Source organism: Diabrotica undecimpunctata, chromosome 3 (assembly GCF_040954645.1).
Source record: "Diabrotica undecimpunctata isolate CICGRU chromosome 3, icDiaUnde3, whole genome shotgun sequence".
Lineage (NCBI taxonomy): Eukaryota > Metazoa > Arthropoda > Insecta > Coleoptera > Chrysomelidae > Diabrotica > Diabrotica undecimpunctata.
Genome location: NC_092805.1, coordinates 94,980,811 through 95,124,989, shown reverse-complemented (window position 1 = coordinate 95,124,989; position 144,179 = coordinate 94,980,811). Strand labels below are relative to the sequence as shown.

The following is a 144,179-nucleotide window of genomic DNA, read 5'->3' as shown; positions in this document are numbered from 1 at the left end:
ACTATGCTGAGCATGGCCTTCTGGAAAGAGAATCAGCGTTTCTGTGGCTAACTCCGGCCCGGTGCTCAATCTTAAAATCGTATTCTTGGAGTCGTTCGATCCACCTGGCTATCTGACCCTCTGGATTCTTAAACTGCATCAACCATTTAAGGGCGGCATGGTCGGATCGGATTAGAAACTTTCTGCCATAGATGTATTGATAGAAGTGCTCTACTGATTTAACTACTGCTAGAAGTTCTCTTCTCGTGACGCAATAATTCCGCTCAGGTTTTGAAAGAACTTTACTAAAATATCCGAGGACTCGTTCCTGTCCTCCTTGAATCTGAGACAGCACTCCTCCAATTCCCACATTACTTGCATCCGTATCTAAGATGAACTCTCCTTCTGGCAGTGGATACCCCAAAATTGGTGCTGTTATTAAATGCTTTTTCAACGTTTCAAAGGCATTTTGGCAGTCTATATCCCAGCGGTATTCTCTTGCTTCCTCTGTAAGTCGCGTTAATGGCTTAGCGATATCTGCAAACTTCTTAATAAACCTCCGGTAGTAAGTACATAGTCCAAGAAAACTTCTCATTTGATGTTTGTCAGTTGGTTTTGGCCATTCCTTAATGGAATCGATTTTTCCCTTATCCACGGCCACTCCTTCTTTACTGACTATATGACCCAGATAATTGACTTTACCTTGAAATAGCTGGCACTTCTTGGGGTTTAGCATCAATTGGGCAGCTTTAAGTCGATTAAAAACGTTTTCTAAATTCCTCAAATGATCTTCGAATGTCTCCCCCAAGACGATTATGTCATCTAAATAAACCAGGTATGTTTTCCAAGATAACCCTCTCAACACATTATCCATAAGCCTCTCAAATGTCGCAGGAGCATTACAAAGTCCAAATGGCATAACGTTGAATTGCCACAATCCAGATCCTGTGGTGAAGGCTGTCTTTTCTTTATCGACTGGGTCTATTTCTACCTGCCAGTATCCAGACTTCAAATCTAAAGTAGAAAACAATTTACTTCCAGCCAATGTGTCCAATGTGTCATCGATCCGAGGCAGAGGATAACTATCTTTCTTGGTAACGTTGTTCAGCAAACGGTAATCCACACAGAACCTCGTCGTTCCGTCTTTCTTCTTAACCAGGACCACCGGAGAGACCCATGGACTCGTAGAAGGTTCTATCACCCCGTCTTTCTTCATTTCCTGAACAATCGTTTCAGCTTCCTCTCTCTTCGCCTGTGGTAATCGTCGAGCTGTTTGACGAATTGGCTTAGCATTACCAGTATCAATTTTATGCTTAACAACGGTAGTTCTTCCCGTCTTTCCTCCTTTCCTTACGAAAATATCACGATACTGCCGAAGAAATTCCCTTAATTTCCTTTTCTCCATCTGATTTAGAGACTGTCCTGCAACTGCAACCATTTGGTCGAATTTGTCGTTGGAATTATCAGATGTTGTCGCCTGACGAATTATGGATGTCACAGGTACACAAGTTCCTACTTTTGTCTCTTTCTTTATGGTCACTGGGTAGTCGTTGACATTGATAAGTCTCACAGGAATTTCTTTAGCCGAAGTCACCAATTCCTTTCCAATTATGATTCCACGGCCAACCTCATCGTCGTGGTTCCAAGGCTCCATCATAACAGGTCTCCCTTCGTCTACAATTCCCTGTAGTCGCGCTACTATGATCGTTTCGCTTCTCGCAGGCACGACTGTATCTTCTGTAATGGCTGCTTGCACAGTGTTGTCATTATGTGGATGGAGAAATACCTCCTCGTTGCCAACTTTGATTACCTTATTCTTAAAATCCAATTGGAATCCATGCATATTCATTACGTCCATTCCTAATATAACATCCTCTTCGATGTCAGCAACTATAACAGTATGGACAAACTTTTCTGCCCCAATTCCCAATTGTACCTGGATTTCTCCATGAATGTTGGCATTTTCACCTGTAGCGGTCCGAAGTCGTAACCTCGTTGGTAACAGTTTCTTTCGGCTGTTTATAACTGTCGGGCGTATAATGGTTCTGGTCGCTCCGGTATCCACCAACAACGTATGCTTTTTACCATTTATGTCTCCATCTACATATACACTATCTTCACGACATTTCAAAGAAGCTATTAGTATGAGAGGGTCTTTGGGAAAAGTTCTGGGTCGAAGCTGCCCCCCTAAGGCTGACCCGTTCTAGTTTTCCTGATGGTGAGTTTCTTGATTTGCGTCGTACCTAGGGTGCTTACAGGAGCTTCGTACGTGTCCTATTTCGCCACAATTCCAGCATCTGATGGTCTTCGTTTTCTTGTATGTCATGCTTTTCATCATATTAACGAGCTGGTCAAGTTTATCTTCATCTCCTTCCTCTTTTACAGTCCTAACTTTACTGTACCCGCCAGAGGCCTGCGTAGCTGACTCGTATTCGAGGGCGGCGGATAGGACATCAACCAGCGTCTTGTGACGAGCTAATCGCAGTGTTCTCTGCATTTCATGATCACGAAGACCATCAATAAACGTTTGAACGGCCAATTTTTCCATCATGTCTTCGGGAGCTGTTGGATAAGCATATCGTACTAATCTGGCAATATCTACCTCATATTCTTGAAGAGCCTCATCTTTCTTCTGTCTACGATTTTTAAGCTGTGACTGATATACATGCTCCAAATGTTCGTGGCCATATCGCATATTTAACCTCTTCTTCAGTTGTTCGAAATCATCGGTCTCCTCTACGGCTATGGTCTGAAGCACATCTAAGGCATCTCCTCGAAGGGCGATAGTCAGGTTTACAGCCTTTTCTTTTTCAGACCATCCATTTGCTCTTGCGGCTGATTCGAACTGTTTCATGTAGTTGTTCCATGATGATTTTCCGTCGAAAGTTGGGACTTTAACATGAATAGAACCTCCACTTCCTTCAAATTTCGGCCGTGTCTCCAACTTAAATTTCGTCTCGTCTTCTTTTATCTCCACTGTAATCGGATTGTTACCTCTCTCTGCTGTCCCTGTTTCCTCCATCTTCTTTTCCATCTCTTTCCATATCTTTTCTTCGAAGGCTAACATATCGGCAGCAACTTGGTTTTTTAATGAAGATATTCTATCGTCCAGGGCAGACATCTCAGAAGTGACTTTAGAGATTTCCGAAGAGATGTTAGCAGAGACTTTGCTTTCCAGCGAAGAAATCTCGTTAGAAACTTTGTCTTCCAACGAAGCGATGTCGCCGGAAACTTTGGCTACATCACCAGAAACTTTGGCTACATCACCAGAAACTTTGGCTACATCAGAAGAAACTTTCGAAATATCGTCAGAAACTTTGTTCTCTAATGATGCGATGTCACCAGAAATTTTCGAAATCGACGAGAGGACAGCATCATGTTTGTCTTCAAATATATAAGTCTCTGGATCTAGTCCTTCTTCTAGCAAAGCGTTCTTTAGTCGTTGAACTCAGCCTTTTTTCCGGTAGAAGCTAATTCTCTGTCTTCAAGATGTCTTCTTAAATTAGTCACTGTCAGCTCATAAATCGTAGCCATTTTCACAATTTATTTTATATTCACTTGTATTATTATTATAAGTCTAATTTATGTTCGATCTCACTCTGACACCATTTGTTGTGAATTTATTAAAAGGTACAATATTTATAACACTTACGGATTTAATTTATTTCTTTATTTATATTAACTTATCTGACAATAATTTATTATATCCGTACGTAACAAATTCGCGAGCGCGGGTCTTGAGAATTAACTGTCCCTTCCAAATAAAGTTCCGTTATTATATACCAGTGCCGTTATCTCGAAAAATCTAAAACCTTCGATGGCGAAACGGTAAAGGCAAACTGGATTTCCCTCGCATCGGTTCTGGAAGGTCGCTCAGGTAAATCGAGGCCTCTCGTAAACTCTACAACATATTAGAATAAAAACATGTTTTAAAGGTTAAAACTATGACTCATATTTTTACGTAACACTACTATCGAAATTTCTCAAAAAATCCCATTTTTTCAAAATAACTCAACAACTAAAAAAAATACAGAAAAAAATGCTACATTATTAAAAACAGCTTTTTTACTAAAGATTATGATTTATTTTTTATTTCCATAGACTAAAAATTAAACGAGATAGGATTGTTTAAAGATTCTATTCGAATGCGTTCAGCACCATCTTCAAGCCCTTTCAGCGCAACTAGTTTTAAAAAGAAATGGATTGAAAAAAAAATTAATATACACCACTATGTAGCGTTTAAAATGAACTACAAAACAGTGTACCTATATTAAATTTTTTGCCACTTTGCCACTTGAAGATGATGCCACTCGCATGAGAATACAACTTTTAAACCTCGTTTTATTTTTAGTCTATAGAAATAAAAAAATCAAAATCTTCAGTCAAAAAAGCTGCTTTTTTGTATTCTAGCATTTTTTCTGTATCTTATTTTGTTGTTGACTTATTTTGAAAAAGGGGGTTTTTTGAGAAATTCCGAAAATAGTGTCTTCGCTTAAACTCGGATGGATTCTTTTAAAACTAACCCTTCTAAACCAGTTAAACTTCCAGAATGTAATGTTTTTATATAAATGAAGTAAATTTTAAATGAACTACGAATAGTTTCAACCAGAGTAGTTTTGACGGGGGAAGTTTGTTACTTATATATATATATATATATATATATATATATATATATATATATATATATATATATATATATATATATATATATATATATATATATATATATATATATATATATATATATATATATAAGCGGACTTTATTTTAGCTATAACTTACCTTAATTTTCATACAAATCACTTATACTAGTGGTCATTTTAAAGGTTTTTTTAAGATTTTTAAAAAAGCTTTTATAAGTTTCCCATGAAAAACTTACTGTTTTCCGCTTATTCAACATCATATATCTGAATTTTTGTATTCGATGAATAAAAGTCTACTTTTAAACAGCTATAACTTTTTTAATATTAAGTTTACCGTGATAATAAAAAACGAATCTCTTTGTTTTATAAGCTTCATTTTATATATTCAAACAGATTTTTCTATAAAATATAAATTTTTGGCGTTATTCGCAAAAAACCGTTTAAAAACATGCTTTTACTGAAATCATATATACCCAATAATGAAATATTTAATCTCACAATTTTATACATTGTATTTAGCAAATATTGTCATATATCATGGTATTTTACTCTGTATTCATATTGTGATTGACCATTAAGTTGTAAATTTTACATTGAATATATTTAATTCACAAAAAGCAGACTAACTACTGGCCCCTAATATATCTCAATTATGAAATTATAAATGTTGTGTCCATTTTATCAAGCATGTGTCACCAAGAGAGATCTTAGTCATATCTGAAGAAATATTCATAAATATAGCCAAGGAACTTTTCAATTTCAATTATCTGAAAATATTTGTTTCTTGTGATGGATACATTTATGTGATTTATAGTGTTTTCACCATCTCTCATATTGTAAAGTTTAATAAATACCATGCATTTAATTATTGTGCCCCATTATAAAAACACTTGCCGGTAATATTTTAAAAACAATGTCCTTGGAAACTTCAGTGACAATTAAGAGCAGCTGTTTCTAACCTGACATCCCCATATCAATCTACCTCAAAAAACGTCCACCCTCTCCGGGTGGAGTCTCGTCTCTCTGCACACCAGACCGCCATATATCATTTTGTTGAGGCGTAATAGGGGAAGTCTATTTTAAAATAGAAAGCTAAGGTGAGAACTTACATAAATCCCCGAGATTTGTGTGATATCTGGTCGCCACGTTTTTCGACTCTTTTTAAGGGGTTGGGTTGCTTATTTATGTCAATAGAATATGTGATAATGTGTTATGTTAAGATAACGTTATTTAAGTCTCAGGGATTACGGGTAATGGTAATGGGACAGTAACCAGAAACAGAAATGATGTTGACATTTTTATAGTGTGTCTTATCGTCTATGATATATTGGTAACTTTTAAAAGATATACAATTTAAATAAAATTTAAAGTAAAACCAGGAAATTTACTATGGATATCCGAAGTAAGTAGCAGTTGTACAGGGTGTTAGTAAATAAGATCGACAAACTTTAGGAGATAATTTTACATGAAAAATAATAACAGTTTGCTATATAAACGTATGTCCGTGGAGAGATTCGAATGTAGTTATAAGGATCTGGACAAATGCTTCGTTTCCGAGATAAGGGGTGTTGAAATTTTTCTTACAAACTGACGATTTTTATTTATGGCTCTGAAACCGGTTGAGGTGGACACGTCGTCGAGGTAGTTCTATCTAGCTGAATTATCTTTGATATTGCCCACTCTGCTTCTGAGTCTATTTAAGTTCTTCCATACCTTATAGTTCAGGTCTCCGCCAGGTAAGGCCTCTGTGAGATGAATTTATTGTCGGTAACTTATGGAACTCTCAGCTTCCTCAGGAGAGAGAGAAGGCTCGTTACACGCTCTGTCCATCGCTTTCTGGGTCCTAACAGGGTACGGTTCTCGGTCAGTGGCCATAGACACGGGCTATGGACACTTAGCTAGGATTAAATGCCTTTTTAATAAGATAACACAATAAATAATGTTTATTGAGATAATAATAATAGTAATTAAATCGTTAGGAAACAGATATGTTAGAACTTATGCTAAGAATCTGAAAGAAATTAATAATTATCTCCTGATCCGGGAATCGGGAAGATAATTATGTTAATTATTCTTAAGTTAAGAATCTGAAAGGGAAAATATATTATTTATAACTAATCTAACTAATTAAATAAAATAATCAAAATATAAGCAAAAATACAAATTAGTAAATAGGGAAAATGTCACTTATCAAAAATTCCTGAAGTATGAAGGAATTGAGCTAGGGACTTGGGATAAAGATAGGGATGTTTGTTATAGTTCCATTCGGGCGAATCAACAATAAAAAGTAAAAGAAGTACACAAATAAAATAGTTATAGACAAAATTCGAAATATTTTTATAGAAATTTTTCCAAGTCGCTGAGACCTGTGGGAACAATTACAAGTTATTTTATATGGTGTAAAATAGGCATAAATATTGTAAGTTATTTTAATACCTGTAAATGAATAAAATAGCAAATGTCAAAGTCAAAAATAAACGTCAAGTTTTTAACAGTGTACCTGGAAAAGAGAGAGGAATAAAGCACAATTTATAAGTTTTATTAAAAATGTCAAAGTTTGAAATATGTTTAACAGTGTACCTGAAAAATAATGTAAATACCAAAAAAATCAAAGGTGAATCAACTTACAAGTTATTTTGCAGTGTACCTGGAAGAGAAAATAAAACGCAATACAGGAGTCTTTATTAGATCTCAATTCTTAAAGGATATGAGCACCGTCCGGTGGCTAAGTCCCGTGAAGTAGAGACTAAGCAGAATCCTGAAAGAGAAATTTTCTTACACGACTTGCAAGACTACCGAGATAATCAGATTTTGGACTAAGTCCAAAAGCACAGATTAAATCGATGACACTTTGCGACGCTTTTGAGGAAAATATTAGCAAATTCGACTAAGTCGAAAAGCAGAGATAAATTCCTCAAAAATGGCCGCTGTTTGGTTTGAAAACAAACCGACGTTAAAGCTGAGAACGTTAGGTTCTGGGTTTAAAGGTGAAAGCTGTGGAAATAAAACAGAAGCTCTGAGAACTGAATCAATCAGACGATCTAACTTGCCAAGAAGGCTGGACCAGCGGACATATCCTGACCCGGTCTGATGTCCTGGCCGTCGTGCACTTCTTTTATGCCAAAAAAAGTAGGTCAATCGGTAACGGTCGTTTTGGCCTTTTTACGATTGGACCTGCACGACGACCAATGCCCAATTTTCAGTATTATAATTGGCTGCAGCTCAGGTGCCTTTCGACCAACGATAATACAGAAAATGAGCAACAGACTCCTGAATTATGATTGGCTGCAATTACTGTTGCCATTTGACCAATCACAATTCAGCAGGTGGGCGACATTATTGTGGTAGGTGGCGCAACTTATCCTTCCATATATCTATCCCTACTGTGCCTGGCTATTTAGTCCATTAGTTTCTATCGTATTTGTTTCTATGTTAGCTGCAGTAGTGCGTCTGCTGTGCTGGCCCACTAGCTTATCTATTGGGGTTAGTCCCAAGCATCCCGTAATTTATGAAGGTCTCGTTTAATGCTTTATCTACTTGTTTAGCGTATGCATATTTTTACCAGACCTGGCACTCATATTCTGCTGCAGAGTAGGCCAAGACTGAGGATTTTAGCACGACGGATTTACTTCCAATAAGCTTCCGTATGATATTGTTTATAAACATTATACATTATACATTATTAACGTTTATAAACATAAAATTATCGAAAACATCTACCAAAACTACAAAATGGAAGTCAGAATAGATGGACAACTTACAGAACCTATAGAAATAGGCAGAGGAATAAGACAAGGGGATTCATTGAGCCTTACATTGATTCATTCTCTTCAATTTGATCATGGCCGAAATCATGAAAAGCGTTAACAAAGGAAGAAGATACAGAATGGGAAACACAGAAATAAAAATACTCTGTTACACAGACAATGCAATATTGATAGCCCAAGATGAAGATAGTCTGCAAATACTGGTCCACAGATTTAACATAAGAGCAGAAGAATTTAATATGACAATCTCACCTCAGAAAACTAAGACAATAGTAGTCAGCAAAGAACCAACCAGATGTAAAATAGAAACTGATGGCATCAGTATTGAACAAGTAATGGAAATAAAATACCTGGGAATTATACTGTCTATTGTTCTGAAGCTATTTTCTTGTGGCATTTTAAATTAATTAATATTTAAATGGGAATAAGCCACAATTAAAGGTTAAAATACATTTATTGACGTTTCAATTTCCACTTCGGAAATCGTTCTCAAAATACAAACCAATGTTTGTATTTTGAGAACGATTTCCGAAGTGGAAATTGAAACGTCAATAAATGTATTTTAACCTTTAATTGTGGCTTATTCCCATTTAAATATTAATTTATACTGTCTAGCTATGGAGACCTGGACAAAGAAGTGAGAGATCAAGTACAAAACGCAAATAGACTGGCAGGATGCCTTAATAATACTATATGGCCAAACAGACACATTAACACTGAGATGAAGTCAAGAATTTATAAAGCCAATGTAAGACCAATAATGACATATGCCTCAGAAACAACACCCGACACAGCCACAACACAAAGGCTACTGGAAACTGTAGAGATGAGAGTACTGAGAAGAATTACAGGAAATACGCTGGGAGATCGAAAGAGAAGTGAAGACATTAGAAGAAAATGTAACGTACAGCGTATAAATGAATGGACACAAAATAGAAAAAAAGAATGGAATAACCACATAAGCAGAATGGAGGGGACCCGTGTCGTCAAAATGGCAAGAGATACGTCACCAATCGGCAGAAGAAGTATCGGACGACCGCGCAAAAGATGGAGTGACAACCTTCCATAGAGGTATTAATCCGCCAATGAACAAGCAGAATTGCTTATAAAAAGGAAGAAGAAGAAGGTTCTTGAATTTTGCGGTTGTGGTTGGTCATCGGTATAGATGTTAAAAAGTATTAAACATGTTTTTTTGCTGAAGCTTCTATTTTGAACTCTCCAGCGACTTTTTATCCCCCGAAACTCTTCATACAACCTAAAGGGTGCGAACCATGTCGGCGAAAATAGGTGCCTGTCTGATATGCATATTATATAGAAGAATATTGTGTTGTACAGCTTTGGTACTTAGGCGGTTAAGCAACAATATATCGAGTATCTTGTACCTACGTATGGTAACGCAAGGAGATGGGCAAACTTAAAAACTTAGATGCATTCACCTTATCGTTAAAATAGTTTTAGTGTTCTGTCTTTTCGATATTAGTCAACATTTATATTTATGAACAGAAGATGCCGTTTCCCTCATTTTCTCTTGTCTTTAAAGGGAATTATTTATTTAATGTTGTCTTGGAGTTTGTGTGATAATTTCTTTCTGGGATTTTTTCACGTATTTCAATTAGAATATCTAATAACTTTGAGCATATACTAATATCCTTTTACTCACTTTCAGTACTGTGACGGTGGCGCCGGCGGTTAGGCTTTTGTACAGGAAAGTAGAGGGGTTTGAGACCGATCAACCAGAGCGAGATGGGAAGGAGATAGCATGTAGTTTTATTTTCTCTCTCCCTCTCTCTCTCTCTCTTTCTCTCCCTCTTTCTCTCTCTCTATCTCTCTCTATCTCTCTTTTTCTCTCTCCCTCCGTCTCAGTCTAATAATTATACTATCCATATTTCCTCAAATTGTATTAGTACTACGTTTCGTGTTTCAACACTCATTCTAACTTTTATTTTTGCCCTGAATACACGTTATTTTCACATTTTAATATCCACTATTTGATTGATCTACTTTGTTCCTACTTTAAAGCCCAGCACAAGTAATTGATATTGTAGGTGTATACCTGATAGTATCAGCTATATTATTTTATGGAGAAAAACAATGATACACTTGTCTTGCCAAAAATATTAGGGAAAGTTTTTGAAATTATAATAAATCGTCGCTATACTACATGATTAAATGGGCTTGTAAATGATAAACCTCCGTAAAATATGCAAATTCAAACAAAGTGAAAGGGTTTTCGAGAAAAATAACCCAACATTTTTACTTCTTGCTATTAAACAGATGGATTTTCATGCACACCCATAAAGTAATGAACTCCGCGATGTTAATAAAATGCAAGAAGTCACTTTCATGTAATTGTAGTAAATATGAAACTGACACAGAAACACATTTTAAGATGTACGGTTGATGAGAAGCGAATGTGTTGGTACGTCTATTCAAAAATAATAAAAAACCTGCTTGGAGAAATTCTCTCTTATAAGACTTTTTCTTAGTAGGGGTGATAAGCCGAAATATTTAAAATGTTCAATGCATAAAAGTGGTTATAGGTATGCATGAGACAATAATAATCATGAATAATAAATATACTTCTAATTAAAATTGTAATTTTATTACAATTTCTGTAATAAAAAATGTTAAAATCTTATCATTTTTTTACATCGGGCGGCCCCTAATTCGTCCCCGAGAACGTAATAATAAATAATCCTACCCTCAATATTTGTAGTTCTGTTAATTATGGTGCAACTAACTTGTCCCCGTGCAAGGCATTATAATATTTTAAGACATTAAGAAAGCTGCATAAAATGTAAAATTTACTGAAATCTGAATTAAATTTACAGTAAAGGTTCATTGTGAAATAAGATCTGTGTACTTGTGAAAAAAAGACATTATGGAAAGTTTTGTAAGTTTCAGTGAACGTGGAAAGCCAGGACTAAGAGTAGAATCTAGGAAATTTACCAAACACAAAGAATGAAAAAGTGATGAAATATGTGGCGATGTTCGGATTGCTCCTTTAAGGCGGTAGTGTCTACCGTGGTCTCTAAGCTATAACATTCTTCTTCGATTTGGCTCTTTTTCCATCTTGCCTTCTATTATAAATGAAGTGTAATATATGTCTCTGGGTGATGCATAACAGGGCCAAAATATTTTAGTTTGCCATTTTTAAATATTTTTACCACCAGCATAACTTTACCCATCCGCTGCAAACAATCTAGTTACGAAATCTATCTATCCAACTCATTTGTAGAATTCTCCGATACACCCATATTTCAAAGGCTTCAGGTTTTCTTAAATGTAGCCGTTAAGTCCAACCTTCGACACCGTATAAAAAAATAGAGAACACATAACATCTTACTAATCTAATTTTCGTTCTCAAAAGTAATATTGCTTCCGCATAAGATTTTCTTTATATTAAAAAATGCAGCTCTGGCCTTGTCTATATGTATTCTAATTTTTTACTCATGCCCCAATTCTGATTTAGATTATAACCAAGATAAGTGATACTGTTGTCTCTCTCCAGTGGTTTTCCGTAAGGTGTTGCTACTTCTGGTTGTATTGGCGTTTTGCTGACAACCATCAACTTTCTTTTGTTGTGTTTAGCTTCAGTTCGTATTAATTACACGCTGTAGTAATGCTATTAATCAGATTTTGAAGTTATTCATAAATATTAGCAATGCGATTAACACCGTGTCATCCGCGTACCTCAAATTATCAATATTGATGTCATTAATTTTGATACCAAACTGAACACTATCCAATGCTTTATTGAAAACGAACTCCGAATAGATGTTAAATATTAGTGGGAACAAAATGCAGCCCTGTCTGACTCTTCTTCAGAATTATCCTGGCGAATCCTGACGTTTGCACGTTGATATCACTGAAGAGTTTTAATGATACGTAGGTCTTTATCATCAATACCTACCAGCTAAAGAATGACTATTATTTCAGTATGTTTTATATGATCAAAGGCCTTCACAAAGTCAATAAAACACATAAACTGGATGGCCGACATCTCTGCATAACTTCAATACTAAATTATACTTTTCTGATTCCAATGTTATTTCGGAACCCAAACTTTTTGTCACCAACTGCGTGTCACCAAGTTGTTCTTCTATTTTTTAATACATCCTTGAGTGCAAAATTCGAAGAAATGTTTTTAAAACATGGCTCATCTCGCTGATGGTTCGGTAGTCACTTTTTCGCATTTAATTGTTTAGGTATCGTCACAAAAGTCGACAACAGCCAATCCGTTGTTATATAGCCAGTTTCGTAGGTTCAACTAAACCGTTAAATTTACCGCATCCAGAAGAATATACAGGTCACACGTTTTGGCATCGCTTTTTGTTGAATCGGGTGGAGATACTCTTCGAAGGATCGAAATCCTCTGCTACTGCAGAAGGATATCTTCACGAATTTTACAGAGACCTAATCAATAGTATTTTTAATCTAACTTCAACAGCATATAAGAATCAACCAAAAAAATATGTAACTGGATCAAAAACTTACATTAGTCAACTGCGAAATGAAATAAATATTTATAATGTAGTTTTTGATTCTTTTAAATATATTCTTGTCTATAATTTCCAATTCAATAATTAAGTATTCGTCACTAGATCGATTTTAATTTGATTTGATTATTCGTATAGGACTGTAGAAAAACTATTGTGTGTAATACGGACATCAGTGTATTTTTTCAATCATGGAATTGCTGCATTGGCCTAACGGCTCGTGCGGTCAAACTTTTCATTCATGACAAAAAGTACAGCTCACATACAGCTAAAATGTTAATGGCTTGTTAAGTTAATTGCTTTTATTGCACTTTTTTTGAATATTTTCTGGTAAATCCATAACTGAATATAAATCCAACAGACAACTACATAGTATAATCAACAAACGTCAAAATATCAACAACTGTCATAGACTACATCAAACACTTTATTTGACTTAGACTACTAAAAGTCTGAATATATATTTTGTATGTAGGTGCAATAAAATAAAAGTGAAGTGAAAAATAAAATCTTGTATGTACCACTGGTATTACTGGATGATTACGCCCATTGAGCAACATCCATCCCTCGGGCCAGACGCCTTCTGGCTGGATTATGTTGCTCTCCGGGCGTAATCAACTTAATGCCCTTGGTGCACAAATAAATATTGTGTCGTACTAGTTTATTATTGTGTTTTTATTGCTTAGTTACCAACTACATAATAGTATACTTAATGCCCGTGGGGGCATAAAGTGCATTGTATGGCACGCACAGGCATAAAGACAAAACAAAATGGATAACTTCTTAATAACATTTATTATTAAAGTTACAAACTATGGAATTATATTATTATAACTACATAACATTATTTAGTAGAATTCACATAAAACTGGCAATTCTGGGAAAATCTGCAGATCTGCTTTTACAGCCGCAGATGTTGATTTATGATGATATATGACATTATTACCCTAGCGACGCTATTGCTCACTCTACTGTGATAAATTTTCTGAATTTTAAAAATATATAGTGTGAATACGATAACAAACTAGTATGACATAAAAGTTTGTATGTTCCGTGGGCATTAATAGATGTGTATACCGTTGGGCGACTTACTAACACTTTGGTCATAGGCCCTCGTGTTTGTTAGGTAGTCGCCCTCGGGCATGAACATCTACTTGTGACCCTTTGTACATAAATAACTATTGTTTAATATAGTATTCGCCAAAATTAGTAATATTTATTGTTAATAATTTCATAAAGCACAAATGCACCAAGACTTCATAGCTGTTCTGAAAACCATTAATCATTCATATTCATAAAGAATCATTGCAGCAAACATTGAAAATAGATTATAATTCGTATATATATATATATTTGTTTGACATTTCCTAACAGATTTTTAAGAGAAATCCGCATTGGATCCTTTATCATAAGTGGCGATAAATCCCATAAATAATGAGGAAATATATTCGATCAAAAAATACTGTTATGGTCATAATCTTGAAAAAAAAGTTAGTTCTCATAAAGTATATACACCAATGTTCTTTACACAAGATCATTGCCGCCAATTTGGTTGATCGATGGTCAAATTTCAGAAGATGAACTGAAATACATAAAGCCTTTATTACCTGATGATATTCTAATTAATAATAACGGCATACAGTAGAATTGAGATATTTCACGATGCAAAACTTCAAAATTCTGATCTACAATATTTTTATAAAAAATAATATCTTCGTATATTGAGTGCCAATTAGCTCATTTATCACCCGGACTAATATGCACTGCTTTTGTATAACATTAATGATCAAATTCCGACATTTATAATTAAATCTACATCGACCTTAGCAAATGAATCTCTTTCATTGTAAATGATAATCAATTTGTAGCATATTGCTTACTAATTTAATGCTAGAAATCGTTTAAATATCGCTCTCTGTGTGCCACTTGTGTTGATTTATTACTGGATTACCACGATTCGCTTTTAATTTTACATTATTGGTCAAGCTTTTTTTGCTATGGTTTTTAAATTTCGTGAGACATTTGTAAAATTGATATGTGGATCCTAATTATAATCAACTTTTTTTATAAGTGGTTTTTTTATAATTTTTGTTTTTGCAACAAAATAAAAGCTAATTATCTTATTTTTGTTTACGTAATATCATCAGTATCATCTCTATTAATAGTTCTTAACATACAAAGAAGATACTTAATGACATATTATTTGTTAGCTATGGACATTGGCATTGAAAACTATAAGTTGCAAATATTATGCATGTCTGACAAAATATATTATTGTTATTTTTAATTTTTTAGACTATGTCTGTTTGGATTCTTCTTCTGTGAAGAAGGAATTTTATTTGCTACTGATGAAAAATAATCTGATTTATATGCATTATATATAGGATGACCCTTTATGAGCTCCTTTTTCTCGCCATTTTCACATTGTTCACATTATACACACTTTAAGTTTTATATATAGAACCATTTTTTCGGAAGCATTAAGTTTATTCTAGATCATTACATATTAATTATGTGAGTATGCAATCTGCATAAAAATTTCATTACAAGTAAATTATGTATTTCCGTTTAATTTTGCGATGTGTGCATTCAAAATACATTTGCTTGTTTGTTTTTTTCTATCTTAATATATTCGTTATATCCTCCCTTTCATTTAATACAATACGCTCCAATCGGACCAATAACAACGGAGATATGATGTGATGCCTTTTTGGCAATGCCGCCGTGTGTCTTTTTTCTTCTCAACATATTCGCTACCCCTCTCCTTTCCAATGATGTATCATACGTCATGATCCGACGAACTATTCTACCCCCACCACAAAATACAAAACAAAATATTTGAATCATCAATTTGTAGAATGAATTAGCAATAAATCAACCCATCGATCTCAAGAACAAAATATTATTGAAATGTCAGTTGGTAGTTCAGATTTATTTCCTAGGAGGAGGAGGCGCTAGGAGACATTGTTTTTACACTTATTGCCCATATTTCTACTTTTATCTCTAGAATATACCTTGAATAATGTGTCGAACGAAATAATTTGTCCTTCTGTGTACCAAGTAGCTTCTAAAATCTTATACAGGGTGTTTCATTAAAAATAAAGACGATGGACTATGCTGAACTTGCGTGAATCACCCTGTACATTTAAATTTGTTTAAAAATCACGTATGACATCCAACAATACGAAACTAACAACTCGTCGAACGACCCTGTACAATAAAGATGTTGGCCACGTCCTTTGGCTTTAATAATGTAGTCACAACATTGTTAAATTATCAGATAATTTATGGCATCAAGATATGCTTTGTCCCACTTTGGAAAAAACCTTTTGCATAATAACTATTTTGTGAGATTGGGTTGTACCACTTTGTTTGTTTATCGTGAGAACATTTGTTATAAAAATATGATTTAAAATGATGGTTCTTATGAAAGAGAGCCCCGGTAAAGGAGAAATTTGTTTAAGTAAGAGTGAATGGGTGTGCTTAGAACTACACTTGCTTACTTGTTGATTATAAACGTTTATTATTTTTACCTAAATATATTATTAATCTGTAGAAATATTTAATTTCGTTCTTTCGTCTTCTTGTCATTGTGCCGTCGCTAAGGTTCTCTATTATCATAATAACTTTAACTAAAACTAAAAACCAAAAACATATTTTTTATGACATTACGTTGGGAATTATCAGCTGTGGAAAACATCAAATAGGAGAGAAAGGAATTATGTTTAGACCAAAATTAGAACAAACAATTAACTGGAACACGAAAAGTAACCGAATAATAATAATTATACAGGGTGGTCCTTAAGTAATTGTACAAAAAGAAACAGTAGATTCTACACTTTAAAATATTACGATTTAAGACAAATTGCTTTAATAAAATGTTGATATTAAGAAAGATACAGGGTGTTAAAGTGCAAAATTAAAATTTTATTTTTCGCTATAACTTTTATGTTTGTAAACATTAATGTATAAAAATTTACAATTGGGTACTTTTAAAAATAAGATATTATAATTTGATGCACACTTTGATGTAACTGATAGAGGGCGCCACTTATACCACATATGTGGTATAAATTTGCACTTAACTTTTTTGCTCTTTAAGTTACCTAAATTTGAGATAAAAAATATTAAAGATACATTATTTTAACAAAAAAAAGGTAAACTTGTTAATAATTTCAAAACTCAACAGTTTTCGAGATAATCGCATTTTAAAAATCAGCTGCATAATTCTGATCCAAGGCAATTACTCCAGGCAACGAAGCAAAATAAAGACAAAAACATGAATACTTCTGAATTTTGGTATAAAATACCTTTAACTTAAGTTTATAGTTAACAAAATATTAAATAAAATAAATATATCAGCAGGATAATTAATAATAGGATTTGACAAAATAACAGAATAATAGTACTTTCAAAATGAATGTACGTCTTTGAATTGGACTTCGCTTGTGAATCGTCGGATTTATGAGTAGTTTAGTGAGAGCTAGGGTCTCACAGATACACTCGTTCATTGATTCATATTGAAAAATATGACTTGATCATCAGGGACTTGATAAACATACGACGCATAAATGTTTGTCAGCAAGAGATGGAGTTCATCATAAGAAAATAAATCGTTAGTTAGAAGTTAGTACATATATGATCTAAAACCTTTATTTCCGGCGGGGTAGTATTTTGCTCAGAGATAGAGCTACTGCCTTATTCTAAAACATTAATATTTTGAATGGTTCTGGGTAGGAAAAAGGCAATTAGGTACTGCAAAACGGTCAAATAAAGAAAATATATATATATATATATATATATATATATATATATATATATATATATATATATATTAATAGTAGAATATATAAATCATCATCACTAGTGATACAGCCTTAAAGGATAGCTCCGATCTTTGTAAGTCTTTTGCGTCATTCAGTCATATCCATTGATAACCGTCACCAGTTTGTCTTACCAATTAATCAAGCTTGCGTACCCACAGTATTCTTCTCTTTTTCTATGCTTATGAGAGATATATCTCTTCTAACTGATATTTGTTTCTTTTTTTTTATACATATTATAGCTATACCTCTTCCTCCAGATGACATTTTCACAGATGCCACAAAATTTATCTCATGGTTCATTTTTCGAAGGCGAGTAAAAGACTGCCATTTAATTCTGGAAGGTTTACATTTTGAATATATATGGTAGGCTACATAGGTAAAAGAAGGGTTTGTTTTTGTTTTCAGCTTTAAATTTCAGTTTTTTAGTTGTCTTCTCAAACCAGAGTAGCATGTGTTTGTTAATAAATTATTCTCCGTATGATTTCTTTTGTGATAGAATTCTATTTAGTTAAAAAGAAGCTTAAATACTATTTGGTCTGATAGGTAACCTCCTTTGAAATGAAAAGTACGATTTTCCAGGTCGATATAATCTCCTTTTAGCTCATTACAATGATTCCAGCGATTTTCTAACTTTTTTAGACCGTCCTAATAATACAATTTTGGAAGCTCTATAAAATAGGCATTTGTTTCGTCAACTATATCTTCGTTCGATATGATTTTTATATTTACGAGCCATCTCTTCAGATTTGGGAACACTGAATCATCGGAGGGGGCCGAAATAGATAGGGCCAAAATAGAGACTAAGCCGGATAAAAATTAATTCGAAGTGCAACTCATGAATTTTGCCATTTTTATATCGTTGTTGTTAGCCTCGGAGATGTAGTCTTAGATAAACAGCACTTTTTTCTTGTGCATATGAAGTCGTTTCCGACTAAGTTCCAGTTTAATTTGTCTAATAATGCGCAATAATATTGGTTATTGATCGTTTTATCCTATTCAATATATCCAATTAAAAGTATGCCTTTGAAATCCCAAAATATAGCGGCCATAACCTTTCTGACCTATTGAGCCACTCTTGGCCGCTTCGAAGCACGTTTGCCGGCTTCTGCTCTCTGCCGCGCTTTCAAACTGTCCTCCGGTAGTACTTGATCCAGGTTTCATCAACGATTGCCATTCTACCCCAAAAGTCTAAGGTATTACGTTTCATAAGGTCCAAACACTGCTGAGAAAAGGTCACACGATGATGTTTTTGGTCAATGGTCTACAAATGGTCGGCATAATTTTTCCATATTCAAAACTTCGTTCAAAATATGACTAGTGCGTTCTTCACTAATTCTTGTGGCGTCTGGCAATTCACACACCTTCACTTTAAGATCAGCTAAAACCATTTCATGGACTTTCTTTACATTTCCTGTGTAACTGTATCTGAGGGCCGTTTAGTACGTGGCGGATCCAATATAGATATAGGCCTATAGGGCCAATACAAAATTCACAGAATCAAAATTTGACAGTGAATTCTGAAGGAACATTAGTCCCAAGTTTCCTTCACTGTTTTATTTCTCAAATAATAATGTTTAATGAGGGATCGAAAATCGTTTTTATCGATATACTTTATTTTTCCATCAACTTTATGCAGCTGTTATTAATATACTAATGGCTGCATCGAGCTAAAATTTGACGTGTATTTGACGTTTAGACTTTCTAGAACTAATATGTTGTTTGAGATCGAGGCGCTCTAATCGGACGAGAAGGTTACTTATCAGACCGTAATAGATATTTCTGTTTTTTTCTCATTTATTTGCAGGTCCATATTTTTTTTTTTTGTATATTACCCGATATTATTTCAAGTATTTCTGAACTAAATGAATTTCTAGAACTTCTATTGATAACTTGTTACATGAACAGATTGATATGTTATAGTCAATTCGGAATTAAAAAAAGAATGTTCAGCAATATTTGCAGTAAATATAATTGAGGAGAAAATGCGAAAAAGATCATTTAATAAAAAATGGTATGTTTGACGCAATTGCAATTGACCATATGTAAACATTACTTATCTTTTAAGTCAGTTATATACTTTACGGGTCAATAAAATATATACATTTAAAGTATTAACCAACATCTGGTTTGCTGTTGAAATAATACTTTAATTATGTTTTTAAATTGGAAAAAGCTCTTAAGAAATATAAAAAATTAACACATTAATATTTTTTAATCATCATATAATAGTATAACTGTTTGTGGAATTGCAATAAGAAATACACCATTTGTAACTATTATGTTTACTTAAAAGAATATCAAAAAACTAGAGCACGAGTTACTATGCAAAAAGTCACAATCAATGGTGATATCAAAGGAAGTTATTAATACTTTTTAAGCATCGTTTAATGCAATAAGAACTAAAAAATGATACCAAATGGGAGAAAAACAACTTAAAATAATCTGCTATGCAGACGACGCAATTTAATAATAGAACAAGTGATGGAGTTTAAATATCTAGGCATCACATTATCTAGCTACGGATAGCTTGAAACAGAAGTGGAAGATTAAGTGAATAGAGCAAAGAGAGCCGCAGGTTGCCTGAATGAAACAATATGGAGAAATAAAAATATCGAGAAAGAAATGAAAGACAGAATTTACAAAACAGTCATCAGACAAATAATGACATACGCGTCAGAGACACAAACTGACACAGAGGGGACAAAAAGGATGTTAGAAACAGCAGAGATGAAAACGCTTAGAAACATCGATGGTAAAACACTATGAAACATAGCTAGAAGTACTAATATACGACATAGATGCAAGGTGGAGAACATCAAGGACTTGGTGAGAAATGGAAAAGTAGAATGAAACAATCATATAAGCTAAATGATAACAAATAGAGTAATAAAAACGGCAAGAGACGATTCCATAATAGGAAGGCGATCAGTAGGAAGACCTCGAAAACGATGGAACGACAACTTACTGGAGGCACATTGAAAAACACACAGAGTCATGTCTACATAAGAAGAAGAAGTATTCAAAATCTAAATTCACCGACAGGTATTCAGTATCAGAAATATTAAAAGAACCATGATAAACAAAGTGAAAATATTAAGAATTTTTAGACGCCTGAAAGTTCTTCCTAAAGCTGGGTACAGACATGCTTCAAATGCCGACACGTGGACGGCGATGCGATCGACAGGTTGTTCGGCGACGTTGGTACACCAAACTGTTCGCCGCTCGGTATGTCGTACCTACATTTTGTCGTTTCATCAGTAATAGCGTTAAATCCACAACTGCAATATGGACGTTGCTATAGTAACCTATATTCTTATTAAGCATTAGTCAGTTAATAAAACGAAAAATACTCTTGAAACAAGATAATGGCAAACAGCTGCATGTAGGGTATAGAAAGCTGCAAATAGTAGAAATCTCGAAAGGAGCATTTGGTGCTAATTGCAAAAAAATAAAAAAGAACTTCAGAATAATTTGGAAATATGGGACGAGGTACTTAATGAAAACGGAATGAAGGTAAATGTTAACAAAACAAAAGTTATGCAGATAGGAAAGAAAAGAGAATAACTTAAAATAGAAATTGAGGGAACAAAAATAAAATAAGTTAATACTTTTAGATACTTAGGAGTAATAATAGAAAGAGTAAAATTTTTTTTTACTCTTATAGTTGTAAGTATTGGAATATTCACTTTGTTTACATATGTATAATAATTATTCTAATAAATTTACAGTTTTCTCCTGAAGAAGTCACAAAATCGTGACGAAATATTGAGACATAGAACAAATAGAGTTTTATTTCCTACAGACCGATTGCTGATACTATAAATATATATATATATATATATATATATATATATATATATATATATAATATATATAATATATATAATATATATATATATATATATATATATATATATATATATATATATATATATATATATATATATATATCAACAGATTGATGACAACCTAACAATCAAAGAAAAGGATAAATTCAAATACTTGGGGTTTATAATCACGAAAAAGGCAACAACAGAGGAAGAAATTACACAAAGATTAGGACAAACAAGAACAGCAATCCGACAACTTAACTCAGTATGGTGGGATAGAAACCTAAATATGAAGACAAAAACACAGATTTGTAAAACATTAGTGAGAAGTATTGTGACATATGGGGCTTAAAATTGGATCATAAACAAGAAAAAGAGCAGTAAGATAGTAGCAACAGAGATGGAATGCCTGCGAAGATGAGGAAGAGTAACAAGAATGGATAGGAGACGTAATGACGAAATAAAGCAAAGAACATCAATACAAACAGACATACTAACATATATAGAACAAAAAAGACCAAAGTGGTATGGACATGTAAGAAGAATTAGCGACAGCAGATGGATAAAGAGAATATTACGGGAGGAACAGAGGACGACCCCGAAAATCCTGGAGGAACGAAGTAGCCGACGCCATGAGTAAGAGAGGCCTAGATGATTGGGGAATGGGACAACAGAGAGAGATGGAAACGGTTGAGCGAGGGAAGGCAGTGAATACTGTAGAATCCCTGAATATATATATATATATATATATATATATATATATATATATATATATATATATATATATATATTAGAAATGATTATTTCGACCAAAAAATAATTTATAAATACGTTCAAATTATCGGGTAAAGTGGTCTGTAATAAAAATCTTTCTTAATTACTCAATATTTCGCCATTTATTTAACAGCTTCTTCAGGAGTAAACTAAAACAATTTGAACATTACAAAAAATGGCGTACAAATACATTTTAAAACACTTACAGAATTTAAAAGATTTCGCAAATAAAAAATGACATTGAAGTATTTGAAATATTGAATGTCAAGATTAAATTGTCTTAAACACGTTCGTTACAGCTATACGATAAAAAATTAAAATTATTTCAAATGTAAAAATAAAAATAACAATAAAAGAAAAGTAAGAAGAATAATATTTCTTTGATGAATTATTAAGGTTAGTTGTTATTAAGATGAATGTTGGCTATTTTGAATATTTATAAATTTTGTTCAATATGTTACAATATATGTTACTTAACTGTCCAGTGTCCGTTTTATAATTTAAAGTGTTTTTATTTTTGTTAATGTAATACATCTCAAGAAATAATCTACTTTTGCGATGACAACCTAACAATCAAAGAAAAGGATAAATTCAAATACTTGGGGTTTATAATCACGAAAAAGGCAACAACAGAGGAAGAAATTACACAAAGATTAGGACAAACAAGAACAGCAATCCGACAACTTAACTCAGTATGGTGGGATAGAAACCTAAATATGAAGACAAAAACACAAATTTGTAAAACATTAGTGAAAAGTATTGTGACATATGGGGCTTAAAATTGGATCATAAACAAGAAAAAGAGCAGTAAGATAGTAGCAACAGAGATGGAATGCCTGCGAAGATGAGGAAGAGTAACAAGAATGGATAGGAGACGTAATGACGAAATAAAGCAAAGAACATCAATACAAACAGACATACTAACATATATAGAACAAAAAAGACCAAAGTGGTATGGACATGTAAGAAGAATTAGCGACAGCAGATGGATAAAGAGAATATTACGGGAGGAACAGAGGATGACCCCGAAAATCCTGGAGGAACGAAGTAGCCGACGCCATGAGTAAGAGAGGCCTAGATGATTGGGGAATGGGACAACAGAGAGAGATGGAAACGGTTGAGCGAGGGAAGGCAGTGAATACTGTAGAATCCCTGAATATATATATATATATATATATATATATATATATATATATATATATATATATATATATATATATATATATATATATATATATATATATATATATATATATATATATATATATATATTAGAAATGATTATTTCGACCAAAAAATAATTTATAAATACGTTCAAATTATCGGGTAAAGTGGTCTGTAATAAAAATCTTTCCTTTTTTTTTATTAATCAATATTTCGCCATTTATTTAACAGCTTCTTCAGTAGTAAACTAAAACAATTTGAACATTACAAAAAATGGCGTACAAATACATTTTAAAACACTTACAGAATTTAAAAGATTTCGCAAATAAAAAATGACATTGAAGTATTTGAAATATTGAATGTCAAGATTAAATTGTCTTAAGCACGTTCGTTACAGCTATACGATAAAAAATTAAAATTATTTCAAATGTAAAAATAAAAATAACAATAAAAGAAAAGTAAGAAGAATAATATTTCTTTGATGAATTATTAAGGTTAGTTGTTATTAAGATGAATGTTGGCTATTTTGAATATTTATAAATTTTGTTCAATATGTTACAATATATGTTACTTAACTGTCCAGTGTCCGTTTTATAATTTAAAGTGTTTTTATTTTTGTTAATGTAATACATCTCAAGAAATAATGTACTTTTGCAGTTATCAGTCTGTGCCAAAATGTGAGCTTTGTTATAGTCTAGCATATGACCAGTGTTTTCATAGTGCTCAATTTTTTTTTCATATTCAAAAATGTTCCTAATATTAGTATAGCTAAATATAATACCATGAACAGCAAACAACTATTTTCAAAAATCAAAGACCCAGTACCAACCTTATATAAAAATAATGTCGTTTATGAAATACCGTGTTTAGGATGTCAAAATAGCTATATTGGTCAAACATCACAATGGCCAAAACAACGCATCACACAACATAAAAGTGATTGCCGCTTGAGAAAAAATACTTTTCGCAGTGGTTGAGCACTATGAAAACACTGGTCATATGCTAGACTATAACAAAGCTCACATTTTGTCACAGACTGATAACTACAAAAGTAGATTATTTCTTGAGATGTATTACATTAACAAAAATAAAAACACTTTAAATTATAAAACGGACACTGGGCAGTTAAGTAACATATTGAACAAAATTTATAAATATTCAAAATAGCCAACATTCATCTTAATAACAACTAACCTTAATAATTCATCAAAGAAATATTATTCTTCTTACTTTTCTTTTATTGTTATTTTTATTTTTACATTTGAAATAATTTTAATTTTTTATCGTATAGCTGTAACGAACGTGTTTAAGACAATTTAATCTTGACATTCAATATTTCAAATACTTCAATGTCATTTTTTATTTGCGAAATCTTTTAAATTCTGTAAGTGTTTTAAAATGTATTTGTACGCCATTTTTTGTAATGTTCAAATTGTTTTAGTTTACTCCTGAAGAAGCTGTTAAATAAATGGCGAAATATTGAGTAATTAAGAAAAAAGAAAGATTTTTATTACAGACCACTTTACCCGATAATTTGAACGTATTTATATATATATATATATTGTTATGCTATTTAAATTGTATTATATTGCTTACTTAGGAAAAAACCTGTCTATATTTATTAAATGAACTAATCTCCAATTAATCACAATAAATCAGCATTAATTAATTACAATCTCAGGCTATTTAAATTGTACGATTTACCTTTGATCGTGGATTCAAAATATTTTCCAATTGGCGTCCTAATCGGGATAGGTAATATGACCTGAATAAAATACATAGAATTTCAACTGAACTATATGTGAGATGTCCTTTATTTTAATGAAATTTTATACAACAATCAATCCTGTAATATTTGCAATATACTAACTTTAAATATATGAGAAGTTGTTTTCTATCATGGACCCAAATGTTATTTTACATTGATTTTTAATATGTGTTATAACTAAGCTCTTTTTATAATTCCTTTTTTTTAAGTGATCGCAAAATTAACTGTCTCTATTATTTATTCAATTTATTTAATTAATAAATGAAAATCACACTCCGGCTCTAATGAAATTTGACTGACCTTTCCTTCTCTGCCGTTGCAATTCTATGGCCACGCCACAACAAAAAAAAATCCTTTCTCTGCTTCTGCTCCTATTGTGGTCCAGATGACGTACACCTTTCTCCTATCTGTCCTTGTATCTCCAAATGTTTCCGGCTTCGTCTGCTATTAATATTCTTAGGCCCTTTGGTTTTCTATCTCTCTGTACCCCGTTCCTCACACTGGTCAGCTTTTACACCGCAAATAAACACACCCGGTAAATTACGTCTTCGGGACTTCAAACAAACACAAATCACAAAGCTCCATCCTTCTTGGACGACGAAAACTGACTACTAACCTTTTTTTCTCTCTCCTATCTCATAGCCAAAATCAACCTCCTTGCATTCAAAATTTGACCAATAAAAATCATCCACCTCTTGTGATGTATATCGTTACCACCCAACTCTCTCTATAAAACGTCATTCGGGTAATTCCAGAAAACAAACTTCTTTAATTATTCTAACTAAATCTATCTGCTTTACAAATATTTCTTACTAATAGCTACAAACGATACCTGTTTCTCAATTCAATGTCTTTTGTTAATAAACTTTTACCGATATAATCTTTCGGGGAGAAAACCACCGCAAATCCCGGTCTATTGTTCAACACTTTCTATCTACACTTTTATTCCGGGTAAAACCATTCCACAATCACCGACTTATTTAAATTTCTTATCGATAATATTTGAAAGTCTTGTCTCTGAGGCCTAATTAACAATTCTTCGAACAACTTAAAATACATATTTTGTCTTATACAGGATGTTTGAAAATTCATATGCCCGTGTCTTTATGAAATATCAATAATTTTAATTTTTATTTAAGTAATAAAATTTGTATATCGGTTTTTTATTGCTTATGGACATTCAAAAGTACAACAAATCCCCGCCTTTGTAATCGATAAAATTTATCAATTTATGCAACTAAATTTTCTCGAGGCAAAATAAACGCACTTCCTGTATGCTATCTGTACTTATGCTACGTATTATCCTATCCTACTATCTACTTTATACAAATTTAAATCTTCATTCGTGATATTTATATACATCATGGATATTATAAATACCTCTGATCTTTTCAGAATCCATATGTTTCAACTCATAGCTGTTTACTCCATCTTCGTTGTTTACTATGTATGGCCCTTCGAAAACAGGCATCAATTTTGCGCAAATACCGGTCTGAAGATTTGACACTCTTAATGCTCTTACCATTACTTTGTCACCCTTTTGGAAAGTTACTGGTCTTCGTTTCCTATTATGACCCTGTCTCTGGATGTATTTCTCATTGCTTCTTCTTAATCTCCTCTGAACGGTTTCTATAACCTGTCGATACTCTCTTTGTTCTGGATCTTCCCACGGTCTTATCGGCATGACGCCTTTCATGATGTATTCTGGTGTTTCTTTCGTTACTGTACTTGGCATGGAATTTAGGTACATCTCTATTTCTCCCAATTTTCTGTCCCATCGCCGATGTTGACCATCCGTTGCAATACGAAGAAATTTCGTTACCTCTTGTATAAATCGCTCAGAAGGATTACTTTGGGGATGCCTGATGCTTACAAAGTTCGTCTCGATTCCCCGTTCTCTAAGCTGTCCCTTGAAACGATCATTTCGGAAGTACGTTGCATTGTCTAGTAAAATTTTTCTTGGGGTTCCTACCGTAGCGATGAAATTGTCTATTTTTCTCAATATTTCTTCCCCTTTTGTGGTGCGGCAACTATATAATTTTACGTATTTTGAGAACACATCCACCATCACCAGAATATGCTTGTTCCTTTGCGTGGTCACAATTAGATCGCTTAACATGTCGATGGCTATAATGTCCAGGTTGTTCCGGGATACAATGCTCTTTGCAATATTTTCGTTTTTAAAATTCCTGCTCTTGTATTTCTGGCATACTTCGCATTTCTGTGTGATCTCTTTTGCAATGCGGTAATCTTGTCGACTGATGTAGTTTTCCCGAAATACAAGCCATACCTTTCTACTGCCAATATGTCCATTTTCCTCGTGTAGTTTCTTGATGATTCTTTCTGCCAATGTCGGTGTCACTAAATATAATTCCTTTCCGTCTATTCTCTTAAAAAATATCTCGTTTTCTAGCTCTGCTCTTCTCTTTTCTCTTTCTTCTAGGCCTTCCTGGTCGGTCCTTATCTCATTTAACGAAAATATCCCTTCGTCTTGTGTCAGTATATTCAATCCCACATGTAATGTAATTGTCTCCTTTTTTCCTGTATCTTCGTCCCGTGTTAAAGCGTCAGCTATTATGTTGTCTTTCCCTTTGATGTATCGAAATTGGAAATCATACTCTTGTAAGAGCAGAATGCCTCTGTGTATTCTGTTATTTACCAATCGATTCTTCATGATGTGTATCAATGCTGCATGATCCGTTTCGATGGTGAATTTAGCTCCCAATAAGTAAAACCTTAATTTGTTTACGCAAAATAGTACACTGGCGAATTCCAACTCGGTGACACTGTATTTTCTCTCATGTGTTTTAGTCACTCGAGATATAAAACATATCGGAACCTCTTGGCCGTTTTGTATTTGCGACAACACTCCTGCAAATTTCTGTATCGACGCATCCGTACGGAGTATAAACGGCAAATTGTAAATAGGGTGATATATTTTTGTTCCTTTAGCAAATTCTTGTTTCAATATTTTGAACGCTTCCTCCTGTTCTTCTTTCCAATTCCATTTTGTCCCTTTCTTTAACAATTTTATTAAAGGAATTTCTTTTTGGCTTAAATCGGGAATTAATTTCTTGAAATAATTTATCGTACCGAGAAACCCTCGCAATGTTTTTAGATTTGTTGGTCTTGGGTATTCGTCGATGAGCTTTACTCTGTCCTCGGCTAGACTTACAGTTTCGGTGTCAAGTTTGAAACCCAAATAAATCACTTCCTTTTGAAAAAATTGACATTTTTCAATGTTTAGTTTTAATCCCGCTGTGTCCAATTCTTTCAAAATTATTTTGATATGTTCCACATGACTCTGCATATCTTGTGAAAAAATTAATAAATCGTCGATGTAATGGACGATGAACTCTTCATGGTGATTCAAAATGGTATGCAAAGCTCGTACAAGTGCTGCACAGGCGCTTTGTAATCCAAACGGAACTACCTTAAATCGGTATACTATACCATCAATTGAAAAGGCAGTGTAGTTTCTACACTTTTCAGCCAAAGGTATTAACCAAAAACTATGCTTTAGATCAATTTTTGAGAAAATATGTGATCCCGTGATCCTTCCAAAAATGGCCTCGATATTTAACGGTGATTCATATTGTGATACTGTGTGTTGGTTGATATTTCGGGCATCTAAACAGAGTCTTAACTCTCCACTGCTCTTCTTCACTATCACAATTGGGTTAATATAGGGTGAGTCACATCTCTCAATGATTTGATCTTCCAACATTTTTTTGATTTCTTGCTTTACTTCTTGCCGATACTTATAAGGAATTGGATAAGTCTTCGATCGAAAATTTCTCAAGTTTTTCACCTCAAATGAGTGCTCGTATTTTGTGGCCACTCGGTTTTCCTCATTTATCAGCGTTTCATAGTCTCTTAAAATTATACGCAAATCATTTTCTTTGCCTTCTCCACATATCAATTTTTTGTCTCTCCCATCAAATTTTTCGCACATATTCACCGTGTACTCCGTGTCTTCTTCAAACACCACTGTCTCCATTGTGTCCTCTTCATTTTCCTTTGTGTTTTTTTTTGTTGGGCTCGTCTCTTCTTTTGAGGAATCCCAAGTTTTGCTTTTATTTCTTGTCAAAATTTTTCCATCTTCTTCTCCTGAGCTCGTCTCATCTTTTGAGGAATCCCAGGTTTTTTTTTCTTTGATCTTTTTCAGACCTTTTCCCCTCTTTCTTCCTTTTCCTTTCTTCGTCGCCAGGTTCATTTCCACCGTTTGTTCTTTCTCTGATTCGTCCGTAATTTGTTTCTCTTGTTCCTTATCCTGTTCTTCTTCTTTTTCCTTGGTTATTTTCATCGTATTGGTTTTGAAGTCGATCACTACATGTTTTTCCGTTAATTCGTCAACGCCTACAATCATGTCATGTGACATATTCGGCATTATTACACATTGAAGTGCATACATATTTTTTTTCAATCGTACCATTACTCGTATACCTTCATTTATTGTTGCCAATGTCCGTTTATTTGCGCCCACTAAATTCACCCTAGGTATTTTATAAATTAGACTTGTTAAATTTACTTCTTCGATTAATTTTCTGTTGACCAGTGTTATTTCAGAGCCTGTGTCTATCATAATTTTAATTGGTTTCTCATTTATAAATCCATCCACAAATTTTAAATTAACTCCATTTCTCTTTTCATTGTTTCCTGCCAGTTTAATAAATTCCTTGGGGTGACAAAAAATTCCTGTTTGTTTCTTCGTTTTTAGTGAGCGCCTTCTTGAAAACACGCCTGTTGTTCTTCTGTGTTTTCTCTCCCGTCATCTTCTCTCTCATATTCATTTTCTTCTCTTTGCATATTATTTATTTCTCTTCTGTTCTCTTTTGGTCTATCATTCCCGTATCGATTACCGCGAGATTCCTGTTCATTCCGTGGGTTATTGTATCTGTTTCCTTGGTATGGGCGGTTATTTCTACTCTGATTTTCCCGATCCCTGTTTTCATTCCATCTCTGGGTTCTGGGTTCATAATTCTCTCTTCCGTTCGGTCTATTTTCATATCCCCGTCTAGGTATGAATTCTCGTCTTGTATAATCTCTTCTAAAATTTTGACCTCTATCTCTATATTCTTGGTTTTCTCTTTGTCTATAATTTTCTTGCGGTCTTCTTTCTCTTCTTTCATGCCTACGTGATTCTCTCATTTGCAAAAATTGACATAAGCTGTCAATGTCCTTGTAATTTTGGAGATTTATGTGGTCTTCCAAGGTATCTTCAAAATGTCGCGATATCAACTCTACCAATTGTTCTGATGAATAATTATATTGCAAATGTTTTGCATTATTATAGAGTTGTAATGCGTACATCTTTTCTGATACGCCCATCCTCTCATGGTATTTTCCATTTTGTAACTCTTTATTTACTTGTAGTTGCTGGATTTTTCCCCAGAAATAATTTAAGAATCTTCTCTCAAAATCTTGCCAATTGTCCAATTCTTCTTCCTTGCTGACAAACCAAAGATTTGCCTCTTCTGTGAGATGGTTTCTGATGGTTTCCTTTGCTGTTGCAAACGATCCTATGTATTTGACTTTTTCCTTTAGGTTATTTATAAAAGGCACTGGGTGTATTTTCCTTATATCCCCGCCAAATCGTACTTTTACGTCTTCTGTGCTATGTACGATGACTTCCTTTCTTTCTACTCCTCTTATCTCCATCTCTGCAATTTGTTTAAATCTCCTTTCCGTTTCTTTCCGGTCTTCTTGTAGCGCATTTTCAAATTTTATTTCTATCTGTTCTAATTCCCTTTTTTGCATACTCTGAATATCTTTCATTTTAGTTTCGATTTCTTCTCTCTGCAATTCTATTTTCCTCTCTGTTTCTTCCCTACTTCTTTCTAAACAGACTTTTATTTCGTTTTCATATTTGTCCATACGCGTTTCCATTTTTTGTTCCATTTTTCTTTGGTTTTCTTCCAAATTGTCCAATTTTTGTTCCGTTCTTTGTTGTGATTCATCCATTATGTGTTTTGTTTCCAGTTGATTTTTATCCATTTTTTGTGACGATTCTTGTATTTGTTGTGTCTGTATTTGCATCATAGCTAATAATTTTTCTAACATCCCTGTTTCTTTTCTTTCCTCCATTATTGTAGCATTTCCTTCATTATCCGATCCTTCATCAATAATTGTTTCCTCTTCTATCTTATCCTCTTTCCTTTCTTGCGTTTTGCTTTGACTCCTTGTGGCCGACATGTTCGTTAGATTATTTATCCCCGCCAAATATAAAACTTTGAAATTTGTGCAATAATTTCCCCGCCAAATATAAAATTCTACTGGTCTGTTGCAACAAACGGGACTTTTCCTGTTCAAATGTAATAACTCTTGAGTACGAGTATCAAATTTCAATATCCCACAAATAAATCAAATGGTAAAATATCAAATGTCAAAATCAATCAAATCATTCAAGTATGGTAAAATTATCAAATTTAAATATCACACAAATAAATCAATTATGGTAACCTATAAATTGTCAATATCACGAATAAATCAATTATGGTAAATTGTATCTTAAAAAAAATATATAATCTTTATGTCCTCAATTTTTACATAATATTTCACTTTATCCCCTGCATATAAACTTTCAAATATCTGCTCGTCTACTCCTATCCTTTCAAATTTGCCAACTAGAAATATTTTTCAAAGCTTTACACGTTGGGGGCCATTTTGTTATGCTATTTAAATTGTATTATATTGCTTACTTAGGAAAAAACCTGTCTATATTTATTAAATGAACTAATCTCCAATTAATCACAATAAATCAGCATTAATTAATTACAATCTCAGGCTATTTAAATTGTACGATTTACCTTTGATCGTGGATTCAAAATATTTTCCAATTGGCGTCCTAATCGGGATAGGTAATATGACCTGAATAAAATACATAGAATTTCAACTGAACTATATGTGAGATGTCCTTTATTTTAATGAAATTTTATACAACAATCAATCCTGTAATATTTGCAATATACTAACTTTAAATATATGAGAAGTTGTTTTCTATCATGGACCCAAATGTTATTTTACATTGATTTTTAATATGTGTTATAACTAAGCTCTTTTTATAATTCCTTTTTTTTAAGTGATCGCAAAATTAACTGTCTCTATTATTTATTCAATTTATTTAATTAATAAATGAAAATCACACTCCGGCTCTAATGAAATTTGACTGACCTTTCCTTCTCTGCCGTTGCAATTCTATGGCCACGCCACAACAAAAAAAAATCCTTTCTCTGCTTCTGCTCCTATTGTGGTCCAGATGACGTACACCTTTCTCCTATCTGTCCTTGTATCTCCAAATGTTTCCGGCTTCGTCTGCTATTAATATTCTTAGGCCCTTTGGTTTTCTATCTCTCTGTACCCCGTTCCTCACACTGGTCAGCTTTTACACCGCAAATAAACACACCCGGTAAATTACGTCTTCGGGACTTCAAACAAACACAAATCACAAAGCTCCTTCCTTCTTGGACGACGAAAACTGACTACTAACCTTTTTTTCTCTCTCCTATCTCATAGCCAAAATCAACCTCCTTGCATTCAAAATTTGACCAATAAAAATCATCCACCTCTTGTGATGTATATCGTTACCACCCAACTCTCTCTATAAAACGTCATTCGGGTAATTCCAGAAAACAAACTTCTTTAATTATTCTAACTAAATCTATCTGCTTTACAAATATTTCTTACTAATAGCTACAAACGATACCTGTTTCTCAATTCAATGTCTTTTGTTAATAAACTTTTACCGATATAATCTTTCGGGGAGAAAACCACCGCAAATCCCGGTCTATTGTTCAACACTTTCTATCTACACTTTTATTCCGGGTAAAACCATTCCACAATCACCGACTTATTTAAATTTCTTATCGATAATATTTGAAAGTCTTGTCTCTGAGGCCTAATTAACAATTCTTCGAACAACTTAAAATACATATTTTGTCTTATACAGGATGTTTGAAAATTCATATGCCCGTGTCTTTATGAAATATCAATAATTTTAATTTTTATTTAAGTAATAAAATTTGTATATCGGTTTTTTATTGCTTATGGACATTCAAAAGTACAACAATATATATATATATATATATATATATATATATATATATATATATATATATATATATATATATATATATATATATATATTATATTATATTATGAAATATTATATAATATATTATTATATATCATATAAGTATTAGTTCATGAAGATATTTAGTTTTTCTCCTTCAGGAAAATGTTACTTCTTTCGCTCTTTAATTACCTCGAGTTTAAGAATAATAATGTTTCCATATTTCTCTTTAATACGGGTTTCACTATTACTTGCTAGATTGTAGTTTATTCCGAATAATAAACTTCTTTGTATAACACTGCAAGTACAAAGGTTAAAGTTTAAGCTAATCATCACAAGTAACCAAATTGAAGCTGAGAGGCAGATGATCGCCTGACAGAAAGCTATTTTTATAACACCAATAAAAATTTGTAATTAGAATTATAAAATTCAACGAAGATGCTTATATAAAATAATTATTTCTTCGACATGAAAATAAAATGGTCATTTCAATGCTGAATTAATTACTTGGAAATTTCATTATGAGGTCGTTGCATTGTTATGATCTAACAATTTATTCTACTACAATTATTTAAATAAAATAAGTGCATATTATGGTATCACTATAGTAATAAAGAATATTATTTTGATTACATACAAATATAAAAAAATTAATCTTATATCTTCTATTAATTGCAGTCTGTTTCTTTTTCAGACGTTTCCTTTCTAGGTCGTGTACCACTGCGTTCTTTAAAAGGAGATTTATCATGACCAATTTTAACGGTTCTATTTTCTCCTATTCGGTTTATGTTTATTGCCTTGTGCTTTTCTCTATAATGCCCATTCAAGCTTTTATGAGATTGTCATTGTCAATTGTTTGGATAATGTTTATGGCTATATTTCTATTGTGTATCAAATTTATGTAGACAATTTAACAAAATTTCTATTGGTAAACACATAATTTAATTTTTACGTGAATACACTAGAGTATACATGAATAAATGATTTAACACATTGGGTACTACTAAGCGTTTGTTCCTGATTGATGACTCAGTAGGAGAGTTACTTCATTAGTCCAGCACTAGGATATATTTCTGCATGCATGGAAGGGTGGATAGCTGAAAAATATTCTATCTTATGTAAAATTTTTCGCTGAATACGAATATCTAATGTCGGTCTCTGCCTTATTCTAATTTGCATTATAAATTAAAATCAAAAAAGGTAGTTCTCGTAATAGAGCTCCGCCGTAAGATATTTGGACAGTTCTGTACGTGTGACCACAACTTATACCTGTTTCATGCCAAGCACATGCCGTGAAATCCGGCAAATGCGCATTCTTGTTTTAACCATACTACACTCTCAGTCTGATTTTATAGCTAGCTAATAAAGCGAAACTTAAACAAGACAACGCATATGCGGAAACGAAATTTAAAATAAACGAAAACTAAAGAAAAGTCAAAGAAGAATGCAGAAACTCTAACTATTGACCAAAAATGGGGAAAAATTCAACATGCTCTTGCGTCAATTGAAAAAGAAACCCTCAAACCACTTGGGGAAAAAAAGTATAAATTTTTGAACTTATGGAAGAACAAAGAAAGCATAAGGCAAAAGACCTGAATAAATACAAAGAAATTAAGAAAAACATCAGAAAAAAAATTTGGGATGAAATAGAAGATCTGGATAAAAAGTATGATAGCTTTAATTTACACAAAAAAATCAAAGAAATGACAGGTTCTAGAAAAAGCACAAGAACGATTATCGTTAAAAATGATAAAGGAGATATTATTACTGATATGAAGGAAATATTGTGTCACTGGACCAATTACATCCAAAAGCTATTTAATGATGAAAGAGAAGAATAATCATTAGAAACCACAGAGGATACCGGACCACCAATATTACGGGAAGAAGTCATCTATGCCATCAAAAACATAAAAGAGGACAAAGCTATCGGACCAGATGATGTGCCCATTGAATTATTAAAACTCATTGATAAAGATGTTATTGATGTAATGGGTGAACTGTGTAATCTATAAACTGTTATAATAACTGTAATAATATAATAACTATTTATAATATATCAGACTTCCACAATCTCCAGACAATGACTGCAATCTCCCTTTGTGGCAATACCCAAAAGTCAAGTGCAATATCCTGCTCAGATCTCAGAACAATAGCTTTAATAAGTCACACACTTAAAACATTTTTGAAAATAATACACAGCAGAATTATTCAAACTCCTGAATATGAAATTATTGACACACAATTTTGCTTTAGAAATGGTATGGTCACAAGAGATGCTTTGTTCGGTTTGAATGTGCTGGTCCAGAGGTGAATGGATATGAATCAGAACATGTACTTATGTTTTGTAGATTTTGAAAAGACATTTGATAAGGTTAAACATAAAAAGCTTGTAGAAATATTAAAAAGCAAAAATATTGATAGTCAATCAAACTGCCAAGGAAAGAGTTGACAACCAGAACACCCGAGATATCAAAATACAGAGAGGAGTCTGCCAGGGTTGTGTGCTGTAACCACTAGTCTTCTTTGTCTACAGTAAAGCGGTATTTAAAAAAGCGCTCTCAGATTCAATAGAAGGTATATCTATCAATGGCGAAGTTTTGAATAACTTGTGTTTTACAAACGATACAGTAATAATGACGGATAACAACAATGATTTACAGAACGTAATGCAACGACTTAATGAATGGTGTCATGAATACGGACTAAAGATAAATTTGAAAATAACTAAATGCATGATCATAACTAAATCAGCAGATGCAAACATCCAATTGATTGTTGAGAATACTGTAATTGAGAATGTGGATACCTATAAATACTTAGGAACATGGATAACATCAAATGTAGACCAAACCAAAGAAATTAAGACACGTATTGAAATAGTACGTGCATCGTTAAACGTTACTTTGTTGTCGGGATATAAGGTTAGTATTACGCCTAAGAATGCTTCGGTGTTACGTACTCACTTCTCTCCTTTAAGGCTTAGAAGCATGGACATTAAAACAAGTGCATCTAAATAAGTTAGCCGCCTTTGAATTTTGGTGTTACAAAAGAAACCTACGAATATCAGGGACTCAAAAAATGTCAAACGCATAAGTTACTAGAAGAATAGGAAATAAAGTAGAAATAATATTGACTATCAAAAGCAGAAAACTTGGCCATGTTATGAGAGGGCAAAGATATTCATTATTGCAGCTTATTATGCAAGGCAAAATTCGAGGAAAGCGAAATGTGGTAAGACGAAGAATATCGTGGCTTAAGAACTTGAGGGAATGGTTTTAATGCAGTAGTGCAGAACTATTTAGAGCGGCAGTCAACAGAGTCCGCATAGTCATGCTGATTTCCAACTTTCGATAGAAGACGAAACTTAAAGAAGAACAATGCGAAATTTCTCTTAACCGGTCATCTCACTTATTAATAATAGCCGTCAAAGAAAATAAACCTAATTAGAGGAATTTGTGTAATTTACGTGGTTTCGAATTTGGTTGTGGCTGGGGGAAGATGGCCAAGAATGGTTGGAGGAAATGTATCATAAGTCATGGCAAACTGGGCAGATTTCAGTGGAATATTTATCAACCTGATTATCCCCATACATAAAAAGGGACATCAATGTCAATGTGATTATTACAGAGTTCAATGTGATTATTATCACATGTTCATCTTCGGTGACATTCAAAGTGTATGTACACACGGATAGTGGAACAAAGACTTAGGCAGACTATTAGAAAGTATAATAGGAGAAGAACAAGTTTCTTTCAAGGAGATAACTTAGTCCACTATTAATTAGACCACAATAACACAAGAAGACGAACCAAAACTATGCAAACAACCATAAGATAATAATAATAGAATAGAACCAACTAAATTGACCCACTAACCTACACAGGCGCCCCAATTATTTTTGCAGACAGCTCCGAAAAGCAAAGAGACTGACAGACATTTGAAACACAGTTGGAAAAACCAAAATAATTTAACTAAAAAGATAATATAACCCAAGAAAACAAAGAAAAGAAAAAAATCATGCTAAAGACAAACTTTGTCGTTCTGCTCCAACCTGTCTTTTGTATATTTTAGTTCCTCTCTAATTACTTATTTTCTGATTATCTCTGCCAATCACAATTTCATGGTCAAGGTATTTATATTTATCTACGAGTTTTACTTCTTGCCCACCAATACTGATGTTCTGGTTGGGTACCAAATTTGTCATCATTTTTATTTTCGAGATGTTTATATTTAAACCTACTTTTTGTAGCTACGACGAGTTCCTGTACCATCTCTCTTGCCATTCCTAAGTGCTCAGCTATTATGACTAAATCATCGGCAAAACGTAAGTTGTTTAGATGTTCTCCATCTATTTTTATTCCCTTTGTCAGCCAATCCAAATTCTTAAAAGCATGTTCCAGCAAAGTATTAAAAAGTTTAGGTGAGATTGTTTCTCCGTGTCTAACCCCCGCTCTATTTTTATGCGATTACTATTAGTATGTAATTTGACGCTGGTTGCTGCCTGTAAGTATATATTGTATAATAATTTTGTATACCTATAGTCTAGCCTGTATTCTTTAAGCGCCTGTAGTATTTTACTTAGCTCAACTGTGTCAAAGGCTTTGTTAAAATCGACAGATATTATAAATCGACTATCGTCTTTATCTACATACGCTTACTTTTGTTTTTGTTTACATACAGGTTCTCTAGTAATGCGACTAAGTGTTTTATAGCTCCCATTTCTTCCCGATATTTCCACATTTTGTCCCTGATACAGTCAGATGCTTTAATGTAATCAATTAAACACACTTGTGTGCTTACATTGAATTCCCTTGATTTTTGGATAATCTGTCAAAGTTCAAAATTTGTTCTGGTGTCCCTTCCTGGCTTAAATTCTGCCTGGTATTGTGTTATTTCAGTGAGTAACTACGGCTTACTTCGTTCTAAGATAATCTACAGCATGACTTTGCTAGCGTGTGGCACAATGGTAATGGTGCGTTAGTTGTCGCATATTTCTTAGGATCCTTTTTTGTGGATTGGTACATAAACTGAGGTGATCCAGTCATCTGGCCACTTATATGTTTGCCATATGCTTTGGCAGCTCCTATAGATTATCTCTACTCCCACTTCAGCTGTTGCCAGGATCATTTCTGCTTTTACTACTTGATCTATAACCGGGACTTTACGCTATATATATATATATATATATATATATATATATATATATATATATATATATATATATATATATATATATATTTCTTCTTCTTGATGTGCCTATCCGTTACGAATGTTGGCGATCATCATGGCAATATTTATCTTATCTGCAGCAGCGCGGAAAAGCTACACAGATGTTGTATTGAACCAGATTCTGAGGTTCTTTAACCAAGATGTTCTTCTTCTTCCTGGACCTTGTTTTAGAAATATTTTTCTATAATATATCCGAAGAACTGTAACTTTCCAGATTTGATGGTAGTCAGTACCTGTCGGTTCTTATTCATTCTTCTGAGGACCTCCTCATTTGTGACTTGGTCAGTCCACATGATCTTAAGCATTCTCCGATATAGCCACAGCTCAAATTTATATATATATATATATATATATATATATATATATATATACTATTATATATATTATCATATCGTTTTCGTTCACGGCCGCCAAAGCAGGTGGCGCCTTTGTAAGCTAACTACTGTCGTAGTGAAGTTTTGGGAGACATTCGTTGGACTTTCCGAGTTTGAATTTGTATCAGCCCAAGTGTCTGCTGAGGCTGGGATAGGCCGAAATGATCATAACACTTTATTGATACCGATTCGAGCACGGGAAGTTTATCGAATTTGTCCTCCTAGGCCATATATTTGGCCATTTAATTTAATAAATCGATAGCGGCTTTCGCTAAAAGATTTTATCTGTTACATATATATATATATATATATATATATATATATATATATATATATATATATATATATATATATATATATATATATACATATACATACATATATATTCTAAGTAGAGCATGTACAGAAGGATGTAATCGGAGATAAAAGAAAAAGAACAAGTAGAACAAACTTAAAAACGCAATAGAAATAAATTCACAAGTTTTATTTTATGTAACAATACTAGCAACAAGATATTAGTGTTAAACGTTACGCACTATGCTAAAAATGTTTTTACATGATACCCTTTAAGTACATTTTTAATTTCATTGAAATATACGTCTAGAAAATTAAATTTTTACGATCAAATAGCTTTGCATTCCACAAAGAACATTTGATGGAATGCAGTGATTACAGAAAAACGTATGTTATGCAGAGAATGGCCTTTTTAACTGGAATTTCCTATTTACCTGTGCGTCAGCCTACAATGATCAAACAATGTGCTAATAAAAGAAAACACGACATAATGCATCAAAGAGCCTTAATCAAAGAATTATTAATAAAGTATGAATCATGAGAATGAAATTTTATTATGTTCAATAAACGCAAAAATTAATTTTATGTACATATACTTTGTAAGTAAACCTAAATTTATAATTCTGTTATAAATTCTACCAGAAATGATTCTGGTATAATCTTAATGCTTGAGAGAGTTATGATCATAAATAAATGCTTTTAAATAATAATTAGAGTACATCGTCTGCAGCGAATAATTAAATTTCAAAGTTGCTAAATGTTGTGGTTGTTCCTTTTCTCCAACATAGTCGAGAACCAAAACTTCTATGTGGTTGCTTGTGAAAGACTTCAATTAATAATTAATCTTCGCCGAAGCAAGGTATAGTTCGATGTTGAAGTAATAGTAGACTTCAAGTTAAGTATTTTTTATTTGAGCACAGTTTTATACAAACACTTTTATTTTACAATTTGTTTTGAAAATAATTGAGTTTAAAATAACACATGACCAGTCCAACAAAGTCTCTTAGAATGTTTATTTTAAGAACTTATTCCTCTTTATTAACAATTCTGCTTGTTCATTGGCGGATTAATACCTCTATGGAAGGTTGTCACTCCATCTTTTGCGCGGTCGTCCGATACTTCTTTTGCCGATTGGTGACTTGCTATTTTGACGACACGGGTTCCTTCATTCTGCTTATGTGGTTATTCCATTCTTTTTTTTTTTTCTATTTTGTGTCCATTCATTTAAACACTGCCCGTTAAATTTTCTACTAAAGTCTTCACTTCTCTTTCGATCTCAGCGTATTTCCTGTAATTCTTCTCAGTGCTCTCATCTCTGCAGTTTCCAGTAGCCATTGCATTGTGGCTGGGTTGGGTCTTGTTTCTGACGCATATGTCATTATTGGTCTTACATTGGCTTTATAAATCGTTGACTTCATCTCAGTGTTAATGTGTCTGTTTCGCCATATAGCGTTTTTAAGACATCCTGACAGTCTATTTGCTTTTTGTACTTAATCTATCACTTCTTTTGGACAGTGCAATTCCCAGGTATTTTATTTCCATTACTTGTTCAATACTGATGCCATCAATTTCTATTTTAAATCTGGTTGGTTCTTTGCTGACCACAATTGTTTTAGTTTTCTGAGATGAGATTTTCATATTAAATTCGTCTGCTCTTATGTTAAATCTGTGGACCAGTCTTTGCAGACTATCTTCATCTTGGGCTATCAATATTGTATATCAGTATTGTAAGTTGTTCATCTATTTTGACTTTTATTTTGTTGTTTTGGTAGATGTTTTCGATAGTTTTTATTTAAGGTATAAGGATAGTTTAGAGGAACTTCTCGATTATGCATAAGATGAATTACATCTTTGAGTCTTATTTTGTCAGACGCTTTCTGTAAGTCAATCAGACACAGAAATGTTGGTCTATTATACTCTAGTGATTATATAGTGATTAGTCAAGAACTGATACCTATATGCTTCAGAAACAAGACCCAGCACAGCCAAAAAGCAATGGCTACTGGAAACTGCAGAGATGAGAGTACCGAGAAGAATTACAGGAAATACGCTGAGATCGAAAGAGAAGTGAAGGCTTTAGAAGAAAATTAGTGAACAGTCAAGAACTGATATCTATCTATAAAAAATCTGTAATATACTGCTGGTCTAATAATGGTTTCATAGATAGTAATTTAATTTCTAGTATACGGTTTTGGAGGCTGAATATTTGTAGCCATCTACTTTTATTTTGATCTTTGCTGCTATAATATCTTTACATATTTTATAACATCTAAAAGTTATATATTTCTTTAACATATATTTCTCCTTTGTTTCAGAACCATAACATAAGATGCTTAGTAACTCCACCTCACGAATCTAAGTCACCGCCAGAATTGCTAGCGCCCAGAAATCACAACCGAAGCCAAAATGTAATTTTGCCACCTGCCACCAATTTCGTTTGAGAATAAAATTTTCTAACCAATGGGTGCCAACATGGGCAAAAACGCATCCCTTCTCGATGCTCTACCTTCTGGTCAGGGCACCCTCCATGTCGTCATGCTGGGCCTAGACTCAGCCGGAAAAACGACTGCCCTGTATAGGTTAAAATTCGATCAGTATTTGAACACCGTACCTACTATCGGATTCAATTGCGAAAAGGTCAAGGGAATGATTGGAAAAGCTAAGGGTAAGTGGTTAAGTGCTTTTTAAATAATAAAAAACCTGTAAAAATAGAACAAAGGTATTGCGAGTATAAAAGAAAGGCGATATTCGTTTTACTCTTTTTAAGGATATAAAACTTTTAAAAAAAGTTTCAAGGAATTGTTAAACATGTTTTTTTCCTAGTTGTTTCATATATAACAAGAAATTATATATAATTCGATATAAGCTGATGACACAATCATAATTGCTGATATTCCGGAAAGAAGGGAGACAAAATCGAAGTGAAATTGAATTCGAAATTCTTAAGAAAGAAAAGTAGAATTCGTGGTGAAATGTATTAAAAGTAAAAAGTTACAACAAAGACAAATGATGTTTATAAATTTTTGTAGAATTGTATTAACGATTATAGTACTCATGCTACAGTATCTAGTTTGTCGACGTTTACAACGCTACCCAAGAAACTACTACGCTATCCAAGATAAATATTACAGTTTGTTGATTTTTGAATTAGGATTAGGGCATATGAATATTTAAGTGGCCAATGCAGCAATATTGACGAGAATGACGAGGTCTAACTGCGACTCCACATAGAGAAAATCAGTCAGTATATACTGAATAGATTGATCTGTGTAGACCTGTTGGGATTTTTACGAGTAACAATATTTTTGATATACTTAAATCTGTCTTGATAAGAAACTCTGAGAGATTACTCACGATTTATTTGTATTTAGAACTAATGGATCAGTTTCTGGAAAAAATTTAATGTTGTTTTCCAGTTATAGTCCAGTCGACAGAGATTTGATCTCTAAAAACGAACCAGCTGAAAAATCTCCCCTCGTAGGTGGTAAAAATCAGAAACATCGATTTACTAAGAATCTGTATACCGTAGAAACAATGTATAAAACAAAAAATGTAACCGAGATAATTTTGAACCAAAATCTTTAGCACTTTTTCTGTAGAATAATCCCGTTCTCTCAGAAACAACGCTTAAAGCGACAGGCGATTTTGAATGTCAGGCGCGCGAAATCAAATAATTAAATAAAATTTGTATTAACTCGACGGTAACAATTCCATACCTTTTCAACATAATCTATCACAATTTATAATGTGTAAAGTTTAAATTCAGCGTTAATTAATATTAATTTTAATAACAGCTTTATAGAAACTATCTTAGAATTGTATATACGCCAGTAAATGAACGTGAAATACGGCGATACCGTGTAATTTTTTATGTCACCACCGAATTGCACGAAAATTTGGATTTAGGCTCTACTTAATCTCCACTTCATTTTTGGACTAGTGCCGTTGGTTGTTTTTTATTTTTTAGGGGTGAAAAAATTAGAAAAAATCGTATAATTGTAAATTAAAGCGGGTAATTGATTCAAATCGTCTATTAATGAAGAGAATAGAGTTTTTTAAATAAAATTCTCATAATAGTAGCATAAAATGATATTGAGGCACGTTGTGGTGTAAACTGGTGTATAACGAGGCTGCATGAGATGTTATCAAACTTTTTCACAATAATGCTCCAAGTCTCAAAGAGAGAAGTAATCAATAATTAACAACCAAAGATAAAAAGAGAAATAGAATTTGGTTATTAATACTATCAAAGAAAAATGCCAATAACTCCCCACGATATTGGGGATGCGTCATTAATATAACAACCAAATATAACTGTCCTTTATTTCACGTGCTGATTTTCTTTCTTCTTCAGGTATAAACTTTCTGGTATGGGACGTGGGTGGCCAAGAAAAACTGCGACCTTTGTGGAAGTCCTACACCCGCTGTACTGATGGCATCGTCTTCGTCCTAGATAGCGTCGACATGGAGCGTATGGAAGAAGCCAAAATGGAACTGATAAGAACTGTCAAAGCACCTGAAAACTTCAGTGTCCCTATCCTTGTGCTCGCCAATAAGCAAGATCTACCTGGTGCTCGAGAACCACGTGAATTGGAAAAACTTTTGGGTTTGACTGAGTTGGGTAATGGGGGAGCTCCCGGTGGGCATTTATGGCACGTGCAACCTGCTTGCGCCATAACTGGTGACGGATTACACGAGGGATTAGAAGTTCTGTACGAGATGATTTTGAAAAGGAGGAAATTGGCGAAAGAAAGGAAGAAAAAGGGAAGATGAAGTTTAGCGTTGTGAATGTTTGGGCTCAATTTATCGATGGTAAGGGTCAAGTTGATCGGACTGGAATTGTATCCGAGATACGGTTGTGTTAAACTCAATAACTGATGTTGTGATGCAGCTTTTCTAGGTGTAGAACTTCGATTTAAATACAGAAGTTTTTTAATATCGGCTATTTTCGCTATTTTACTATTAATATTAATTGCTGTTGAAACTTATGAACCAAATAAACAAGACAATTTTAGACCAATGTTAACCTACTTTATAAATGTTGAATTATTGTTTGTTTAACTTGGCTAAATTAAATAAAACTCATTCGATACAAAAAATGCATATTTAAATGTCTACCCGATTGATCTTTATTTCTTTTATTGAATTGTTTTTGTCTTTCTATATTCAGTTTAATTTAATTTAGCCACACTATAGATATGCTTGATTCCCGATTTTGTGATTTTGCAGACTGAGTTTAATAATAAAGAAACATAACCTTCCTCTATCGGAATGTGCAGAAAATATACTAAGCCAATGATTTCATAGGGTTTTGAAATTTTTTAATTAAAAAATAAACGAATTCTACAAGGTACAAAATTTATAAAATGAGTCAATTGGTAGTTATTTTAAGAGAATGAAATAATTTTGGAACATATACTGATAAAATAACATCCGACGAATTTTCTGGACATTTTCCAGAGACGATGAAACTGCGTATACCATATTTAGTTTAATAATTTAAATCTAAAAGCCTATTTATAAACTTGTTATTGTCATTTGACATTAAAATGTAAGGCCACAATAAAAATTGCCGTACTCTTTTGGCATTTCTGACAGTAGTATATTGTTGCCATTTAATTTTATCTTACATTGCTGATTTTTATCGTTCTCGTTTAAGTTTACCATTCATCTCGGCTACTTTGTCGATGTCGCACTGTAAAAAAAACAAAAATAATAATATATAAAACTTAAAATTACATACAGTAAGCACCAGATAAGAAGAGATAATGCAAAAAAGTGATTGTTGTGGCGCAATGGCAACAGGCAATAACGTAGTGTGCTAGTGGTCTTCCAAAATTCGTTCTCTTATAGTTCTATCTATAGCTTATCTTCGTCTTGGGCTCCCTCTTCAAATTTTACTATTTTTTTTTTCAATGCTTTTCTTGAGTCAGACTGTCTCAAAGACAAATAAAAACGTTATTAAAAATATTGAGACCTATACTTTAAGATGGTTGTGACAGTTTCTGGGAGAAAAATTATATTACGATGCTACATAACCCCAAAAACACCATAAACCGCTATATTTGCACTTTTAGGTTAGGATATCTCAGCCAATTTGTCAATTTGATGCTCAGATTCAGATTTAGCGCATAAAATCGTGCTAAAAAGCATATTCTGATCTCTGGGTCCGAATATTGGTAAAATTTTATCGTCTTGTGTTCTTCAGAACTCTAGTGCCAACTTATGGACAACAAAATGATTTTAGGTTATTAAATCTTAAGCTTGTCCTATCAGCTGCAACTTTGAGCATTGAATAAATGATAATTTTGTGTTTTTAAAATAACAAACTCAATATTGCTTTTAGTCCAGCACTTTTTCTTTTGTAAATTGTTCCTAAACACAGTATTAATTCTGAACACTCACTAGGAGTGTCACTATTAATACCGAGCAACTAATAAGAAAAACAAATTCATTTAATTTAATTCGTAATATTTGGTGCTTACTGTACCTCCTTGGCAAGAATAGTATCGCCATAAACACTTTGTTTTGCTTTTATTGCTGATAGCAAAAGTTCTAAGCTTGACTATGTTTGGAGCTAAGAGAAAAAACATGGCAATTGTGACCTCAAGTTTCTAAATATTTGGCTCGAAAGGGGTAAAATATAAGACAAGGATTGTATTTTGAATCTTTCTAGTTCCACTGACTGATAGTTTCAAAACTCAATCCAACGAAAGTTGAAAATATTGTAAATATACTTCCTTGTTATAATTGTTTTTAACCTATCATATATTTTATGTATAGGAGTTTATTAAGAACATAATATTTGTTTTATATACAAAGTGACGTTAAGTTGGTTACTCATAAACCAGTACTACTTATTTTGTTTACCACAAATAAATGCACTGCCTGTCAAAAACAACTGAAGAATTTTATTAGAACAATTAAAGAACAATTAGAACTTAATGAATATACTGAGGTTCTTATTATTAAAAATATGAGTCAAAGTCGAAAGTTATGGTATGTATTTTTTTATCGATTTTTTAATTTTATGTTAGATTCAAAAACTTTAAATTTTTAGCAGTGTATTACAACTAATTCCTTCCCCTTCTGTTGCTTGTACTATGTATTGTTACCAATAATTATAATTATACACAACTTATAATCACTTTGTATATGCTGTCGGTTTTTTAAACCCTGCATTGTTTGTAGACAAATACCCAATGTGAATGTATTTTGGATTGTTATCGAGTACCTTTTCGTACCGTTTAAATATAGTCGAAACAGATTCTAAACGTGTATATTTGTGAAGTCTTTCAAAAAGTACAAAGCAGGAATTCAATTAGGCATCATTTGGACCATAATAATCGACTTTATAAAAAGTTTTATACCAAACAGCGTTTTTAAAAAAACACTTTTGTGTAAAGATGTCTGGACAGTTTAGTATTTTTTGATGGACTGATTTAGGTTAGATAGATGAAAAACTTTTTGAAAAGTTTAGTATTGTGAATTATTTATATAAAATAGAAACAATACTACATAGGGTGTCTAATCTTTTTTATAGAGATACACTATTATTGAATATACCAACATTACCACGTGTATTGCTCAAATGTTTGTTATATCAATGTCTTGTATTTCATTAAAAAGTTAATATAAGAAAATTTGGAATACGCCCTATATTCAAAGTTACCGACTTTTTTGTACACTCTGACATTAATGTTTTATAATGTGCAATTTTTTATAAAATAAGAACTGTATTTGCTACCTATATAGAATATTTTAAAATTTCTATAAAAATGATTAATTTTAGGAAACCGATTTAGGAAACCTATAAAAGATATATACATTTGAATGTAGTAAATTATTATGAGAATACTTTTTAAAAATGTACAGTTTTCTAATGTTTAAATACTTTGTATAAAACTATTACAAGATAAATAATTTCCGACGAAAACATACGGACGACGTCCCATAACGTTATTTCAATATTTTAATAGGATCGCTTATATTCAGAAAAGTTGTTTTAAAATTCACGAACAAAATATACGTGGTGTTTTATTAATGTCTAAATATTTTAACTGTACAGTTTTGAAAATTGAAAAATTGTACTAAAATAACAATTTCGTCAGTAACGTAGACTATAAAAAATATATCTCTTCGTGTTCTCATTATCAGTCTTGAATGCCAGAAATTCATTTTTTAATATACTTTCATCCCTTTTAAATTACTTGAACTATCTGCCAAATTTCATAGAGAAATGCCAGGCATTATTAAAATATTAGTTAAAACTTACATTTACATCTTTAAATAAAACACCCTGTATCTCATAACAGGGCGTTGGTATAATTTGAGTTTAATCATATTTTGAAATTAAAAAGTTAAAATATTTACACATATTAATGAAACATCCGATTTAGATCGATGTTAGGCTTGTAATATTTTATTTTAGTTATCTTAGTTATAACTACACAAATATATATATATATATATATATATATATATATATATATATATATATATATATATATATATATATATCATAAAATAATATATAATCTTGGAAGAGCTAGTGTTTTTTCCGAAAATACGAAAGGTATTTGGCAAATTATTAGACTAAGTCACGGCACTTGATATATTTGTGTAAGTAACCCACAGCTTGACAAGATAATTTTAAATTTTTCGCTGATGATTGCAAGATTGCCGCTGCAAAAGTTGTTTTTGTCTATTTTTATTAATAAACAACCTCAAAACGATTTTTGTGAAATAAATGGGAATATGGGTCGGACATTAAATGAAGTATAAAATATAAATAATCTACACGTAAATTTTTCGGGAAACATCATGTTTCAATTTTTGAATATATTGTTTAAAAAGTTAAGCTCCCTTTTGAGAACTCACGCATAGTGCAATTTTGATTTCTAGTGAGACTAGAACACAGTTAGCATAATTATACGATTACCACAAGATAGAGAAGAATTCCAACCTCGTCAATGAGCAGAAGGTACATAAAGAAGAAGAACTGATACTTAGAAGCGATTTATGCAAAAAATTACGTTTATACGGGGTGGGTGTCCAATTAAGTCGGCACCATATGGGAATCTTTTTTATTTTTTGTTTTATGAAAAAAAGTTATTCTTTATAAAAAGTTCTGCATGTTCTAAAACCTAAATTGCAACCATCAAATATCAAATTTTTTCAATCGTATACGCGGTTTGTCAAAAAATATGAATTGTGGATAAATGTGGGTTTTAGTCTTACATAAAATTCATATTTTTTTACCAATCGCGTATATGACTGAAACAATTTAACATTTGATGATTGTATATTAGGTTTTAGAACATGCAAAACTTTTTATAAAGAATAACTGATTTTTCATAAAACTTAAATAAAAAAAAATCCCATATGGTGTCGACTTAATTGGACAATCCTGTATACTTCCCATCCAAATGTGGTCATTTTAAAATAGATACCGCCTGGTCTATTTAGTATCTTTAAGTAAAAAAAGCAAGTACTAACGTTTTGTTGGTATTTGACCAGCATCTTATTGTGGTTTTATTTTTTATTTACTTATGGTATAATAATCTGAAATTAGTTATCAAGAAACCGATTATTTCCGTTATATACACAGGAAAGAATATGAGCTGAAATTGCATTTTTATACTGAATTTTGAGACGTATTGTTTTTGGAGCGGTTGTATTTCTTGTGTGGTAAGAGATTGTAGACACAGGGGTCAATTGATCACGTATGCCTTTTCCACACTGCTACGATTCTTTTGTATTCCCTACATCAATGTTTGTGGCCTTCGAATAGGATTTAGTGCCTGCTGTTGAGCTTGTTTTGTGTCGAGGCTTTGATTTATCATATCGCTGCATCATATTTGGTCTTTGCTGGGATTCATGCAGTTTTCCTAATTAATTTTCAATAGTTTATCTTCATTATCTTAAGTAATATGGTACCTTTATTTCCAGAAAACTGAGGCTGCGTTGTTTCTCTTCCTGTTTTATTTGTGTATTTGCTCCTGATCCATTTTTGTCATACTAGAAGCTAGAGAATGGATGTTCACTCCAGTTAGACCCCATTTTGCGGAGAGAAGATTAATGATACCCGAAGTTGAACGGTCCGTAGCTTCCACTCGGTCGTAGACACCTCACAGAATAAGTACCTAATAACGACCAAGCATAAAAAGCACATCTACCACGACAAGGTCTCACGGCGTCCTCCGAGTTACCCTTCAGGACGCCGTTATATTTCCATTCCTACTCTTTAAACACTATTTGTGACCACTAGCTTTACGAGATAGTCATTTTATAAACAGTCAAGGATAGACCATGATCATTTTATTACCGATGAAATTCGCTAACTTTTGAAATACCCAAGTTTCGCTAAGTTTTATTTTAAAAATTTTCGAAGGTAATCTGCCTCACTTTCAGTTCGTGTTTCCGAGTTACTTTATCTAATCAATGTTTCTCTGCATCTATTTTAGATTGTAACACAACAAATGATGGACAGTGTTTGAGGCACGCAAAATAAATGAAGCGGCGTTGCTCAGAATCGGATTATATATGTGGGCGTAGTTCTTTGGACATTCTTTTCAGCAAACAACAACAAAATTGAAAAGAAGAAAAATTATGAGATGATAGCTACTAAAGCTAAACCAGAAATATGGAATAAACATTACAAAGAAACATCATAAATGATTTCCCATAAAGGGCACCACTTTGTCTTTTCTGCGAGAGAACCAAAATACATTTATAAAAAAAAAACAAGAAAATAGAGGGCCTGCGTAGCGCAAGCGGTAGGATGCTAGCCTCGCAAGCCGGTGGTCCGGAGTTCGAATCCTACCGCCGGCAAGAACATCTAGACATTTTAAAAAATGTCTATAGGCCCCAGGTCGACTCAGCCTGAATAAAAATGAGTACCTTGGGTAAAACCAGGGGTAATAATAGACGGTTGAAGCGTAGCAATGGCCATGTTACCTTCCTTGTATACCGTAGGCCCTAGATATAGCAGACTACCCTGCTATACTCCCAAAGCCGCGACAGCGGTATAAAACGGGAGACTATTATTAACAAGAAAATATCACACATACCTTGTATATTCGCTCAGCAATCCTGTTAGCAATTATTTATATGTGGTCCAAGAGAAAATAAGATTGTTTATTAAGCTGTATTTATTATTAGCCAAAACATAGATTTAACTGGACAGATTAATTTAAATCTTACAAACAGAAATGTCCATTACAATTTGCTACCTTCTTACATCTTTATATAGGTAATGTTAAATATTAATTTCCCCTGATGACCTGATAAAAACGTTTAAATATCTCAATATTGAAAGTTATTAAAAAAATGAAAATTTAAAATTTACTTGGGTCATAATTATATTATGATATGTAGTTTTTCTGTTCTTAATATCTACATACAAATATAGTGTATAGTGTATATAAAAAAACAATGAAGATAAAACATGCAAAAATACGGGACGGATACACCCCTTCAAAAAACACTAACACTGCACTTCACTGGGTTCATGTAGAGGAAAAATAAAAATAATAAGATATTTCCTTTTTCATATGATTTCATTGATCACCAAACGGAAATATTAAGAAGAGTTATTGTGTGCTATTGCAGGATGCATAAAAAAAAGATAAAACCTTCTATACCCACTGCAATTAAAGATGACCCTGCACTAAATTATTCTTTACTTTTGATTTACCTAGTACTATTTTGTTGGCTGCAGGCTGTCACTAACACTACTGCTCAGAAATACAATTGATCCCTAAAGATAAAGATGTTTTCAAACACTCAAACAAAACAATCGCCCATACGACGAAAAGCCGGTAACGACCAATGGACAACTGACCGATCTCTTCGTTGATCAGACGAAAAATGACTGAAAAAATCCTTCTCATGGTTCCTATTACGATTATATCCATACAAATACAAGTATGTTTTCGCATTTGAAATTCTAAATCGCAATTCTTAAAACGTTAAGTGGGAACCTATGAGATATACAGAGAAACGATTTATTTGCTGTAATTAATACTGCATAAACAAACACTCATAATACCTCTCTTCGTTTGTAATTCAAGTATGATTGTTTTCGAAGCGCGTACAGAATGGAATTTGAAATAGGAAATTAAAAATTTTTTGAATCGTTACAAGATACAGATCTTGTTAACACTGTTTTTAACTGAGCCAGCTATAAAGCAGGAGATTCGTATCTATGGCTTAGAGTTTAACGTAGGAGGGTTTTTAAATCAATTCTTCATCAAAATCTATTTTTTGTTGTAAAAATCAATCGATCCTCTGGAGCTCGTTAATACTATTGCCTACTACAGTTCACGTGTTTATTTTCGATAAAATTTGTATCTTTTCAAAGTAAGTTTTTTTTATTGTTGTAAATATTGAATTTAGAAAGCGGCTATACTGACATTTTGTATACGTATAGCTAAATCTGTTGATTAATTTCTAATAAAATTTTATCATTTAATATAAATAATATTTAAAATATTATTTGGTGAAGAGGTGGTTTATTTTATAAAATTGACAAAAATAATTAAAGCGTAAAAGCTAAAAATGTGATAAACAATATTTGTACAAAATAAAAACAACAGAAATCATCATCATCAAAACTCATAATTTGTAGAGATATGCGAGTTGTCCTCTGAAAATATGTTAAATTACAGAAATTATGTAAAAGAGGTACATATACTGGTAAACAAAAGGATTAAGGTATATTACTTAAAATATTCTATTTCTATCTTTCTCTGGTATCGCATTTTATTTGGATGAATGTCTGCTTATTTTTTTCCAAATTAAGTCAATAGTATCTGGTCGACTGTTTATTTGTAGTAATCAACACTTCAAAATGTACATCAGAGCTCTTACTATTTCTTGGGAACTGAATTATATATTCTATTTCTCAAGCTTTTTTATTAAAAACGATATAATACCACCTTATTAAACACACACACCACAAATTTGATGTGATAGTTTCTATCTATAATATTTATATAAAATCCTTCTTCTTCTTGCAGTACCGTCTCCTATCGGAGGTTGGCTACCATCACAGCAATCTTTACTTTGTTGGCTGCAGCTCTGAACAACTGTATATAAAACCCATTAAACATTAAACTGCAGCTATCTGCATCGACTTCATAATATTTAGTATGAAAACCTCTATTCTCTTCTCTTTTCCTTCCATTCGACTTATTTATATAATTTGTGTTACCAATGATACCTTTTTTACATCGACAAACGTGCATTGTGTTGCTCAGTTTTATATCCTGTGTCCGATTTAGTCGTTTTTATATCACATAGCTGTTTTTGGTAAGAATATTTGGACGACACCTCGTATATTATTTTACTATCAAGTACATGGTAATAGATCAAAATGAAAGTAGGAATTAATGAATAAAAATATTGTAGTTGTTCCCAGTGAATGCTTTGTATACACCTATCGTGCAATTTAGATACAAGAAAATTATAACTATGTTCTTTTCGAATGGACAAATAAGTACAAGTTGCTCGTGCTTATTATAGTGAACGTTATTTTTCGCACCGATATCTCATTATGATGCTTTTCATTAATTAATTATATTAATGGGATGCCATTTAAACATTTGGTCTTGTGTCGTGAGTAGTGTAGTACACTACTCATGTTAGTAATTACGTAGACTCGTTTTCTAAGTAATTGTAATGTATACACAGCTGCTCTCACAGAAGAAAAGGAAAATTTCTTATTAAGCATAAACATGTATTTTATTTATGTATTTCATAGACATAAATTGTACAAATTGTAATTATTAGTAGCGTTACGGCTGGCAGCTAAATGGTATTGTGTGATATTTGAACTCATAATAAACCAAAACAAATTATGGAAAGATAAAGAAGATATATTAAAAAATGTTTGTTGAAATATAGGGTCGATCCTTTAAATAATTACGAAACCTTAAAGGAACTGCAGAGTTAAAAACACAAACGAAAAGGCTAGGTCTGGAAATTAACACAGAAAAAACAAAAATAATGGTACAGACGAGAAGAAATATAATCCCACAAAACATTATGCATGAAGATGACATTGAAACGGTTGGAAAGTTTACATACCTGGGAGTAGAAATATATGCCGATGGAGCAGAGGATGGAGAAATACGAAAAAGGATAACGCAGGCAAACAAAGCTTATTTTGCCCTCTCCCATATATTTCGGTCTAAGTGTCCACCGAAATACAAAGATGAGAATCTATAAAACTTTAATTCGGCCAATAGCATGTTATGGCAGCGAAGCATGGGTCCTGAAAGAAACATCCAAAAACAAACTCGACACATTCGAAAGAAAAGTACTGAGGAGAATACTAGGACCTGTGAGGGAAAACGGAATCTTCAGAATTCGATATAACAACGAGCTCTATCAACTGTATAAGGAAACACCCCTGTCAGACTTCATTAGAATACAAAGATTGCAATGGGCCGGACATGTGATACGAATGGGAGAGGATAGGCTACCAAAACGAGCACTGAACGCCAGAATGCAGGGAAAGAGACCAGTTGGAAAGCCAAGAAAGCGCTGGGAAGACACAGTAAGCAGCGACGCACAAGCACTTTTAGGAGTCCGAGTATGGAGAAGAGCAGCCACAGACAGACAAGGGTGGAGGCAAAAAATAAAGGAGGCCAAGGCTCATTTTGGGCTGTAGTGCCGTAGAAGAAGAAGAAAGGAACTGGCAGAACTAAGATGGTGCTTAAGTTGCTTTCCTGTATATTGTCATTTCAGTTGACTCGAAAGTACCTAAAGTTCTTTTACCCTATGACGGCCGATATGCAATTAAGATATGATCACTGGGCCTCAAACAGTGGGGCGTTAATATTTAATTCCGATCGCTTGAAAAGTAAAAATATTTAATTTCCTGTATTTTATGTTCAGTAATAATATTGGATTTTATTGTGTCAAAGGCAAATAGAATGAATATAATATGTAAATACAGGGCGTGTTAAAAGAAGTGGGACGGAATATTTCGAATACTCGAAATTATTTGTCGACATCAAATGTTCATCACGGTCTCTATAAGTCTCTATTTTGCGTAGAGTGAAAATTATACGAATGGTTTTGCATGCAGTAAAATTGGAAAATACTTGCCAAGTTGCTGGTATGTCTAAATTTGAATAAAATATATCCAAGACTTTACTTCCGAGTTTTCAGGAATACAAAAGGTTTAAACACGTGTAGTCCAGTAATTAATACCAAAGCTATTGAGAGTATGCAGTCCAGTAATTAGACCGAAGGTACTTTATCGTTTAACTAAAACACACCACAAAGTCCGAATTGAATTCCCGAAACACTTTCTTGTTACTTCTTTTTAGCAAACGATTAGTCCTATTTACTGTCTGATATTTCACTATCAGAGTCGTCCCTATCTGAATTGTCTATCCAAATAATTAGAGGCCGGACCTTATCTATAACTCGCTCGGTTTGAAAAGACTGAACGATTATGTCTTCCGTATATCCAATACAATTTTGCCATTGTTCTGCTTTTATTTGTTCTAGCGATTCTTTCCATAAACTAAGAACGCTAGTGTCATCTGTTGTTTTGGATGCATGTTTATCATAAAAATTTTTGGCTATACCCCAAACTAACTCAATTGCATTATAGTGGCAATGGTAGGGCGGAAGTCGAAGAACTTTATTGCCATATTTAAGAGCCATTTGCTCAGTAACAAATTTCTTTTGAATTTTGTGCTCTCCACACCAAGTAAATCGACTTTTAAAAAGATGTCACTGTGATAAATTTTCTTTTCTGGCAACCACAACTTTATTTCTTCTTTTGTCCAGCTACTTGAACAACACTATTATGGATGGTCGCTCCAATTTTTTTAACAAATCTTCAAACCATTCTTCAAAAATATTTGCATCCATATTTCCATGGTAATCACCTGTATTCTTTGTGGACGAAAAAATTAAACTATCGTCAAGAATAAAACCCTCATAATTTCCAGCATGAAGTATAATGTAGTGTTTACCATTACCGGAACGACTAGAAGAATAAGATTTCGTGGTGCCATCTGGCCAGGATGATTTTGACATATTTCCTTTAGCGAAAATCCAAGTTTCATCTAAAAATACAACTGGCCTCGGACTATCAGACGTTTTATTGTTCATGTATTTTCTTAAAAAATGCCACGGTTTTGAACCAACATTAGAGAGTTCACACAATACTTGTCTATTATTTGTCATTTTATATCCAAAACCTAAATGTTTATGCAAGCATCGCATATGCGTGTCTGAACTGCCATAACAGATGTCAATAGAGCCATATTATTTTTTTCCAAATTTAAATGCGGAAGATGCGGTGTTCAACTGGTTAAGGAGATGACTTTTGTCACATGAGCTGTTCCCGTGCAGATTCGATTCCTGTCCAGAGCATAATATCATGTTAAAGGTCATATCGGCGTGAAAAAATAACAAGCTTTTTAAAATATTGTAAAGTTATTTATTATCAAACCAAAGGTGCTCACTTCATATAAATTCATGTTAACTATATTTATCGCTATCACTTCGTACTAATTGTTCACTCTAATGTATATGTTTACTTCAATTTTACCAGCTGATCGTATTAGTACTACGTTATTGACCAATTGTATAAGAATCGCTTTATATGAATATAAAAGCCTGTGTAAACTATAATATTAATCTAATTATATTAATTGTATTGCCCTGTTTGTAATTTTTTAATATCGTTGTTTTCTGTTTTACTTGTATAGTTAATACCTTAGACATATATATATTAAATTCTTGTTAAAAGACTCGCCATGTTTGTATAAGTAATTCTTGTAAATATGTACCTAAATGTACTATATTATTTCTATTAAATCTCGTTTGTTTTTTAACTATTATTTAATTTATAATAACTCCTAAGCGTTTTATCCCCTTTCTTTCTAAATCCATCCTGTAAAAACTTAGGAAACTTGTCGGTGACTAATAACAAAATACCATATACAACTTCGAACTTTATATCATACAGCAGGAACCATTTATAAAATATATTAAGATAGGACGTCTAAGGTGAATAAGGCATGTAATGCAGATGGAACAAATTGATCCAGCTAGAAAACGCTCCTTGATAAACCCATTGGTCTATCTACCCCAGAACAAGGTTCCTTGATTACATCGATTAAGACATGAGAAATATGGAATACGTGTTTGGCAGAGGAAGGCGATGGATAGGGACGACTGGAGAGAAATTCTTGAGGAGGCCTGGACCCATGTAGTGTTGTAAAGCCAGAACGATAATGATGGACAAAGATATATGATAGATTATGTTATATCCAACAGAAATATACATCCATCCAAAACAATCTACGTAAGATGTCTCAACTCAGCAGATGTAGCTAGCGACCATGACCTAGTATTATAGTATTATGTAAAATAACAATCCTCATGAAATACTTCACATCCAAGAGAGTGGCACCAACAAAAATCAGAGTCGAAGGACTAAATACGGAATCCACAGAATACTTATACAGAAAAATAATATCGGAGATAACATTGAGGAAAGCTGGGAAACCTGAAAAATAATATGATTAACGCAGCAACAGAATCACTTACGAGAGAGGAAAGTAACGAACACTAACATATCAAAAAAGAAAATATCATGGTTTAGAAAGGAGGAAGTGAGGAAAAGAAGAAAGCATTAATACCTCTATTCAAAAAGGGAAACAAATCAGACCCGGAGAATTACAGAGGAATTAATTTATTAAACACAACACTAAAATTAACTACCAAAGTGATAACAAATAAACTGAATGAAATTATAACACTGGCACAAGAATAACAAGGTTAAAGGTCGGGAAGATCATTCACCGACGTTATATTTATAATGAGGCAAGTGCAAGAGAAATCGTTATTATACAACAAACCGGCATATTTATGTTTCGTAGACCTTAAGAAGGCGTTTGATAAAATCAAAATAAAGGACGTTATCCACTTAGTGTATTAAGAGATCTCTAGGAATAATCAAAACGATCGAAAATATCTACCAGAACAACACAGTAAAAGTAGAAGAATAACTAACTGAACCAATTGAAGCTGGCAATGGGATAAGACAGAGGGGTTCCCTGAGTCATCTATTATTCAACCTGATTATGGATGAAATAATAAAAAAAGTAAGAACGGATACCAAATTGGAGAAAAACAATCAATAGTGATATCAAAGGAAGTTATTAATTCTTTTTAAACATCATCTAATGCAATGACTACTTTAGACTCAAAAAATATCAAAAAAGTTAACCATGACTTAGAAAATAGCGATCTATATTGATCTCAAACGAATTTATTTCATGTAAATTTGCTAAATTTACCAAAATACGTCTATCAAAAAACAACACAATAAAAGTGAAAGTACAAGAAGGGATAAGTAAGACAAGGAGATTTCCTGAGTCCACTATTATTCAACCTGAGTGTGGATGACATAATAAAAAAAGCAAAAACTAAAAAAGGATACCAAGCGGGAGAAAAACAGCTTAAAACAATCTGCTATGCAAACGCCGCAGTAGGTACTAATCTCTCAAAGTGAAGATGATTTACAAAGTATGCTGCACCAATTTAATATAACCGTTAGAAAATTTAACATGTTAATTTACCCAAAGAGACAAAATACACGGTTTTAACAGCAAATTTACTAAGATGTAAATTAGAGCTGGAGGATCAAATAATAGATCAAGTGATAGAGTTTAAATATCTAGGAATCATACTATCTAGCTACAGAAAGCTCGAAACAGAAGTGGAAGATCAAGTGAGTAAACAAAGCCGCAAGTTGCCTGAATGAATCAATATAAAGAAATAAAAATATCGGGAATGAAATGAAAGGCATAAACACGACTTACCACAAACATGACAAAAAGGATGTTAGAAACACCAGAGATGAAAACACTTAAAAAAGAATAGAAGAGTAGAGTGGAACGATTAGATAAGCTGAATGATAACAGAGTAGTAAAGACGGTGAGACACGGTTCCTTAATAGGAAGACGACGAAAACGATGGAACGACAACTTACTGGAGGCACATTGAAAAAAAGGCAGAATTATGTCTACACAAAAAGAAGAAAATAAAATACATGTAGTCGGTAACTTTATCAAAATACGCAATTACAAATAGATGGACACCCAATATAAAGAGTATCCAATTTTAAATATTAAGGTTGCTATATTACCGAACAATTAGTTATAGATAAAGACATAAAATGTAGAATTCGCTCGTGCTTTTTAAAATAAGGTCACTCTTCTACAACTATGTACTTATATACTTGAAACTTCAACTTCGGAAACGCATCGTTAAAGCCGAAGCATGGACATTAAAAATATCCACTATTAACAGTTTAATGGCTTTTGAAATGTGATGGAATAGACCTACACTGAAAATACCGTGGACGGCGAAGCAGATAAACGAAGCAGTTTTCAACAGAGCAGAAGCTTCTCGTCGGCTGATTGATAGCGTCAAATCCAGGAAAATGGCATATCTTAGAATACGGAGAAAATAGTATAATTTTCTTTGACCAATTACGATTGGTAAAATCAAGGAACGCGTGAGAATTGGCAGAAAACAAGCCTCGTGGTTGAAGAATATCAGAGAATGGAACGACATAAGGAGTGTGAACAATTGTTCAGAATAGCTCAATACAGAGAGTCTTGCCATGTTAATCGCCAACGTCAAGGGAACTTAATAAACACGTTAAGAATAAGAAGCTAATTGTAGCCAAAAGTTAGTAACGTACAAAATGTCATACAGCTAAATGTAAGCCAATTCGTAACAAATTGTGAGGTTGTGTTAGAATGAAAACGACATCGAATCAAATTGGAACTCAAATATCAAATACTCATTGCTGAAAGCACAGCATTAGAGAGAGAAAGAAAAAATAATTATTTAACTTGCTGATCCGGTATTTATATAATACAATACCGTACTAAAGTCTAAACAAAATAGACAATAGAATATTCAGAGAAATCTGGGAAGAAAGACACTGAATATCTCAGGAACGGATTGGCTTTGTTTGGACTTCTATTAAAAGATAGAAAAAAGGAAATATAAGCAACAAGACAGAGTTAAACAATATACGAGTATTATCAAGATCAACTATGGCAATATTAACAAGCTACTAAAATGCTTTACATGACAGAAAAAGATAAATACGACATATTTGAAGTTCTTTAAGGTCGAAGTACATTCTGGAGAAATGTAACAACATTTTTTTTAGTAATATAACCAGCTTATTATTTGCTGACGATCAGGTTGTGCTAGCAGAAGATATTGAAGACGCTAGATATATAGTTCGGAAATTTGTGGAGGAATGTAATAGGTGGGGTCTAGAAATAAATACAGGCAAAAGAAAATACATGGTAATATGCTGTCCAGGGAACGATTTAGACGTAGAAGGGAAAATTATACCAACATACCAAATGAATATAAATACCTGGGAGTAGGATCGATTCTAGTTAGTCGGCCACCCGCGCGCAAAGACGTAATGTGCCCCTTACCTGTAGAGACTTATTCATATTTGTATTAATACTTAACGATGACATAAACTCATCTAAGTGTCTAAGAATAAAAAGTAAAACACTAATAAAAATGCAAATAAAATTTGAATCACAAGTTTATTTTTTGGCCAGCCAGGTTGTAAGAGTGAAGAAGAATCGCTGAGCTCACACAAATATGTGAGTTTTGAAATAGCTAGCTAGTAAAAGGCAGAAATGGAAAGATCGGGATATAAATCTAAAGAGATATTCAAATGAGGAGGTTTTTGTAGATACTTTTGGCTTAATTAGTCCGGGATGCGAGGATGTGCGTGAGTTGATTAAGGATACGAGTGCTGCACTAGAGTTGGCTTGTGTATCAAATAGGAGATATGAAAGATTGCAACCATACTGGTGGAATGAGCAGCTTGAGCATCTGAGGACAAATTGCATGAGGGTAAGAGGGGAGTATAAGAGGTTCTTAACCTCTTATACTTATGCAAGAGTGCAAGCAGGAGATTTTGAAGAGAGAGTAAATGTATTAAAGCGAATGGAGAATGAATACAGGAATGAGATAAGAAGATCTAAGAGAGTAACCTGCTTCAGGATTTCGAAAGGTATATCTGGGGACAGGGCTTCAAGATTGTCTGTACCGAATTGAAGGGGAAAAAGACACCCTACCCACTGCCTGAGGAGGAGAAACTTCATTTAATACGGGAACTCTTTCCTCAGGTAGAGGATAGACGTGAAAGAGTTACTGGTTTCATAGAGGCCGAACATTTTACTGAGTTGGAACTCGACGAGGCTGTTAAACGGATGAAGATCCGAAAGGCATCTGGCATAGATGGAGTCATGCTGGAGTCAGTAAGACTCGCCGCACTAAGATACCCGCAGATTTTCCTGAAATTAAGATTGCTAAATAAACAGCTTGAACAACAGCAGTTTCCAACACTGTTGAAAGACGTTAAGGTTGTCCTTATCCTGAAAGGTAGTGGTGAAGAGGAAGAGGTGCAATTTCGGCCAATTTGCCTTCTTAGTTCGGTAGCTAAATTGTACGAGCAGATTCTGAAAGGCCGTCTTGAGCGAGAGCTGGAAGAAAAGCATGCGCTGAGCGACCGCCAATATGGTTTTAGGGCCAAAAGGTCCACCATAGATGCGGTCACAGAATTAACTTCTTTAGTCACGCAGATTACAAAGAGATGGGTGGCTCTCATCCTGCTTGACGTCAAGAATGCCTTTAACGGCATCATGGGAAAAATCATGTCCACGCTGAGAGAATTGGGCGTTAATGAGTACCTGGTCAATGTAGTTGGCAGATACTTTACTGACAGGTCCATAAGAGAAAAATATACCAGCATCAGTTTGTCGCAGGATGTTCCGCAGGGTTCAGTACTAGGTCCCATTCTGTGCAATGTCCTGTACGATGGGGTGTTGAGGCTACAGATATCAAGGGGATGTACTCTTGTAGCTTATGCCGATGATCTCGCACTGGTTGCCAAGGCTAGTCAGAAAACGGACATCGCTAATGCGGCTAACACAGCCCTGCTTAGTATTAGTAGGTGGATCAGAGAGAACGATCTACAGCTAGCACCCAAGAAAACGGAGGTGTTAGCACCGGTTAAATCGGTTAAGTATCTCGGAGTCTGATTGTCGGAAGGACTGAGGTTTGGAGTACAGATCCAAAAGTCGGTAGAGAAGGCGAACCGAAATCTGAAGGCGTTGATACGGCTGATGCCAAACATTGGAGGCACAGGTAGCACCAAAAGAAGGGTACTAAATGGAGTTTTCCAATCGGTGGTAACCTACGCTGGCCCGTGTGGTGTAGCGCACTAAACACTTCGAAATATGCCAAGCTGATGGAGACTTCGCAAAGGCGAATGCTCCTCAGGGTATCAAACGCATACAGCACGGCTTTAAATGAGGCTCTGTATGTCATTGGAACGTTGATCGTTTTGTTGTGCAAGGAGCGAGCGAGGGTGTATGCGACGAGGATGGATGGAAATATAGATGAGTATGAGAGAGAGAGAGAGAACGATAGTGGAGTGGCGGAGAGAATGGGCAAATGATAGCAGAAAGGCAAGGTGGACGAAAGAGCTTATTCCTGATCTAAGGGCGTGGTGGGAATGTAAGTTCAGGAAACTAGACTACCTCCTGACGCAGTTTCTGACCGGACATGGAAGTTTTGCACCTCCACAAATAGAATAGGCAAATCTGCTGCGGCAGACTGTACTGTTTGTGGGGTACCGAACGTTCCCGATCACATTTTTAACTGTCGGAGGAGGGCAAATGAGAGGACAGACTTCGAGAGGCGAATGGATTTCGGGCTGGATGAAAGAAACATGATAAACATAATGTTGAGAGGAGAGAAAGAATGAAGAGAAGTACAGTGTCTGATTTCTGGGGTGATGAAGAAGAAGAAACAGGAGGACAGAGGAGGAAATAGAACCAGGGATCTGAAATTTATGGTTATTATTAGTTATTATTTTATGGCCTCACGGAAATATTTTTTAATTTTCGGTGATAGGTATGGTTATTTGTAATTTTTAATTTTTTATTTTAGTTGTTTATTGAGTGGCAAGACCACTACTCTGGAACGGTGGTTAAGGTTTTAGCCGCAACACAGTTAATCCAGCACTAACCTGGGGTCTTCTGGCCTAGTATCCTACTTGGCCGAAAGATGCCAGGTTGTCTTGCTCCATGACGTTAGATGTCTAAAAAAGCTGCCAGAATTTAATGGATACCTTCTTAGTCTCTTACTGGAATCTGGCAATACAGCAATTAAAAAAAAAGTTGTAATAGTGAAAAAATAATTTACCAAGATACAAAAAAAAACAAAAATAAAATCTTTTAAATAAAAATAGAGATTTTATAATTAGAAATACAAAAAAATACTATTTAGTCAAAAAATAAATCTGATAACAAAAAGTACTTAAGCAAAAATCTCGTGAACCGAAATATATATAAATCTCTATAAATCTACAAAGACTACCTAATAGTCATACTAATTATTTATAAACTAACTTTTCTCCCTTTCTGTGAAGCAAATTTGTCAATAATTTCGGTGATTTTATTTTTTTAAAGAATTCGCATTCAATAGAGATGATGGTCAAATCTGTAAGCCTTTCTTGTGTCATATTATTTCTTAATCATTTTTAATTTACTGAAACTTGTTTCACCTGAAGACACAGAAACAGGTAAGGTTAAAAAAATTCTTAATGCGAGAGCAAAATTTAGAAAAGAGGGAAGGAGACAATTTTTTACTTTAATTACTATTGTTTCAGTTAGCTGGTTTTCACCTGGAAAAAATATGTTTGAATGAAGTACTTTATTCAAAATTTCAAAGTTTGAATGCCAGCACATCGAAATGAAACAAAGAACGATAATTACTAATTAAAATTTAATTCACAGAATGAAAAACAATATTATATTCATTCGGATAATAAAAAAAATTAATAAGTACAGTACAGCCAAACGATACTAATAATAAACTCATCAGTACTAAAATTAAAATTAGCTTTAATAAATTTGTGATTCCCTTGGGCCTGTCTCTCAACAATTTTTTTCAAAGGAAAGTTTTATACTATAGTCACTCTCAGTTCTTTGTCCATATTCAGTCTAGACCTAGATTTTGTCTTTGAAGCAGCCATCGCTGAAAATCCGGCTTCGCATAGGTATAATGTCAAAAATGTCATGACTATACGAAATGCTCTTGTTTTAAGTAGAGAAAAGGAATCATCCACTCTTGCCCAAAATTCAGAGTGATTTATTATTAAATTCTCCCTAAAGTCTATAAAGATTTGTTCTTCTGCAGTTGAGAGACCTTCGGGAGTAATTCGAAATGGATCTCTAATCCACTCGTAACTTGATACTAATTTGTCTTCAACAAGAAAATAATTTTTACAATTCTGTGCCAACATGGCTAAATTGCATTCTATTGTAACAAAAACAACTTTCACATTTTTGCTGCACAGCTCTAACTTTATACAAAAGGTACCTACTAATTATGTCAAATGAGTAAGTCCCTTATTTACTAGGCCTGTTGGTACTTTAGTTCCCACCAATGTCAAGTTAAAGTTTGGTCGAAGTAAATATTCTTTGCTCTTAACCACTTAATTATTGTCTTTTTGTGCATTGCGATAATGGGTGTTATTAATCAAAACTAAGGATTTTGAAGGAACTAACTTTTATATATATATATATATATATATATATATATATATATATATATATATATATATATACAGTGTGACCCATTTAGATTGGAAACACCTCTATAAAATTTGAAGTTGTTAACCGATTTTAACCAAATTTTCTTTTAATGTCATGTAATAAAAGGTCTATTGCGGGACAAAATATGAAATATTTTGTTAAATTTTCACGGCAGTCTACGATACTTTTTCTTCGTCGAAAATGGAGAATTTCTATTAGCGATTTTTTTATTAAAAAAATTTCTACGCCACTGGATTTAGAGTGTCTTTAAATAGCTATGACAAAAATTTCATTAAAATATATTTATTAATAACGAAGTTATGACAACTTAAAATTTTAAAACTCACTAAGCTACGAGTCAAAAAAGAACACCCTGTATCAACAGATAACCATAAAACTAATTATTTTTCAAATAATTTTAATAATAAATCACTACTAGACAAAAAAATATTTAAAATAGCATAAAAATTTAATGCAAGTAACGCACTTACATTATTATTAACTTTACATGCTACAACTTAAATCTCAATTGCCATGACAACGATATTACTGTATGACATTATTTGTGTCATACAAATTTCAGTGCTAGCATAAATTTATCCATATTATCTGCAACAATATTTACTTCAAATTCTTTTAACAATATTTTGTGTCATGGCTGCAAGATTAAGTTTGAGACACAAAATTGAAATTATACGTCTTTTGGGAGATAACGATAGAAGTGCCAGGGAAGTTTGTACAATATTTAATGACAGACATGTGGATCGTCCTAATATTAGTTGCGGTACGGCAAACAAAATAAATAGAATATTTAATGAATATGGTGCAGTATCACAACTAATTTTAAAAAATAACCCGTTACAAAGAAGAAGAGGAAATGATCAAATCATTTTAGATCATATCAGAAATATCCCTAATGCCAGTTTATATTTGAATGTGCCTCGAGAGAGTATTCGGCGATGTATTAAGGTAAATAATATTAAACCTTTCAAACCAAAATTCTTACACACATTACAAGAAGGCGACGAAGCAAAACGTTTAGAATATTGTTTATGGGCCCAAGGGGAATATTTAAACAATATAAATTTTCTAAAAAACGTGTTGTTTACCGACGAAGCCACTTTCACTACAAATGGAGAAGTATCATCACAGAATTGTCGCTATTGGACAGCAGATAATCCCCATTGGGTAATAAACTGTAAAAGCCAGTATTCTCAAAAAATCAATGTCTGGTGTGGTATACTGAACGAGCGAGTTATTGGTCCTTTCTTTTTTGAAGAAAACTTGAACTCACAGAACTTTTTAGAATTTTTAAACACCCACTTGTGGAATACTCTTCATGAGCTCCCAATTAATGGACGATTAAATTTGTATGTCCAGTTGGATGGGTGTCCTGTTCATTACGCCAGAACCGTGAAGCAATGGCTAAATGAAAATTATCCGAACCGTTGGATAGGCCGGGGTAGTCCGTTGATAGATTGGCCACCCAGATCTCACAATTTTAGACTTCTTTCTCTGGGGTGTTATCAAACAAAAAGTTTACCAAACCGGGCAAGAGACGTAAACGAACTTCGTACAAGAATTCGACAGGCATGTGCAGAAATTACTCCCCTACAACTAAGAAATGTAATTAGAAATATTCATAAACACTACGACAAACGTATCCAATTAGATGGTGGATTGGTAAAGGCAACAGGGATTTAAACTAAAATTATGTTTTTATGTTTCTGTTAATACAGAGTGTTTTTTTTTAACGTTAATACAGAGTTTTTTTCTTAGTGAGTTTTAAAATTTTAAGTTGTCATAACTTCGTTATTAATAAATATATTTTAATGAAATTTTTGTTATAGCTATTTGAAGCCACTCTAAATCCAGTGGCGTAGAAATTTTTTTACTAAAAAAATCGCTAATACAAATTCTCCATTTTCGACGAAGAAAAAGTATCGTAGACTGCCGTGAAAATTTAACTAAATCTTTCATATTTTGTCCCACAATAGACCTTTTATTACATGACTTTAAAAAAAAATTTGGTTAAAATCGGTTAACAACTTCAACTTTTATAGAGGTGTTTCCAATCTAAATGGGTCACACTGTATATATATATATATATATATATATATATATATATATATATATATATATATATATTTGACCGAAAAACCCACCACTCTTCGAGTGTACCTTAGTTTATTTTGGATTGACGGTCGTACTCCTTTTCTCGATATATATATATATATATATATATATATATATATATATATATATATATATATATATATATATATATATATATATATATAATCAATAACCCTTCTACCCTAAGGTGCTGGGTGAACTAACTTTTATACCAATCATTATTTGTAATTTTCAATTTTCAAAATTTATGTCGTGATGGTAATCTTCCGTTAACGAATTTGATTTGAAAATTAGTTGCGAAAATGTTATAAATACCCAATTTTTCCTCTACCAGAATGAATTATAATCAAACGTTGTCGAAATGTTCCACTAAACCAGCGCAGCATAAGTAACTGCGGGTCTGGCAACCGTTATATACGACTAATAGATTCATTGTAGGTTTTAGACCACATGTTTTTCAATAGAGCCTATGGCAAGTCCAAAGATCCTTTGTTGCTTTAGTAGAGATATATGCGAGACGCGCATTTCACCTAAGATTCCTATCTAGAATAACTCCGAATTACGATTACCTCTTAGATTAACATCTTCTAAAACTGATAGTGTTGTTCAATTCATGGTCAGAGGTTTAATTGAGAAAAGAGAAGTGAAGCCAGAAGAAAATGTAACGTACAGTGTATAACTGAATGGCCACAAAATAGAAAAAAGAATGGAATAACCACATATGCAGAATAGAGGAGACCCGTGTCGTCAAAATAGCAAGAGATAAGTCACCAATCGGCAGAAGTATCGGACGACCGCGCAGAAGATGTAGTGACAACCTTCCATAGAGGTATTAATCCGCCAATGAACAAGCAGAATTGCATATAAAGAGGAAGAAGGTTTAATTGATCAGCAATAACAGTCATGCTTACTTCTAACCACTATAACTATTTATACTGCATAGCTCAGAGCACAAAATCCTTCACTTTTAAGCTTTGTTAAAAGATTATCAACTACTATCGACCACAATAGAGGTGCACAGACTCCTCCTTAAGCGCCTTAGGGTCAAACTTTCACTGCACTTATGGTAGTTACTGATCTCCTAGGTAGGTAAGTATATTCCTAGTACTAAGCACGGACTTAATCCATTTAATGGTCGAATATAATATACCTTTTTCTGTTACGGTAACGTTAATAGGCTCCAAATGTCCCCTCTATGTCTAAAAGGGGCACATAATGCCACTTCTTTTGAGGAGATGACGTTTTGAAGATCTTTAACTAGAAAATGCAAAGCACTGTATGAATTTGTGTGTATGTAGATAGTGAATGGCATTAGAACATGTCTATTTGCTACAAAATATTTGTATTTTTTTTATTATTATTATTAAGGATAGGATAAGGATAAAAAACATGACTGTATGAATTTACAAAGTATCTAAAAAATTTTGTTAAAAAAAGAATAATAGTCTTATTTGTTTTTACATATTTATTTAACAAAAATAAATAAATAAATGAAATGGTTTTGTAATTGATTTGTATGAAATCAGTTTCGGCTGAATTTTCATAATCAGCAGTAAAAGTGTCCAATATCATCCACCAACTGCAAAAAAAGTAATGTTGGTGTCTTACTCAGATTTGGTGGTACAAAATATTTCGTATTTATTTATACTTGAAAAAGTATGTTGATAAGTAGGTATACTTTCCAATTGGTTGGTTATTCTTTGGCTCTATCTTTCTCCAAGGGCATTCAGGTTGTTTACATCAGTCCAATATTTGCAATCTGTAAAAAAATAGTAACATTGGCTTTATTAAGTTTGCTGTGTAGTACAGAAGTCGTTGTATTAATTTTTCTTAAAAAATAATTCTGCTATTTTTGTTTTTTTTTGAAATAACTTTATAATCTATTTTTATGCACGAGAGAATAATAATAATGAATAATAAATACTTTTTTAATCCAAATGTTTAGTGAAAATTGTTAACACGTTAAACGACACAATGCATAGTAAAAAAAGTTTAGTGGACCAAAATATTAAACACGTTTATTACAGTATTAGTTCTTGTATTTTAAATAGTTATTCTTCAGTTTGGGTACAAAATCTTACATTTTTGTTTTTTAGAACTATTTGAATTGAGAAGCACATGATTCATGGAGCCATGTGATGCACACTTGCTTCTCGTATAGGACAAGAATGAACCTAGCGTAACTTGTTTATTTTATACGTTACATTCGCTAGACGAATGCACTACGTGTTACTTATTAGTTAATTGTCGGTGGCCGAGGTAGTACAGTGTGTCTTATCAGTTCTCAATATGTCATATAAAAATGAGCAGAAGAGTTTGCAAAAGCTGGCAAAAGAATTTTTTTCAGACAAAGACAGTGATAGCAGTGTTCGGGACAAAATTTTTGAACTGTGTATGAGTGATGAGTGAAGATTTATTCGTCAAATGAAGGTATTCCAGAGAAGAAAAAAACTTAGGAAAATTATCGATTTCGTATATTTTACTTAATACAGATTTTAGAGTTGGAGCCCTATTTTCCAAGAAAAACGAATGTACAGTTTTACGGAGGACATTTTTTGCGTTTCATAATACATTTTAGTCCGGACTGATTTTTATTTAGAGGTTTTAAAACATTTGTCAGTTTTTCCCACACATTACGTTTAATTGTAGCCTCTGATAATCCTGTTAAAAACGAACAGCAACTAATAGTTTCCTTTGAAGGTTGGGTTTTTTTATAATATCATATACCTTACAGATAACTTTTGTACCATTAGGTACATCCAGTTTTTATCTGCAAAAAATAGAATATATACTGCAAGTCGTCTTACTTCAACTTTCTACTTTCTACTTCAACGGCACTAACACTTTCAATTTATAATTTATCTGAGCCGTGCTTAAAAGAGCACGTAAGTGGTCGTTAAGTCATGTTAGCGTTGAGCGACTTGAAAATCCTAACAGTAGACTTTAGCCAAAGGGTTACACGAACTTTACTTTTGTTTACTTCAACAATATTTGTTGTAATATATGCAATAAATGACAATGGGAACAATGGAATAAGGGAAAAGGAATATTTTTGAACGCACTAAAAGATGTATTAGATAAGGCAAAAGAAAAAGAATATATTCTTCTAATTGGAGATTTTAATAGCCACATACGAAAGGAAGATGAGGATATAGTAGGACAATTCGAAGAAGACACGATTAGAAACGACAATGGAAGTCGGCTAATTGAAATATGTCGAGAATGAAAGTTGACCATAACCAACAGAAGATTTCAGTTTAAAATACAGATACACATGGGAGGAACCTAGTAGAAACCAAAGATCAATTATTGATTTAATAATAGTAAGCAAAGCCAGAAAAACAATAATACAAGATGTAAGAGTATACAGACAAGCAGAATGTGCAAGTAACCACCGATTAGTACTAGGGAAATTCATATACACAGGAAAACGACATAAAGACTCTATCCAGAGACATGAAGAGATGCAAAATCAATAGAACTTCTACAACAATTTAGTATTCGAACACAGAATAGTCTACAGCATATTACATAGATAAAAGAAGAATGAACCCACTAGAAATGTATCGACACCTAAAGGAAAAAATAAACAAAGCGGCAAACGAAGTGCTAGGTATTGAACAACACAAGAATAAATATTTGGTGAAATACAGTGACGACCTAGAAGAGATTATTAAAATGAAAAAAAGTACGTTTCATAAATGGTTAAACGAAAGAACCCCAGGAACACAAGAAGAATATGTTACCCTCAGACAACAAGCGAAACAAAGAACAAGACTCGAGAAGAGCGAATACTGGGGGAGAATGTGCAAAGACATAGACAACACGATATGGTATAACAGATCAACGGAAGCATGGAAAAAAATAAAAAACAGAAGTAATAAACGAAGTAAAAATATTAAACAGATAATTACATCAAAAGAGTAGACAAAGCATTACACAAAATTATTGCAGGAGAATAGACCGGAGTATATCTAACAAGACCCTGTGATAGAAATAACAGAAAAAGGCAAATCACAGAGTAAGATATAACTAAATCGCTAAAGAAAGATAAAAAACAAAGCACTAGTACCAGGGAACATAAAAATGGAATTGCTGAAATATGGAAGTGCAAGGATCATACCATTTATACGAGTGTTGTTCAATAAAATCGAAACATGAGAGGAGATTCCATAGGAGTGGATTCTATCATACATGTCCTCCATTTTCAAAAAAGGTGACAAAAGGTCACCAAATAACTATAGAGGGATCGGTGTAATGTCTTCGATAGCAAGAATCTTTTCCACAGTAATAACAGAAAAAATAGAGCAACACATGGACAATTATGGCGAAGAACAAGCCGGATTCTGAAAAGCCACATCATTTCTAGATTATATATTCATCATGAGAAGTTGTTAGAAAAGAACAAAGGGAAAAATATTGAAACACATATGACCTTTATCGGAAAAAGCATATGATAACGTTCACAGGAAACAAATATGGGAAGCAATAAGAAAAATGTAGTTAGAAAGAAATGGATGAATATAACACAATATAAAAAACAGAGGTGCAAAAATAAAGTTAGGCAATGAACTATCAAAAGCAATCACCGCAACAAAAGACCTCAAACAGAGATGTGATCTATACCCTACACTTTTTAAAATGGATTTTTAACCCATGGCAGGGATGTTTGGTGTCTTTTCAAACCCATCTGAATGGTATACATCATAGTATCCAATTCACGAAGGAGGTGAAAACTTATCATAAAGAAAATCCAATCCCAAGGTTCTCATCACTCTGTTTATTGACAACCCACCCATACCAATCGTTACTTGGATGCCAACTGTCATCATCCACCTTTACAAATTAATTCAGTCATTAATACCCTTGTCTCCCGATCAATACGCCAAAGAGTCAGACCCTCATCATACGAAAGCCTCATCAACATCAAAGTTATCACTGACAAAATCAACACAATTCCTAAATCAAGAGGAATAAATATAATATTTACCCCCAACAAAAACTTTCATCTCTTGTCCGATCAATCAAAGACAACATTACAAATAAACAACACGGATTTTATGAAATTCCTTGTGCAGGCTGCCCTCGATCTTATATAGGCCAAACAAATCGTAAAATCCAAAATAGGATTTATGAACATTCGATTTCTGTTCGTAATTCCAATTCAATTTCAACTAGAGGCCAACATCATCTTCATATAGGTCACAGAATTGATTTTGAAAACTCCAGAACCATAGCCCCATCCGCTTCTATAAACCAAGAATTATCCGAGAAGCCATAGAAATAGAAAAATGGAAAAATTGTCTCAATAAAAGAGATGGCGGTATACGGTTACCTTCGACATGTAGACCTCTCATAAAGAAAATATCGTCCGCTTCACCCGCCAATCAAAATCCTGTCAAAAATGTTCACGCCAACCCTCGCGCCAAATCCGACGCTAACCCCCACACCAAGCACCACCCTAACTACGTCACCATCGACGATATAAATGAACCGTCCTCTGTTCCCAGTAGCAGTAATGCATTGGTTAGTGATCAGTGTAGTAGTGTCTGGGGGCTCGGGAGACTGAGACCTCGGAAGCCCTGAAGGAGACATCAAAGAGTATGTCGAAAGCTCGGCGCAATGATAATCGACGTGGTTCAACCCGGAAGACTGTTGAGTTTAAAAATAATAAATTATTATATTTGGGTAAAACTATGAAATTACTATATTTGGGTAAAAACTTCCTTTGATGAGTTTTCAATTTGATTATAAACATAAAGAGTCAGAATAAAAATGTAAAAAGAGCTATACATGAGTTTTTTTACAAATACAAAATAATTATATTATAAATAGGTACATTGCCTGCGTAGCGCAAGCGGTAGGATGCTTGACTCGCAAGCCGGTGGTCCGGGGTTCGAATCCCACCGCCGGCAAGAACATCTAGACATTTTAAAAAAAATGTCTATAGGCCCCAGGTCGACTCAGCCTGAATAAAAATGAGTACCTTGGGTAAAACCAGGGGTAATAATAGACGGTTGAAGCGTAGCACTGGCCATGTTACCTTCCTTGTATACCGTAGGCCCTAGATATAGCAGACTACCCTGCTATACTCCCAAAGCCGCGACAGCGGTATAAAACGGGAGACTATTATTATTACATTGCCGAACATAAAATTATGGTTACCCCGTAATTTGAATTGATTATAGAAATTGTTATTTTTTTTTCAACTATTTTCGGTTGTAACATAGTTTACTAACAGATTGCTTAAAGAAAACAAGTTTTTGTCCTTCAAAGTTTATTGGAAGTAATGAAAATTAACAAACAGTATTTGATATACTATTGACAATTTTAATTTTAATTTGATATGCTTTTCGTTGAAACAAAAGAAATTTTAAGAACTTCAATAGCGAGTATTCTGTCAGTGATAACAGCTTGCAAACGACGAGGCATGCTTTGGATCAAATTTTGGATCAGATTTTATGGAAGATTGTCCCATTCCTGCATCAATACTTCGCGAAGCTTTCTTCAATTTCTGGCCTTTCTGGTAAATATGGTCTTCTGGAACCTGTACCAGGTACCTAGGTGCAGTCAATGTTCCATTCTCGATAAAGACTATCTCCGTGCGAGCGTCAAACGATATGCCTCTCCATGCCATAACTGCCACTAAATGGAAGTCGCTCGGCAATACATGGTTAAGCATAACTCTCGACTCCAATTCTGTATTTTCCAGGCCAAGTGTTCTCGTGCAAAATTCAATCTGACAACTCGGTGTTCACAGGAAAGAGGCGGTCTAGTTACTCTAGTTCGAGAAGGTAAACCAGCAGCATAAAGTCGCCTCCTAAGTGTTCAGTCACTTACATTTACATTTCTCACTTCTTGCAGATGATTTCGAAGGGAAACGGCCGTGACCGTTCGGTTTTTTAAAGCACTAGAAACGACAAATCGGTCATCTCTAGCTGTTCCACCTGAATCAGGTATTTGAGTATGCAGAACGGTTTTTTCGTACCATCGCCATACTCGTTTCATACTCGAGAGACTTACACCAACGTTTCCCGCAGTTTTGCGCTGACCGTGGTCATCTAACTCCGCCACAACAGAACTGATGTTCATTGTAATACACTGACAGGCAACACTACACAAATTATTTTCAATTGATGTTAAAACCTCAAAAACAAAAACTAAGCTGAAATGGTTTTTACGAATTAGGATAAGGGTGCCCTCTTATCTCAAACGCTTATCGAAACACTAACAACAACAATTTTTTTTGAAGCAATCCATTAATACACTATGTTACAACCGAAAATAGTTAAAAGAGAAGAATAATTTCTAAAATAAGTTCAAATTACGGGGTGACCTTAATTGTTGCTCGGCACTGTACATGACAATATAATACGTCATAAATAATCAGTTTGACTGTCAGATTATTTTTTCATACTGAAGCATGAGACAAATATTTGCAAATAGAAAACCGCGTAAGCAACTGGGCAAAAGTAATTCTTAACGACATAAATATTTTTGTAAAATTTCTCTAATCCTGTATACGGCACTATAGTAACAACACGTTCAGCGCAAATTCACAAATAATTTGCATCATATATATATATATATATATATATATATATATATATATATATATATGTATATATATATATATATATGTATATATATATATATATATATATATATATATATATATATATATATATATGTATATATATATATATATATGTTTTGGTTGGGTTGGAGTCAATAAAAGAAATACTTAAATATTTTTCCAAACGAGTCACAAGTACTTCTTTTTTCTTATCTATATATATATATATATATATATATATATATATATATATATATATATATATATATATATATATATATATATATATATACAGGGTGGTCCTTAAGTAATTGTACAAACGAAAACAGTAAATTCTACACTTTAAAATATTACGATTTAAGCCAACTTACTTTAATAAAATGTTGATATTAAGAAAGATACAGGGTGTTAAAGTGGAAATTTAAAATTCTATTTTTCGCTATAACTTTTACGTTTGTAAATATTTTTGGACAAAAATTTATAATTGGATGCTTTAGAGCAGGATAAATTATAATTTTATACAAACTTTAATGTAACTGATAGAGGGCGCCACATATGCCACATGTGTGGCATAGATTTGCGCTTAACTTTTTTGCTCTTAAAGTTAGCTCTATTTTTGTCAAAAAATATTAAAGATACATTATTTTTACAAGGAAAAGGTATACTTGTTGATAACCTTAAAATTTAACCGTTTTCGAGATATTCGCATTTTATCAGTCAGCTGCATAATAATTCTTAGTTGTAATATTTGTGCGGTGAAGCACTGAATACCTGTAGATAAGCATAATTCACAGTTTATTCTTATTACAACAACTCAAAGATGATAATGTAACATTACAAAATTTTTGTTATGGCTGCTAAATGTCTTATGAAAATATTCTTCATCTTCTTCTTTAGGAGCCGTGTCCGTATTCAGACGTTGGCCGTCATCATGTTTACATTTTCCCTTTTATATCGCTTCTTAAGTTTCTATATCTACTGGAGTTGTATTACTTTTTCCCTATTGTAAAATGCTGAAAACCCAAAATATGTGGTTTATTTAAGATGGTACACCACCACATTCTAGAGAGAAGGCAGTGAGAACATACTTAAATATAACTGTTCCGAACGTTGGATTTATCGTGGCAGTCATATTCTTTTGCAATGTGGTGAGATATTGATATAATTATTTATAATTATAATATATAATTATTTAATTTATAAAAAATCCCAAAAGAATATTTATCATTCATTACAATGACAATTAGAAACTAAAGCCCAGGTATTGAATAACACATATGTGTCTTGTTTCATAATACTTTTGCTACCAATCTAACCTTAAAGACTCAGCATTTTTACAAAAACATCATCGTTGGCCTAATAACCGATATTGTTATAGATATAATAAACACACAGGTAATTTAGTTCAGCATAATATTAGTTCGTTAGTTAATCATAATAGACCATGTGTTCGAGATGTAATTATAGTTACTCGTAAGCTGTGACGTAATCATATAAATAAGTAATGACATTTATAGGTTATTCTGTGTTTATATAAGTAACCAATGAATCAAATACATCACAGTTTAACCTCTGCTACAAATAAGATGTAGTTCCATAATATACCATAAGGTTTGGATATGTATCCAAAAGAATATATTCATCCATTATGAATTATAGCCACCACGTAGCCCAGAATTTAATCCGCTTGATTTTGGTGTATGGGGCGTATTAAAACAACGTGTCTATAAAAATCCCATAAATATTCGCAACCAACTATGGGAAGAAATAAGTACTGCAGCAGTTTCTTTAGAACCAATGATGCTATTTAACATGAGACAATTTTTTATGTAATATATTGACAAATTAATTAAAGAAAATGGTGGACATATCGAACACCTACGTTGACAAAAAGTTATGTTATTTAGTTTAACTATTTCTTAATTTGGTTTGTAAACAAAATGTTTTGATTATGACTTTAATTTAACATAAAACGTAAAATGTTTGATGTAAAATCCCTATTATTCCGTTTTTGTGAAACCCTATTATCAATTATGATGCTGATATATTTAGTTTATTTAATATTTCGTTAACTATTGACTTTAGTTAAAGGTATTTTATACCAAAATTTAGATTTATTAATGTTTTTGTCTATTTTTCCTTCGTTGCTTGGAGTAATTGCCTTAAATCAGAATTATGCAGCTGATTTGTAAAATGCGATTATCACGAAAACTGTTAAGTTTTGAAGTTATTAAGAAGTATACCTTTTTTTTGTTAAAATAATGTGTCTTTAATATTTTTTATCAAAAATACAGGTAACTCAAACAGCAAAAAAGTAAGTGCAAATGTATGCCACATATGTGGCATATGTGGCGCCCTCAATAAGCTACATCAAAGTGTGCAATAAATTATAATTTCTCATATTTAAAAATACCCAGTTGTAAATTTTTATGCATAAATGTTTACAAACATGAAAGTTATAGCGAAAAATAGAATTTTAAATTTGCACTTTAACACCCTGTATCTTTCTTAATATCAACATTTTATTAAAGCAATTTGGCTTAAATCGTAATATTTTAAGGTGTAGAATTTACGATTTTCGTTTGTATAATTACTTAAGGACCACCCTGTATATATATATATATATATATATATATATATATATATATATATGCAAATATAAATATACATGCAAATATGTCAATATTTTTTATCGCTTACCTGATGTCTAATAGCCCTGACACCTGTTTAAACATCACACAGGCTTTCTACTGAGGTGGATTCTTTGGCACTGTCATGTTCATTATCACTATCGCCCGAGTTCCAATCTTTAATTATGCCAACCACTGAACTAAAGTGAAAGAAAACAATTTAAACACTAATACAATAAATATAATAGACTTAAAATAATTTTTTTCTAAATTTTCTAACTAAAATAATTTCTAAACTGTTCTGAAAAAAGAATAAACAAAAGGAGAAACGATCTTGTCCAATGCTTCCCTAAATATAGTTCCCGAATACAGATTAAACAGGAGCGGAGAAAGAACACAGTCCTGCCTCATTCCTCATCTAATCTGTATAGTGTTACCGACTGGACTGCTACCGATTGGTGCCAGTCTAGTGATATACAAATATTTTCCCAATAATAATTTTCAAAATTTTTCAAAAAATTTGAAGTTTGTTTAACAATGATTTTAATAATAATGCTAATCAATTTTCAAGACAATTTCCAAATATACGACATCTATTAAGATTTAAAGTCTAATGGATACAAGTTATAATTACTTAAGTTTACAAAATAATTTTAGAAACCGCAAAGTTATCAATGATTGTTTCTCGGAAACGATTGCAGCAATAGTTTTTTTCTTTTCGTAATAAATTAGCAATTATTTATGTTTGTCTGAATGTGGCCTTATAAAATGGATATGCTAACTTTACAGACATAGTAACAACAAAAGCTATCAAACATGTTTATAGGAACTTTAATTCTTAAAATTGAATCACGAATAATTCACAAAAATATTTGAGATTCCTTTGGAAACAAGCTAACATGCAATAAACCTTAAAATAACTTTAGTAAATACATACCTGGAACAAGGTTTACTTTCGTCTATTTGTACTGGTGTACAATGATTCAAAAGGACTTTCTTCGTTAAAATATTTCGATCTGTCCCACATTTTTTTTTCGAAAATGGAAGCGCTCCCGAACCATCTTCCTCTGCAATTCTTACTTTGTTAGATGCCTGCTCTAAGCTTGGGTCTGTTATTGCTTTACTACCTCTTTTTCTGCTGTAAGTCTTTTTAACGCCAGTAACTGTAATTTCTCGGTAATTATCTATAATAAACCTTTTAGAAATGCTTAGTAAATCCTTATGAGGAGATTCTAATGTTAGAATACCTGGCCAATTAAATAACGCTAAAAATCTATTAAAAAATAGTTTTCTATCCATTTCTATCGTTTCTTTAAACAACATGTTGCTTTGCAAAAGATCATTATTTAGTTCACATTTGAATTTCTTTAATACGGTTGCAGATATACCAAAATTATTATTAAAAATCTTTTCAACTGGAGCAGATCGGAATTTAAAATTTTTTATCAGTAAACTTCTCATACCGTTTGCCGTGTAAAAATTTGGTGGAATGCAATCTTTAATGGGATTCGAAGAGAAGACAACAGGATTACTGCGTTTCTTTCTTATTTCTAACAATATTTTCTTATCGAGATTATCTAACTGTGGACACCGCGCTAAATTTTTAGGAATGTCCAAGTCTACCTTAAGAAAATTCAATAAATATTCCACATCATTTACAATCCGTTTGATTGCATGTGAATCTGGTAAAGTTTCAAGAGATTCTTCGGAGTTATACAAAAAAAAATCGGTTAATAATTCATCAATGTTGTCATCGCTGTTATTTTGACGATACAGGGGTTCATTTGAATAATTATTTAATACTTCTTCTATTTCTTCTAATGTAGGTATCACAGATTGTGCAGCAAAAATATCCACCACCTGCCTAAAACAAATTATAAAATTAACACCTCGAGGAATGTGGAATTTCGTGACCAGTGTTTTGTAATGTGTACATTATGCCCAGGATAGCAATACATGTGAGCTGCGCGAAAATCAGAAGAGGGGTGCAGAAGAGGGATTGATTTCTTTGTATGTACAGAAATGTTGTTTACATGAATAATTGTTTTGCAAAATAATTATTGTATAATGAGTTGCATTTAATTATTTACAATTTTTAAATTTTAAATGGTTAGGTAACAATGTTCAGTTTTCTGTTTTCTATTCGAACCAATCTTTAATTTTCGTATACTTTGAATAATCTTTATTTATATCCTAAAATGTTTTTCAAATGTTCAGTTAATACAAATTCTTTATACTATAGAAATAATCTAAACAAGCTGTTTTGGCCAGTATTTAATTTCCGTATACTTTCTATACTTTACTTTACACTTTTCGATTTTACTTTGTCGATTAATAAAATAGTGACTAAGATTCGAGTCATTTAGCTCACGACTCGAACCCGAGTCAACTTTTATAGTCCAGTCGTCAGAGATTTGACCCCTAAAAATCATACGAACAAGCTGGTGTTAAATAAACCATTTGCCATTTTTTTTTCGACTCTCGTGAGATCAGTAAAATTGATCACTTTCATTGACCAGTTGTAGTAAAATTTGCATTTTTAGAGATCAATCTTTAAAAACTATGACATGAAATTTCAATTTTGACTTGTGGCAACAAATATGAGGCATTTGAAATATGAATAAAAAACGCAGAATTTAATGTTTTACACTACAAACGATCGTACGTCACGGGAAATGCATCCAAGAAGACAGTTTTGGGTGTAGTTTATAGCAGAAGTTTGGCTCTTTTGAAAAACGTACTAGTGTAATTGAAAAAAAAAAGAAATTTTTAATGTTTTGGATCGTTTGTTATGTGAAAATATAAATCCAGCGTTTATTACCTAAGCATATTTCAAATACCTCACATTTGTTGCCAAAACTCAAAACTAAAATTTCATGCTATAAGTTTTAAAGGTTAGGCTCTAGTAATCTAAACTTTATAGTGGCCAGTCAAGAATGCCATAGATTCTATTGATCTTATGAGAATAATAAAAATGGCAAAATCGAGCTACATGTTTGTTTATTTAACACCTTTATAAAACCTGAGTTTACTTGCGGCAAAATACAAAAATTGCATACCAATTTACCTTTAAAACGCATCTTAATTTTTATCGATAGGATATTTGAATCAAACGATATTGAATTTTTACCGTCGAACTGATACAAATTTTATTGAACATTGTTTTTGCGCACGTAACTGACATTCAAAATACACGTAACCGACAAAAAGTGCTTACAAACATTTTTTTTTTAATTATCTCAGCTACATTTTTTTTCTACTTCGTACTAATTTATTCTAAACGACGAGCTTTATGATTTTGGAAAAGACGTGGAACTTTTGTAGGACGTCTAGGCTTTAAGTCTGCTTCTTTTAATCTTCGTCTAACTGTTTTTGAGTTCACATTAACTTGTTTGATATTTAGTAGTTCATTTCTGAGGTTCATCGATGTCAATGAGCGATTTTTTGTAGAATTAAGAACCAAAAAATGGCCTTCAATTGCGGTTGTGCCCCTTAGACGTCCTTGACCAGGCCTTCGTACAAAACTGCCTGTCTCATGGTACCTTTTTAAAATATTCGAAACTGTAGATTGACTTCTCCTGAGACGCCGTGCGATATTTTTTTGTGTATATCCTTCCTCGTTCAAAATTACAACCTGTGCTGCTTGAGCTTCATCGCAGTGTCGAATTGGTGGTATATTTGTTTTAAATTTACTTGAATAAAAAAAAATTAATGAAACTTAATAGATTAAAGTAAAAATAACCGAATTACTATGATTTTTACCTTTTTTTTCCTTTACGTGAAGAAGGTTTTTTATGATAAAATGCACGAATGACACTAAACGCTGAATAAACGTCAAAATATTTCAAACCAATTGAGTATATCAGCCTACTATATGAGTAAAATCAGTAATCTAAAAAATTATTTTGAAATAATAGTGACTACACAAAAAGAATTGAAAAATTCCAAAATATTCGATATTTTTGTCCATGAGTTTATTATTAGAACATCGTATTATATGTTCAGTTACTCCACGTATTAACAATAATGTATTACGTATGTTATAATAAATGATGTCCAGCTTGTGGCTTTTATTTGAAAATAATTATCGGTGAAAAGTTTTGCTGTATTTCGGTAGTTCTAACGAAAAATCGCCTTAGAAAATTGTGCTTTTGCCCGGTGTTTACGTGAAAAGTGAGTTTCCTTAGTAGTAATTCGGACCATTTTAACCGGTGCAAGATCCTAAACTGAAAGTTAAAAATACTTAAGTGATTCAGTGAAATGTAAGCTAATTACATTTCATATTGGACATTCGCGTCGGTATAAATAATTAGTGGACCTATTGTTTGTTAAAAAATAACAAAGTGCTTCATTGGATACTCGGACTTTTTCTAGTTAACTTTTGTTTATATATACATATATATATATATACACTCAGGTGCAAAAAAATCGATCCATGGGTATTATTTGCTGAAAAAAGAAAACGTTTGAAGATATTAGTTTTAAATCAGGTATATATGTAAAAGTATATGTTAGATTAAAATAATTTTTACAGATTATCCAAAAAAATCATTTATTTATAGAGACATACGCCAAAACTCAAAAATACAAGAATATTCAAAACTTTCTGAAATTAAGAAAAACATTGATAAGTAATTAATATCTAGTGTTTCCCCCTCGGGCCCTTATAACAGCCTGTACACGTCTAGGCATTGAGGTAATTAACCTCTGGATATCAAATTGATCCAATTGGTCCCATATTTCTTGAAGAGCCGCTATAAGTTCAGCCAAGTTGTTTGGACGCGGTACTCGTGCTCGAAGACGTCTTCCCATCATATCCCATAGATGTTCTATGGGATTGAGATCGGGACTGCAAGCTGGCCAGTTCATACGGACAATTCCCACCTCCTCTATATATTGGTTGACGATTCTAGCACGTTGAGGACGCGCGTTGTCGTCCATAAAAATAAAATTAGGTCCAATGAAAGGAGCAAAAGGTACCACATGCTGATCTAAAATACTTGTTATGTATCTTGCGGCAGTCATAGAACCTCTATCTACAATAACTAAATCAGTATGGGCTTCTGAACTGATACCAGCCCAAACCATAACGGAGCCCCCCCGATAACTTATTCTTTCCGCAATATTACATTGAAAATATCGCTCTCCGTGTCTTCTCCAAACTCTTTCTCGGCCGTCTGGTGACCTTAGACAAAATCTGGACTCATCTGAGAACAATACATTGCTCCAATCTGCATCACTCCAGTTTTCATGTTCTCTTGCAAAAGCAAGGCGAGCTCTGCGATGTTCTATGGATAGTATTGGAGATATGGCTGGCCTTCTGGATAATAAATTACCTTCTACAAGTCGTCGACGAACTGTCCATCTGCTAACATCCACATTTCTCACTTCGCTCAGACGATTTGCCAGTTCAACTGAAGTTAGATGCCGATTTCTCAAACATGATGAGACCAGAAATCGATCATCTCTTTCGGATGTTACCCTTCTACGACCTGATGCTGGTCTTCTTGTGAAGTTACCGGTGTCGATAAAACGCCGAACTGCTCTTTGAACCGAAGATCGACTAACACCCAACATTTCAGCTGCATAATATTGGCTACGACCAACTTGAACTAAAGTCACCACCCTTGCAGCATCTGTCGGAGTTAGAGACATTTGGGAATGATAATTAAATAAAAATGTAGCACGTTTTGAAAATAAAATCACTACACTAGTATGGTTGTTGAATTAAAAACAACATTCAATAAATAATATCTACTTGCTTCAGACCCTTTTTGACAAAAACCTGAAATACCAATTTGTTTTAAGAAATATAAAAAGCAATATTAAAAATATTATTTTATTTCTCGTATACGAGGGTACACCTAAATTTACATACGTAATTTAATGTCTCTAAAATTATACAACTTTAAATAAATAAGAAATAAGGAATGGATCGATTTTTTTGCACCTGAGTGTATATATATATATATATATATATATATATATATATATATATAATCAAGTAAGTCTGACTATCAATTGTTTATAATTTTTTGAAAACGATTTCTGGATTGTCTGTCGAAGCATCAAAAATAAAATATTCAGTGTAAAATATGCTACAAAAAAATAGTTTTAAAGCCAAAGTTTCAATAAAAATCCTTACTGAAGTAATGAGTTTTCGTCCTTACAATGAAACCTTCTTGGTACATTTATAATAGTCTCTCCTGGGTGCTTTTCTAAATATTTTTTTATTACATAATAACGTTGACGTGTCTGGCCTGAGGTTCTTTCTAACGAGCGTGCAATATTGCACCAATTTGTTCCACCTTGTTCTTTTAGGCGTACTAAAAGATCGTCCTCAGCTACCGTCCATGTATTTTTCTTTCCATTTAAGTGCAAACAAGATGTATACCTGAAAAGTAGATTTTTAAATTTATTACATATTTTATTATCGCTTTCAATAAACACTTTGATTTTTAGCTGACAAGATTTATTAAGTTAGAGGCGTTTAATGTAAACTTTATAACACGGTATCTGTGATTTATGTTAACTGTGTTTATTGCGACCATCTATTTTTATAATTATAAACATTACACAGGTTAAGATCATTGATTGGAAATCGAAATATCAAAACAAATTTAAAATGTAATTCTGATTACAAAATTGTGGTTTAATTCCATAAAAAATAATCAAATAATAGTCAAGAAATTGCAATAGGCTCAAACAAATTATTGTTAACAAAATCCCTCATTGTTAAGCCAACAAAATCCCACATTAAAAAAAAACGACAGATGGAAAAGGATAATAATATTAACAAAGAAGAACTTATTAGAAGAAGAAGTAATTAAACAATTTTATAGAATAAAATAAAAGCTAGAAGGTTTGAAGAATAACCATACAAAACGGAAAAATTCAAGTCAACAAGCTAAAAAAGCAGAGCAGGAGACACAACTACGAACAAAAACGAACTACTAACGATGATTAAAGAATTTTACGCAGACCTCTGCAGATCCAGAGAAACATTCTACACATCGTTTTTTTCTGTAAAAAAAAACGGAATGTTGATTACTTTCTACAGACCACTAAGAAAGGATTTTCTGTCTTCTATTAGTTGTTGTTTAAAACAGTCGAAAATTGGATATGGAGAAAATCCATTGTACATTGTTTTTTTCTTTTTTATTTATTGTAACTTTTCGTTCTTCATATAAGTAAATGGGTTTACTTGTTGGATGCGTCCAATTTCTTCTACATTCTTCTCACCATAAATGGTTTATGGTTATACGATTCTGAAAATCTACTGGTTTTCTTACATCGTACGTGAGTTTATGGGACCACGTTTCGTCGGCCTACAGGAGAGTTGTTACCAGGGTTTGGTGATTCCAAACACTGATGTGGTTTATCAGTGATTAAAAGTCTTCTAGTGGAGATTTTATCCAGGATTTTTATCGCTGCTAGTCGAAGCGCAGTGGGATTTTATTGGGATAATGATGAGTCTCAAATACCATCTTCTACTCAAAAGTCAACCTCATCTTCACGTTGGTGAACCTTGTTCACAAACGAGGTTCTGACAACCGAGTATCAGTGGAATAACTGTAACACCAAAAATTAAGAAAATGTAATTCCATTAAGACCCCCGTGTGGGGCGCGGGCTACCAAAGAAGAATATCCCTATACTTTCTCCTGCTTGTCTTAAAAGGCGACTGAATGGAGCAGCCCTCATGCTGTGTTAAACCCTTATTCCTATTCCCCAACTCCTGACCGAACATGGGTCGTATAACCCTAACCTAACACACAACTTAACACCGTTAGTCTGGAAGAAATTTCTAGCTACTATAACCGGAGTAAACCGAGGCTGGTTCAGAAACTATAGCCAGCAGCCAGCAAACTATAAACTCAGCTATCACGAATGCTATGAACAACGTACAAACCGGACACGCTAACGGACAACGACCAAAGCTACGGAATAAGGACTTAATGATGGAATTCCAATTGGGTACCTGGAATGTCCAAACCATGCTGCAGACAGGCAAAATACAAAGCATTACCCAGGAACTACAGAAATACGAAGTAGGCATAGCCGCTCTCCAAGAAATTAGATTTAAAGGGCATGGATGCATAAATAATAAAGACTACAGTTTATACTACTGTGGAGCAGAAAGACAAGACGACTTTGGAGGAGGTTTTATGGTAAACCATAAATGCCGCAGGTCGATATTGAGTTTCACTGCAGTTAATGAAAGAATAGGTAAAATACGCTTAAGGAATAAATTTCATAATATTACAATTATTAATATCCATGCCTCAGCAGAAATAGCAGATGAACTAGTAACCGATCAATTCTACAACTAATTACAAGTAGAATGTGAAAACGTGCAAAAAGGAGATGCAGTTATTGTCCTGGGTGATATGAACGCCAAGTTAAAGAAAAAAGACAATATATGCAGAATTCTTTGGTAAACAGAGCTTACATGATATTACCAGCAACAACGGTATAAGAGAGGCACAGTTGGTAATTGAAAATAAACTCAGAGTATTTATTACGTGTTTTCCCCACAAAAGTATTCATAAAGGAACCTGGATCATACCTAGTTCTAATAAATTTAATCAAATTGATGATAATCAGATGTTAGATCTTATAGAGGCACACATTGCAATTCGGATCATTTCGTGGTCATATTGAAGATAAAACAAAGAGTATGATGGTAAGAAAAGAGAAAGGTGCCAAACAAAGAAAACTGAACACATATATGTTTAAAAAGCATAAGCAGAAGCATCAGTACCAGCAGAAAATAAAGCTAATATTAAATGAAAGAGAATTACCAATACAGCAAAGGAAATATTAGACAAAACATCAAACAAAAGAAACGAGGAAGGTTTGACCAAGACTGACAACAAGTAATAAACAGCAAAAATACAGCTAGACAGAAATATCTACAAAGGAATTCCCGATTGAATACAATAAAGTATATGAAGAACTAAGGAGGGAGCAAGGAGAATACGTAGAAAGAAAAAGAGAGGAATGTTAAATAGAAAATACAACAAATTACAAACTATAATAAAATAAGATAGACTAGGAATTTTTACAAGGAAACCAAGCGATACCCTCAAGGACACGTGACAAGAACAACAGTGTGCAAGAACAAAAACGGGACAATTATCAGCGAGAAAAAGAAACTAATGAAAAGGTTGAAGTAGCATTTTCAAGGCCTCTTAAACCCAGAAAAAGAACAAAACCAAAAAGAAGAAATAATTCGTCACACAGCAGAACAACTAGTTGAGGAACCAACATTGAAAGAAACTATATACGTGAAAAATAACAGACCGCCTGGCACAGATGGAATAACTGCAGAACTGCATCCATAAACTAATCTGCCGCATATGGACACTAGAAGTCATCCCAGAGGATTGGAAAGTAGGAATCATATTTCCTATGTACGAGGAGGGAGACAAACGACTCTGCGAAAATTATAGGGGCATAACTGTGTTAAATGTCGCTTACAAGGTATTATCATGAATTATATACAGCCGCCTTGAATCATTTTAGGAAGAAATATTGATGAATATCAATGTGGTTTCAGACCAAAGAGGTCAACTATAGACCAAATACATATGTTAAGAGGTATACATGAAAAATGTGCTGAATATAACATACCGATTTACAACTTATATATTGATTTCAACAGGCGTTTGATGGAGTATATAGACAAAAAATGTTGAAATAACTATCCATGTTAGGAATGCCGAAAAAGTTAGTTAAACTTATGAATACAATTTTTGCAGGTTTCCAAAGCCATGGTGAGAATAGATGAAGATATGACAAAGGCATTTGATATTGAAAATGGAATTATGCACAATTAATCATTATCAACAACACACTTTAATCTTATTTTGGAAGCTATTACAAAAAAAGATATGAACGGCTGTATTAATATAAGATCCACTCAAATATGCGCACATGCTGATGATGTTACCTTAATATCCGCAATAGAAAGGTATTAAGTGATAAAGCTATAGATTTGAAACGGCAAGCCGCTGCATTTGATCTAAATATAAATAAAAGAAAAACAAAATATATGAAGTGCACAAAGTCAAATCGACATGAGAATCTGCAGGTAGACAACCATACCTACGAATATGCATCCACCTTTCCCTACCTAGGCTCAATAATAAATGACAGCAACAACGTCAGTCAAGAAATACAAGCACGGATTTCTAGCGATAATAAGTGCTTTTATGCATACACAGACTCAATGAAAAGTAAGTAACTGAATCGTACATTTAAGCTTAAAATCTACAAAATAGTAATTAGGCTAGTGGTTACATATAGATGTGAAACGTGGAATCTTTCAACCACTGATAAAAATCAAATGAGAATATTTGATCGCAAAATATTAAGAAAGATATTTGGACCAACGCATTGTAGTGATGGTTCGTAAAGAATAAAAATTAACTATGAGCTGGATGAATTAATGCAGACCGCAAATATCGTTAGATTTATTGAATAATAGGAAATTTAATTGAGTTAACCCACGGATTTGTTAATTTGCTGAAAATTAAATTAACTATTAATACTCCAGTCTTCAGAGACGAAAATGACACTGAACCTCTATAAATCATACGTACAAGCTGAATTTTGCCGAGAATATTAATTTTAGCACCCCAAAAAAAGCAAAAAATTTACCATTTTTACCCCTGGGCTTTCCCCTAAAACCCCCGCGTATGGAGGTAAAAACGCAAAAAAATCGCTTTACCAAGAATCTGCACACCGTAGAAAAAAATGTTTCAAATAAAAAATGTAGCTAAGATAATTTTAAATGAAAATGTTTATAAGCATTTTTTGTGTATAATGAACCGTTCTCTTAGAAACAACGCTTGAAGCGACCGTCGATTTTGCATGTCAGTTACGCGTGCGAAATCATATTCAATAAAATTTGTATCAGCTCGACGGTAAACTTTGTATATCTTTTGATTCAAGTGACCTATTGACAAAAATCAGGATGCGTTTTAAAGGTAAAGAGTTCAGCTTTCGTATGCAGTTTTTGTATTTTGCCGCAAATAAACTCAGATTTTATACAGGTGTTAAATAAATAAACGTGTCGCGATTTTTGCCATTTTTTATGATTCGCACGAGATCAATACAATTTATCCCTTTTATTGATTGGCCACTATAAAGTTTCAATTTCTAGACCCTAACCTTTAAAACCTAAAGCATGACATTTTAGTTTTCAGTTTTGGAAACAAATGTAAGACATTTGAAATATGCTTAAAAAACGCTGGATTTTAACTTTCACACAACAAAAGATCTAAAACATTTAAAACTTTTTTTTAATTAAACTAGTACGTTTTTTAAAAGAATAAAACTTCTGCAATAAACTACACTCAAAACAGTCTTCTTAAATGTATTTTCCGTGAAGTGTGATCGTTTGTAATGTAAAACATAAAACTCTGCGTTTTTTATTCATATTTCAAATGCCTCATATTTGTTGTCGTACGGCCGTAGCATCCTCCGAGGTATTCGGAGTTTCTGGATGGTCTCCGTGGATGGTGTTCGTGGAGTTTATGTGATCTAGGCTTCCACTTAGCGAGAAGTTTACCGGGGACTTTGTGGTCGACAAGAATACTTAAACAGCCAGAATACTTAAACAGTTTGAGGTTTATTTCTTACATTAATTTGTCTTACATGAATATTTGTTTAGTATTCTGGGCACAGTGTATGCCTTGAGTCTTACATAGATGCCGGCACCTCACACCTCGCCGTGTGGCCACGTTTACACTCCTCGAGAGCTCGAGAGGTACAGGAACGTCGGCAGTATTTCTGTAAGGTTTCTGGCAGCGAAGTGTTACCGCAGCTCGACCACCTAGTGAGAAGCAATGTCATGCCCACTTGGGGCTTTTATTTACTCCTGGCCGTCAGTGGACTAGTGGAACGCTGTGTCAGTTCGACACGATCCGAAATAGCCATAAGACACCCTGTCTTTTTCCTATTTCAAAGATCGTGTCTATCTGGCCAGGGAACGTTCTCTCCGAGCTGCTAGCCGGCTTCTGCGGTAATTATAAGTCCGTTACCAGACTTTTCTTTACCTCGACAAAAGGGCAGACCGTCAGTCAACAATCGCCGGTTCCTGTACCTCTTGTGGTTCGAATGATGTCGTAGCCGCATGGCTTCGTATTCATTCAAACACTAAAGAGCTTTGGAATCGTTTTCACTTCGACGTTTTCTTAAATCGAAGAAATGTTCACTCAGATAATAATAAAACGCAGAATCGTGATGAATAGTGATGTAGACAACTAGATCCCGATCGGAAGATGTGCTGCCTTTTTATACACTTCGTGTTTGCAAATTCGCAGCAATCTTCCGCCGGGAGGCCAATGACAACGCTGATTGTGATTGGCCGGCCAAAGTGAAATCTGCGTCGTGATTGGTCAGTCTGGCGACAGTTACCACAACTCAGAATTGAAATTGTATGTCAAATGTTTTAAAAATTGATCTCTAAAAATGGAAATTTTACTAGAACTGGTAAATGACAGTGATCAATTTTATTGATTTCATGAGAATCGTAAAAAATGGCAAAAATCGCGCCACGTTAATTTATTTAACACTTTAAAAAAAACTGGGTTTATTCTCGGCATAATACAAAAACTACGTACAAAAGCTGCACTCCTTGCCTTTAAAACGCATCTTGATTTTTGTCGATAGGACATTTGGATCAAAAGATATCGAATTTTTACCATCCCGTTGATAAAAATTTTATTGAACATTGATTTCGCACTTGTAACAGATGCAAAATCGACGGTCCCTTCAAGCGTTGTTTCTAAGAGAACGGTTCATGCTACACAAAAATGCTTGTAAACATTTTTGTTTACAATTATCTCAGCTACATTTTTATTTAACATATTCTTTTCTACGGTGTACAGATTCTTGGTAAATCGATTTTTTTTGCGTTTTTACACACTGCGAGGGGGAAGACCAAGGGTAAAAGTGTTAAACTTTTTTGCATCTTTTTTGGGGTCCCAAAATTAATATTCTCTGCAAAATTCAGCTTGTTCGTATAATTTTTAGGGGTAAACTCTCTGACGATTGGACTATAAGCGTCACGCTATTATTATTTTCCACTTTTTCACGACCTTAGAACAATACAAAAACCCACTACTACTACTTTGGACTCAAATATTTATTCATAGATTCCATTTTTAGTATATCACATGGATGATATTAACAAACTTCATGTAATGCGAAAAATAATTTCGAATTACAAAACGGTTAAAAACTTACCTAGTTCGTATTTGACTACGAGATCTATCCTTCAAATATTCTGCAACTTTATGATAGGCCATTCCAAATTTTTCTACACATAATAAAATCATGCAATCTTCGGCCATTGAAAACTTTCCTTGTTTTTTATCAACCTGGTTCAAAAAGTATTTAAACCTATGATGTAACTGTGATCTTTCCCTGTATTTAAAGTGTCTCGCAATTTTTGTCCATGGTATGTATTCTCCTACTCTAAAATATAATAGTTATTTATGTATTATGAACAAAAACTGATAAAACATTTTTTGAAAGTAAGAGATAGTAGGATTGCCCACCTCTGGTGAGTCCTAGAGATGGGCCCACCCCGCGCCTCCCGGAAGACTTCCATCAGCGCATCCACCGTGCTCCTGTTCTTTCTGAAACCATACTGCCTGACTCTTCAATCACTGTGTCTATTCATCCTCTTGGAAGCCTCTCGTATAATTTACCTATGCACGACAGAAGACAAACAGGTCGAGACTTGTCTTCCCACTTTGGGAATAGTACATACCTCGAAATATTCCAATTTGCCGGAAATCACTGAGTTTCAACCAGTAGATTCATGTGTTCCAAATGCCACCTCTGCTACATACTGCCAATGTGTTTTACCGCTTCTGGTGGTATTCCATCGAGTCCCGGAGCCTTTTGTGTCTTTAGGGGACACAACGCTTCGTTGAGTTCGTCTACGGTAAAAAGTACAGCTCGCTCAGTTTCGGCGTCCCACTGCACTCTCGCCCTCTTGAGGGTAACCTCAAGCTTCCTGTCCAGTGGCATCTCATACAGAGGGTACAGCTTGAACTGGTTCATTATATCGTAGAACCTGGTATCCTTCCATTTGCTACTGCTGCAAGTCCTGATTACAAGCAAGATAATACCGCGTTACAAGCAAGATAATACAAGGCCACATACTGCGGCAACAGTAAGAGATTGGTTTGGTAATGTGGATATTACACTTTTATCGTGGCCAGCACAATCGCCAGATCTTAATACCATCGAGCATGTATGGGATATGTTTCAGAAATGGTTTGCTCCTTATCTGCACAATGTCCATACTAAACAAAGTCTTCACGATCTTACACAGGAATGGATTCTATTGCCTCAAAGCGAAATTGATAATTTAATTTTAAGTATGCCAAAGAGATGTCAAGCTGTAATTAATGCTGCTGGAGAAAATATAGATTATTAAACGCATTTGTCGTTAGATTTATATGTTTTAAATTGACTTTCAAACATCATATTGTAGTGAGTATAAATAATATTTAAAAAAAAATATAGAAAAAATGTACTTCTTATTGACATGCTATAATAACAATAATGTCAAAGAACAAAAATTTTACAATTCTTAAAAGAAAAAAAAAAGGAAATACAATTCCAATTACATATGCATAATATGTGGGGAACAAAGGAGTAGGATGCGAAAATATGGAGTTGATTCCAGTTTACTTCACTTAGCCTCTTCTACTCAAATCCGACTCTCACCTTCACGTTGGTGTCCCCTGTTAAACCGAGCAACCCAACTGGAGATCCTGTATCCAACCCGGGTGGAAGGTTGGTTCGGCAACTGACAAGAGCGGGTGAATTGGTCCTCCAGGTTGGGGTTTGGGCGGTGGGTTAACACCCCCCTTCTGTAAAAATTATTCTCTTACGGAAACTTCAAAACAATCAGCCGGACGGATTTTTTTGTCGACGACTTGGCAAACTAAATAAGGTTAATGATAAGGTTAATGATCTTGGTTTATTTACTTGGAATGTGCGTACGCTATATAGTGCAGGTAAACTAAGAAGTCTGTCCAATGCACTTAATGAATATTCAGCAGACATTATAGCACTTCAAGAAATCAGGTGGACAGGTAGTGCTAGCCTAGAAAAAAAGACTACACTCTCTAGTACAGCGGAGATAAAAATAATCATATTTTTGGCGTGAGATTCATACTGAATAAACGATTTAAATCAGAAGTCATAGCTTTCGATCCAATATGTAGAATCCGAATTAAAGGCAGGTTCTTTAATTACAGCATTATCAATATCCATGCTACCACTAAAGATAAAGAAGACGAGGAGAAGGACATATTTTACGAGAAACTGGAAAGCACTTACCGACAATGTCAGAACAACGACATAAAAATTATTATTGGTGATTTTAACGCTAAAGTCTGCCAAGAGACTATTTACCGACCCACGATCGGCGAGCATAGTCTTCATGCTGTCAGCAACCAAAATGGTTTACGCCTGATTGACCTCGCAGCATCATTGAGAATGGTGGTAGTAAGTACATGTTTTCCTCACAAAAATATCCACAAAGCCACATGGCAATCACCATAAGGTCAAACAAAAAACCAAATTGACCATGTACTAAATTGATAGTCGACATTTCTCGGACGTACTAGATGTAAGAGCATGTAGAGGTGCTAATATAGACTCTGACTACTACCTTGTAAGAACAAAACTCAGGGCTCGTATATCAAACGCTAAGAAAGGCCAGAGCACAAAATCTACGAAATATAATACTGATGTGCTAAAATCTGGAGACGCTAGGGATAACTACAGGAAAATTTTAGTCTAGAAGAACACTGGACCAAATGCAAGGAAGCTATCCATACAGCGGCTAAAGGCTTTTTAAAACCTAACCAGGCTAAAATAAAAGAAGATTGGTTTGACGAAGAATGTAGATCCATTAACCAACAGAAAAATGAAGCATATAAGAGACTTCAGCAGCGCAGAACGAGATCAAAGCTGGAAGACTATGAAAATCTTAGACGAGAAGAAAAAAGGACGTTTAGAAGGAAAAAGAAGAGCCTTACGAAAACGCTCTAAACGAGATTGTTAACCACCACAATAGAAAAGATCCGCGAAAATTCAACCATAAGATAAACAGCTGCAGAAAAGAATTCAAACCCAGAATAACAGCATGTAAAGACAGAGATGGTTCCATAATTAGTACCAAAGAACAGATACTAAACAGGTGAGCGAATTATTTTGAAGAACTAGCGACAGTCGTGAAAAAAACCAAATAGAAATTACTTTGCCTGAAATGGACGAAACCGCTCAAGAGCCTCCCCCACCGAAGAAGAAATTAGAGAAGCCATTTCAAAACTGAAAAATAACAAAGCCCCCTGTTTGGACAATATTCCTGCCAAACTCTTTAAAAATGGTGGTGATACCCTTTTTAAACACATACATAAATTAGAAACCGAAATCTACCATGGAAGGAAACGCCCGCGGACTGGAAATTAGGTGTAATGCACTCTCTTCACAAAAAGAGAGATATGATGGTGTGTGATAATTATAGAGGCATCATCCTACTTAACGTGGCATATAAAGTATTGTCCAACGTATTGTACAGAAGATTGATCCTCTATGCTGAACAAATAGTTGGAAACTACCAGTGCGGTTTCGCGGTTTCCGACCCAATAAATCAACAACGGATCAAATCTTCACAGTCAGGCAGATTCTTGAGAAAACGCTCGAGTTCGGAATCGACACCCACCAATTATTCGTGGATTTCAAATGCCGCTTCATCTTGTTCAACTAACGGAACTTACACTCACAGGCGTAGAGAGTGTAGTCAGAATCCAAAACGACTTTTCAAGACCCTTCCATTGTAAAAATGGACTGAGACAGGGAGATGAACTGTCGTCTCTTATTTAACCTTGCACTAGAAAAAGTAATTCGGGAGTGCCATATTAATACGAATGGCACCATCTTTAATAAATCTGTACAAGTGGTAGGATATGCAGATGACATAGACATTATTACTAGGTCCACAGAATCTTTCGATCACTAAGGGCGTCTGCACTGAGAATGGGATAAATAAACGCACAGAAAACCAATTATATGTATTGTACTAGATCAGGCAACCAGATACCTAGACTATTAATCAGTGGCGCACCGAGGGGGGAGTTTTGGGGGTTAAAACCCCCCCAGGACCCTATTCCGACACTGTTACTTACACATTTTAAGGACTCAAAATGGAGGTAACATCATAAAAAAAATTTTGGTGACCAACCAAAACCCCCCCCCCCCCAAAGGCAAATTCTAGGTGCGCTACTGCTATTAATCGATGATCTGGAACTGGAAGGTGTGGACACCTTCGTCTACCTGGGCTCGCTACTGACCAAAGACAACAATGTCAGCGAAGAAATTAAACTGCTTGCCAATAAGTGCTATTATGACTTGAGGAAACATATGGCCCCAAAACTACCCAGAAAAATTAAAGTTACCATATATAAAACACTAATAGGCCAGTGTTAACATACGGGTAAGAAACGTGGTCACTTACACAGAACGACCAAGAATTGCTTAAACGTTTCGAGAGAAAAATTCTAAGGAAAATATATAGAGTCCAAGAAGACGGTTTGTGGCGTAGGCGCTACAACTTTGAGTTATACAGAAGTTTTTGGGAACCTGACGTTGTAAAATGTATTAAATTAGCACGCCTTCGATGGATAGGACATGTAATTAGGCGAGATGAAGATGCAACGATCAGAAAAATTTTCGACCGAAGAGGACCAGTGGGAAGACGAGCCAGAGAAAGACCAAAACTTAGGTATCAAGATAACATAGAGGATGATCTAAAATCCATCGGAGTTAAAGCATGGGGAAGAGTTGCCAGAGACAGGGGCGAATGGAAGATTGTTCTGAAGAAGGCTTTGGCTCATAACGAGCTGTAATGCCACTGATGATGATGCATAATATGTAAATATGAAATATATAAATATAGTCTAGGAGCTAGGGGGGTTGAGTATGCACTTTTATGTCCCCTAGGTACATTGACGTTTTTTTTATGTTTTTTGGTGCGTAGATTCGATTTTTTGAAGGTACGAGGCTGAAATCCCGTCAGATAATTTGTTGTTAACAATTTAATTGTTTAAATTATTGCATTTGCTAAACTATTTGACATATTTAGACGCGCAAATATAAATCTGTAGTTAGGCCTATTCCATTACAATATTCCTATAGAATTATAAATTCATGAAGAAACCAATAAAAAAATACCACTATATAAGTTAATATTATACGAAGATCACTTATGTTTTAAAACACATACATGTAAGAGTTTGATGTTAATATTGAGAGTAAACTAGATGTAAGACCAAATATTTACCATCTCGAAATAGTATGATGCGTTTTTCCTGGTTTTTCTCATAGAAACAATTACTAACGAGTTATAACAAGAGAATTTTAGTGTCATTCTTAAACCCGTCAAAGTACCATAAATATAATGCACAAAATGCTGACGAGAGATACAGACTAGTGGAGAATCAGAAAAATATAATTGATCATTAAAAGGAAAAAAGTTCAAAGGGACTTGCGGGGAAAAGATGGTCACATAACAGAGATAAAAATCAAGTCGATGATAAAACAGGTCTCAAAATATTAAGAACCAGAAGGTAATAGTAATAAATAATGCATATTCTTAAGATTAAAGTCTTACCTAAATTTTCTCACCAAATTTACTAATTTTTTATCTTCCGCACGTGTAAATCCTCCCTTTTTTAGTGTATTGTGGAAATTGTTAATGTAATTAATAAAAACTCCGAAGCAAGTCCTGTTAGTTCCAAGTTCTTTTGCTATCGCAATCCAGTTTTGACGTTTGTACTTTTGAACTAAATTTAACATTTTTTTAGTTTCTTCGGAGCCCCAAGGTGACTTATTTAGATTAGGGTGAAGGAACATATGCCACATTGAACGACATTCGAAGTCAGAATGTTTATCTAAAACAAAATTCGTATTTTATTAACACTTTGAGTCCACGTGCCCACCGGTCGACATTTGTATTTTAAATTCTGGGACCAGTTTTTTTTTGGGTTCATAGTAAATGTATTAGCTTTTAATCAAAATATTTAATTAACTAATTATGTAACTGTATGTTTGGCTCGATTTACTGAGGTTTTACCTATCACCAGTGGTAGAGTGGATTCATAATAAAATTTTACATATTTTCACCAATGGGAACACATATTTACACATAGGAATTTATTTGATGTGTGTCTGTTTATGTTCAGAGTTTTTTTATATAGAGGAATTTTCTTTTATTCCAGAACTGAATGTAAGAGAATTATTTTTAGAAGATATTTAACTGTAAAGGAACTCACATTGGACACTGAAAACCTTTCAGATGTGGTTGTACGTATATGTCCATTGCTGGGGATGAATATACTGTCTTCTCAAATGACAGGTGCAAGATCAAATTGTTTTGCTGGATAAAAGTAATTTAAGCAAAACGTCCGAAGGCGACTCCTGACATTCCTGATTCAAACATAGGTGGAAACTTTTCCGACTGTGAAGATGATTCTGCTGACGTTGTACCTTACTCGATTGATCGGAAGAACAAAATGAGAGCCTGTTAATGGGTAAAGAATATCATTCGATGTTCAGCCAACAAATACTGGTTACCCTCCTGAAAAAGTGGCAAAAGCTTCCATAGGTTGTTTCATCACTTTATTATGTATAAATAGGTTTATTATTCCCCTTAAATGATAAAATCCCATAGAAACCCGTAAATTTACTATTGTTTTGATGTACATGTATCTTCTGCACATACGTAATTTACTAGATTATTTGTCCATAAGGCTCACCCTTCAAAACTCAATACCCAAATGCATAACAAGAATACTTTCGAAAGTTTTTTGGGCACGATTCACACTACTTCTAAGCCTGTAGAGGCTTGTAAAGCCTGCTAAGGCTGTACAAAAAATCTGAAGTTCCCGATCTGCTTCAAAGTAAATTTAAAACTTCGTAGGTGCCTGAGGACATCGTTTGCGTTGATCACAGTATTATAGCATTTGATGGACGTTTATCTTTTTGTACGTTTGTACATACCAAACAATTGATATCGCTACGATATAAATGTTTTCAAACTATGTGTTACTGGTTACTGGTCAAATACACTTGGTTATTAAGTTCTACACTGAAAAACAGTGATGTCAAAAAATACAGCTGTGAAATTTCCAAAACCAAAACAAAAGTCATGGCCTTCCAAAACAAGGAAACTGTCATATTAAAAATCTGTATTGATAATGCCGGCCTGGAACAAACTTTAAATACTTAGAATGTGATATATCATACGGATTTGAACGTGACAGAAAATAAGCTAGCAATGTTTAATAGAATGTGTAGCACAATAACAATAACGTTAGGTAATAAATGCAGAAAAGATAATCAATTAAAGATTTTTAAGACAATGGTCGTACTAACACTTTTGTATGGTTGTGAGGCATACATAGATAATAAAACAGACACACATGTTACGAATCCAGGCACCAAAAATAATATTTCTTAGAAACATCAAGGGATGTACAAAATTAGATCAGATAAGGAATACTGAAATATATTATATATATATATATATATATATATATATATATATATATATATATATATATATATATATACTTTCGCCCGGCGGCGGAAAGAGATCGTCGGGGTAACCCAAAAGGACGTTTTCTGTATAAGCGTTCGAGTTCCATGGAATCCTCTAGCAGGGAGATATGGTTTGGAACGCGAAGAGAAACGCAGTTGCAGCCGTATCCAGATCTTCCCCTCGGACCTTGAAAATCCAGGCGAGGGCCACGTGGAGGCTCGCGCCGGTTCGGATCCATATCCACAGCAGGTCTACAAGGTGAAGAGCCTCTAGTCGATAAAATAATGTAGGTAAGGGAAGTCGGCAAATTGGATCCGTAACTTCGGGATAAGGATTGGCTCTGAGGATCGGGGCGTCTAGGGCTTGGCGAGGAAACGGGTCATGGCTGACGTGCCGGGCCTGGGCGAGGTGAAGTGAGCCTAATTCTTACGAGTTGGGTTTCATGGATCCGAGTTCGGTCCCGTGCCTTGGGCTCCCGCGGAACCGTCTTGCTGCGAGGCTCTGAGTTACTTTCGAGTGCTTGGATGGCCTCTTCGGCCGTCATTCAACGGTCAGCTCAGAACTGGCACTGGCACTATATATGTATGTATAACATTTTTGAAATCAGTACAAAAAAGAGAATCCAAATATAAAATAAAAAAAGGGGAAAGTTATTAAAAAAAAAATAAAGGGATTATACGGAGGTGAGAGGGTGCATTTCCCAGCAACCTTAAATATGATATAATGCCTCCTCCTTTAAATATTAATTGACGTGTTTTTGCGTTTTTTCTAAAAATTAGAAGTTCAAAAGACTACATCAGTTGCATCTAGAAAAGTAGGAAATGAGCACCTTGGAAAGTCACCTTTTGAAATGTTTGGCCTGTTTTTTACATCAGATATTATAGGATTTATCTTAGAACATACATTATTGTACGCTCATCGAGAAAAGAATAATCCATCCTTTCAAATTACTGATCAAGAACTGAGGCAATTTCATGGATTATTCTATAGATAGGATAGATCTGTCTGCTCCATTATTTGGAAAAACTATGAGCAGAGAAACACTTCGCTCTATCAAAAAATACTAACATACATGCGACAATCAGAACCTCACTTCGTCTAAAGTAGCTAAGGTCCAACCTTTGTATGACAGGCTTCTGGCGCAATTTCAACAATTTGGAATATTTCACGAATTATTAAGCAAAGATGAAGAAATGGTTCCATATCAAGGACACCATTCTGCTAAAATGTTTATAAAAAATAAACCTATAATATTCGGGTTCAAGTTATAGATGCTTTGTGGAGTAGATGGTTAGGTTAGATAGGTTAGTCATACAATGCTCAAATCTATTGTGGGAAAACAGAAAATTGTTCAGCGCCACTGGGAACTTGTATTGTCAATGACCTCCTTGCCGTCGTTCAAAATCTCCAACAACAGTTAGTGTTGTTTAATAATTTTTTCACAGCTCACAAATTATTGACAGATTTAGCAAAGCAAGGAGTCCGAGCTTGTGGAACAATTCACGAGAACCGTACAGCTAATTGGCCGCTAATGAACTCAAAGGAGATGAAAAAAAAAACAATGTGGTTTTTACAACTTTCGTTCAGACGAAACAGTCATTTGTGTCAAGTGGAATAACTCTGTTGTTACAGTCGCAAGTAGTCATTTCAAAGTCAAATCAGTCCACACAGAGAAACGAAGGGTGAAACATGAAAGTAGGAAAGATGTGCCTCAGCCGGACCTAATAAGAAAATATAACGAAGGGATGGGGGGAGTTGACCTCCTGGATCGAATGTTGAGCAGCTACCAGCCCAGATTGCAGTCAAAAAAATGGTGGTGGAACTTTTTCTAATGTTCTGTTTTCCAATGATTTGAATATGGCAGTCGTTGCTTCTTTCAGATTCTATCAACACTTACATCCAAAGAAAATATTCTCATCTAACTTCTCGTCCACAAGTGACACTAGCTCTTCTGAAGGCAGAAATAGTCCCTCGACAAAGATTGGGTGGGCCGACTGCGTCTGTTATCCAGGACATCAGGTATGATGGAGTCAATCATATACTCAAGCGATACTCAAGGTAGATGTATTGTTTGTCAAAAAAATATGCACCTTCCTTGTAGAAAATGTGAGAAGAGGATGCATAAGCTGTGCTTCATTCCTTACCATAAGGTTATATAAATATATAAATAACCAAAATATTATCCATACATAGACCTCCAATGATACCATATCTCAATTGCAAGTCAAAATTTTAATCCTATCTAGTAATGACATTTAAAAGGTTAATAGAACTTTACTGTGAGTATTATGACTCTGAGACTAAAGTCAGAATGAATAATTAGTATTGACAATAGGTTAAAAGTGATAAAGGACAAACAAACTCAAAGATGATTTGTGTGTATTAAGTACAAAAAGTAAATATAAATTATTTGCAAATTCATTATGATATATATGTTTACTTCAGTGTCAAAAGATTTAAAAAGAAAATTTTACCTCTAAGAAATACTTCAGATACTCTTATCCAATTAATGTGTTCATCTGATCCCAAGGGAGGAATAGGTAGATTATCCTGGTCATCAAACTGTTTTTGTTTCTCTTGCAACTCCATAATTTTTTCATTTTTATTCTCATCGTTGGAAAGTTCTAACTTCTTAATTTCATTTCGGATATGAGTAATTGTATTTATACTATAGTTTAGTTTAACAGCTCTAATAACTGAATCACACTCAAGTGAAGACCATCTTTTGATTGAAATGAAATCATAAATGCTCTGTTCATCACCTAACTTCTTTTGTAAAGCTTCATCATTTAAAGGTGCTGGAAAATTAAGTTTGTCTTTAAAATAAGGTGCACCCAATCTCCAAGATCTGGAAGATTTAGGGTACATTTTTTTATCAGAAATTTTTTCATGAATTATTGTATTTATATCTAAGATATTACTCTGACACTCTATTAAAAGATCTTTGAGTTTCTTGTAATGTTCAATGAGTGACATATTCTTCTGCCTATTGAGGATCAATATGTGTTTAAGATCAAAGTTTTCACATGAATCTATTACCGATTTTTCTTCTGCTGTTAATGATGTTAAGATACTATACTTGTAATCAGTTGAAATTACAGACTCATAATTGTCATCAAAGCTGCAGTCTTCTTGTATACTAGATACCTAAAATTAGAGTCAAAATTATATAAATAATCATATGAATTTAATGCTATACTTTCATCTACAGTAGGTCTTTGGATGTGCAGTAGACTTTGTGGCAAAATATGGAATTTAAATCTTAAATGACCTAGCAATCATATATAACAGTTGTCAGACCCACAATTACTGGGTCTGACAACTTACAAAACTGATGTTGCACTGGTTTTGTGGAACAAATCAACAAAGTGAAACAGAATTACTTAGTTACTGAAGTCTTAAAAGTAATGGTAGTCATTACAAGTATATGGGAGGATGTATTGATATCTACTTAGCCTAGACAGGTTTGGTGAATAAAGTTTTATGGATCAAAATATAGTGTGTTACCATAGCAACAAAGAAAATTTATTAGAAGTAGAGTTTTACATCAAAAAGTTATACCAGGGTTGCACAATAGAATTTGAAAAAAAGATATGTCAACTGCATTGGATGATTAAAGTATTGAGCCCTCATTAAGTACTTGTATTTGAAGGTGTTAAGAGATAATATAAATTTACAAAGATATGCTTAATATTCTTGTAAGTTTCAAAAGAGGTTCATTGAAGATGAAGACTGATTAGGAAGGCCAATTTCTGATGATAACACTCCTGTAAATACTGATAAAGTTCATAAAATGATTTTATAAGACTATATCCACTATATCAACACCTCTCTTAAAATTATTCCTGAATAAATTCCACTGTTCATGAGAATTTGGGATGAAATTATGGATTTTAATTTCTCATTGAAAACACAGCAGGAAATATTCTATAATAAATAATGCGATGTTCAGTAAGCTTTACACTTAATTAAAAATTTCGATTTTCCTATAAAATACAATAAAAATAAGTTTCTACCAGTACCAGTCAAATGGGCCCGCCCCTGTCTCTAGAGAGTCATATTCCAGTACAAAACTTGTGTATAATTTTTAACAGTCGCTTCTAATCATTTCTTTTATTGTATCTGTTGTTACTCTTTTTCTTAAAGCGTTATATTAAAAGGATGAATATGACCTGTGAAGAGTTAGGTATAAAAACCCATTATTGATAGAAGAAAACTAATTATGCATGTTTATTTTAGTTGTATGTTAATGCCAATACTATATTTACTTACATTGTCCTCTTCACTATCGTCAAAATCAATGAATTCCTGATAAGACTCGTCAAGTTTTTCCTGAAATTTTATATTATTTATTTTTCATATTAGCAAATATTAGTATGAATATTGAAAGCTTACCGCTCTGCATTCTTTTAATGTTGCTTCTAGTTTTCTCAAATCCGCTTCATCATCCATCGTATAAAAACAAACGAAAGTACTCTAAAATAAGCCGGAATTATAATTATATACCCTTAACACTTTATCGCTTTAACAACTGTTTATTATTGTTTATCAAAAAACAAGTTGACAAATAACTGTCATTGTCACTTTAGGTTTTTTGACGTATATACTCTGAACAGGCACAGAATGCTATGTATTCTGTGGTACAGGAGGTCAATGTCGCTTAAAATGCCTGTTTGTTAAACTAGAAGAAATAACCATTTAGAATAACCATAACCTCAAAATTTCAATCAATTTGATAGGAGTGAATGGATGGAATGGATTTTAAAAAAATTAATTGAATGCTGATTAATTAATTTTTATATATAGAATTAAAAATGAATTTAAATAAATTAAACATAATATGGAGGTATATATGTTATATATTTAAATTTATAAAACATTAATTATGAATATTTTTTAGGCAAAATTCATCCAAGAAAAATCTATTATTTACAGTATGTCACCAAAAGTATTCATATGCCTACAAAAGTACGGGAAAAGACAGTAGTTCAAGTAGTAGCAGTAGCAGCTCTAGTTCAGATAGTGATCTAGGTTTACCATCTAAACAAGACACAGAAAATAAAAATAAAGAAACTATTACCAAACTTAATAGTCTTTTACAACAATTAATTCAAGTGAGTTATATAGAGGTACGTTTTGAATAAAATTTTGACAATTTTTAACTTTTTTAGAATGATGAGGTTGCTAAGAGTTCTAACTTAGTGTTGGCTAGACCAAAAAATAAAAGACTTTCAAAGGAAGAAAGGCAAGCAAAAAGAGTAGAAAGTGTTGGTAAGTTTTAGAGTTTTAAATGTAGATAAAGAGATTATCATTATTCTAACTACATCCCCAGCGAGAATTCTCAAGTTTGGTATGGTATGGTGTTTTACACTTACACTTACACCAGTATCATATTTTGTTGGTTGAGACATATTTTTAAATATTGATTGACACCAAGTTAGTTTTGTATTTTAATATAATTACGCTTTTCTCACATTATATTTATTGTTAATTACGCTTTTCTCACATTTTCACAATGATTCTAAAATAAATTCAACTTCAAGCTACAGCTGGTGTAAATAAATGCATGCTGGAAACACATGTTTGTTCAGGGCCGGACTAGTAAATTTAATGCTGCAATACAAAACCTTATATAGTTTGTGGACGTCTGACAGGTACAGATTATAGTACACCAATTTTTTAAATATCAAAATGATTTACAAGATCGAGAGTTTATAACAACAAAATAAAGTATACAAAAAAAAGTTTATAAAATTACCGTATTTTATCTTAAACTTTCAGAATCTGATGTACTGCTGTCATCATTAAAGTTGATAATGATAGGCTCAATTTGTGCCCCAATTAAATTGTCCAACTCCCACATTTTTGGCTCCACTTCTTCTTTTACATGTTTGACACAGTTTTTCCATTTTTCCATGGTTACAGCAGACGTAGCTTCATGGAATAAATTTTTAATGTCAGCAAATTTAAATGTTGTGCTATGCGCTGCAACATAATTCTTGATTTGCGCCCATACAAGCTCGATTGGATTGAGCTCGCAGTGGTATGGTGGCAACCTTAAAACTATTCTATTTGTGCTGCTTACCAGTTCATCTACTATGTACTTATTATATTCGCCTTTATGTTGTTTAACGATTTCTAAAAGTTGCACCTTTAACATCGTTTCTTCAAAGGGAATGTCTTTTGAGCTAAGCCAATTTTGAATATCTGCCTTTTTTGTAGCCATAATGGGAATTTTTTCCAATTTTCTGGAATGGTAAGGGGCATTGTCCATTACAATTACAGCATTTTTTTCCAATATTGGTAAAATCTTTTGGAGCCAATTTTCAAATGACTTCCCATCCATCTCCTCATGGTAGTCTCCACTTTTGCTTGACTCAAAAGCCCACAGTGCATCCGGAACAAAACCATTCTCACTTCCGATGTGACAGATTATAAATCTTTACCTTTTCCTAAAAGTGATATTAAAGATAATAAATAAAAAATTGAAAGTTTATTTGAATTATCTGAGGGATTTCTTAAGCCAGTCGACCCATCCAAAAATTCACGTCTTGCAGAAGTCATAGAAGCATCCACGCAAACTTTTGGTTTTGTATGGCCAGCATTTATCCATGTTTCGTCTAAGTAATAAATGGTTCTATTTTCAGCTCTACATTTTCTTATCTTCTGCAAATAATTTCTCCCCCATAGCACAATTTCATTTTTGTCGAGTAGCAAATGGTTTTTCCACGTTTTTGAAATTTAAAATTTAATTTTCGTAAGAGTTTGTAAAACGTGGTTCTCTTAAAATTTGGTAAGTCATTATCATTATTTACATCTCTTAGGACTTTGTGAATTGTAGGAATTTCATTGCGGAAAAAATACTGATGAACCATTCTTCTTATAGCTGACTTATCAAAATCATCTACAGCATCTATTGATTTTGAACGATTTTGGTTTGTTTTCGGTTCAGATAATGTGTGGGTACTTTTATATCCTTTAATGACATTGAAAACAGTTTTTGAACAAACTACAACTTTATCTGCAACCCTTTGTTGAATGTCCGTTAACGCTAAAGTAGGATTATCTTGTAATTCACATTTGTATGTATTAACCATTATTTCTTTGGTTTTTATATCTATGTGATTTTTCTTAGCTCTTTTCCTAGGAGGACTTAGCGTTAACAGTTGCTCATTTTCATTTGCTGACTCCGTATCAGACATTTTAAATAAATGAACTTATTATACTTTTCTCAACTAAAATAACAAAATGGACATTTTCAAAATTTACTCTTATAGTAAAGGATCCGATATAAGGTTTACCTACACCGCTTTGTTAAATGTGATATTTTTTACTTATGTTTTTGAGCCTTGAAAATCTAAAACAATATCTGCCCGGGTTGAAATTATTTTTTAAATATATAAAAAAAGTTTTAATTATTAATTAATTATAGTCAGGACAAAATTATATCGGGCTAATCGGGCACCTCTTGTTTTTCATAATTTTTAACATACTAAATTACACATCAAATAATTTTTATCCATTACAGGCCAACTTTGACGTAGCTGTGATTATCGATTTACATAAGCTTTGTCATATTATCATAAGCTTTGTCTTCTTAACGTTTATATTGAGTCCATATTGTTGACTGTAATACGTCCACACTTACAATAGCAAAAACAAAGATTTGGTTAGTCTATCAAAAATGAATCAGGAAATCATGTCTAAGCGGACTGAATTTTATTACTACAGATACAAACAGCAGAATCAATTAATTAATTAATTTTTTATTTAAACTGATAAATTATAATATTGATTGCATTAATTTACCCCAACTCCTTAGCCCTAGATACTCTCCCAGAGTTTTATAGTTAATAATATATAATATTTTTATATTGTTACTACGAGGATAGATTGATATTAAACTAGCCTTTGATAGATGGCGCTACTTGATACATAATTGGTTGCGGTGTTGACATTTGCCATTCATGACGTTTGTCAAAACTTTAAGTTTTAAAAACAATTAGTTTGGTTTTTACAGCCGCCAAAAGCAAGCAAATTTGAGACCACTTCGTGTGACCACTTCGGATACGCTTTTGGCGATGATACGGCGCGATCCGAAGGATTTTTTTCGCCGATTTATCACCGTTGATGAAACCTGGGTGCATTATTACACACCGGAAACCAAAGAACAGTCGAAACAGTGTCGCAAACGCGGCGAAGGGCCGCCGAAGAAGGCAAAGAGTGCACATTCGACTGGCAAAGTGATGGCGACTGTTTTCCGGGATGCGAAGGGCATCATCCACATCGACTACTTGGAAAAAGGAAAAACAATCAATGGTGAGTACTACGCAGCATTATTGGATCGATTCGATGCCGAATTGCGTTGAAAACGCCCCGGTTTGGAACGCAAAAAAGTGCTCTTTCACCAAGACAATGCACCTGGCTCACCGATCGGCCTTCGCCATGGCAAAATTACACGAATTGAGCTATGAATTGGTTGAACACCCACCGTATTCCCCAGATCTTGGCGCCAGCGATTTTTTCCTGTTTCCAAACCTAAAAAAATGGCTCGGAGGACGCCGTTTCGCAACAAATGATGAAGTCATCACTGAAACTTCGGCCTATTTTGAAGAGCTCGAGCAAAAGTACTATTCGGATGGGATAAAAAAAATTGGAACATCGACTTACTATGTGTAGAAAGTGTATCGAGCTAAAAGGGGACTATGTTAAGAAATAAACCGATTTAATTCCAAAAACTTGTTTTTTCTATCAAAGGCTAGTTTTATATCAATCCACCCTGGTATAGTATTTTTCCTGAATTCATTCGCTTTTTATGCTTACGTCTATTCTTTATATATATATATATATATATATATATATATATATATATATATATATATATATATATATATATATATATAAATACGTTCAAATTATCGGGTAAAGTGGTCTATAATAAAAATCTTTCTTTTTTCTTAATTACTCAATATTTCGCCATTTATTTAACAGCTTCTTCAGGAGTAAACTAAAACAATTTGAACATTACAAAAAATGGCGTACAAATACATTTTAAAACACTTACAGAATTTAAAAGATTTCGCAAGTAAAAAATGACATTGAAGTATTTGAAATATTGAATGTCAAGATTAAATTGTCTTAAGCACGTTCGTTACAGCTATACGATAAAAAATTAAAATTATTTCAAATGTAAAAATAAAAATAACAAAAGAAAAGTTAGAAGAATAATATTTCTTTGATGAATTATTAAGGTTAGTTGTTATTAAGATGAATGTTGGCTATTTTGAATATTTATAAATTTTGTTCAATATGTTACAATATATGTTACTTAACTGTCCAGTGTCCGTTTTATAATTTAAAGTGTTTTTTTTTTGTTTTTTTTTTGTTAATGTAATACATCTCAAATTATAAAACGGACACTGGACAGTTAAGTAACATATATTGTAACATATTGAACAAAATTTATAGATATTCAAAATAGCCAACATTCATCTTAATAACAACTAACCTTAATAATTCATCAAAGAAATATTATTCTTCTAACTTTTCTTTTATTGTTATTTTTATTTTTACATTTGAAATAATTTTAATTTTTTATCGTATAGCTGTAACGAACGTGCTTAAGACAATTTAATCTTGACATTCAATATTTCAAATACTTCAATGTCATTTTTTACTTGCGAAATCTTTTAAATTCTGTAAGTGTTTTAAAATGTATTTGTACGCCATTTTTTGTAATGTTCAAATTGTTTTAGTTTACTCCTGAAGAAGCTGTTAAATAAATGGCGAAATATTGAGTAATTAAGAAAAAAAGATTTTTATTACAGACCACTTTACCCGATAATTTGAACGTATTTATAAATTATTTTTTGGTCGAAATAATCATTTCTAATATATATATATATATATATATATATATATATATATATATATATATATATATATATATATATATCTGTATGAATAAATTTATATGTTTTATTGTTAGGTTTGATTAATTTAAATTTTGTAATTACCCGTATTTTATATTTGGAAAATCCCATGAATAAATAAATAAATGCTATAATTTTGATTTCGTCTTGGAAGTCTGGAAGAGTGGATCCATTTACAGTTTTAAAGAAGAGATATTTGTAACATAAGAAATTTTTACAATTATTTCATATTTTTTCAGAAACCAAATTGGTAAAAGCAGTGTCAGAAGTGGCAAAGGATATAGGTGGTGATACAAAACAAACTGAATCAGAATTGCTATCTAAACTCTTGGGCCCCGGTGACAGTACACCATCTTCTAAAAGTTTAAAGTAAGATGTAGTTTTAAAATTTTACCCTTAAAAATAAAACATTTCTTTTTGATATTGTTAGGGCATCTCAGTGTGTTAAATATGTTGTAGGGAAAATATCACGCCTATAAAAATTTATCTTATATTGTACAATTGAAAATATTCTGTTCAGATTAAATTTTTAGCAACTCTTATGTTAAAGAGAAAAAGATATACATCATCATCATCATTGGTGCTACAGCCCTATAAAAGAGCCTCCACCTTCCCAAGTCTATTACGCCAGTCAGTTCTATCCATTGCCAACTGTTGCCAGTTTGCTGCGCCTATTTGTCTACCATCCTCATCTACACCATCCCTCCATCTGAGTTTTGGTCTACCCCTATTTCTACTTCCCACAGGTTGTGACATAAGGATTCTTCTAGGAGGGTTGTTCTGCTGTGATCTTGCCAGATGCCCTGCCCATCTGAGTCTTCCTATTTTTATAAAGGATACTACGTCTTTACCACCAAATATATGTTTATATCTGTGATATATCTCGTAGTTGTACCTCCTTCTCCAAACACCATTTTCACAGATGCCACCAAATATTCTTCTCAGGATCCTTCGTTCAAATATAAGCAGGAGATTTTCATCTGCCTTGGAAATGGTCCATGTCTCCGACCCATATGTCAACACTGGTTGCATAAGGGTTTTGTATATGGTTATTTTTGTTTTTTGGCTTAAGTTTCTGCTTCTCATATGTCTACTCAGTCCAAAATAGTATTTGTTTGCTAGGATTATTCTTCGCTTGATTTCTTCCGTCATGACGTTCTCCTTGGTGATCAGGGAGCCTAAGTATGTGAATTTGTCCACCACTTCAAAGGTAGAATTATCAACCGTGAATTGGTGGCCGATGTTTCTGGCTCTATTGTTGGGTGTTGATGCCATTATCTTAGTTTTCTCCTCATTTACTTGCAGGCCACTAGTTTTTGAGGCATTTGACAAGGTGGTATACAAAGATATACATATAAAAGATATACATAATGTCATGTTTAATTTTCTTAGTTAGTTGAGGCATATATTCCACGCAAACATTTTTGCTTCGTTTTCACTTAATGTGTCCTGCATCTGTCCAATATGGGTAACTCAACGTGATACTGTTGTGCTCATATTAATCCAATCGTACACATTTTTCAACCATGAATATTGTAGACAGCCTGGTCCACGTTTTACTATTTTACCCCATTCATTTTAATTTATCATACTTGGAGCTATGCTTTACATGTACAATATATTTTAATTTGAATGAAAACAATATATCCACTGCATTGCTCTTGAATTGAATTATAATCCTAGTATAACAATAGTTATATGCATATATATATATATATATATATATATATATATATATATATATATATGTATATATATATATATATATATATATATATATGTATATATATATATATATATATATATATATATATATATATATATATATATATATATGTATTCCATTAATTTCATTAATCATTGATTGGCAACACGGCAAGCAGGTGTAAAGACGTGTGAAATGTCTCTCCAAAATAAATATTGTAAAAAGTGTAAAAAAACTGTAGTAAATGGAGTAAAGTGCATAAATTGTGACGCTAGCATCCATGTGAGTTGTGCTCGAAAGAGTAACAATGTTAAGTTTATAAATGACGAGTTGATTGAATGTTGTTTACCAGTGAAACCTGAAGATCAAATATTTTTGGAAGCAATGGATAACTTAATAACAGATGATAAGGTAATTGATATTAACATATTCAAATATATAATTAGACAAAAAGATACCCTAATTAAAGAGCTATACGGAAAAATTGACCTTATGAGTCAACATATTGATTTACTAAAACAATTAAATTCGCAAAAAAATGTTGTCGAAAATCAAGAACAACTTATACATCAAAATAAGGTAATAAACAAAGACACACTTATGGATTCAGTCGAAACAAAATCAGTTCGTCAACCCATCAACGCGAACAAAGATCGCACTGTTGCCAGTTCTTCCCAGAAATGTGAAGTTACAAAGAAAGATGTTTCAGAAGCGATATTACAAGTAACTACAGAACAAAAGTTAAATGAGTACATATACGTAGGTGAAAGTAACCAGGAAAAATCTGAATGGACAGAAGTAGATAGAAGGAAAAAAAGAAAGCATTTAGTTGTGGGAAAAAACACTGAAATGATATTAAATGGAAAAGAAATCAAGGGAGTACATAAGTTGATAGACCTACATGTATACAGGGTCGATCCCGATATGACTGCGGAAAATATGAGGGAACTTATGAAGACTACTTTTCCCGAAGTAAAGGTAGAATCCCTAAAATCAAAGCATCCTGATATTTACAGTTCATTTAAAGTTACAATTTTTAATAACAATTTTAAAGAAGCTATGTCTCCTAAAATATGGCCATGTGGAGCTCACGTACAACGTTTTTTTCACGTAACACCCAGAAAGCCGCAAGAGATGTAGATAAAAGTGTACGAATAGAATCAGCGGTAGTGCAAAAGAATATAGGAAACACCTGTTTTTGTGAAAGTGATATGATAAGTTCTGATAAACAAAAGTTGGTAGTAAATCCTGACCAAACCAGTTTGGTAAGCATTTTTCATATAAATACACAAAGTTTATTAAATAAAATTGATCAACTTAACATTTTTTTAAAAGATAAAACTTACAATATTTTGTGCTTTTCTGAACATTGGCTTAGAGAATCTGAATTAACAACAGTGATAATTGACAGATACTTTTTATCAACTTGTTACTGTAGAAAAAGTAGAGAACATGGGGGTGTTGCTATTTTCTGCGATGGCAAAATATCTACACGTCCAGTTTCTTTAAATGATATATCTTGTGAATATGAAGGTGAATTTTGTGCTTTGGAAATTATAGATATAAAAACTATTCTAGTATCAGTGTATAGAACAGGTAACGCAGATTTCCAAATTTTCTTAGGCCTATTTGAAAAATTATTAATATTCTGTTCTAATAATTATGTTCAAACAATTATAATTGGGGATTTCAATATTGATTTCAAAGGCACTTCAAATGAATTAAAATATTTTTCCGATCTAATTTCTTCTTTTGGTTTAACTATGAGGATTGATGAATTTACAAGAATCACTGCTACATCAGCAAGTTGTTTAGATAATATTTTAACAAATATAGATAATGAAATAGTTGGGTGTGGTGTTGTAGACCCATGCCTTGCTGATCATTGTGCTCAATTCCTGAATTTAAAAATAAAATCTGATCAAATTGACAATGATAGGATATTCAGAAGACACATAACATGTAAAGGCACCCAAATGTTAAAACAATCACTAAAATCTGTGGATTGGTCGTTAATAAACAATTCAATAACAGCAACGGAATTAGCTGAGTTCATAATTGACACATATGTAAAATTAACTGAAGTTTGCTTTCCAGTAAAAAAGTCAAGAATTCATTTTGAGGCACCTGTTTCTTGGTTTGACGATGAACTAAGGAAAATGCGAGTAAACCTTTCGAAGATAAAAATTACTGCTAACCTTACTAGTGATTACACTCTGTATAATCAATTCAAAAAACACTATCAATTAACAATATCAATAAAGAAAAAACTGGCATATGAGCAGTTTTTCTTAAAATCTGATAATATATCTCGAGATTCTTGGAAAGTCATCAATTATCATAGGAATAAAACTCAAAATAAAAAAGTAACTTCATGTAATATTTCATCAAACGAGTTTAATAATTACTTTACTTCGGTAGCGGGAAATATATTGAACTCGTTAGATGAGACAGATGAAAATGATGCCATGAATTTTTTGGAGGGAATATACTCCCCTTGCCACTCGTTGTTTTTAACACCTGTTAGTGATACTGAAGTTAGGAATACATTATACAGCTTGAAAAACTCAAAATGCACTGATTTTTACTTCTTAAACAAACAATTAGTGATAGAAACTCTGGATATTATTATTGATAAACTGGTCATACTTTATAATCTTTGCCTTATCGAAGGAATCTTTCCCGATGTATTAAAAGTAACAAAAGTGTTACCGCTACTCAAAAAAGGATCTCCAGAAGAAATTGAAAATTATCGCCCTATTTCTATTATTCCCATTCTTGGTAAAATTTTTGAAAGTATTTTGAATAACCGCTTAATAGAGTACATAGAAAAGTACAAAATACTTCATTGTAATCAATATGGTTTCAGAAAAAAATGCAGCACTACTCAAGCAATTCAGGAAATTGTAAGGGAAGTAGTTGATGGCCTAGAGAGAGGTCACTTCGTGTCTTTAACATTGTGTGACTTATCTAAGGCTTTTGATTGTGTCTCACACACTTTACTTTTAGACAAAATGCACAAATATGGCATAAGGGGAAATGCTCTTAATTTATTTCGATCGTATTTAATAAACAGAAAACAGGCCGTTTTTTTAAATAATAACTACTCCAATTTTCACAATGTTGAACATGGAGTTCCCCAAGGGTCTATATTAGGACCTACATTTTTTCTTCTATATCTCAACGATATATTTCATTATACCCACCCCTTAAGGTGTATATGTTTTGCAGATGATACAACCGTTATTAGTACCGACCAGAATCAATATAATTTAAATAACAAAATAGGAAACGATGTGCTTAAAATTAAAAACTGGTTTACACATAATAAACTAAAACTAAACGAGGATAAAAATCAAAATATAGTTTTCAGTTCAGATCGAAGACACATTTTTGGATATAGCATCAAATTGTTAGGGATTTTTATGGATGACAACTTAGATTGGGGCATCCATATAGACAACTTAAGTTCTAAACTCGCCAGTACAATATTTGTAATGCGTAACCTGGTTTATTTGGTACCTAAAAGTACCCTTAAAATGTGTTACTTTTCATTGTTTCATAGTCATATACAATATGGAATAGCTGTTTGGGGCAACTCTGGTCATGCCGACAGAATATTTAAATTACAAAAGAAGGTGGTGAGGATACTTGCTGGAGCGGATTTAAGGGATCATTGTAAACCATTATTTTTGAACATGGGTATTATGCCTCTACCTTCGCTTTATATGTATGCAACACTGTTGGAAATTCACGATAATAAAAATAAGTTTACTATAAACTCCCAATTACATGATCATCTAACAAGATCGAGGGATTTAATTAGGTCACAACGATTCAGACTATCAAAGAGCACAAAGAATTCAATTGATATTCACTTGTATAACTATCTGCCTAACGAAATAAAAATTCTGTCTCCACCACTGTTTAAAAATAGGATCAGAAAGCATTTTTTAACATATTGTTTTTACTCAAAGACAGAATACCTCAATACACCTTTATAACGTGTACCTACCCAGTTTGGTCAGAATACTGTCGATTTACTATCTACATATCACATTGTATTATTGCTATTAAAATGTACTAAGTTTTATGTATTAGTTTATTTAGTCATCGATTCGGGAATATTCTTAATTATTTGCACATTTTTGTTACTTCCATATTTCAAAGATTTTTTATGTGACAGTTTAGGTTTGTTTTTTTTTTGGTTAGAGATTTTTTTATCTTAAATTTTTAATTTTAATTCTTCTGCTAATACTTACATATGTATATTACTTTAGATAATATGGTTAAGTTAATTTTAAGTTTACATTATTATATCTTTTATTGTATTTTTTTATACGGACTTCAAACTTTATGTAAAGTGGTCAATAAACGTTCTATCTATCTATCTATCTATATATATATATATATATATATATATATATATATATATATATATATATATATATATAGAAGTAAACATTAAATAGTGGGTTTGCAGCAATAAAAAATGAAACGTGTACTCTTTTAAATTTTTATTCCAAGCTTTCGGACATTGGTTATGTCCTTCATCAGGGAGCTACAAATGTGATGAATAAATTGTTGGCATTGGTATAATTAATTAAAAAATTCTCTACTTACAAATATATATGTATACATACATGTATGTTTATCATATGTTCTTTTGCTGTGCTAATTTTGTTAAATTGCAAACTATACCTAGTTTCAATTAATTGTTTTATACAACTTTAACTCTAAATGTCCAGTTTCGTAAGCTTTTTCATATTTTTAACATCATTGACTGCTACATGTCTTTGTAAGGTAACACACTTTTTTTAACTTCTCTATGGATGTTTGGTTTCATATTGTTCTTTTTAGATGAACTGATGATGCTTTCTGAGCAGAAAGCGAAACGTCTTCAATAAATAGATGAAGTAGCCACGTTCTTTGTCTTTTATTTCTCCACTTTGACCGAAAAACCCACCATTCTTCGAGTGTACCTTAGTTTATTTTGGATTGACGGTCGTACTCCTTTTCTCGATATATATATATATATATATATATATATATATATATATATATATATATATATATATATATATATATATATATATATATATATATATATATATATATATATATAGTGAAAAAGCGATAAACGCTTGTCATCAACGCTGATCAAATAGAATACAAAACTCAAATATTTGGGTGTGCAGCGGAAGATAGGACAAAGAAGTACTCTTTTTAGTAAACCAAGCTTTCGCAAATCTTTATTTGCATCATCAGGGTGCTACAATAAACAAAATTAGTACAAAATACAGAAAAAGAATTGTTGTTTTGCATCTTACACTAATTGAGGTTAGTTGTCGTGATGTTTATCAAATGAAATGAACAACTCATTTGACCCCTACAATTGATGGCGAGAACTATCCAAAATTGTTTTTTAAAAAACGTTCTTTAACAAATACATATTTAAAACACTTTAAAACACATATACATGAACACTTTTATTTAAGTGTTCATGTATATGTGTTTTAAAGTGTTTTAAATATGTATTTGTTAAAGAACGTTTTTTAAAAAACAATTTTGGATAGTTCTCGCCATAAATTGTAGGGATCAAATGAGTTGTTCATTTCATTTGATAAACATCACGACAACTAACCTCAATTAGTGTAAGATGCAAAACAACAATTCTTTTTCTGTATTTTGTACTAATTTTGTTTATTGTAGCACCCTGATGATGCAAATAAAGATTTGCGAAAGCTTGGTTTACTAAAAAGAGTACTTCTTTGTCCTATCTTCCGCTGCACACCCAAATATTTGAGTTTTGTATATATATATATATATATATATGTCTATATGTGTGTTTATATATATATATATATATATATATATATATATATATATATAGTGGACTTGTTTCCAAGCATCCAATACATTTTTTTTGTATCTTATGTCGTTATTTTTTTTCTTAACATAAACTTTCCAGTGTAGTTGTTTATCTAATGTTATACGTAGGTATTTTACCGTATTTGCATATGGTTTGTTATTGCCTCTTCTATAATTTCATCTACCGCTAAAATGGCAGTATCGTCAGCAAAGGTGGCAATGGTAAACTTGCGTGCATAGAAATCGGCCCATTGTAAACTTTTGACTTTAACTATATTTTTTTCAAGAAATATTCATCAGATCACAAAAACAAATATACTATTTGAAAGACAATTTAATATGCTTTAATGTGAGTATAAATTTATGAAAACTTATTTCGGCTTCCTATGTTTAACATAGTGAAATGAATTCATTAAGCAAATTAAGCTTTTTTATTATTAACATAAATAGGGTTATTGACAATTTAAAACTTAACACTTAATTTTTTAATAATGGGTATGACTTCCTCTTGCCCTAATAACATCTTTCATACGATTAGGCATAGATCTAATCAAGTTTGCTATTGTTGCTTGTGGGATGTTAAGCCACTCTTCTTCTGCTGCAAGAATAAGCTCTGGGATCGAGTCTGGGGTATGAAGTCTAGCTCGAATTCTTCGTTTTAGCTCATCCCATAAATGTTCGATCGGATTTAGGTCAGGACTGTTTGCTGGCCAGTCTATAACCTGAAAACCGACTTCTGCAATGTAATCTTGCACGATTCTTGCGGTGTGTGCCCTTGCATTGTCATGCATAAAGATAAATTCGTCTCCAATGTAGTCGGCGTAAGGTACCACATGAATTGCTAAAATCTCCTCGATATATCTGGCAGCCGTTAAACCTCTTCTTCCGTGAACACGGTCGTCCCTACGAATGAACTCAAGATCGGTTCGTGCTCCTATAGAAATTGCACCCCAGATCATGCAGGAACCACCCCCAAAGCAGCATTCTGCAAATCTCTCTCCTGGTCTCCGGCACACTTTCCTTCTTCGGTCGCTACCATAGAGGCATATTTTGGTCTCATCTGAGAACAGAACAGATCCCCATTGTTCCAACGTGCAATTCCGATGATCCTGTGCAAAACGCAGGCGTGCTTGCCGATGAGCTGGTGTAAGTTTTGGACCAATCGCAGGTGTTTTAGGGGTCAGGTTATTTTCCCGCAGTCTTCGTCTCACTGTCCACTGACTAACAGCCACTCTTCGCACCTCACGGAGCTGTCGTTGCACCTGAACGGCATTAAGGTGACGATTTCTTAATGTTGTTGACACAATAAAGCGGTCATCACGAGCGGTTGTAAATCGCCGTCTGTCTGTTCCAGGTCGGCTATGAAAGGATCCAGTCTCCTCATAACGTTGGCACACTCTGCGAACCGCTGCGCGTGTCATATCCAATTGTCTAGCAACAGCTCGCTGACTAAGTCCATTTTCGATTAGAGCAATAACTTGGGCGGCTTTTTGTGGTGTAGTATGCATTAAACTAACACACTTGAACACTGCTGAGATTATGAAAAACGAATAATATGCAAATTTCACTTGCAAAGGCAATACTTTTACAATTAGACAAATTTGTTATTTTCGTGACAATCACCACATAAACACGTTTCATTTGTTTACCGGTTACTACGCATGTAAACGATAAGCCTTCTTGATAAATTTATACTCACATTAAAGCATATTAAATTGTCTTTCAAACAGTATATTTGTTTTTGTGATCTGATGAATATTTCTTGAAAAAAATATAGTTAAAGTCAAAAGTTTACAGTGGGCCGATTTCTATGCACGCAAGTGTATTATGTTTTAATGCAGGTATTGTAATGCGTGTACTCGTATAGCAAATAAAGGACCGGGCCCAACACGCTACCTTGCTGAACTCCTGCTCTAATTTCTCCTATGTCTGAATAGATGTTTTCTTGTTTAATCCTAAAGTGCCTTTCAGATTTATATAAGACTGTAAATTTGCGAATATTGCTTGGGCATAAATCTTTTTAGCTTATGTATCAAACCTGCATGCCATACTTTATCGAAGGCTTGAGCAACATTAAGAAATATAGTAGAACATACCCTCTTTTCATCTAATGATTTTTTAATGATGTTTATAATTCTATGCACTTGGTCTCCAATACCTTCGATATTACTTGGGAGGTTTTCCTGGTTTAACAATCGTTATGACTTCCGTTATTTTTCATAATCTGGATACATACATATACCTAAAGGCAGCATTAATAAGATTAGTAATTTTCGCAATAGCTTTACGAGGTAGGCTTTTTAGTACTGTACCAGTGATTAAATCATAGCCTGGAGCTTTTTTTTTGTTTGATATTTTCTTTTATTTCAGTCATTACTTCTTTAGGAGATGTTGGTCTTATTACTTTCTCTACTTGAACTGGTTCTTCACAACGTTGCCTCTAGTCTAATGAGTGGGGTGAGGATAATTGGTCTTTTTAGTTTTTTTGTAGTTTTCCATAAAGAATAATCATTTCCAAATATTATCATCCGTTAAATTTGATAACTATGTATTAATTGTTTAATTCTTTAGTTGTTGAATTTCTCTTTTGAGTTTTTGACTGGCATTGTTTAATCTTGTTTTATCTTGAGGAAACCTAGTTTGTTGCTATATTCTTCTTAGTTTTTTTTATCAGTTATTAATTTTATATTTTCTTTGGATGCTTATTTCCCTTTACCCTAGGTTTCAGCACATGAGTGTTTCCCATGCTGCCTGCTGGATATTGTGCATAAACAGTTCAACTTCCTCATATAGCTGCTCTGATTTCTGCAGGGGTACTGCCAGGCTGATTTTCTCTTCAAGACATAGTTTGAAACTTTCCCAATCCGTTAGTTTATTAGTTAATGTTGGAATGATCCGAGTTCATGTCCCAACCATCATCAATGTCTAGGTAATTGACTGAAATATTTTTAATTACGAAGAAATCTATTAGGTCAGGAATTTTATTTCTATTTATGGTCAGTAAAAAATGTCGAGATGACATTTTTTTAATCAATGCAAAGTTTTATTGAATAATTTGAAATTGTTATTGAATAATTGAACCACCAGTTAGAAGAAGGGAATGAATCCAAAAAGTAGATTTTCGGGAAATCAATAAAAACTGTTTATTCCTTCTATTTAATTTTTTCTTGTTTAATAATGACATCTACTATAAAGTACAGTCTATATCAGTTAATTTGGATTGGAGAAAAACCTTCCAGTGATTTACGTTATCTAGAAAAACGATAAATGAAATCTTGGATTTATTCCTTTCTTACACCTTATATTTTTTTGACATGAATAAAGACACACAATTTTATGAAAAAGCTTATTTTATTTAAAGTAATTTATAAAAAACAAATAAAAAAAAAATCATTTCCATAAACTACCTTTCTTCCTCAATGAGATTATCTGATGCAGGCCATGTAAGGATGTTTTCGTAAAATTCTTTTTATCTTCTGAAATATATGGAATTATTTTCCGAACGTCTTCCATCTTTTTCCCATTTATTGGTATTTTTGTCCTGTATGCTCTGTTAGTAAGCAATGAAGGGATAACCTAATTTTTTTGAAGTAGAAACCTCTGTTTCAGAAAACCATCTATTTGTTCTGAAACTGTTACGTAGCCTTTATAGGAAGAATAGTACTCTAAATATCTATATTTGGATATCATAAATGTAGACGTTTTGTTCACCGACTTACAAGTTTTTTTGTAATAATTTTTCCAGGTATTTTTAAAGTCGAATATGTCGTCTGAGGTGGTTGTTGTTACCTTAAAATCCTCTTGTTTTGGCAGTAGAGATCATTCGATTTTATTCCTCTGGTACGTAAATCCTATCTTGTCTCCTGATTAAGTCTTTTTGCTGTCCCGAAATTTCGATCGCACTGTAAAAACGAATGTCCATGCACAGGAAAGTACTGATAATTTTCACTGAACCGTCCAGTCGAAACCAACATGATCATGAACCGTATCAGGGTATTGTTTCTATTCTGTCCTCCGCAAGCGTCACTAAACACGTGAAGTTCGTTTATAGCAGGATCCATATTCTGGATTGTCTTCCAAATTAGGCTACATACATCATCAGGTCCTCTTTTAGCTTCTCCTTCATGGTTCGTGTAAAAATCTGCACAATTAGTTTTCAAATCGTAGACACAAAACACGTAAAGCCAGAGTTTCCCGAGATAGAACATTTATTGCACTGGTATTTTTGGAAGCGGAAGGTTTTGCATGTAGTCGAAAACAATAGATCCGACATTTTCCTTTTCTTGACATAATCTCAACACTTCTTGCTGCTTCAGGTAAAACTTTTTAGCTCGCCTCAGATGTACCATCTTTTCTACAACTGCTACACGCTTGGCGTTTTCATTCAGCGTTTGACTTGTTATTTTAGCCTCAAGTTCTTCACAAGTTGAACAAACGTCAACCTGTGTTTTTCCAAATTTGTAGCCATGGTTATCATTATAGTATTTTCTAAAAAAAACATATTTAACGATGTTGGCATGTTCGGGATACTTTTTGCAAAAGAGTTCATGCATTATCTTCACATTGAGGTTAGCATCCAAATATTGAATTAATCTGATGCTGTAATGTGATTCTTTTAACGGAAATGATCGAATGTGATGATCGATCGCAAGAACTACATTGTTATCTAAATCGTTGCCACGATTTAAATTAATATCACAGTGATCCACCGGTAATTTTCCTTCGGCAATAAGAGAGGTCAGTCAAAAAATTGATTTATTTTTTATAGCATACAAGATTGAAAAAGCTTGCCTACATACCTCAACTCTTGCAGAATTTATTAGGATAAAATAACGAAAAGTATTGTCACGCCTTTTGGGATTTTCATTTTTGGATCGTCTTCGAATAACTTTCGAGCAGTTTATGAGGTTCATAAGAAAAGTATCCTGTTCATTTTTTTTTTGACGTCCACTGTACACACTTTGTAGAATCGTTTGCTTTTCTTCTAAACTAAACTTCTGTGTGCACCGTTTTTTACATGTACACTCACTAACAGTATTTGATTTTGCCGGTACAATTCCGTGATTTATTTCCTTCTTAAAACTGTCGCACATTTCGTGTTGGAATATCTCCGTAACTTATACGGTGTTTATTCCCTACTTAGCTCGGACAGATGGGTCTTGCCTTAAAAGGTATATTTTTGTTAAAAAGTCGTTTCGCCATATTTTGGCGTTTATTTCCATCTTCTAACTGGTGGTTCAATTGAAAAAATGATTGAGCTAAAATGAAAACTACGAATAATTTACATGTTGGTCGAAAAACAAGAATTTTTCTACGAACATACTTTTCCAAAAAATACAGGGTGAGTTATGAGGAACTTTACATACTTCTACCATATGTAGAGTCCCTCAGGGAGCATATCATGTGGCCACTAAAAAATGTCAACTCCTCTTCTTTATTAATTAACAGGGTGATTTGTGTAATTGACCATTTATTTCATTTTACTGTAGTGTTTATACGGCTTATTTGATTTTTTTAATTTTTGCATGATACAGTACACTACTATCAAGCATTCGACTGGTATTAGCTAAACTAAAAAATTCCAGGACTGGCTTTGGAAAAAATAATTTAGGGATTCGTATTAAATATTACACCCTGTAGAAATTTTTTTTAAAATGCAATAAGTGATTTTCAAACTACATAAATAGCCAATGAAAACGACATATGCGACAATGTTGTCGCACTTTTATTAAATTTTTAGTGAACGATCAAATCTTACCAAAAATAGAACAACCATAATGAAGTATCAAATTATAAGGTATTAATTTAAACAAATGTTATAAATTTCAAACATTTTAATTAAAATGAGTTCCTACAACATAATCTAATACGTAGAAAATTAACATCTTTACTGTCACTTTGTATTATCTCTACGATAGAATCAATTGTTTTTCAATTTTAAATTTTTACTCATAGATCGTATTGGGGCATTATTTTCGATAAATAATAAATTAAATTGATTAAAAAGTCAAACCTCTTGTATGTGTTAGTTTTTGTTGATTGTAAATGATTAAAATTTTATGTCAAATAATAATACATTGCATCAACTGTACTAAATAAAAATAAATCTAAAAAAGTTTAAAATGAAGGTTGGCGTTGACTGTTTGACGTTTCTTGATATTTTATACCCATTGTCATTATTGTCATTATCAATTGTTATTTATGTGTACAAGAATACATATTTCTTCTGTCATATCTACGTTAAGTACATTGTGTTAGTTTTTGTAGAGCTTTTGTTACTTTCGTTCAAAATGCCACATCAGTTTTCGACCACAGAATATGCAGACTTAATATTTGTTTATGGATTCTGTAATGGGAATGGTAGGGCTAATGGATTTCCTAATCGTCGAACTCCCAGTCATCCAACATTTGGGTCCGTTTTTAATTATTTGCGAGAAAATGGCACTTTTCCTAGTGGAACAACAGAGCGACATGTAGACGAAGCGCAGGAAGATGACATTATGGACGCCGTTACTATGAACTTTACAATAAGCACTAGACAAGTAAGTCGAGAACTCAATGTTATTGAGTTCTCGACTCATAACACATACAAGAGGTTTGACTTTTTAATCAATTTAATTTATTATTTATCGAAAATAATGCCCCAATACGATCTATGAGTAAAAATTTAAAATTGAAAAACAATTGATTCTATCGTAGAGATAATACAAAGTGACAGTAAAGATGTTAATTTTCTACGTATTAGATTATGTTGTAGGAACTCATTTTAATTAAAATGTTTGAAATTTATAACATTTGTTTAAATTAATTACCTTATAATTTGATACTTCATTACGGTTGTTCTATTTTTGGTAAGATTTGATCGTTCACTAAAAATTTAATAAAAGTGCGACAACATTGTCGCATATGTCGTTTTCATTGGCTATTTATGTAGTTTGAAAACCACTTATTGCATTTAAAAAAATATATATACAGGGTGTAATATTTAATACGAATCCCTAAATTAATTTTTCCAAAGCCAGTCCTGGAATTTTTTAGTTTAGCTAATACCAGTCGAATGCTTGATAGTAGTGTACTGTATCATGCAAAAATTAAAAAAATCAAATGAGCCGTATAAACACTACAGTAAAATGAAATAAATGGTCAATTACACAAATCACCCTGTTAATTAATAAAGAAGAGGAGTTGACATTTTTTAGTGGCCACATGAAATGCTCCCTGAGGGACTCTACATATGGTAGAAGTATGTAAAGTTCCTCATGACTCACCCTGTATATTAGAAAAGATAATCTTTTACATCAGATCCTTTGTTTATATATTTATAAACAAACAACCGTGGTTTTAAATTGGCTGAAACTTCTGAAACAAAAGTTCTCAGTGTCCCAAGACAAAGAAATTAATTGTTTCTGAGTTACAGAGCTTTAAAGTGTCGGTTTTTGACCATTTGAATAATATATATATTTGAAGAATGTACAGGGTGTTAGTAAATCAGTTTGACAAACTTTAAGGTGTGATTCTACATGAAAAAATGTTTTTATATAAAGTTTGCTATATAAATGCATGTCCACAAGAGCTTCATTTTCCGAGTAGCGTACTACTTTCTTGGCAAGCTTTGTTTAGAGTCTTGCTTTACAAATGAGTCTGCTTTTTTTATGTTGATATCGTTTTAATTTTGTTTCTGAACATTTATAATTCTTCATCCGTATTTAAAACAATTTCGCAGTGTATTGATTAAATAATTAAATTTTTGTAATTTTATTTATTTTTTTTTTGAAAAAATTTCATTATAAACAATAACTGAAATTGATGGCAACATACATTATGATATATTGAATTTATGTTTCTTAGGGTATCTGGTGCTATACAGGGTGGTCCTTAAGTAATTGTACAAAAAGAAACAGTAGATTCTACACTTTAAAATATTACGATTTAAGCCAAATTGCTTTAATAAAATGTTGATACAGAGAAAGATACAGGGTGTTAAAGTGCAAATTTAAAATTTTATTTTTCGCTATAACTTTCACATTTGTAAACATTTATGTACAAAAATTTACAACTGCGTACTATTAAATATGAGAAATTATAATTTGATGCACACTTTGATGTAACTGATAGGGGGCGCCACTCATGCCACATATGTGGTATAAATTTGCACTTAACTTTTTTGCTCTTTAAGTTACCTGTATTTGGGATAGAAAATATTAAAGATACAATATTTTAACAAAAAAAACGTATACTTGTTAATAACTTCAAAACTCAACAGTTTTCGAGATAATCGCATTTTAAAAATCAGCTGCATAATTCTGATCTAAGGCAATTACTCCAGGCAACGAAGAAAAAATAGACAAAAACATTAACACTTCTGAATTTTGGTATAAAATACCTTTAACTAAAGTTAAAAGATAACGAAATATTAAATAAAATAAATATATCAGCAGGATAATTAATAATAGGATTTGACAAAATAACAGAATAATAGGATTTTACATCAAACATTTTACGTTTTATGTTAAATTAAAGTCATAATCAAAACATTTTGTTTACCAACCAAATTAAGAAATAGTTAAACTAAATAACATAACATTTTTTTTTTCAAAGTAAACGTTCGATATGTCCACCATTTTCTTTAATTCATTTGTCAATATATTCCATAAAAGATCGTCTCATATTAAATATCATCATTGGTTCTAAAGTAACTGCTGCAGTATTTATTTCTTCCCATAGTTGGTTGTGAATGTTTATGGGATTCTTATAGACACGTTGTTTTAATGCGCGCCATACTTCAAAATCAAGCGGATTAAATTCGGGGCTACGTGGTGGCTATAATGTATAATGGATGAATGTAATATTTTGGATACATATCCAAACCTTATGGTATATTATGGAACTACATCTTATTTGTCGCAGAAGTTAAATAATTTATTAAACTGTGATGTATCTCGTTCATTGGTTACTTATACACACACACGGAATAACCTATCGATGACATTACTTATTTATATGTTTACGTTACAGCTTACGAGTAACTATAATTACATCTCGAACAAATGGACTATTATTATGATTTACTAACGAACTAATATTATGATGAACTAAATTGCCTACGTGTTAACTATATTTATAGCAATATCGGTTATTAGAACAACGATTCTTTCAGGTTAGATTTGTAGCAAAAGTATTATGAAACAGGACACATGTGTTATTCAATACCTGTGATCTAGTTTCTATTTGTCCTAATAAAAATGAGTAAACAATTTACGTAATGAACAATAAGTATTCTTTTCGGATTTTTTATGAATTAAATAATTATATCAATATCTCACCACATTGCCAAGGAATATGACTACCACGACGAATCCAACGTTCAGAAAAGTTGTATTTAAGTATGTTCTAACTGCCTTCTCTCTAGAATGTGGTGGTGTACCATCTTGCATAAACAATATATTTTGGGTTTTTAGCATTTTACAATAGAGAAAAAGTAATACAACGCCATTATAGAAACTTAAGAAGCGATAGCAAAGGGAAATTGTAAACATGATGACGGCCAACGTCTGAATACGGACACGATACCTAAAGAAGCAGATGAAATATCTTTTCTCCAATAAAACATTTAGCACCCATAACAAAGCATTTTGTGATGTTACATTATCATCTTTGAGTTGTTTTAATAAGAATAAACTATGAATTATGCTTATCTACAGGTATTCAGGGCTTTACGGCACAAATATCAAACTAAGAATTATTGTGCAGCTGACTTATAAAATGCATTTATCTCGAAAACGGTTGTATTTTCAGATTACTAACAAGTATACCTTTTCTTTGTAAAAATAATGTATCTTTAATATTTTTTAACACAAATAAAGCTAACTTAAAGAGCAAAAAAGTTAAGTGCAAATCTATGCCACACATATGGCATATGTGGCGCCCTCTATTAGTTACATTAAAGTAAGTATAAAATTATAATTTACCCTTCTTAAAAGCATCCAACTGTAAATTTTGGTCCAAAAATATTTACAAACGCAAAAGTTATAGCGAAAAAAAAAATTTTTAATTTCCACTTTAACACCCTGTATCTTTCTTAATATCAACTTTTTATTAAAGCAATTTGGCTTAAATCGTAATATTTTACACAATCTACGGTTTCTGTTTGTACAATTACTTACGGACCACCCTGTATATTACATTAAAATTGTGAAGTTTCGAATTTAGAAGACCTTTTTTCTCAGTATTTTTATACAGTGGAACCTGCTTAATTCGAACTTCTCTAATTCGAAATCTTCTTTAATTCGAATTTTTATTCTGGTCCCTAGCATGTCCTATATAAGTAATGGTAAAAAGTCTTAAATAATTCGAATTATATTTTGGATAATTTACTTCTCTACAAGCTAAAATGCCAATTTCATGCTGGAAATTTCCGCGAAAAACAGTAGTATTCTTTCCTGTGTTCACGCGCCACGTGTTTCAAGACATTCAAGACCATGGTGCATATTCCGCCCCCGGGGGGGGATTCGGAAAAATAGCGGCAATTAAAGAAGTAGAAAATGACATGACATGAACACATGATAATTCACACCTACTTCTTCAAGTAGGTGGATATACCTAGTTGAAGAATAAAGAAAAAAATCTCAATAGTGAAAATGAGTGCGGTAAAGAACGAAAATGGTTAAGGGAGCCAGAAAATCCAAATGTGTTTTAAAATGGTTCGAACAAGCCAGGGATAAGGAGATTTCCGTGAGTGGTCCCCTTATAAGAAGCAAAGCTGAACAATTTGTTGTTGAAATGGGTAAAACAACTTTAAGGCGAGTAAAGGATTGCTAGATGGCTTCAAAGAATGCAACAAAAATTTCATTCAAATCCATTTGGGGAGAAAGTGGGGCCGTTAATCAGCAAGAAGCCAACGAATGGAAAAAAATCGAAGGAGATGATTCAGGATATAGATGAAAGAGATATCTTCAATGTTGACGAGAAAGATCTTTTTTAAAATGCACTCCTACCAAAACACTGGCATTTAAAAATGAAAAATGTCACGGAGGAAAACTAAGCAAAGAAAGAGTCATTCTTGGTCAATTGGTGCAAAAATGGACGGATCAGAAGTGCTGCCTCTACTGATGATTGGTAAGTCGGCTAATCTGCGTTGTTTTACAAATGTCAAGTCAAAACCAGTGGAATATGTGAGCAGTGCAGGAGCTTGGATGGCTAGGGATCTTTTCGAGATATGGCTGATAAAATTAGACACAATGTTCATAAAAGAAAAAAGAAAAGTTAGTTTGTTTATTGACAACTGTATGGCCTATAACACTATCCCACTAATGGAAAATGTAAAAGTTATTTTTTTCCTGCCAACATGACTTCGGTTCTCCAGCCTATAGACCAGGGCATCATACAAAATCTTAAACATTTTAACAGACATTTTTTGGTTGAAAACATATTGACGGAAGATTGCAACTTCCTTCAAATAAAGTTAGACATTCTTCAAGCCTCTCGAATGTGTGAGAAAGTAACACCCGAAACGATCAAACACTGTTTCAAAAAGCTGGTTTCGTAAAAAAAAGGAGAATGCAGAAAACGCTAACGACACTTTAACAGAAGAGCTGCTTTCAGTTGACGGCTGGGAGGACCTGATTTCTGATCATGCCATCTCTTATGCAGATTTTGTCAACGTGGATGAAGATGCAGTGCAGCCGAAGCAACAAACCATATTACACAACTTAGACAGTACTTTAAAAGTAAAAATGACGTAAGTCAGTCTATTTTTAGTCCACCTTAGAATACCTTAGAAGTCATTGCCGAGAAGATAAATTCTAAAAATCAGCTAAAAATTTCGGATTTCTTTGGAAAAAGTTAAAGTCTGTCCTTTTTTGTCAGTTGTAACAAATGTTATTTTCAATAAATTTTTTGAGACAAAATGTTTTTTATTGTTTTAATGACGCGTTCTCACGCGTCAATACCAATGAGAACACCTGCCATAATGACAACAATTGACCATTTTTACAGATTGCAAATGTTTTAATTGGTATTCTTGGCCGAATTTTGTTTGCCAATTTTTTTCGGTTGACAAAATTCAGGCAAGAATAGGAACGAAAACATCTGCAAAATTGTTGATTTTGATCGTTTGCAGAAGCTTTTGTAGGTTTTTTTGTAGATATATTTTTAATTCGAATTTTTGGATAATTCGAATTTTTTTAACGGTCCCCTGAGATTCGAATTATCCAAGTTTCAGTGTATTTTAAACATCATAAAGTTTGTTTAAAAAACGATATCAAATTCTTTTCGAAAAATGTGAAGCAAGCGATTATTATATTTTAATATGTGTAAAATTCTGGTTTTTAGTTATTTTTTTATTTATTTTTATTAATATTTATTAATTAATATTTTAGTGATATTGTCAAAGGAATGCAAATTGACAGAGAGGTAAAATCAGCTGAAAAATCGAGAGCTGAACAAATTAGAAATATCCTACAAAATATGCAACAAAAACAACGGCAAGATCCTAGGAAACCTCTATCTCAAGTGAGGAAACCACAGCAGCAATTTAAACCCAAACAAGAAATGTACGTATCTTTTAGACTTTTGACCCATGTTTATTCCATGACTGATTATAACTTGTAGTTGTATAAGGCTCTGTTGGAAATTTTTAGTTGTCTTTGACGTAAACCCAACTTCTCTTTACTGCAGGTCTACTTCCCGTTTAATTATTCGTAGTCCCCTATCGTTTTTAATTCGTTATTCTATTATATTCGTTATATTTATTCTGTTATCTGTTTCTATAAGTCTGTTCTTCGATCACAATACATGTTTCGCCTTTATTGTGGCTGCGGCTATCCAGGGAGTGCCAAGTCTAAGACAAGACTAGCGAGAGGAAAAGGCAAGTTTCTGAACCATATTTCAGAGCTTTTGCAGTGAAAATGCTACATGTCATATAAAGTGGTTGACAGAGAATAGATACCACTGTGTGTCTCCGTAAGAAAATATTTAAAAATACCTCTATCTTAGAGAAATAAATTTATGTAATTCGTTGTATAGAAAACGGGTTATTAAGCAACAGGCGGCATCAATTCCTGTCCTTTCCCTCTGTTTTGGAAATTATTACTTTTTTATTATATCGTTTTCACATAATAGACTTTGATGTTTTAAATGAATTATTCTTCCTTCTGTGCAAATATTACTATTTGCATTTACATTTTCTAATACTCTTATAACGTGAGTAATTAACTTAATTGACTGATTGAAATCCCTAACTTTTCCTTGTAGTGCTTCTGTCTTCCCTAAATTTTTCTTAATCATTTCTGAATCATTTATATATATATATATATATATATATATATATATATATATATATATATATATATATATATATATATATATATATATATATATAATATAATATAAAATTAGTATTTCTTGAGTTTAGGTTTAGGTTAGAAATACTAATTTTATATTAAATATAGTACGGTTAACAAGGGTCCTACATCTTCTGTCGCATCTCACATTTCCATCGCCACTTTTTTCTATTTCACCATTTTTCCTCCATCGTTGCCTTTATTCCGCTGATCCATGTTAATGCCGGTCTTCCTTATCTTCTGTTTTGAGCAGGTTCATAATAAGCTTTTTTCGGCTAATTCTAACTTCTTAGTTAGGTACATGTTCTATTCTTAATACTCGGCAAGCTCTTCTGATAAAATCCATTTCTATAGTATCCACTCTTCTTTTGTTTTTAACTAATTAAATTAATTTGCCCACATTCCTTATCTCCATAAGTTAGTATTGGTTCTACTACTACTCTATATAGTCCTCGTGTTTTTCTTCTATTCTCAGATACTCTGTTTTTTGTATGTTTATATTCAAAACCCAAAATTCATACTGTTCTTAAAGCTTTCATAGCATGTCCTTTCCATAGCTTTCATGTCCTCTTTACAGTTGAATAGATTAGGCGATAAGCAACACCTTTACTAAAGGCTCTTTGTCATCTTAAACCGTTCCGAAACGTTTGGCCCGTCTTAATTGTAATTTGCGCCCCTTTATATATTATTATAAAGTGCCCGAACATTCACTATACAAGGTTAGCCCTTGCCAATACATTAAATAGCGTCTTCAAGGGCACAGTGTAAGCTTTTTTCGTATTTGTAAATACGAGATAACTAGGTAGATTTCGAGTTTTACGGTGTTCTATTATCTGTTCAAGAGCAGGTATGTTATCCATGCACGACCTTCTTGTCCGGAGACTATTTTGTTTCTCTATTTCTTCATACTCTGATTCAATTCTATTTTTTTTTGCCGTATGAAGGTCCACGTAGATTTGCCATTTCTCATTTCTTTCAATATCACTTTAATATCATCTATCGTTATTTTCTCCCCTCCTATTCATCTTTTTTCGCCTATTTCTCCTTTAAATTGACTTATATTCTCTGTTAATAGGGCTTTGTAGTGTTCTTCCTATTCCTATTATCTACTACTTATTAATTCCATGTTTTCTTTCTTTTCTCAGATTATTTATGGTCTTCCACGCCTGTGCAAACTTTGTTCCTCCTAGACATCTCCCTATCCCATCAAATTTTTCGTCCCATTTTTCCTTTTTGGCTACCACTCTTTTAACTTCTCTGATGGATCTTACACATATTCGTCAATCTTTTTATATCTGGATTGTCACTTTTATATACCTCTCTATTTCCCAGAGTTTTTGGGAATTGATTTGTTCTTCATTTCTGTCTGTCGCCCTTCATACGCTATGTCCCTAAGTTTTGTAGCCAAACTAAGTTTATACAGGAATTATCTTGAATGCTTCTGGAGACTGTCTAAATTAAACATCTTTATCCTTAATTTCTCTATTTTTATGGTTTGTCCGGAAGTTTACTAATACTTTCGGTATTACGAAATATTGGATAGCTCTACAATCTGCATTACAAAATACCTTTACTTCATTAGTTTTACACCTTGAATTTTGTTGTTGAATAAAATAGTCAATTATGGATTTTAATTGCTTCTTAGGTTGTACCTATGTGAATTTATGTACGTCCTTATGCGGAAAGAATCCATGCATTATTTTTAGAGATAGACTTTGGCACGTCTTTAAGTAGCATTCCGTTGTTCACTTTTTCCTCTCCATATTTTCCTATTACTGGGTCCTTACTCTTTTTACCAACTCTAGTGTTAAAATCACCCAATATACAGATTTCCATTTTTTTGTTTTAATACTACTTATAGTGGTTAATTTATTATAAAGGTCGTCTTTTATGCTTGGGATAGCATCGTCACTTACGACATAAACTCTTACTATCACTATTTCGTGCCCATTTTTTTCTATTTCTATTAAAATTATTTGTTTGTCTACCTCTTCCCTAAAATGGATATATTCTCTTCTTATTTTATTTCCTTTTCTCTTTGTTTCTGTATGGACACATAGATCTCCCTTATTATTGTTTAATTCTTTAAATACTTTTATTTTTCTTTGGTTTGAGACCCTCAATGTTCCATATCGCCATTCTAATAATCCCTTTCCGTCCAGATTTCGAGGCTTTTAATCGAAACATTTAGTGTATGTAGTTTTTACAAGCAATGAGCCGCTAGCCCATTGTTTCAACCCTCTTTGAAGCAGCTCAGTGGGCAGCAGCCCACTGAGCTACTCAATCCACCCAATCAACTGTAAGCGGAGTTAAAAATGATATTTAATAACAAATATTTGAAACAATAGTTTTTAGTTTCATTTAAAAAATCAGTTTGTTGATCAGATGTGATACAGGGTCTATTGAATAAAAATAAGTATTTGCTTTTACTTCCTCGTATTTAAGTAATCACTTAATATTAATTGAATAAAAGAACAGTAATTACTTTATGTAAATTACTTAGAGCACTAAGTAATCTCTTTTATTTTGAAGTAGTTACTGAATGTATAAAGTTACACAAAAATTTTTCCAGTTATTACTTCTTTTTAGTTGAACAAAAAGAAGGATATTCTACAATTAGTAAGTAATACCTTAATATTTGTTAAGGAATCTCAAATGAATACTTACGCCAGTAATTAATGCATACTTACACTAGTAGAGTGGTAGTTCTAAACATTTTTCGATTATTATAATTATGGCTGACTTTATATATGTTCGTAAACATAAACACTACATGAAAAGAAAAAACGTAAGTCCCAGCAAGTCTAAGGTTCTATTGCATTTTGAAAGCGAAAGTATAAACTTTCTATCAGATTATTTTTTGCCACAGCTAGATGAAACCAGAGGAGGTGCCCTTAGCTCTCGACAAAGGATGGAGATTTTTCTGCGATACGTTAGTGATACTGGATTTCAACCAGGTATTGCTGAAGATTTCGGCGTTCACCATACGACTGTATGTAAAACCATAAATAATGTTGCTGACAGAATTTTTGAGAAATCACATCAGTGGATAAAGTTTCCGTCTGACCTGGAAGGTATGGAAGAAGCAAGGACAAAGTGGGCAAATCGATTCCAAATACCTACCGTTATTGGCGCACTGAATTATACCCATGTTCAAATTAAAAAACCTTCAGAATTTGGTGACAAATTTATTAATAGAAAAGGTTTTCCTAGCATAAATGTACAAATAACGTGTGATGCAAATGAAGTGATTACAAGTGTGGACACTCAGTGGCCTGGAAGTGTTCACGATTCGAGGATTTGGAAACAAAGTTCGATTTATCAAGTTATACATAGCTTTAGAGGCAATTTTTGAGTCCTTGGAGATAGTGGATATGGAATTTCTCCATGGTTATTATGTCCATTCAAAAACCCCCAAAACAGAAGCGAGTAATTATTTAATATCACTCATTCCAGAGAAAGGGTGATAATTGAAAGAGTATTTGGGCAGCTAAAGCAGAGATTTCCTATATTAGGGTCTAAAGTAAGAGTAACTTTGGCAAAAGTTCCAAAGATCATTGTTTGTTGTGCTGTTTTGCATAATATTTGCAAATATCTACGGGACGATTTTGAGTTATCCGAAAATGAACGGGAAAACCCACAGGACCTCCATGATGTACATTACAATGAAGCGGAAGTAGATATCATTCGTCAAAGAGGAGCTGCAAAATGCCAATTAATAGTGGAAACAATATTTTACTTGATTTTGTAATTTTCTAACGTTGTTTTTAATTTGTTTACTTAAATATCATTGTCAATTTTTGTGTCATAGACACTACAATATAAAACAAGTATTTTTTCTTTTGATACCTATTTAATACACTGAAACTTTTAATACAAAATTAAGAAAACAAAAAATGTGAAACTAAAAATTGCAGTACATATATGGAAATTACAAATACATTAAAAATGGCAGTACATATTTGGAAATTACAAATACATTACAAGTCTATGTATTCTCGTAGATCTGATACGATGCGATTATTAACCACTTCTGCTCCAAAACTATCTTCAGGAATTCGATATGGCAAAACATTTGTCAATTTTTCTATCAGAAGTTTTTCCCTTTGCGCCAGAGGTCTAGCAATATTTAATTGTTCAAGAAGAACAAGTCGTTGCAACTCTTGTGTTGATAAACTTTCCGTTTCATCGGTCCCTAACTTAAACTTCTTGTTCTTTGGGCGTTTTTTCAGCGTTCCTATAGATGAGGGTATTTGTGAATTGGTACTAGCTGATCCAGTATTTTCTAGATTGTTCGCTTCTCCATTGTTAGTTCCAATGGAACATCTCCCAGGAATTTTCGTGAATACTGGATTTTTTTCAAAATTCAATATATCCAGAAATTCTTTTTCCCACTCGCGCAATTTAATTTTTTTGTTACCAGTCATATTTTTATCCGTTTTCTTCTTTACATCTGTTTTCATGTTATTGAGATTTTTTTTTAATTTGTCAATAGTAATACTTGTACCAGAAGCCTTAATAAATTGATCTCTTATCCCGTTCCATGCCTTCTCTTTACTTTTAACAATTGCCGGAACCATTGATTTGTTCAGAAGAACCGTATGATTTTTCAATATTTTTACAAATATAAGCCTTTGACAGCCACTCTCGACAGGTAATTCTTCCTCACTTGACGACGACATGACTATTTATAACGCTAAAATTTAACTGACGTGGATGTACCTACTACACAGTATCTCAACGACGCACGCGACGTTTACAAACTTTGTCTTGCAGCTATAAAAACATGACAAGACAATTTTAAAAGTAAATACTTACAAGCATAAGTTAATACTTACAAGTATATACTTAAATTTCAGAATATTTTTCCAGTATTACCTTATAAGAAAACACTTACTTTTATTCAAATAAAAATAAGTTATATCTTATCCTTATAAGTATTAGCTTGTGCTTAAAAGTTACTACTTTTAAGGTAACACTTATTTTTATTCAACAGACCCAATATTTATTAGCTAACATTAAAATATTTTGTCTCAATATGTCTTGTAGCATACTGTCTTATGAAACTTAGTTGTTGTAAATTGAAACACGCAATTTAGACTTATCTATAAACTCTACAAACTTGAATTTTCTCTCTTGTATTCTTTTTTTCTGCTAGCATTTCTTAGAAATGTTTCTACTCCTACCGTGAACATGAACTGTCTATGAACAAATATGAACTAACTTTATTTTTGGAATTTTTTTTTTTTTCTAATTCTTATGAAAAACATTCATTATTTTTTGTTTACAGGGTGGTACAAAAAATCGACCTCTTTGGTAGCAAGCCTTTAGGTATCTTTACCAACAAGGACATGCAAGAAAATGAAACAAATACTTGGCAGAAGTTATACGAACGCGATTTAAAACTAGCAACCACACATCCTCCGTCGAATTATTTTCAGCAAATGATTTTGTGGACAGAGCAAGGAAAACTCTGGAAGTTTCCCATAGACAATGAACAAGGTACTAAAAGTCACTACAAAATATTGTTTTATTAACTTTGATTTTTTAAATATTTAATAACCTCAATATTTTTAATGATTTTAGATTTAGAAGAAGAAAAGAAAGTAGATTTCTCAAAACATATATTCCTTGAAGAGCATTTGGAACCGTGGTGTCCCCAAAAAGGGCCGATAAGACATTTTATGGAGTTAGTTTGTGTAGGTCTTTCAAAAAATCCATATCTAACGGTAGAAGCTAAAATTGAACATATAGACTGGTACAAAAATTATTTTGAAGAAAAGAAGAAACTATTGCAAGAAGTTGGAGCCTTTCCTACTGAAGATCAAGGTCAAAAACAAAAACATATAGAATAATAGATGTACTACTAAATGAATAAAATATGTGTTCTTTATTTTTCGTTTGATATTATATATTAACACTACTACAAGTTATACTACTAGACTACTACGAGTTATATAGTCCAGTTGTCAGAGATTTGATCTCTAAAAACAAGACGAACAACCTGAATTTTGCTGAGAATGTTAATTTTGATACCTCAAAAAAATTTACCACTACTACCACTTGGCTTCCTTCTAAAATCCCCCTCGTAGGAGAGAAAACATCGATTTACCAAGAATCTGTACGCCGTAGAAAAAAATATTTTAAACAAGGAATGTAGCATGAACCGTTCTCTTAGAAACAACGCTTGAAGCGACCGGCGAATTTGAATGTCACGCGTCAAAAATTTTTTTACATAAAACATGAATTCGACGGTAAAAATTCGATATCTTTTGGTCAGAGTGTCCTATCGACAAAACTCAAAATACGTTTTAAAAGTGAAGAGTGTAATTTTTGCATTTTGCCGAAAATGAAGTCAATTTATGATTCTCATGAGATCAAAAAAATTTAACACTTTCATTGACCAGTCGCTACGGATTTTCGATTGTTAGGGCCTAAACTATAATTCCACTATTTGGAAGAGTGATTCATCGTTTGAAGGCGGAGAAGTGGGGAAACACGTATGAAAATGCAGTGGCGTACACTCACTTTTATTTCAACTTTGATTATATTATATTGTTTAAATATTATTGTTCTAAATAGGCCACAATATATTTATCTGCAGGTTTTTACTGAAGTTTCCATCTCTATATCAAAAGACCGTTTTCAAAGATATAAATTATAGTTATATTTATTTTATTTGTTTATTATTATATATTTATATCTTATATTATTTTTCTTTTTTTTTTCTTAACTTTAAAAACGGTCTCTGGAATAGAGATCGAAACGTCAGTAAATTAAACATGTAAATATATGTATTGTGGCTTATTTCCAACATTCTCCCTAAAAATACGGAATACCACAAGCAAAAAAACTATAGAAAAATAAATATATCTATCATTTGTATATTTGAAAACGATCTCTTTATATAGAGATCTAAACGTCAGTAAGTTAAACATTTGAATAAATATATTGTTACTTCTTCCCAACATTATTTCTAAAATGATAATCACTTGTTTTTTTCGACTCAAATTGAAGCAAACCATCATCAAGGAACCCTGTATAACTTCCTATATAAGTGATGATTAAACGCCGTCCCTTTCCCGATGGAGCTTTTAATCCTGTAAACCAGCCTTCTATAAATGCTTCGCCTTTACTTTTGACATTTAAATCTTGCCAAACTTTTCCAACTGTATGACCTTCGGTAATCCAGGTTTCATCCAAATAATATATTTTGCGTCCAGTGCTGCAAATTTTGCGTATTTCTTCTCCACAGAATAAGTTCATTTTTTCTAATAGCATACTTTTTCTGTTGCGTTTTACACATCGAAAGTTCATTTCGCGCATGGTCCTGATTAAGACTCTACGAGATATCTTGGGTTAGGAGTCATCGTTTTCGAGCTCTTGAGAAATTTTTTTCAGTGTTGGAATTTCACTCCGAAAATAAAATGAATTAATTTTTCGACGTATAATATTCCTTGTCTCGTCATCCAAAACAATGCTTTTCCTACCTCTAGTTTTACTTTTTTTTGGTTTTTATTTTCCAATGTATTTTGAAGTACACCATAAATACAGCTAACGGATACTTTTGTTAAACTGCTACAAATGTCGACCGCTTGGCTATTCCTTCATAAACAATGAAGACAATTCCTTCATAAACGTTTCGTGCGTTTATGAAGGAAAAATGCGGTTTTTTATTTTTGGAATCAACATCAGAATTTTGCTGTCTTCTCTTGGAACAACTCGGTTTTTCGTCCATTGTATTTCAATAATCACAGAATATAACTAAAAATTCACTATAAACCAAAACTCCAATAAAACTCAAATCAAATAATTACAGAATATAACTAAAAATTCATTATAAACCAAAACTCCAATAAAACTCAAACCAAATAATCACAGAATATAACTAAAAATTTACTATAAAACGACAAACTATAACACTCGTATTATCAATAACACGTTTTATCAATACTACAATACAGTATTGATAAAACAGTATTGACAACAATAAGTTTACAAACTGATCACATAAAATATACTCACAAAATGCAACACATGCACTACCCTCAGGAACGCCAATGTAAATGAACCATTGTTGATTTCTTGATCGGCACGACCAAAAACGAGTTTTACGGCTATCTCTGGGTCGGAATTGTAAATCGGAGTTTCCTCGCTAATTCCAAAGTTGCCAAACGATTGAAAAATAATGTTTTAAAATATCGATTTTTATTTTATAAATTTAAATATGTAACGAAACGGAACATATAAATAAAATTTATTTCATTACAATTTTGTGCTTAATTTTTACTATTGAAAAAATCATATTTTTATCGTATAATAATAGTATTTTTATGACGGTAATAATCGCTGCGTGGAAGAATACAGGTTTTGTATGACCATAATTACTACTTGTGAACAAGAATTGGCTACACTGTACGACAACTCCTGGTCAAGTCTGATATAGAGAAGCACTAATAAATATACTACTTTATATATTCTGTAATTTCTTATGAGAAAACGCAAATTGCAATTGAGAAAACGGGTAGTTTTTGAGGGCCGCTGTGTACATTTAAATTTCAAGATATTCGGCGTTTAAACGATGAAATTACTCTTCTAAATTGAGGATTTATAGTATAGCAAGAAATTTTGATTTTGAGTTTTGGCAACCAATATGTGGCATTTAAAATAAGCCTTAAAGATGTTGAATTTAAACTTTCACAGTACAAATAATTTCACGTCACAAAAAATGCTTCCAAGAAGACGGCATTAAGTGAAATTTGAAGCTGATGTGTAATTTCAAAAAACGTACTTGTGTAAACGGAAATAAACAGTTTTAAACGTTTTATATCGTTTGTAATGGGAAAGTGTAAATTCAGCGTTTTTTAAGCATATTTCAAATACTTTGTTTGTTGCCAGATCGAAATTTAATGTTACAGGTTTTGAAAATTAAGCTCTAAAAATGGAAATTCAAAAGTGACCGGTCAATGGAAGTGATTATCTCACGAGAATCATAAAAAATGAAAAAATCGCATGTTTAATTATGTAACAACTTTATAGAAACTGACTTCATTTGCGGCAAAATATCTTTATCTTTTGCTTCATCTTATCGTGTAAATCGATGTTTTGCATTACTCCCTCCCCTTTAGAGGGGGAGTTTTAGGGGAAATCCCGGGGGTAGGAGTGGCAAACTTTTTTGCATCTTTGTCACAAATTGATATTCTCAGCAAAATTCAACTTGTTGGTATGATTTTTAGAGGTTCAATGGCATCTCGTCTCTGACGACTGGACTACTAACATTGGTTGGAATGTGTTGGTCATAAGATTCTCTGAGCCAAAAGTATGCTTTAAAAAAAATCGTTTATGCCCTTATTAAAAAGAATAACCCATAGGAAATTAAAAGCCTCATCAGCTGGTGCCACAAAAATAACCGGCAACTTATTAACATTATTAACACAAGTAATAAACACATTTTCATTACTGCAACTAGAAAAGGAATGCTGGAGATCATTCTACCTAGTTGCTTTGCTAAAGTCTCAATACAGAGTTTGTGCGTGCCGCGTGTGTCCTCCGAGTTCTCTTTTCGAGAACAGACTGACTGGTGTTCATATTAGAACAAATGAAAAAGGTTCTGCAACTCTTTTCTTGTGGCATATTATCTTCGAAATTTTGAGATTCCGAGATCATTTTGCCCTCTCTAGTAAAAAATTTATGATAAAAAATATAGGTTACTTGATTTTTTCTGGACGACAAAATGGTTCAAAAATATAAACGGAAGACGTTTCCACGATAGCACATTTACTGAGGAACCAGAACAACAGCTTGTAACCTATATTCTCGACATGGAAAGCTGAACGTATGGCCTTATCGCCAAAGACGTAAGATCTATGCCGTAGGGGAGAGGCGGGAACAGTGACACACAGGGAACAGTGACACATTTAAAATCCTAGTAGAAAATATGTTAGCAAGTTGGTGATATTGTGGAATTTTACAGTTGGTATAATAAGAATACTACTTGTCTTATAAAAAGTTGACAGAATCTGTTGTGTTTGGAGAAAATCGCATGTTTGTGTTTTGTTAGTGCAGAAGTATTTTGTCAAGGGTGTTTTTAGTTGTTTACTACGAGGAAACAAACCTGAATTATTGGATTGTGTTCTGGGTCGTAAAAAAATCGTATAAAATGTAAGTAATAGCAATAAAATTTCTTTAAAATCTTTGTAGATTAACAAAAAATTTACAAATTTTTGTATAAAACAGCATTGTGGGTACAGTGACACGAATATTGATAGGGAACAGTGACACGATGTGTCACTGTACCCTTCTTGTGAATTTCATAAAATCTTGACAGCAAATGAGTGCTGGAAAATCATATTAGGGTCTAAGAAGCTTTTGTTAATTATGAATTTACATTACAGATGGTACGTCAGAAGAAAACGGATAAGACAGTGGGTAGATTCAATGAAGATTCTATTAGGGAAGCAGTCAATCTAGTTATCAGTGGTATATCAATTCGTCAAGCTGCTAGAGAGAAAAACTTAAGCTTTAAAACCGTAAGCAGATACGTAAAGAAATACAGAGATGATCCCGAATGCCGAATGGCTCCTAACTATAAAATAAACCAAATATTTTCTTTGGAACTAGAGGAAGCTCTCGTTGATTATATCATAACGTGTTCAAAAATGTTTTACAGTTTAACAATTACCGATTGTCGCAAACTTTCATATGACTTAGCGAAAGCAAATAAATTAAAAATTCAAAAAATTGGGAGGAGGAAAAAAAAAAGCTTCAGTCGACTGGTATAAAGGATTTCGCCATAGACATCGTACAATATCCTTAAGAACTCCAGAGGGATGTAGTCTAGCAAGAGCAGCAGGATTCAATAAAGAAAATGTAAACTTATTTTTTAATAAGTTGGAAATAGTTTTTGCAGCGACATCCAAATTTTTCAAATGGATTCAGAATTTACAATTTAGACGAAACCGGAACTTTGACAGTTCAAAACAATTCGACAAAGGTGCTAGCCAAAAAAGGCACTAGACAAGTGTCTAAAATTCAAAGCAGTGAAAGAGGTACACTTGTTACCACATGCTGCATTGTAAGTGCAAATGGAAGTGCAATCCCACCCGTAATGGTATTTCCGAGAGTCCATTTTAAAAGCCATATGTTGGCAGGAGCGCCATGTGGGACGTTAGGCTTGGCTACGAAAGCAGGATGGATGAACACAGAATGTTTTATTGAAGTTTTAAAACATTTCATTAAACATACTTGTAGTTCAAAAGCTAACCCTTCACTATTAATCATGGACAACCATGAGAGCCATATATCTCTTGAAGCTATCATTCTGTGCAAAGATAATGGGGTCACTGTTTTGACTGTGCCTCCACTTTGCACCCATCGGTTGCAACCATTAGATGTGGGTCTGCTAAAACCGTTTCATATATTTTACAACGATGCTTTAAGTTCGTGGGAAAAAGCTAATCCGGGCACACCTGTGACAATCTACCATGTAGCATCATTTGTGGGACTCGCTTACCCCAGATCTATGACACCTGTAAATATATCGGCAGCTTTAAAAAAACTGGAATATTTCCCTTTGACCGTCACGTATTTAATGATGATGATTATTTCGCAAGCCAAGTTACAGAACGACCATTAGTTAATTCACCAAATATTGATCCAAAACCATCTACCTCGACAGGAGGTACCACAGATAACTCTATCAAGAACCAGGACGTAACTCCATTACAGAAATTGTCACCTTCATCCACAAGTGGAAGAAAATTGACATTTGTAAGTCCATCAGCTATTCGTGAATATCCAAAAAAAAGTCTGACAATTTCGGTTAAAACTAGAAGAAAAAAAGGCAAGACTATGATTGCTACTGACACTCCAGAGAAAAACGAAATTGAAAGTAATAGAGCCAAAAAAGCGAAAACAGTTAAAAGAAGCATAATCTCAGAAGACATTAAAAACAATGATGATGTTATTGAGTCGGAAGACGAAGATGGTAAAACTTATAGTCTCCATAATTCTGACACGTCAGAGGGAAGTGAAATATTTTCAGATAGTGATGATGAAGACCTATGTGATTTGACATTAGATCCAGCCAAAATTTGCGACATTAAGATCAATGATTTCTTATTAGTGAGACTCAAATATGAAGCCCATTCCAATAAAGAAATCGAAAAATATTATATTGGGAAAGTTGTGGTGATAAACACCATTGGTACGAAGGAAGTCAGTTTTTTACGTAAAAATTCAAAAAATGTCACATGCTTGGTGTTTCCATGTGTCACAGACATTGGTGTTATATTCAACAACCAGATTATAAAAATTTTGGACCATCAAAAATTAGCAGGGGTCGACACTTTTTTCCTAATGTTAAAACGGACTTGATTTCATAGAAAACAACAAGCATTTATAATATTTTTCTATAGATCAATAATAAAGATACGTTTTTATTGTTTAATTAGTCCTAAATAATAATACTTACATATACAGTTGAAAAAATGTCCTTTGTGTCAGTGTACCCTTCATACCAGGGAACACTGACACAATGCAAAGTTTCAGACTTTTTTTAAATCTATTTGTTTTCTTAATTTATAGCAATGTAGTCATTCATGATGTATTTGCAACACAATAACACGTCCAAATTGATATTTGCAAGTAAAATCCTATTAATGTCTAGCGATGACAGAAATTCAAATTTTTCTGTGTCACTGTACCCACCTCTCCCCTACATCTAGGAATGTCATTGTGCATAGATTTTCGGACCAAACAAAACTTTCTGGTAAAGACTGGTTAAAGGGTTTTCGCACGAGACACCCTCTATTTTCACTGAAAAATGGATGACTAATCACCTAGCTATTACAGTATTTCAAATTTCGAGAATTTTAACGAATCCTACATAAGAGCCTGCAATGCATGAATGCTATTAATGGTTTAAAGAAAGCCGGAATTGTACCTTACAATCCTTATGGTTTCTCAAAAGTCGATTTTGCAGCTGCCGAAGTTACAGAGCAAGGCGAAACGAAAAACATGCAACAAACTGGAAATGTCATCATAACAGCTCTTTCAACTCCAGTTCAACAAACTCCTTGTAAGAAAAATTGTGGCCAGGGCTCCAGTTCAGACAATGATGACCTTGATGAATCAAAAATTGGCCGTTATTCATCAGCATATTGACACCGGCTCTACACCTGTACCTTCGACCTCCTTCACAACCACGACGCACTACTAAACGAAAAAATCTGTTGGTACAGTTATTCTTAAAAGTACTTCTTACAAAGAACAGATTTTAGGAAAGTGAAAAAGAATTAAACGAAATGGGAGCTCTTAAATTAAAGGATAAAGCTGCAGTTATTGGAAAGCAATATGACAGTCGCTAGCACCTATTTTGAACACAAGACCATACACAAGGTAACCTGGACCTCTCCTGATGGAAGAACAACGAGTCAGATTGATCACATCTTAATAGATTCAAGGCATGGAACAGACGTAATAAACTGCAGAAGTTATAGAGGCGCAAACACAGACTCAGATCATTGCCTAGTGATCTTAACATTGAGGGGTAGAATTTCAAACACCAGTAAAGAAAATAAAATGGATACAAAAAAATAAAATTGCAAAAGCTGAGAGATGCGACACTTGCAGAACGGTACTCGGAAAACATCACCAAGAGGCTAAGGAATCAAAATGTAAATGAAGAAGGCCAGACAGATATAGACTCCTACTGGACCAGAATAAAGGAAGATATATGTTGGCGCGAACCATAGCCCCCATCCGCTATAAGTACAGATTGTTTTGTTTTAACGTATATCATTGACAATAAAACTAAACTTTTTTTAAAAACGCCATTCAAACAATATTTAGCCTCTTATATTGCTCCGAATGGCTTTTACTATAGGAAGCTCATGTTTTAGAAAACTACATATTCATATGTATGCACAGTATTATTGCTGTCTGATATAACGAGATCGGCTTATAACGAGGTAATTAGTCTGCCATTTCAGTTCTCGTTATAGAGGGAGTCTACTGTATATATATATATATATATATATATATATATATATATATATATATATATATATACATCGGTTTAGAACGTCTTTCGACGTTGTCCGATACCTAAACACCATCTCTTCCTATCTTCGCAGTCGTTTGTTGTTAAATTTCTTTCGCTCATGGACTTGTTTACGCCGTGTTGCCATTCTAATCTGGGTCTTCCTCTTTTCCGTCGACCTATCGGTTGCCATTCTATTACTTTTTTGGGGAGTCTTGATGCTGGCATCTGTTGAACATATATATCTATATATATATATATATATATATATATATATATATATATATATATATATATATTATATATATTATATATATATATATATTATATATATTATATATATATATATATATTATATATATTATATATATATATATATTATATATATTATATATATATATATATATATATATATATATATATATATATATATATATATATATATATATATATATATATATATATATATATATATATATATATATATATATATATATATAGTTACAAAGACAGATAGCCAGTAGTTATTAACACACGGCAAAAAGCAAGGGGTACGAAATTTAAATAAAAAAACAATACACATATTATTTAATATATTTGTCACAAGTATTCCTAATTAAAACTTTTTTATAATAATACAAAACCTTAAAAAACCTCATATGTTTTAATTCGTCTGTTTTATTATTTGATCTATTTTAACTTATCGCATTTGTACCCTTATCTATTTATCTCAGATCGATCACAGATACATTACACATAAATATGATTAAAAAACAAATAAAAACGATACAAAAAAACATTCCATAGTCAAAACAGAACACAAAACATAGCATTGAGTTTATAAATTATAACAAAAATAAAAACGATCGAGAAAAAAAAATTATCATAAGAGATTATAATATTGGTACCTCATATTCTTAAAGTAAATATCAAACAAGATTAAAAATATTTACTTTATGCTATACTTGTAATAAAAATGCTTACAACCTAGTTAACATTACACATTTGACATTCTTTTCCTTTTACCGGAATACATATTAAGTCTGTAATATAGCTTATTTTCTTTTGAAGCTGCTTTGATTACGTGGTACGGTACGGTAACGTGGTTTAATTTCAGGGGTTTTTCAGATATAGGTTGGGTAGTACTCATAATGGTGGTATTTCGTCCCTCGTCGCTTTGGTCAATAAAGTCAAATTTGTAACGATATACCGAATGCTGGTTTACCTCGTCCATGTGCTGAACATTCAATTTGAAAATGAATTCTGCACTCCCTGCTGCGGATTGTATTGCTAAAAGGAGAAACATAAAAAATATTTTTAATATTCTCCAATAACAAAATAAATAAAAAATGTCAAATTATTTGTCAATTTAATTTCTTCGCGGACCAGACGGAAATAGTTATCGAATAGTTTTCATCATTGTATGACGGGGCAATCATATTCAGATAACACCTAAGAAAAATATATCACGTGGGAACAGGTAACACTACATTACACAAACGTTACTGCACCACATGGAAATTCGCAGCGTAGGAATTATTATGAGTAAACACATAAACAAACATGTATTAATTTCTTCCCAATATCCGACAGAATACTACTAATCCAAATCGATTTACTGCCAATAAAAACTAACATCATTCATTCATCACAATTTTTTATATTAAAATTTGGATGTAAAAATAATGGCTTGGTTTGCAATTTGGCACGTAAAAATTGTGCTGGCTAAAAATTGCACGAATATTGAAAACTATGAAAAAAATAATTTACCTGATACAGAAGATGACAAAGAAATAAATTTAAATGATACGATTATTTGTTAATCATCTTTTTTTACTTGGCAGAAAAAAATGTTTTTTTATATTCGAGAAATCATATTTTAACTCGTATGTGATACCACACTTTCGTAAAAATCTTAAATAACAAATTAACAAATAACATCAGGAGACGAGGTCCAGACTGGGCACCAAATATGCACAAAGTTGCGACTTTCGACTGATTTCGAATGAAAATAGCATAAAACTTTAAAAGATGATGTCCACCATGGGCAAAAGGTAGCTCCAGGACATCGACAACCAACGAGTTATGGCTGTCGACTGATTTAGAATGAAATTAACATACTCCAGGAGACAAGGTCCACCCTTGGCACCAGGTGGGTCAAGGACCATCGTCGTTATCATATTCGTGTTCAGCGACGTCGAAAACCTTCGAGTAACAAAATTTAACTCATTTCTGTCGATATTTTCTTAATTGCAAATTTTTCATTTTCCATGAACTTTGAAATATTCTTATGCATAAATTGAAATTTTTATTTTACCACCATGAGTTTTGTTCACAAACTTTCCCGACACTTTTCTTAAGTGTCTAAAGAGTGCCTAAAAACCGCCTGAATTTGGCTC

General features: G+C 32.9%; 4 protein-coding genes across 7 annotated transcripts in view; 2 read left to right on the top strand and 2 right to left on the bottom strand.

The window, feature by feature from the left end:
* Positions 1 to 56,086, top strand: part of Arl4 (ADP ribosylation factor-like 4) — a 255,791-nt gene extending 199,705 nt beyond the window's left edge. For all 4 annotated transcript variants that reach the window (XM_072526328.1, XM_072526325.1, XM_072526327.1 and 1 more), the window contains 2 exons: positions 41,537 to 41,886; positions 43,576 to 56,086. In XM_072526328.1, coding sequence (XP_072382429.1) covers positions 41,682 to 41,886; positions 43,576 to 43,994 — 624 coding nt within the window. In that variant the 5' untranslated portion in view covers positions 41,537 to 41,681 and the 3' untranslated portion in view covers positions 43,995 to 56,086. The remainder of the gene's footprint in view (positions 1 to 41,536; positions 41,887 to 43,575) is intronic.
* Positions 56,087 to 67,501: 11,415 nt separating this feature from the next.
* Positions 67,502 to 101,481, bottom strand: Pbp95 (proximal sequence element A Pbp95). The gene is made up of 9 exons (XM_072526323.1): positions 101,287 to 101,481; positions 101,164 to 101,223; positions 99,366 to 100,038; positions 94,963 to 95,242; positions 89,511 to 89,741; positions 82,401 to 82,649; positions 77,193 to 78,119; positions 76,326 to 76,455; positions 67,502 to 67,808 (listed from the first exon to the last, which is right to left on the bottom strand). The coding sequence occupies exons 1-8, from the start codon at positions 101,341 to 101,343 to the stop codon at positions 76,353 to 76,355; spliced, it is 2,580 nt and encodes an 859-aa protein (XP_072382424.1). The 5' UTR covers positions 101,344 to 101,481; the 3' UTR covers positions 67,502 to 67,808; positions 76,326 to 76,352.
* Positions 101,482 to 101,579: 98 nt separating this feature from the next.
* LOC140437072 (small ribosomal subunit protein mS31-like) lies at positions 101,580 to 133,632 on the top strand. Its single transcript, XM_072526324.1, has 7 exons — positions 101,580 to 101,737; positions 101,792 to 102,005; positions 102,063 to 102,162; positions 107,063 to 107,192; positions 126,777 to 126,950; positions 133,030 to 133,241; positions 133,326 to 133,632. The coding sequence occupies exons 1-7, from the start codon at positions 101,706 to 101,708 to the stop codon at positions 133,592 to 133,594; spliced, it is 1,131 nt and encodes a 376-aa protein (XP_072382425.1). The 5' UTR covers positions 101,580 to 101,705; the 3' UTR covers positions 133,595 to 133,632.
* An 8,726-nt stretch (positions 133,633 to 142,358) lies between these two features.
* The window catches only part of LOC140437070 (uncharacterized), a 25,152-nt gene continuing 23,331 nt past the window's right edge, over positions 142,359 to 144,179 (bottom strand). Inside the window, exon 5 of the mRNA XM_072526322.1 lies at positions 142,359 to 143,070. Within this exon, the coding sequence (XP_072382423.1) occupies positions 142,778 to 143,070 (293 nt within the window). The 3' untranslated portion in view covers positions 142,359 to 142,777. The remainder of the gene's footprint in view (positions 143,071 to 144,179) is intronic.

Excerpts from the sequence above, each read along its gene's own strand:
- Pbp95 (XM_072526323.1), bottom strand. The coding sequence starts at position 101,343 with ATGGATGATGAAGCGGATTTGAGAAAACTAGAAGCAACATTAAAAGAA. Across the intron at positions 100,039-101,163 it reads ACGATAGTGAAGAGGACAAT|GTATCTAGTATACAAGAAGA; the intron begins GTAAGTAAATAT and ends CTCTAATTTTAG. Across the intron at positions 82,650-89,510 it reads CGTAGTCAAATACGAACTAG|GTATACATCTTGTTTGCACT; the intron begins GTAAGTTTTTAA and ends TCTACTTTTCAG.
- LOC140437072 (XM_072526324.1), top strand. The coding sequence starts at position 101,706 with ATGAATTTAAATAAATTAAACATAATATGGAG. Across the intron at positions 101,738-101,791 it reads AAATTAAACATAATATGGAG|GCAAAATTCATCCAAGAAAA; the intron begins GTATATATGTTA and ends AATATTTTTTAG. Across the intron at positions 126,951-133,029 it reads TTTAAACCCAAACAAGAAAT|GGTGGTACAAAAAATCGACC; the intron begins GTACGTATCTTT and ends TTTTGTTTACAG.